Raw genomic sequence first — 140,975 nt, forward strand, 5'->3', positions numbered from 1 at the left:
ATAATAATAATAATAATAATTTCATCACTATTTCACTGCAACATTATTGCATAAACTATTTTAATTCTGCTGCTGAAATTCTCATATATTATTCTGATTATCTATACTTTTTGTAACACTTCAAAAATAAGCATTTGCAACTATAACCACTTGGTTTAGTATGTCGGATAACTAACCCTATCGAAAATGACCCTAAAAGAGAAAATTCCACAACTACCTAAGGAATTATTATGAGGCAAGTGAGCCGCCTAGTGGTAATTCCTTGTCAGCACAGTCCTTATTACAGCTTACCGTTTGGGAGTATAGCTTTCAGTAGTCATAGTCTGTGCCTAGTATTTTTTTTTTTAGCAGAATCAGATTTCACTGTCATACATCAAGCTAGATAATAGCAATATGGCAATTTTAAATAATAACTTTTCTGTTAAATTTCCATATTTCCACAAAAGTAATGAAAAATGTTGTGAAACTTAAGTCATTTCATATAAATGGCTTAAAAGAAAGACATCTAGAGACAAACCCATGAATGAAGATAAAGAAAACAAGTCATTCAGTTCTTACACCTTTTCTTAATAGTGTGTTTGACTCACACCTTTAGGGTTGGGGGTTGATTCCTACCTCTGCCCTTTCAGTCCATTTTTTCCCCCCAGTATGAAGACATGTGTTGTAGGCTGACTGGCATCTCTAAATTCACTGTAGTGAGTGAATGTGTGGTTGTACCCTGCAGTGGGTTGGCACCCTATCCACGGTGTCCCTGCCTTGTGCCCAAATTCCCCTGGAACAGATTCCATTTATATTTCCGGCATTTGGCAGATGCTAAAATTTAAGTCCAGAGCAACTTACATTTTATATAATTTCATACAGCTGAGTGATTGAGGGTTAAGGGCCTTGCCTAAGGGCCTAATAGTGGCAGCTTGTTGGCCCAGGGATTTGAACACACAACCAGAATCCAACACCTTAACCACTAAGCTATCACATCCCTGTGTCAGATAAGTGGTACAGAAAATGGATGGAATAAACAGAATACTTTACATGTTAGGAGAGTGGCCACATACTGTATATATTTTGTTCTAGTCCAAACTCAACCAGTTACATTCTGCATAAAATTTACATTTATAGCCTTTGAAAGACACACTTATCCAGAACAACTTACATTTTTATCTAACTTTACACAACTGAGCAATTGAGGGTTAAGGAGTCCAGCATGGATCTGAACTCACAAACGTCCAATCATTAGGCCAAATCCTTAATCACTAAGCTACCACATCCGCCACATATGCTACATTCTCTATGTTATATTTTATATGAAGATATTCTGATACAGAAAAATAACAAATTACATTCGTTACACATATAAATTCATTACACCCATATGACCAGCAATACACTGATGCTTGTCATTCATATGAAAGGGTTTTAGGTTATACTTTTATCTGAAAACCTTTCAAAAGCTTATGTGTTGGTAACTGAATAAAAGTAACCACACTCTAAATTAGTTTCCTGTGCATTCGATGAGGACGAGTGGCAGGATACAGGCAGGCATGTCATGTGCACGTTGTTGCCAGACACTAAAGTAAAGCTGCTCAACTGTGTCCTCACTGTAAACAAACAGAACAGGAGGACAGATGGTCATCCAAGATCTAGTCATTTTCTTTTGACCCCCATTAAGAGATGCCCTGGGTCAAAACATCAGATGATGACATTCTCTGCCAATGACAGCAACTTCATCAGCAGTACTTAGAAGGATAACTTTTAAAAGGGATCATCTGCCTTGTTTCCATAACACCAATTATACTGTTTCGTATAATGATTAAAAAACACTTTATATACAAGTACACAAGCTAATTATCGTTGAGTGGATGGTTTAGATCATGAGATCTCAATCCACTTTTCAGAGGCCTTGAGCAAGACCAAGTCTACTGTATGCAAACTGGATGAAGGTCTTCGAGGACTGGTTTGGGCAACTCTGACCTAGCGTCGTAGATAAAAATACTGCAAACACAATGCTATTTAACAATATCTTTAAGATGACATAAAAGTTCTAATAGCTAATAGTCCCTACTGTAGTATTAGCATTATGTACAGCAGATGTGAGCCTGCTAGTTAGCTTTTAAATATAGCTAAATGATGTAGACAGAACTGGAGACAATTTTGCATGTGCCAGTTGAATAAATAATGTTTTAATAAATAATAATAATGTGTATAAAATAACATCATGAGCACTGACAAGTGAAGTAAATAACACTGATGATCTCCTCATCATGGCACCTGTTAGTGGGTGGGATATATTAGGCAGCAAGTGAACATTTTGTCCTCAAAGTTGATGTGTTAGAAGCCGGAAAATTGGGCAAGTGTAAGGATTTGAGCGAGTTTGACAAGGGCCAAATTGTGATGGCTAGACGACTGGATCAGAGCATCTCCAAAACTGCAGCTCTTGTGGGGTGTTCCCGGTCTACAGTGGTCAGTATCTATCAAAAGTGGTGCAAGGAAGGAGCAGTGATAAACCGGCGACAGGGTCATTGATGCACGTGGGGAGTGAAGGCAGGCCCGTGTGATCTGATCCAACAGACGATCTACTGTTGCTCAGATTGCTAAATAAGTTAATGCTGGTTCTGATAGAAAGGCATCAGAATACACAGTGCAGGACGAGTCAGGGCTGTTTTGTCAGCAAAAAGGGGACCAACACAATATTAGGCAGGTGGTCATAATGTTATGCCTGATTGATCATTTTAAATAGATTTTCAAAATTACTCCTCTGACGTTGCATACACCAATTTGTTTCAAACGGTATAAAAGATATTTCACTCTTCAACCAAACACGGGCCACAGGAATGATTTCTTCAAGGATTATAAGAGTGTTTTTTAACTAAATTTCAGCTTGCTGTGATGTAATTACCAGATAAAGATCCTGATACTATATTCTGTACTTCGAAAACAAAAGGGAAAAACTGCTTACTCAAAACTCACTTTTATAGGAAATCTAAGGGCAATTAATTAATCAATAAAATTTGATCAATAATCTATTTCAATTATTCAGGTAAATGTATTTTGTATTAAAAGGAAAATCAATATAGTTAATCTTTTCAGTGATATGATTACTTGCTCAGAGCAAAAAAACCTTGATTAAACACTTACCCGAGTACCTCAGGTATCGCCCAGGTGCATGTAGATACCACAAAACCTTAGGGAGATTTTTGTTTATTTCTCAGTACAAGGAATTGCACTGCAATGGTTACCCATAGTAATTATTTAAATAAAAATAAGATTAAGTATTAATAAATTAATACACATACTGTATTTATCCGGATTAAGTAAGCACAACATAAAGCTCTTTAATCTGGAATGAACAAGAACTAAATAAGCCTTTTACATTTGCTAGCTTTGTTTTATTCCTTGAATATTTAAGCTGATGAATGAACCGAGTCGAAGCACACACAAATACTGACATTCAGTCAATAGAGATTAGTTTGAATAGTACTAGAGTATTTCTTTAATATTCCCATCTTTTGCTGTTCGTTATGCGGTTATATATGCAAACTGTGTTGTCGTCCCCTATTTTTTTGCTCTCCTCCAAGTGCTTTATGTTACAAAGTACTACTTATAGATATTCAACATCATCTCTATGAATAAGAATCATTAAATTGCTATTAAAAATTTTTTCCCCCTGGAGGTAGCAGAGCTGAAGATGTTGAGGTTCTCTTTGGCAGTGACACGGTTGGACAGGATTAGGAACGAGTACATCAGAGGGACAGCTCATGTTGGACATTTGGGGGACAAAGTTAGGGAGGACAGATTAAGATGGTTTGGACATGTCCAGAGGAGGGAGAGTGAGTATATTGGTAGGAGAATGTTGGACATGAAGCTGCCAGGCAGGAGGCAAAGAGGAAGGCCAAAGAGGAGGTGTATGGATGTAATAAATGAGGATATGAAGCTAGTGGGTGCAAGTGTTGAGGATGCAGAAGATAGGAATAGGTGGAGAGATGATTCGCTGTGGAGACCCCTGAAGGGAAAAGCCGAAAGAAGAAGAAGAAGAAGAGTCGAATTAGCATTCGATTTTAAACAGGACACCGTGAAGCCTTCAAATATCTTATTATAACTTAAATTGTATTAAAATAATACAATTTTTTAGAATATTTTAAAACATGTAAGATCAGATTTGACATTTGGAAACTGTAGAAAAAACAAGAGACAAGAAACATATTACAAGATTGTTTTATTAACTATAATACAGCTCACATAAGGCCTTACAGTTTGTACACCATTCCCACTGAGACAAATAACCATAGCAAATAAAGTCATGATTTTTGTTTCTTCTCAGTTTACTTCATGATTTTTTTTCTTATTTTTTTGTTTTTAATTTTTTTGTTTTTGTTCATTTAATGCTGTTTTTTTTCTCTCTTAAATACGAAGAGTTGAAGGTCCCAACTCCCAGACTTGGAGTTGAATCATGCACTACATCATATGGCCTTTACACCATTCACAAAATTGTTAAAAATGGTCTTTTTTAATTATTAAAATAAAACATAAAAAGAAACCTTTTTTTTCTATCACCATTGACTACAGGGCAAAGTGTTAGACCCCCTAACATACAAATAAACAACCATGTTGAATATAGCTTTGTTTTGCTTCTCGTTTAACTTAATCGGTCACCACTGTTGCAAAAAAAAATAAAATAAAAAAAATAAAGGAAAAAATGCAGCCACATAAGATTGCTGAAACATCACATTTTAATTCCCATTTGATGCCCTTCCTCGTCTTTCTCTCACCCTTTTTGCTCTTTGGCTGCTATATATCAACTCTGTATTATCACGCTGATGTATGATTTTCACTGAGAATGAGGCAAGACAGCAATCAACTGCAAAGTACCAGGAGAGTTTGGATCTTTCTCCCTATTTTCCCAAAAAATACCATGTTAACTGAAAAGAGCAGAAAAATAGCTGAGGCTGTGTGGGCAGGAAACGTGTTGAAGATTTCAAAGCCAATCAGATGCTTTATGCGACTTTGACTGGCAGGGCAAATGTAGTGGGCAGCTCAGGTCAGAGAGACCTACACGATGAGAAACTTCAATTAAAATGTCTAGTTTTATAGTCCTAAAAATCCCTGTTTAATTCCAAAACTCAGCATCACGATTTTTTGTAGGATTTCATCAGACACGACAATAACGTTCATGAAGTCGACAATTAGGAAGAATCGATGGTTAATGAGCCATTATAACAGCGGCGACCTGAGAATACATAGTAGGATATGAAGTGCCGAGACGTATTGTTGAGGAACGCAGGTTCTTAAGGGTTTCTCTGTGGTGATGCTGTGTGTATAGGAACTGTGTGCATCCAGCACTTCTCTTATGGGAAGGTAGAGGAAGGGGAATGGACTCTGTGTCTAAGGTAGATAGAAAAACTGAAGCCGACTCAGTATGAGGTGCAGTACCTTGTTGGCACAGGAGATGGCAGTAGCACACCCAAATATGAGCACAAAGATGAAAACTGTCTTCACCCCCCCAAAACAAAAACAAAACAACCCACTAAGGGTCTTCCCTTTAAGTCTTTCTCTTGCTTTCTACTCTCCTTCAGACACAAAGCATTTCGGACTGTCTGACTGAGCAACAGTCAGCTGAAAATCTTTTTGGAAGTTTCTTAAAATGGAATAGTGCAGCAGAGTTCGGAATGAGTGATGCAAGTGTGTTTTTAGACAAAGCAGCTTTCCTTTCAGTGTTAACACACAGAGAACCAAATTCACCACCTAAACGTTCAAATCTCTTTTTCCTCCATCAAAACCAATCGGTTGGACAAACTTTCGAAAGCTGCCAAAATCTCACTGTGATATTTCACAAGCATAAAGTGTACATTCAGGCAGGTATGAACGCATAATCGCACACACACATTAAAGTTTCAGCTCGCTAGTGCATTATCGTTCCACATCTGGTCTAATGGAGAATCTCACTGAGATCCGTTATCCAAGTGGAGCACAAACTGAACCCTGACTGACGCATCAAGAAAACACACTCCAAATCAAGAAACACACACTTCTTTTTTTTTTTTTTGTTTTTCTTTTCCAGAACAGAAATGAATACTAGTCTCCTAACACGTTCTTGAGATCCTGGCTCATTGTGAAGGCAGAGAGATGAACAGGGATGTTGAGAAGACTTCAATTCCCAGATTGCTGTGCAAAAAAAAAAAAAAAAGTACCAAAGTTCGCCGTAGTCCACTGCCAATGTAACCAGATCCAGTTTGTCAAGTTCTTGTTCGGACTATTTTTCTTTAAACATGCTCCACTTTATACGAGACTCATTCAGACGGAAAGGATGAGGAATGTGGCTGACAGAGGTGTCGTGTCTTCGATTGCTGGAACAAGTCTTTAAAAATGTGGCAATAGTGGTTGAAAGGTAAAAAAAAAAAAAATGCTGAGAATGCTAAGGATGGCTTCCTGCCACATTTAGCTTTCTTCCTATTGGTAGCAACAGGACATGGGCCTGAGAAGGTTATGTAGAGCAGATAATCGATTGTGTGGAGAGTTTAGTTCAGATTTCTATCTTTTCACACATATCAGTTGTTTCTACTCAGAAACCCCTCTGGTAAATCAGAACAGGCCAAGTAGTGCAGACTTAGTAGCCACACACTCCTCCTATCATGTCTGTCCTGTGCTGACCCATGATCTCAGATCTATTTGTTTATATAAGGTAAGAATGTGTGTATGCTTCCGAATTATATTATGAGGAGAAATTAGATGAGTGCAGTGATCTATAACGAGGAAGATGAGCGTCACTGGAGTGTCTCCCAGCTGAAGTGGCTTGACCTTCGCGTTACGTCCAACACCCCCTCTTTTCATTCTCTGTCACTTGCAGGCACATTTCCTCAAATCTCATTCTTTTTTTTTTTCTTCTAAGAATCACTTTCCATTTATGTAATCTCTGTAAATGCTACTTCAGAACTCAACTCTTTCCCCATTTCAGAACTTCTCGGCCATGTTCGCTCTCTTTCTATATCCCGCTCTGCTTCACAGCGTGTGTTGTTCCGTTGGTGCGTGGTGCGGGTGCATTGGAGGCAGTAGACTCTGGATAGGCGATTGTGGAGTAGGGGGAGGAGAATGAGGTGGGGACTGCTGAGCCGGGCTGAAGGGCGCGGTTACGTGTTGGGCTGGGGAGTAACAGGATGAGTAGGCGGAGCCTGACATGGATGAGGTGGAGGACAGGGTAGCAGTAGGGGATCCTGGGAGCCCAGGCAGGCTGCCTGGGTTGTCAACCAGGGCCTGATTGTAGAAGAAGAAAGCACACTGGTAGATGAAGGTCTCGATGATTGTCTGGTAAGTGCGCGTTGCTGTCAGCGCATCCATGGTGGTGAAATCAGGCCTCATCAGTGTGGGCCAGAAACAGATGGATAGATTATCACTGGTCATCAGATTCACACGGCTGTTCTGGCTCACCCTGATTCAGAGAAAAACAGAAAGAGATTTACATGGAATGTAATAGAAAATAAACAATCGATTAAATATAAGCAGTAAATAATATAGTCTCACAAAATTCTTAAAATTGACAAGAATGCATTTGAATATTATTATTATTATTATTATTATCTCTTCAATAAGCACTTAAACAAGCGTTAAATCTAAATACCTTGCTTAGAAAATACTTGTACCTTCTTTACTCATGCATTAACTGCTATGTAACAGGGTTTTAGCCTTATGGTATTTTTTATAGAAGATTTGTAGTAATGTAAGGATACTTTAATGCACTTCTCAAAGTCACTTTATATAAGAGTGCTTATCTGCTAAAGCGATAAATGTGACTGTAAAATTTGCCTTTATTTTCATATAGCCATACGTCATAAGGTGAAATTGATTAGAATAATCAAAAGGTAAAATTGTGTGCCTTCTGTAAGAAAAATAAATAAATAAATAAACTGTACCCAAATTAAAGATGTAAAATGATTAAATTGTAAAAGATGTAAAATGATAAGATTAAATGTAAACCTCACTAAATGTTCTTAGTTCTTAAACGTAAGCCTCCTCTAACAGTGGTACTTTTTATTTATATGATCATCATACATATTACAAAATATAACTGTATACACTATACAGACAAAATACTGCAAACACATTTTGCATTTAAGTGGAAAATTGGTACATAATTTAAATAATGACATTTCATTGACTGCTCAAGATGCGTGAATGAACAAACTAAAACAAGAACAAAATAAAACTTGGATATTTTTGTGCCACCGAATATGAAAGATAATCTTCACAATGTTCTAAATACTCCTACAAGTCTGCAATTGTATCCTCTCTATAATGAGAAAAGTTTAGAAGTCACGAAGTAATAACTCACTTGTTCAGGTGGCTGATGACGTATCTGAAGACTTCGTAGTTTTCTCGGGGGAACCTGCGCAGCACGTCCTTCATGGCGAAGAACCGCTGCTCTCGATCATTGATCTCTGTGGGAGGCAAGACAGAGATGAGAATGAGACACACAGACACACAGACAAAGCGACACAAAAATAGACACCCATCCAGATACAGCCTCTTGGCACATCAACACAAGTAATGACTCGGGCAAGCAGCCGGAGGTGAAGGAGAAGAAGAGAGAAGAGAGAAGGCAGACAAACAGAAAACAGCATGACACAGTTCATCCTGTAAAGACTTGCATACACACAGAAAAAAATACCCTCCAAACATATTTATGTAAAATTCTGGGAGAGATTTTCTAGTTACAAAGAAAATTGCCTGTTTAGATCTGAGGTTTTTATGTTTAACATTTATACCTACACTGTATTTTAATTAGTAAGAAAATATAACGTAGACTGCAGCATAATTTCAAGGCTATGGTTTAAACATTGCCACAGTACACAGCAGCAGTGTTAAACTATGTTTAAAGAAAAGCACATACAGGCAAATAAAGTAACTATTGTTCATGGAAAGGTACTTGACTGATTAGCTTTTTCTTGATAATGTTCTATTTCTATTAACTATACAGTCACTTTAACAGGAACACTGTATCCTGGCTTATTCATGCAATCATCCAATCCGCCAATATAATAATAGCAGCACAAAGAATTGTGGAGGAAAAAAAAAAAAAATCCAGCATTGGGCAACTCTGTGAGCCGAAATGCCTTGTTGATTAAGTCAGAGGAGAATGGCCAGACTGGTTTAAACTGACAGGAAGTCTACGGTACCTCAAACAACCACTCAAAAGTACAACAGTAACATAAGAAAAGCATCAGAAACTTAAGGAGCTACAACTGCAGACGACCACATCAGCTTTCACATTCACTGAAGCTGCATATGGTTGCTGAAACTGGAAAACGTCACTCAGTGATATTCGATTGATGCACCATTCTGTCTAAACTCCAGAGGCTGCTGTCGTGTGAAATCCTCAGAGATCAGAAGTTTCTGAAGTACTCAAGTCTGGAACTGACCACCATGCCATGTTCACACTTTTTCCTCAGTTAAGATGTTTGCCAAAGATCTTGATTTGTATCTATTTGTTTATGCATTTGTTTTGCTGAATCACTAAGGATAGATGCAGTCCTATTTAATAGGCCTATATATGATTACTGCAAAGGCAAATCATATAATATAAACGCTACCTAATGCACTACGGGTTCAATAAAAAGTCATTTAAGATACAGCGGTAGAGAGAACTTCTCCAGTGAGTGATGTCTGGAAATGATCTAATTCGATGTAACATCACTTTTCATACAATGCATGTCTGTTTTAAATATTAATTTTTGTTTAAAAAAAAGATGTAGGCCATAATAATAAGCCATGCATGTATTCATAGACCTATAATGTGTTAATTAGCAAATATTTAGTTTTGTGTTAAGCAACTCCAAGCAGAACATATTACACTGATTTTAATATGATTAAATAAAATCATTAAAACCCGTATTAAATCATTAACACTGTTTTCTGCCTTAACACACGCACATGAAAACGCGAGCCGTTTTCAAACAGTCGAATTTGTTCCGACAGCCCCGCTACACACCCAAATGAAAGGTTGTGAGCCAATATTCAGCTCTAGCAATGAGAAAGGGTGGATCCTTCTCGAACTGCATATGGTGCCTGACTTCCTATCACTGTCATCAGGGGACACTGAGAGATGCTTGCAGGATGAGGCAAAAACCAAACAGCGCACACACACACACCCACACGCACACACATGTGCGTCCCCTGAGTGCTGCAAGAACGATGGATGCACTGAGTCAGATCGGCTTACATCAGCCCTGAGAGAGCTCTGTATCAAAACACGTGACCACTATGGCAGATGTGCTGCTCTTGAGTATCAAACACAGACACACAGACTGATGTCAGCATCTCGCGTGCAAACGCTGATGTCAGTTTAACACTCTAGTATTCCTCACACAGACACACGCCCTCACACATCCACTGATGCACCATTTAATGGAGTAACACCAGCGTAAACCTTCCCAGCAGTTCATGCCGAGGCAAAGCGGTGATTTCATCTTCAAAAAAAAAGAAGAAGATACTAACAGTCTGTAATCAATCGAAATCAGATCACCCTCACTGTACACTCGTCTGCTGAGGCAATTCGTCTATGTTTAATGCAATATGTCAAACTCCTCATCTTGAAGTCCCTGGGATAGCATATCTGTTATTCATGGCCAAAGGTATTGAGTAAATGCCAGTACAATGCAGACATTTTAGACATCTAGCTTCACAGCCGCTGACACTGAACAAGCCTGCTGCATTGTTGCCATGACGCTCAGTGACAGACGGGCCAGCCTGGAGCTCCGCCCACCACCTGCAGGGAGTGACTCTGCAATCACGTAACCTGCCGTCTGTCCTTTTCCCCCTCCGTCTCTCTCATTATGCCCCCCCCCTCGACAAAATTTCAAGAACACTACAATCACTTTGTGTATGCTTTATCTCGAGTGTTCTGTGCTTGATAAGTGCATATTTCCCCTCACTGTCTCCTCCTGAGTGTTGAAGCAATAAAAGTCTAAAAAGGCAGAAGTGCTGCATTTACCGTTTCAGCTCGACTAGCTTCTATTACGTTAACATATAGTAAGACATCCTTGACAGCCTAAGAGTACTGCAAGTAAAAAATGCTCTTAAATCCTGTCACACAGCTTGGGCTTGCTCTCAGTCTTCTACTTGGCAGAGTGACATCATGCTGGAGTGATTCTCCAAAAGGACTGAAGTGCTTAAAAGAGTTTCAGTAACATGCTTAAATGTTCCCAAGTAGCAGGCTAACTACAGGCATAAGCTGCAGTTTCAGTCTAATTGCTGGTGCATCCTGAGGTTGGAGGAATGCCCAGCACCTAACACAGAATTTCACACTGCATGAGGATGAAGCTCAGTGCTGTGCGAGCAAAACAACTCCCCACTGCAGATAGCCCTCATTACACAAAACCTCGCCCTTTCATTTTTTTTAATATACAGCCCTTTGAACAAGCCAGTACAGCGCACATTTAGACCATGACTATGCATGTGGATGCAGCAGCTATGCGAACTGCATTGTTTCTGCATTGCTATTTTTATACAGCTGGGGGATCAAAATCTATGTCCATTAGGCAGGGAGGATAGAGCTCACACAAACCTTGCCTGCGCTAGAATACCCTCTTTGACCACCTTCTCCGATTCTTCACAAGGAAGTTGGGCAAGCTTCGATAAATAGTAGCGGCAGCACGGACACAGATGGTATACTGTGCCATTAAACTAATCAGGTTACAAAAGGGAAGAGTACATTCTTCATCTTACTGATGAGGGAAACTGACAACGAGAAGCACTATTGCGCTGCTTTATTTACTCCAATAATTGGAAATTAATAAGTAGATCTCACATCGCTGAACCTTAAACTGCCTCCACAAACAATCATCTATTTTAACTCAATAAATGTGTATTTTTTTTTTATATTTCATATTCTTCAAAGCTATATTTTGTGTAGCACACTGATTAGGGTCCCTGACTACCCACTTTATCAAAGTTATTGTATTTAATATTGAGTTCTAATAGCTCTTAGCCGGTTTACTGATCATGTGAATTAAATTCTAATTTAATCCAAACTTCAATAACTCAAAAACAAGCAGGCCTGGAAATCATACCTACAGGAGTCTAATGTATTGGAAAGTTCAGAAATGGAAAAAAAAAAGCTCTATGGCTTCATTTAATTGACATAGAGCAATAAAGACAGATATTAATGCACATGTTTAAACCAATGAGCCTAATATATGAATAGCTGGATGAAATTCATAAACCTGTACCAAGGAGGTCCTTCCAATTTTATTTGACATTTATTTTATTGCAAAGAGAATTGCAGAATTAGAATCTCTGCCTCAGTGTGTCAGCTATTTGGCGAAACGTGAGATGTATAACCCTCTGATAACAGCGCCTCTTTCGCAACACAGTGCAGGCTAAGGCCTGGAAAAAGTGTCCGGGAATTCATACTTAATTTTTAAACAGTTTTAGTACATCCTCTGGGAATTAACAGTTCCATTAAAGCATGAGAAGTATGGTGTTCGAGATGCAGCTTCAACCTGCATTCAGTTCAGATGTAAAAATGCAACAGCGCTGTTTGCCGTTCCAGCAAACACCACTTTCTCTGAAACTATACAGCATTTTTTAAAAACTCAATGGCAGTACTTACTAAAGGCATCCACCAGGTCCACCTGCATGCTGTAGGGCACCAGAGGGTCTGGCAGCTCAGAAAAGAAGCTCTTCATGGCTCCAGCTACAGTGTTCACGGAGAAGTCCTTCTCCACCAGGTCCAAGGATTGATCTAACAATCAGAAATCAAGAAGAGTCAGATAATTCATCACAATTTCAGCAAACAAAACGAGTAACAGCAAAAACGGTACCTCGCATACAACCTACAAAAAAAAGAAGCTGGTGTGTGAACATGAAGAAGCCACCCACTGGCTGACAAGACATTAGAACAGCACTTTTATTTCAAACCTGCTCGATACACAACCATTGTGTTCAGTGCTGTCTCTGTAAATTGCTAAATTACCCATATTCCCCATGAAATGTGTGTCTCATTGGAGGACTCGCATACCAAGCGAGAGGAGTTTGCTGTGCACAAAGCACAATGGAGACGGAGGGGGGAAAAAAAAAAATTACAGATGCAAGGACAAAGAAAAGCGATCTGATTAAAAACCATACAACAAGTGTTATCAGAGCATTTGCATGCGCGGTAAAAATGTAGTTTATATTCTGCAGAAGAAAGAAAGAATCAATGGTGTGAGGCTGCTTACTGATTGCAGAAGGAAAAAGCAAAACTTAATTAAAATGTTGCCGTCTGATTAGGGTTTGTTGCTTCTCTTGCAGAGAGGGAGACCAGAAGCAGTGCTGCAGAAGGGTAATGACCCCCCCCAGTAGATAAATTATTCAGCAAACATTAAATATACAGTGTTGTATAAGGTCAGAATAGGTCACACTGTGGATCTGTACCAGTTCATGGGTGTCTGCATGCTCGTTGCTACTTGTATGCAGTGGCTTCAATAGTAATAAGGCTGTGCTAGGGTCTAATCGATCAGACTCTTATTATTACTCCGATCCTCATCTCCTATTAGTTCACGCCAGACCGAACCGACCCTGACAGAACCCAGCAGTGCATCAGTGCATGTATTCGCACGTGCTTCATTACCAAAACCAATACGCAAGTAATTAACTGACCTTTTTCTCACTATTCTCTAGACACAGTTGTGCCAAGGCACAGTCAATGCACACAACAAATATATACTGATGCATAAGCAGAAAGTTTTCAAAATTACAATTCAATACTGGCACTGTAATGCACTCACAGATTAACTAGTGCATATAATACGCATAATGATCCATCTAGACTCTGGAGCTGAATCGATAGCTGTAGATAACTTCAGGTTAATTAAGCAGAACAGCCTGCACAATGCTCTTATCGATATACATGTGATTTGTTCATAAAAGAAGCCTTCAAATGCAGATACAGGAGATCCCAAAAGTGCTTGGTTCAGATTATGCCAAGGTCTAAAAGCAACCATATGCAGTGTGTGCATGAGTCATTTATACTACATGAGTCCAAACTTTAAATCTGCCACTATTGGGCTGTTGAACAGACTCCTTATCCCTCACTGCTCCAGAAGCACCCAAGGCTTACCTCCAGGCTGTATTAAGTATTTTATTATACTGAGCACATATATAAGAATAATCACAGCAAAAAAAAAAAATAGCAGTGTTTCTGCCAATTATCATTAATGTGAGGAGAACAGTTTTTGTGCTAGGATGCTAAAATTTAGCAACACTGTTTTAAGTATCTGACTGAATATTAATATGTCATTGGCGATGAATAGGTTCATTATTTAGCACATATGAACGGCTCGTTTGAAGGCTTGCCAGAAAGGTTCACAGTGCATCAGGTTGAGACAAGAATTGAGCAGGGGTGCAGTCATTCTAATTAGGCTTTTTTTTTTGAGAAAGAGAACCAAATAAATTGGTAATACTGCTCGTGGGCACAAACAAAAATAATTGTGTGAGTGGAGTTCAACAAAACATGCATCTCAATTCATCTCTAGTGAACTTTTATTAACTTATGTACTATAGAGGAGTTTGAGGAACTCTCCGAGCCAGAACATCTTCTACAACTAGTGTTTCCAGGGGCATAGTGCTCAGGGTCATATACTGGCTATTAGGTACAGACACTCCCAAAGCACTTCATTAGGAACAGTGTACTAATACTGAGTTGAGCCTCCCTTTGCTCTCAAAACAGCCTTAATTCTTTGTGCATGGAATCCATTCTGGTCCATACTGACATAACAGCAGACTTTTTAGATGCACAGTCATGCTGCAAATCTTCCATTCTGCCACATCCAAAAGTGCCTCATTGGATTTAGATCTGGTTACTGGAAAGGCAACTGAAGAACACTCATGAAAGCAGTTTGAATAGAAATAGCTATTAGAAGATGGGTAAATTGTGGCCATGAAAAGGATGCTCATGGTCAGCAACAATACCCAAATTAGGTAACACTGCCATTAGAGAATAATGTAGCAATGAAGGGGTGAACTTGATCTGCAACAAAGTTTAGGTAGGTGGTACGTGTAAAAGTAACATCCACACGAATGTCAGGAACCAATGTTTCCCAGTCCAGAGCATCACATTGCCTTTGCTGGCTTGCCTTCTTCTAATCCAGCATCCTGGTTCCATCTCTTTCACAGGTAAAAGATGCACAGACATGCACTTGGGTGTCCACAAGATGTAAAAGATCATCAGAGCAAGGCATCTTCATACATTGCTCCATTGTGGAGTTCTAATGCTCACATGCCCATTGTAGGTGCTTTCATTGGACAGGGGTCAGCACTGGCAAGCTGTGATGGTAAGCTGTGATGCACTGTGCTATGACACCTTTCTATCATAATCAGCATTAACTTTTTTTTTTTTAGCAATCTGTGCAACTTCTGTGGAATCAGATCAGATGGGCAGGAGACTATAAACATTTCAGGTGACTGAAACGTTTAAGTATACCTTTTATTTTTAATTGCTAAAGCCAAAACAGCTCTTGTATGACAGCTAGTACAATATTAACACAAGTAGACGATCTACCTGCTCTCTTACATTTCATGTTTTCAGTGGTATTTGCATGCTAATTTAAATCTCAACGGAAAAGAGTACGTGAAATAATAAATAGTGCCTCACCTTGGTCAAATTGCCGCTGCATGCTCTCCATCTCAGCCTTATTGCCACTGACCCTGTAGATTCCCTCTGTGCTCAAACCTGAAAAAGAAAAAGAAAAAAATATATATAGTGAGAACCTGTTCATTCTGATGTGGATCTTGTTGCAAAGCAGGAATACACAATGTACCGGATGCCAGTCCACTGCAGGCCATCACACTCACTCACACCTTGGGGCAATTCAGAAAACGTAATCCCCTGACTGGCATGTTTTTTGAATAGGTGAGGAAACCTGAGAAGCAGGCAGAAACCCACAGAGACATGGGCAAAACAAGCAAAACTAACACAGACAGTAATCAGACCCAAGACCCTGAAGCTACAAAGTTCTTCCATAGTGAACAAAACACTTGGATGAGAAGCCCAAGATGTGTGAAGCTACATATGCTAGACCTCACCATGCGTGATGCCCTAAGCTTATATACATATGTCAAAAGATACCCATAATTGGCTTGTATCACTAGGATGACCAGAGGTTATATTCTCCTGAACTCAGTCTCACACAGCCATGGAACCAAATGTATTTGGTTCCAACAAGATGACAGAATAAACACGTAGTAGAGTTTAAACAGCACACAATATTCATTCAACTTCCTCCTTGTTTCTGTCAAGCACCACAGATGCCCGAGCTTCCTGTTACGGGATGGTGATACTCCAGAAGACTTCATTCATCTAATCACAAAAAAACTGCCTGCAGTGTTTAGCCAATCAAGAGAAGTCAATAAAAAGGATGTCAACCACCAACATCACACAAACATGATATCATTTTGTGTTTATTCTCCCAGGCATTCACAGCCTGGACCCTCATTCTACAGATGCTGACAACACTGTTGCAGTGACGGACAGCTCAAGACAAACTCAAAAACAAGGCAGCTTGGTGTAGTAGTGAAGCACATTGATTTGCCACCTGCTCCCAACTGAACTTCCTTCCTATAGCGCCTCAGGCCCTATGAGTTTGTGTGTATAAGCAGACAGATAGGTTCCCTTCCACATCTGTATACATCATAACAGAAAACAAAGGGTAAAAATGAGTGGGAAAAGGAATGCAAGACAGTGACAGAAAAAGCAGTGTGAGGCAAAATGCAATGGAAAAATAACAGTGTGAGTCACTGTGGCAGAATAACGCCCAGCCGGGTGAACCAACCATGACATTAAGATCTGACTGCTTTTTATGCTCATGTGATGTGATTACTAGACTGAATGCCAATGCAGCTTACCATGCAGCATGAAGTCACACAAAGCAATACATCAGTGAATATAATATACCGGGACATCATTTGCCACAATGACTAATTCACAGTTCATTATCCCTTATTTTCATTAATGAACATTTCCTCTACTGATTCACATACTCCAGATCTGAATGTCAAGACGAATTATTATTTTAACTCTAAAGCCAGCCAAAACTAATTTAAAGCAGTGGTGAGGTGGAGAAAATGACAACAAAGTCTGACCGCACCAACTGATGGTCCAAACTTTAACCACCCTTTAGCAGGAATGGGCATGGGACACATTACATTTTTTTTTTTTTAAACAATCCTAACCAAAGAAAATAAGAAAATCCCACACAAAGAATGATGCATTTAACATTTTCTGTGCTGGATTGATAGGTCATCATCCTCTACAAACTAAAAGGTTTGCTGAAATTAAAAACATCACACACGTTCCGAATTATATTTAGAAGATTCCTGGTCAATTAAAACGCAGGAGTTTTAAACGTTTTTTTATTCCTATAGCAGCTCCTAATGTCCTAATGTGCATCAAGTGAGTTCTCCTTATAGCTCAAGGACCAAACTTTCTGGCATGGAAGATCTACTCGCCGTCTGTATTTTTATTTTTTACCAACTGCCTCAGTGACATCTACCCACTGCACCAACAAATAAACGTGTTAGCTGACCAGTCTTTGCAAACCCTCTGTCGTCTGTTATCCACCTTTTATGGATGATGTTTTTTTCAAGATGTTTTTTTTTTCTCTATATGGGTCTATGTTTCCCGTCACTACTGGATGCTGAATCTTTTTTTTTTTTTATTGAACATGGAGTGTTAGAGGTTAAGGTTGGATTTCCACATCCCACACCACAGGATAATATAAGAAAGATAATTGTTTAAGAACAGCCTAAACTTGGGACAGAACTGAGAAGGGTGTTGCTATGAAAGCAAAAAACAAATACTTGGCTGAGTGAAAAATGAACCCTAAACTTGGTTTCTCCTTTCTGTACTTAACTAGGACAAAAGACAGCCTCACACAGCTTTCAAAAATAAAAAGAGCCCAATTCACGTGTTAGAATTACTCATATTTCTCTGCATTGTCGTCAATAACCAAAACAATTGGTATTTCCTGGTGTTTCAGGAGAGGTTCTCAGAAGCTTTTAAAAAGTGAGGGAGAGAGAGAACGGAGGGAAGAGACACTGCATCCTGCTTGAAAGTGTCGGGTCGAGGACAATACAAGGAAGTCCTCCTTCATATCTCTAGCTCTCTTGCTCTCTTTTGCTCTGAGTGCATGTCATAATCAAAGTCCATTATTTTCCAAATATCAGTGAATGTAAGGTCACACACACACACAGAAGGAGATGTCTCCATGCTCACACAGGGGTCAAAGCACAGAGGTCAAAAGCTCACTTTGCCCTTAGCACCACTGATGCGCAGCTTCCTGAGCAGCACACATAACCCCCAAAGCGAGGTCATTTCCTGTAGCCATGTTATGCATATCCTCTCTGAGCTACACACTATACATGGCATTTCAGCAGTATCACTGAGCAGCCGCTGATAACTAAGCAATCCACATCTGGACCACACAAAATAGCTCAGAAGCACACTCAACCGTACACCACGGCTTCATATGCGAGAGTGGATTTACTTACTGTAATACAGTCTGCATCTACAGCCTTCTCCAGACCTGGTATTAAATCACAAGTACGCCACTGAGAGCTGTTTACACCTGGTATTGTCGTGTGTAGCAATCGTGTCCGCTGGGATCCGATTCCACAAATAGTGCTGCTGACCACGCAATCCTGTGACTTCATTACATAAGGGTAACATTTTTCTGTGGCTGAAGCCAGAATTAAAGCCTATGGACTATATAGTGCACTTCACAGATTCTAGAATGACAAAATATTATTAGACCCTATACAGTGAACATATGCCGTGTGTAAAGACATATGTAGTTTGGCATAACTGTATAGGGACGAGCTTAAGATTAAACAAGCTTTACTCATTAATATGCATCTAGACAGACTGAAGATGGAAGACTACCATTAGTAAATTAAAATAAATCTAAAGTATATAATGCATTTATAAATCTCAAGGTTTTCTTTAATTACAGTACAACTTTCAGATACCACCCACAAACTAATTTAAATAGCAAAGTCATTTAAAATTTTGTACAATGAGTAATGGGCTATTCACATAGTCCTGCATCCCAATGGACACATTCTTGCTCTCCTTCAAGTTGTTATTTGCATACTACATTTCTAATATAACAGTATTTTGCTTGAGAAAGCACCCGCATTTACCGCTGGCCACTTCTGATCAAATCACCTGACATGCATGTTAATACGAGGTCTAAGCGTTGTCTAAATGTTACACTCTCTCACAGTAGCACTCCCATTAGCGACAAGGTCACCAAGCTGAAAGAATGGCAAAGCCTGCTGGCCTTTACCTCAGCCATGAATACCATTGCATAAAGCATGCCCAGACATGCAAGAACATGTTGATAGAATGATAGTGAAGAAGAAGAAATGAAGGGAAAAGGGAAGAAAATTTAGAACAAGACAGGGGTACAAAAATATAATAAACAGGAAGCTTAAAGAACAATTGGTGGACAAAGCCTTAGTAGTACGAAAGAGAGGGGCATGGATGACAAGAATAAAAGTCAAACCGCGACACAGCTTCTTAACACGTATGCCATATAAGGGGTCATGTGTCAGGTGGTCACAAATCTTCGTTGTGCACACGAAAAAAAATGTTTAATCCAATTTTAGGGTGAAGTAATGTCTCATTACAAGAGTCTGTGCTTACTTTCATAATGAATATGAAAGAGAAACTGTGCTGGTGTGTGTTAAACACACTTTGGCAACCGTGACTAAGCACATCTGGCTACAAAATTGTGATCCATTAAAAAAAAAAAAGAAAGAAAAAAGAAAGGGGGGGTAACACAGCTCTCAGAGGGGGTAATGTGGTATGCCCCGAGTGATGTAGAGCAAAACACAGGACATAAAATGAAATGCACATTAATCATTATCTAATGTGTCCTCTGCAATTAGTTAATTGTGAAAGGTCCGATTTTTTCCAATCAGAGAGGTAATTTAAAATGGAAGGAACACTCTACATCTTTTAAGTGCATTGTGAATTCTCCAGCTTTGTGTTTTTCTGTGTATTTATTCAGACTCGTATTAATTTACAATCCCAACAGCCAGAAGGATGTCTGATTCTGTCACAGTCATGGAAGTGGTATGAAAGAATTTATACTCTCATCCAAATTGCTTGCAGTGATGTGGAAGATGTGGTAATTAAGAAGGCAAGGAAGTGTATTTAAGTGAGTGTGTGACCATCGGGGCTATCAGTGCATCAGAGTGTGGCTAGTTGTAGCAGTGGGCTCCACCCAAAGACTCCAGAAATGAACTGAGACCAAAGATTGGGCTCATTTCCGGCTCTCCGATATTGATCTCTATGGGGAAGCTATTGAGCAGAAAATTACATTGCAAGGCTCAGCATTCCACTACTATTGCAGAAACACACACACACATGACTACAATGGAGAGGGGAAAAAAAAGCTTATCAATACTTCATGCCCCCTAGTGGTAAAAACGTTTAGTCCAAAGGGTGGGGTTTACTTTTACAAGCAACCCCAACATCCAAGTTTGAGATTTTCTATTTCTAATCAGGGATATAAACACACAGACTATAAACTATGCATGCAGAGAGTGCAGTGTATCTTATTAGTCTCTGCACCAACCTCAGCTATACTTTACAAAACCACAGGAGCAACATTTGAGCATGGCTCACAGTTTACGACTTCATTTTAGATAGTGCTGGACATCTGCCTTCCCAAAGGAATCGCTATCTGTTCCCCCAACACAGAGAATTACACTACAGGCACATATAAGAGCCAATGAGTTCATTCCCTATGGACAACCCTAATCCCTGTAAGCTAACCACGCTAACGCTACTGACCCAAATCAAATCTCTGCTGGCCGCTCAAACAGATGTTATTAACACATGTACATACCACACTGAAAGCTACAGGAACACGGCATTAGTACAGAGCCCAATCTGTGAGAATGTATGTTGCTCAACATCTCAAAACATCCGACACCATAGTAATCAGACCTCACTGTGACTGATCACTGAAAAGCCCTCACCATTGCTCCTAGTTTTGTCCACGAAACATATTTTCACAGAACGATGCTATTTAACAGACAGAGACCAACCCCAGGCTGTGATTTGTGTGACGAAAAGGGAGGTGGATTGCGAAAGAGGCTCAGAAACAAGTAACGCTCACAAACATCTGGAAACATCATGGCTTGCAATTATCTTGAATTCACACTTGATGTGACACGTACGCAAAACATCTGCAAAGTGTAAGTCGCTGTTTGTCCATTTTTCTCCAGCATTCTGTACGGTATGTTGAGCCAGCTGTAATTACACTTCAGTTTGTTTAACATTACATGAAATGGTGGGAACTGAACAAACAGCATGTTTATGTTTATTGAGTATTTTACCCCACGAACATTTATTTTGCAGTTATAGGTCACAAAGTCCCGTAAAAAGTATGAGATTTGTATAAGGCTTTCACTTCACTTAAGTGCACAAAAAATCCCACCCTGTATTTCGATTCACTGATTAAACTGGAAGCGTGAGGGCTAACGCGTGTCAGCAAACTTGCTTACCAGTTTGCACAATATAATAGTTAGCCTAAGGTTAATCAGCATACTAATAATCTTCACTACTGTTTTATACAATCAAATAATTAGCCAAAGGTTTGTTAGGCTTTTTACAACTTAGCAAATGATTTACACAATAGTAAGCCTAAGGTTAGTTGACATGCTAATGGACTATGCAACAGGTATACAAAATATATTAGCTGCCTCACTAGTGCTTCGTTTAAATTGCACTCTATAATGTGTAAACAAAGACTAGCTATCTTGCTAGCAAATATGGATAGCTGCTAAATTTGCACAGTGCTCTGCTTTGGTAGCTGGCTAATGTTAGTTAATGTTGCTAAAAGAGTTAGGCATGCACACTTCTATATTTAAAAATAGCTGTACTGTGTGGACAATGCTATTGTCACCCAGGTGCAAAGAGACACGAGGGGACAAGAGGGAGAAAAAAAACAAAACAGCAGCACATTGATTGCCTTGTTCAACAGAGATGGTGTCTCAAATGAAATGGTTTGTTAAAAGGAAATGTATTTGTTCTATGATAAGATGCATGAGAAAAGAAAAGAAAAGAAAAAGCTGCGTTAGCTAGCCTTCAGTCTCTCAAGCCAGACTTTCAGAGTGTCTGTGGCTGTGACAAGGACAGAAAGCTATTTCAGTCTCTTTATCTAGCTCTGAAAAAGCTTGTTGTCACAATGTTCAAAAGTTTCCTGACGGACCGATAAAACCAGAGCACGGAAGTGTGTACACATGGTGGTGTGGATAGCCAATGAGATTTTAACTGGCAAAATTCTAAATATACGTAACATGACATTAGAAGAGAGCCTTTGAGGCTGACTGACCTAAATGAAAACATTACCAATGTGAGGAACAAGTCTGAATAAACAAGGAAACAAAGAAAGAATGGCAAGGGCATTGAAAAAGAAATATATAAATAAAGAAATGCCAGTCCAACATAATATAAAAGACAGGAAGTAAAATAGCTGCAAGCAGGTGAGTGGAACGTCAAAATTACTCCAATAAGAAACCTGACGCGGAGAGAAAGAGGAGGAGGAAATGAAATTACAAGCAAACATTGTTATCCACAGAGTAATGATCCCACAAGCACTGTATCCTCATCTCCATCACCGTGTCTGCATGGAGTTTCAACACCATCTGCTGTGTCACACTGCCTCACTAACCTTGGCAGCCTTTACCTAATCAGCAAGAGTGCTAATCTCTGATCAGGACTTTTCATGATTACGTGGACAAGATGAAGCTGTTTATAAATCAACACCGGGAGACATTTCTTAGAAGTCTGTCACATTTTAATGTATAATGATAAATGCACTCTGGATAACATGCTCGGCTGAGCAGTGAGGGAAAAGCCTCCATTGCTGTTTAATCTTCATGCTGTCAGTATGAGCGATGTGATCAGCCTGTTTGTGGTTGCTGTGAAGGGATAAACGGGGCTCACCAGTCGCTTCGATGTAACGGATGCACTTCTCAATGAACAGCGGGATGGGACGCTCGGGTGTGACCACGTTGACCAACGGCACACCAAAGTAGTTACTCTCCAGTGGTTTAGAGATGGACTGGCGAGGCTTTGGCCTGGTTTTCTACAAAAAAAGAAAGGAAAGAAAGGAGCAATGTTATTGACTGCAATTATATCCTATAAACAGCCTATAAACACAAAACAAAAATTTATGAGAGAACGCTATTCAAAAGATTATGTTAAATGTTAAAAGAACACAAATGTACAGAATGTATGTAAGGTCCGTTTCAAAACACCTGACCAGAATTCACTTCTCTCCATCTTTCATAGTTGCTCCCCCCACTTGCCATGCATTACAGGAAAAAAAAATTTAAGGAAGGAGATCAACTACCACTTTGTACAAGAGCAGAGAAACTTAACACTGCATCTTAACCCATCATGGACTCCTAAGAGCTCAGTAGCAAATTACAGCTGGGAGTTCTGCTGGCCGGGACGTACATCAATAAACTATTGATCCCGCAATGTAGCTTTATCAATTATCAATATCAATTTCGGCTCTCAGAGTATTGGCTGATACCAGATACTGATCTAATACTGACATCTTCTTAGTATATAAGGTGACTACAAGTGCCTATTGCCAAGTTCTGTCAAAATCTACATACATGTTCATGTTGATGTGGTGCGTTTCTGTTCTATGGTCACATGCATGATTGAGGTCATGGCCTTTAACGCTATACATGCTCACAACACTCACAAAATAAACCAAACTGGATTGAATAAAAATATGCATCACGTCTGATCTGATAATCACGTATTTCAGGTCAATACTGCCTCCAATACTGATACTCAGTAGTATCTAAATATATTAGCTAACTGAGGGGTTAATAATGTATGGACTGGGAAAGACTGGAGATAATTGACAGCAATTATGACAGCAGTCAGATTCCATCACATACACAACATTATCTGAAAGAACCATAAAGTGAACAGATTATCTCTAAACCAAACAAATATTACAATAAAATCGATGTTACAAAACGATTCTATAATAATCTAAACTATACTGTATATAGTTTATACTCTACCTATAATGACACATTATGGAAATTAATAAGTGCCCTGAAAATTCTATAGTGTTTTTAGACAGCACTCTGAAATCTGGACCAAATATATCCATCATCTCAGGGAGATTTTTTTTGCTTTTATATAATTGCATTGTAATTTTAGAGTTGTCCGAAGATCAATAAACTAAAGAAATGAAGGTGGTTACAACAAACTTGCCACTGGCTTAAAAATTAAAATTAGGGATGAATTGAATTGTATAATTTATTATTCTGAATTTGTGGATTTCTCTAAAGCTGCTTTGTGACCACATCTATTATTAAAATCACTACACAAATCAAACTGAACACGTTAACATTCCCGGCTATAGAGAGTTCATGCGTAATTGAGGTTCTGTATAGAAATTCACTGAATGTCCAGTTCTGCTGCTGTCCTCTGAAAGCTCTGCAGCAGAGTGTCACACTTTGTCTGCAGCACTGTCAGTCAAAAGGAGTGAGGAGGAAAGAGAGCATGAGAGCCTGATACTTATCAGGCCAGAACCTGCATTAACAGTCTTCGCTTCATATCTTCTGCACAACAAGTATGCCGCAAACTGAGAACAGCCGACCCTTAAATCAATGATCAGGACTGGTAATCCATTTTCATCTGCACCATCACAGAGCACTCTATCCACTCTGTGTTTCCTCTAGTGGGGTATGAAGTCAGTCCATCTCACCATCTCATTTTAAGAGAACAGTAAAATAACTGCAGCTCCAAGCCATTTTAAGAGGGCTCGTCAACTGGTGGACCATGGTTCTGATGCAGACTCAGCAAAAATATTGCAGTAGACTCAGCTGTGTAGAAAAATACTGTAGCAGAGTGAATAAACCTCTGACAAAAAATTAGCCCCAGTTCTGGTCCTGATTTGCAGCTTATACAATCACGGGCATTTTTAAAAATGATTAAGCTGAAAATAGAGAATAGCTACTAGCTGGAGATATTATCTCAGAAAAAATAAGTATGATGACCTGACAAAAACGGTATTAAAAATTAACAGACAAAGAAGTATGTTTATTCTTGCGCATGTACCTGACGCGGCTTATCTGTGTCTATGGTGTTAATCAAAATAACCATTTCAAATTCTCTTATTTATTCACTAATGCTTCAGCATTGAAAATAACTCGTTACCATTCAGTCACCTTAGTTGTGTTTATGTACCTTGAACTTCACAGACTTTGCTATAGATAACCCTGCCTTATAAATCCATTGTTGTAACTCTGACACACTGACAGCATTATTGCCATCATAGTATAAAGTAAAAATAAGGGATACAAAATTAATTGTGTTTTTATAGTTATCGTGACGCATAGAGAGATGCAATTATTTCTTTCTTTCTTTTTATATTTATACAAATAGCAGTGCACTGTTTGTGAGTGCACACTTGCAGATAAGTTCATTAGCGTCAGATCAGAGTTAAACACACACACACACACACACACACACACACACACGGTCAGCCAAACACATTATTATTTGCTATTAGACTGAAAAAAATTAGGTCAAATGCTGAAAAGACTATGAGCAACGAGACAGCAGATGAGGAGAAACCGGAACTGAAACACAGGGCTATGTCTGGGGCTTGGTTTTGGAGATGAAAAGCTGTGTTGCATCTAAATACGTAACTTTAAATAAGTAGTAGTTACGGCATGGAAAGCACATTTTGCTTTTACTTGAATAAATATGTACATATTTTCCAAGACTCAACAAAATTATTTTATACTCTATATAGAGTGCATAAATTGCAAAATGTTTGGGATTTGCCTAGCTATGTTGGTTTTAAATAATAAGCAGAATACTCTGTGAAGCCTATTGTTTTTCTTATACACTTGGCATAATTTCAGAATTATTTTCTTTTTTTCGCTTTAAGAAGAAAAATCTTAGCATTCAATTTGAGGCTTTGCTTCACATCCAATAAGACACATTAAAATAGTTTAGTCTTAATTTATCACATCTCATATCCTTGATATCCAACCAAGCATATTAAGGGTTTTTGTCCATATCATTTGAAGCCTTAGTAATAATAAAAAAATGTGTTTGCAAAAGACAAACATCGAAAGCAATGTGACAAGATTATGAATGTCACACATATTCAAATCTGGCACATTCTAAAATATTTGAATAAATTCCTTCTGGGGTGAGGAAGTTCACTGCTTAAGCTCTCTCTGTTGCAGCCATACTAATGGGGCATTAGTGTGGAACAGGGAGATGCTGGAATTTAAAACATTCCCCTGGTTGGGTGAGGAGAGTTTTAAAGGGAGCAGGAGAAAAGCAAACATTTCCGGCCTATCAGGAGGGAGATTAAAAAGAGAGTGAGCAAGAGAAATGGGGTGTGTGTGTGTAATGACAAACCAATACAGGAAAGGGCTCAAGGGGATGGCTGAATGGTTTAAACCAGTACAGCTCCTTGAGGCTACTGGCCTTTTTTCCATAGGGTATTGATGCAACAAAACAATTTAAACAGTGGCACAATTATAACGCAGAAAAGAGCATGGCTTGACATTACACTAAGATATGACTGCAACAACTGACTTCTCCAGACCCAGACAGATAGTATGAGAAACTGATGTATAACTGGCTCCATGCACATCATAGTTATAATTGAATTATTTCATTTCTCCAAATAGAGGGCACAGCTACAAAAATCTGTTTTGAGTATTGATATGAATTTGAGTTTTGTAACTAAATTAAATAGATTTTTATTCAGTACACTTCACTCTTCCTCCTCATTTCATTCTACTGATCTCCTCAGGCAACCTGAAGCATTTTCAGAGCAACAACAACTGCAACACAAAGCCGTGGCTAGTCATACAATGCTCACCACACTTGTACTTCAATTCAAGCCAGGAATAACGCCTGACTGGGCTGGACACGGGTACAAAGGCAGACAAACCAGTTCTAGGATTCAAAATAATGTGTCCCACCTTAGAGGCATTTAAAATGGCAGCTGGTTTGCTAAGGTAATTTTGGGGGCAGGGGAGTGGAGGTGGACTATACTGCTACAGCTCCAGGTTTGTAATTTGTGATTAGAACATGGGTCAAAGCTTTGCCTTAATCCAGGATAAAGCAACACATTTTGCTTGTGTGTGAGTAAGAGTGAGAGAGAGAGAGAGAGAGAGAGACAGAAGTAAACCTTTACTTTTTTACTTATTAAAAGTAAAACTGTTTATAGTATAAAATCCTTTTGTAAAACAGTAAGCATATGACCAAGAATCAAAATCTTACAGAAATAAACTAATATGATAATCCAAAAACTTAACAACTGAGCTTAAGCTTTTTAGGAGTTGCGGTGATATCAGCTTTGCAATCTGATTTGATTCGATTATTTTAGAACAAAGTTTGAATGAAGAAAAATTATGACTGAAAAGACTTTTTTAATTTCTGAATCATAAACAATACGAAACTATGTGCATTTTTGTCTAAAGTATAGGATTTTGTATAAAGTGTAAGATTATTTTAACTGTTAACACAGATTCCTAACCATATAACCTATAATGCACTTCGGTTGGTCGATCTGGAGCTACTGGGCTATCGGTCCCTTGACAAGTGAAGAAGATTACTAGTAATGGCGAAGGCTCTCCATGAAAGAACGCAATCAAATGACCAGCATGCACTCTATATATTTATCTCTATGAGATACGCACACCAGGACGTCTGCATTGTTTAAAAAAAATTGCAATTACTGTAAATACATTTTTTGTATCTCAATGCATCACTATGCCCCTACTGCTTTTTAGATAAAAAAAAAAGAAAGAAAGAAAACGAAGAAAACAAGAAAAATGTTTTTTGAGTTTGGTGCTGTTGATAATGCAGGTTGAACTTCATTTGAGAAACAAAGATCAATAGTGTGACCTAAACAGCAAGATGTTTTTTTTGTTGATTTCAAATATTTTTTTAGACATGAAATAAAATACAAATTGCAGCCTTGTGTATAAGGTAATGAGTAATGCCTTTTAACACATGGTCAATATCAGTTCACTCAAATCATATGCCCAGATTCCTAAGGAAATTCGGAAATGTTTACCTGAATATCATGATAGCAAAGTTTCTCACATCAAGCTTAGGCTAATGAGAAAACTTGGAACAAATTAACAGACTATGATAAGAATCATAAGATACAAATGCCATTTCAAAGTTATAAAATAAATTTCAACAATATACCCATATACCTGGCTTGATTCAAGCTGCTACAGTGTACAGCTTCATCAAAACAAAAGTAAATTTGGAATGGTATCTCATCATGGCAAACACTAAAGAGCAGATCTCAGTTATTCATTCATTAAAACTGTATGTATTTATAGGATGTAGCTTACCTTGCCAGTTCTACGCAGACTCCTCAATATTTTGTTTCTCTTAGGGTCCTCACCCTCTTCATTCAGAGAATTATCCCCCTTCTGTATCCCAGTCTCGTCTTCTTTGGCTTTGGGTGGACCTCCAATCTCATCATCACTGCCAATGAAACTTGTGCGGAAATTACTGAATTTGCCCAGACGTTTAGAACGATCACGGTATAATCGTGGCTTAACTCCAGCAGCAGACAATTTGCGCCTGCGCTCTAGTGAACTGCTGTCTGCCTCGCTGTCTGAGCCATTACCTCCACCATTAGAATGGCCCTTGTTTGCATTTCGAATGGTAATGATTTTACCCTGTGTGCTATCATGTGGGACTGAGTAAATGTTTTCCTCTTCTGTGGGACGGGGCTTAGGTACAGCATCTACTGGCTCAGAATAATCAGAAGGATCATAACCACCATCACTGCTTGGTGGCCATGTGACTGAGGGTAATGAACGTCTGTTACCTCCATGGTCCATGTAGGAGCCGAGACTAACTTTCCCAAATGTAACTGAAGGCTTGGGTCGCACCTGCGGTGGAACTTTGTTGTTCAGCTTGCTTTCAAAGGTGCTGATTTCAGAAATTACGCTGAAGGTATCACTACTTTCAAGGTCAGCAAACTTAAAGCCATGAGTCAAAGTGCTATCATCTCTATAGATGGGGTAAGGAGGTGACGGCTCGACATCATCTTCAGAGTCCAGCAAGGGAATGCTTGGTGACCCACAACGAGGTGAATGGACACTCTCATTGGTACTGCAGGCTTCTGCTACATTGTCATACATATGTGTGGCCTCTACAATGGTCCTTTTTTCAACTACCTCCTTTAAGAAGGACTGGAAGAGATCTATTCGATGCAAGCCACCCACTACCCCACCAGGTCCACAGACAACAGAATTGAAACGGCCCTCAATTTCATGAGCCAACTCCTCCCCTTCAACCAGTTGATCGCGGGCTACATCAGATTCTGTTAGCTCTGCTTGACTCTCCCCAACTCCCAGCAGCTGCACAGGAATAATGTCTTGCACTTCACAAAGGAAGGCACAAAGTGTTTCCAGGGAAGCCTTGCGTTTTGCTGAGTATACTGCAATGTATCCATGAACTAAACGGCTCTTGCGTAGAGAAAAAGCAGAATGATACGATAACACAGCTAGGTCAATGGTTTGCCTTTGGCCACCAATAGTAAGGTCCAACAACACTGATGTGCCAATAGATAGGTTGGCAGAAGGTCTGCAGTGCTGAGAATGTAAGAATGGTGATAAAAGTTGGTCTACATCGTAAGTGTCTCCACACATGATGCACATTACAACATGTAAATCAGCCTCGGAAGTCTGTTGAGCATGAGAGTCTCTAAAACGGGCACGTGGAGTTGGCAAAGGAGGGGAGCTACTTCCAAGACTGCAAGAGGATCTCTGTACATCCAAGAGGCTTTTTAGGACTTGGTTGATCTGCTTTTCATTTAGATTGCGTGCATAGCCTGCACCTGGAGAAGCAGGATCCAGGTAAGTGCATTGCAGTTTCCCAGCAACCTGTTGCCCTTGTATTATTAAACTTTGGGCAGTTTCTCCCCCAATATCCCCAATTGATCCAACTCCTCTCTTGGTGACCAACAGCAGTGACATGGGGAGCTGTGCTAAGCTGTTATCCCTTCGACCAATGGTTGATTCTCTAAGCTTCTCAATGCTTTCAACAACATAGGACAATGATTCTTTAGAGTTGTAGAGACAAAGGCATCCATGTGGGGTAAAAGTAGGTGTGTGAAAAGAGTTAACTGGTAAGCGTACATTGCCTTCTATAGGCCTAAGGGCCAGTTCATATGTTTTTCCATCTAGTGTGTATCGGTCATCACTGGTGCACATTGCTCTGATCTCATTGGCCAACTCCCTTGCAAGTCCATCTTTTCCAAGGATTACAAGATTAATCCTATCCACTTTTCCCTCACCATACTGGGACTTTAGGGTGCCATCAAATGCATACCGAGTAGGAAATCTTGAAGCCAAGATTTGCTCAATCTTGCTGTCCACACAGTAAGGGCTGTTAGGGCATGTCTCCTTTGTTGGGTGGTAGACAAAATGGATATGCTTGAGTACAAGAGCATCCCTCTCTGCTTGAAGTTTTTGAAGAGCCTTAAATCTCTGTTCCTCTCCAAGAACCTCTTGAATGGCACCCATTTTTTCTTTACTGGGTTTGGCATCCACCTCAAGCTCATAGAACAGCTCAGAATACTCTAGCAAAAGCTCCTGGAAGTCCTCTTTGGCTTGATCAATAATCTCTTTCTGATGCTTGTTGTAGATATCCAGATACTCTGGTTCCTCCAGCCACTGGTAAAACTCCTCATTCATTATAAAGCTGCGGGCCTCCTCCCAAGGCTTGCCAGGAGTGACAAATGGAGATGCAACCAGTTTCTCTTTGAATTCTCTACGTATTTCTGCTCGTTTTCTCTCATTTCTCAGGTGCTCTAAATGACTTTCATAGATGACTTCTGCAGCTGGGGTTTCCAAAAGATCCTGGGGTATACGCTCATCATCCATGTTATCTATATGTGGCGTAGTTTCCCATGGCGTGTCATCTAATATAACGAACCAAGTTGAAAACCCACGTTTTGTCTCCAAAACCTTCTGTACCCCTGACCAGCTCAAGTGGTCAATCTCATCTAAATCTGGTACCAAATTACACAGAGCCTGTGGAAGTGTACTTAAATAAACCTTGCGCCGTTTTTCTATGTGTTCCTGTTTGAGCCTGTGCACATGTTGTTGAAATAATTTCTTGGCTTTGGAAGTACCCTCAAGGAAGACATAGTCTTTGTATTCTGGGGAATTTTGCATTCTGCGGTTGATGTTGGGCCATGTTTCATTGTGGTTCTTTACAATGCAACTGACAAGCCACTCATAGCGGTCTTTAGCAGACGCTATCTGCTGACTCTGCTGCTTCAGAGCCTCAAAGTAAGGGATGATCTTCGGTTTTCCTCGACTCTTGTCTATCAGCTGCACTAGGGTGAGGAAGGCAAGGTCAACATTGACATTAGAGCGTGCTGAAGTCTCAACTACCTGCACATTTTTCTTGGCTAGAGCAAAGGTGTGAGCGTCTTTAATATACCGCTCAACTCCCTCATCACACTTGGTCAATATGAGTACAACTGGTTTCTTGGTCTTTGCTAACTGGTTGTACAAGTTGGAAATAAACTTCATCTGGTCATCAAAATTACGGTTCATTCCTCTGCTTACATCAACACAAAGAAGAAACCCATCTACAAGAAGCTTTCCTTCAGGCATTTGTTTTTGCTCAAAGTCCTGTTCAAGACCCAGCTGATCGGTACAGAAATACATAAGCTTTTCAGCTGAGGCCAGTTTGGGGGAAGCTGCCCTCTTAATGTAAGGCTGCAGTGCAGTGCTTCGATGTGGCTGGAATGTCTGGTCATCAATGAACTCTGTCTGCTCCACCACATGTATTCGACATTCAGGTCCCTCCTCCAATGTTCGTGTTGCCTCACCCCAGAACAAAAAGTGATCATTGTTTACAACTCGACCACCAAAGTCACTAGTGCTCAAAACTGAGGTGTGGTCCAAATAAAAATCATCAGCGCTGGGGCGTACAAAGCGATTACAAAGGCAGGACTTTCCTACCCCACACTGCCCTTTTTCTTTCTCAGTCCCGGACAAACCTACTACAACCAGGTTGTAGGTTGGTGCCCGGGCATCTTGTTTTTTTGCCATCATTATCGTTTGAAGCCACTCATCTTGCCATTCCCAGAAGCTCTAGTTTGAAAGCTACTGGGTTGCAATTCCATCCAAGCACATTCAGAATCTAAAAAGGTCCTTAACTTCCTAATTGTTTAGGGTTGGGGACAGTGTATTCAATACTATTAGTGGTCAAATCTTAAATACAGAGTCATTTGTGCACTTAGAGGAAAAACTTGCAGAATCTTTGTAGAACGACAAGGCAAAAATCCTGTTGGTGGGTGATCAGGGATTTGGGAGGCAGGGGAGAAGGTCCAGTGTGAATCTAGAAAGGTGTGATGAAGGCAGAACTATTCCAGCCCATCTCTTCTCAAGGGTTCTGCAACACAAACAAGGTCCTGGGTTTGTCCAACTTGAATATATACCTGGAAGAAAGAAGAAAACAAGTGTGAGTAAATTTTCATCATCACTCTGCCCTTTTTTGTATGACAATGTATCTATTAACCCAGGAGTTTCTTGCCATAATCACAACCAAAAATGAAATAAGCATACCAAGAATTACATTGCAAATTGATGCAAATGCAATATAAAAGATAATTAAGCCATAGCAAGTCATCGTTGTTGTGTGGCAACATTTGTTATAGGCTTTGATTCTCTTGTTTACACTGTACATACACACATGCACAGATGAAAGCTTTTATAAGCAATTTAGAACTAGCTGTTAATTAAGCAACTAGGAAGGCCAAATGGCTTTTCAAAAAACAACACTGTAAACTGGAACCTTTCCAGAATCTAAACTCCGGAATGAATTTTCAGTCAATTCTAACTATTTAAAAAGAAAAAAAAAAAAAAAAAACTCAAGTAACAGCATAAAATCATATGTGCCTCAAACACTCTGCTAAACTTTAAAAAATATAGAATCATTAAATTGAAATGTAAGGTTACATTTAAGGAAACATTTTCTCAAACCACTAACAACAATGATAAAAGTCTTTTTGGACAATGGATTTGAAATTGAGCGCCCTGCATACAAATGAGGAGAGCAGATATAGAAGACAAATATTTAAAGTTTACCATGTAGGTAAATGTCATTAAAATATTCTCAACCATTTTTTAACCACAGTGCTTCATAACAATACTAAGGTTTACTTTTGCCATCTGAAATAAATGGCATAAGTTCACCACAGACAGCAGGAATAAGGATAAGATCATTCCTCTTCTAAGTAAACACCAAATGAATAAAAAATATGGGATACACTCAAAAAGGGAGCAGTACCTGTTCATACAAGTTAACAAATAAAAGTGGAATAAAAAAAATCAGTGCTGTGAACATCAGTATGATTGTGGGCAAGTTCAAAGTGCTACTCAGTGTGCTCTCTAAAAATACAACAGACAAATTACCAGGAACCGACCAGCTCTGAGTACCAATTGGCTGCATGTTTAGCCTATGTCTAAACTTTTCTTATTGTCTACCGAGTTTAATTATGTGGAGCCATAATGCTGCACTGAAATTTCCACTAAGACAACATTTGCCAGTTTTGGTTCAGCTCAGCACTAACACTTTCCTACAAGTTAACAGTTTTGTAGTCCTCTTGCTGTTCATCATTCATTTCTTTGTGAACTGATAAAGCAGAGTTACTAGCTGCTGACTGTTATCAGATGACATGACACAAAGATCTATATATCAAGAGAATTATGAAAAATGTAACACCGAATTGTTGCAGCACAGCATTACCAATGTGCAGGTGTTCATGCAGACCACTCATTTCTTTTTAAATCTCAATTTTTTTTGGTGCAAAACATTCATGTTCAGCATGAATAGGCCTTTATGCTATGGCTGAAGTCACAATACCCTGCCAAGCTCAACAAGAAGCTGAACAACACAGACAAGGGGTATAACCACTGAATGGTCAGACAGAATCAAGACTCTATGCCCTCTTCATTATTTGTTTAGTGAATATTTCAGTGAAACTGCTAAAGATCATGAATACTGCTTTCCAATAGTTACTGTTTTAAAGGTTCAGAATAAAAAAATAATAACTCACAAAGCAGGACTCAATAAGTATTTGTCATAATAAAGAGTAGTTCGGCATGACTGTGAGAATAATTCTCTAAAATCCATATTAAAAAAAAAAAAAAAACTTTGCTGGGATTGAAATTTTGGAATCCTGCTGGAAACCTGAAGTGAATTTCTGACACCATAACAAATTTAGTGTGCAGCGCAGACTTTGCTATTTATAGGCAGCACTTCAGAGCAACACAAAGGAAAATCTATATCAAACACAGCCATTCAGAGTTTTAGCATTTATATAGAAACCCTAAACCAAAAAAAAAAAATTGTCAAATATTGACAAGCCCTGCAACAACACTTGGTTCATTACTGGAAATCTGCAGGTCAATTCAAAATTTGTGATAAGGCAAAGGATTCATGGTTTATTCACACACTGGCCTCCCAACAAAGCTTTTCAGAAGTCTTGTGCTGCTGTGTGATTACCCAGCAATCAATGAGTACTGAGCAAACACAAAGTAAGCTTTTGCGGCCTCACCTGCAGACGCATGACTGAAAGGCCTGTAACTGCAGTTCTACTGCCTCCACCCACTCCCTGGAGAATAAAGGAGAGGAGCTTCCATGTGGTGCAGTATCAAGGGCGGGTCAACCCAGTGTTATCTTAAGAATGCAGGTGGGGAAAAAAAAACCTGTATACTGTTTTATTTTACTGTTTATAAGTGACTGCTGACATTCACCTCTCCAAGTTGTCTGGTGAGAAAATCATGTACTCAGAATAATCAAAAGGTCATTGTTAGTCATGTTCAAATAATTGACTGTCTTATTATAATCCTTTAACTGCTACATGTAGGTTTTTATTCCTGAATCCTAACCTATTTGTGCTCTGGTAACAGAAAAGGGACACAGCAGGCTAAAATTTAAATCTGTTCAGCTCAATAACCTCCTGCCACTGAGACCACAAATCATATCAGTGCCCATTTTCTTCCCCCCTACACAACATGACCCACTTCTGTTCCACACAGAGACTGCATTTCATAAATCATTTTAATTGTGATCACAAATTTTGGCTTCCTTAATTAATTAACAGTAGCCCACTGCGTCACTGGCGTGAGTAACTAAAGCCATCTAATTGGTTAACTAAATATCAGTGTTTATTGATTCTGACATGTTAAATCACCGCCTCCCAATTCTTGCGTTTAAACTGTCTAACAAATCACAGTAGGACATTTGTTTTCTGCCTATTTTACAGTTACGACAAAGGAGATCATCAGATAAGTAGGCATGACTTTCAACTACAACAATTTCCGACTGTGTTTATATTTTAAAAATGTCACACTTGATTAATGACTAAGAAACAGTCTTGTTTGGATTAAATTTTATTCAAAGTTTGTCTGACGACTGTTATAAATAAAGATTCCTGACCATCATTTTAACCACCATCATGCAGCAATACCATAAATATGAGATGTGTTTATCAATTACTAGGCATTAAGGATTTGATTACATCCTCTAGACAGATTGAAGCATAGAAATTCCCTATTCTGTGTCAGGAAACAGGTGGCAAAGCTGCTGATTTAGAGCTCTGTTTAAAAGAGATTTGAAAAATAATAGAAAAGAATAATAAATTATATGAAAATGCCTGTTTTTATAGCGAGCTCTGGAGCTGGAATGATGCACTGGGATATGACCATAAGTTGACTATAGATTGGCACAGCCATATGAGCATCTCTCTGTTTGTCTGTCTGTCTGTCTGTCTGTCTGTCTGTCTGTCTGTCTGTCTCTGTCTCTGTCTGTCTCTCTCACACACACACACACACACACACGCCTTTTGGCCCAGCCTAAATATGAGAGCAGTCAATTAGGGCAGCCAAAGCAAACAATCCATGCAACGCTCACAGGTTCACAATCAATCAAGCAAGTCATTTGTCTAATTAAGGAAACCCCTCTTAATTATCTGCCATCCACAAGTGAAGTTCAGAAATGCTAGTTCAGTGGATGCAAGCACCGTCACATCTGCTTGATCACTCCCAGTTGAGTGTTTGTGTGGTTTTCCGCAACATTCATATTTGGCATGCAAAACAATACTCAGGAAACTTTATAAAAAACGAGTGCCAAACAAAACGTCTGGGCTCCTTTATTCTGTTTTGTCGCCACACTAAGACCTTAAGAAAGTAAAAAAAACAATTCAATCAGAAAAAAATCCACAATAAGAAATATTTGATGAATAACCAGTAATGCTTCTTCAGTAATATGAATTATCTGTTGTTAGAAGATTTGCATATGACTTAGTTCTGTTAAATTCATACTTACTGGTTTGATAAATTGCTGATTACTGGGGCACTAAACTTCTCTGCTGCACTGAATCACTTTTTCATTTACCCCTCTGACAGCAGTTCTTGCTACCGCAAAAAGACATCTACTTTGTTTGCTGTTATCTTAGCTCAAATTGCTAGCATTATTTGAATCAATAAATAATTAATCTATGAATGTTGGCTCTTAATAGCAAACTCAGAGGCCGTAAAATTGGCTTTGATAAAAAGCTCATCTTTTTCATTCTCTGAAACCTGCTGCAAATGTGTTTTCCTCTGCACAGCAGAAGTGTGCTGAAGTATTACCCTGAGGAGTCGGAACGCTAAACCTGTCAATCTGGAGGCGCACTATTCACCAGTCAGAGACAAGATCTTTTTGCGTCCATAACCATATTTGGATATAGCTGAACTGTATCCGGCCCGCCAAAGATAGACTGACAGGCAGCTGACTGGCCTGAGGCATTCTAAGTGTCCAACAACCTCAGACAAGTCTGCTAATGGATGAGAGTAGCTTTGGGCTAGCAAACACCTGCAGCTCACCTGCAGAGCAGCAAAGTGAAAGGGACTGGCATGTGTCACTGAATCATGTCCCTTGAGAAAGAGCCGTTGGACAAACAAGACTCGAGTGGCCACAAGCAGGCCGAAAACCATAATGACGAGCAATAAGTGTCACACGAGTTTGTGCTTAGCAGTGGGCATCAGGACTAATAGGTGCTAAAAATTCTGAGAGCAAAAATTCATGGAAGATCAGTGCATTCCATCAGGTTCATCAAAAGGAACCACTGCTGTTTAGGACACAGTAAAGACTTGATCATAGAGACAACTCCGGATGGCCTTTGGAGCCTTTGGCTGCTCTTAAACACAGGTCACATTCCATACGCCTCAGCCTGGCCTGCACATGTGCATGAGAGCTGTTAAAATGGCCGAGGCTAGTGGAACAGAGGCTGGAATTTGCACATGCTCCACTCCAAGTCATCGAGGTCATGCTGTTCGATGACTGAGCTGGACTCCACTAACAGAGCTGGACTCAAATCCTGACAGCTTGAGATGAGCACCGTGTGCTACTTCATGCTATTAGTGACATACAGAGGGGTTAATGCACTGCAAGAGTAAATGGTGCATTCAGATACCATGAATGATTGAATAAGTAAAGGACAGAGAGAAAGAGCAATGAGATGAGTAAAGGGAAAAAGTAACAGCAAATCACGGGATGGATAATAAGAAGGAACACGCAGTTTATTCCTCAATATGCTTAGCAATTCCCAATTCCACAATGCTTAAAATTTAAGCAATTTAAGCATCTGCTTTGCTGTTAAATTGGACAGCTGTGTCCACCATCAGGATGTCTGTAATCTGCCCAATTCCATAACACAAATTTATTGCTTTTTGCCCTGCAAGCCAAGCACTTATGCTTCACATTGCTTTTCAAATCACAAATTGCATGAGCCAGTATAAGCTGAATGGATGCCAGTTAAAAAAAAAAAAAAAAAAAGAAATAGAGTGACAAAGACAAAGGCATCTTTGGGTTCACTATTATTTCTGAAGACAAGAACTGTTTCAAGGATTATAAATACACCAATACTCAAAAATAGCTCAAAACTACCATTCATTTCCGGTTAAAGGTCTTTTCAAACAAACACTCACCAACATGATCACAGAAATACAAGGATGTCAAATCCTGGTCCACCTCAACAAGTTGTGGAGCATCAGTAAAACCAATGAAGTGTTTTGTAAAGGTACTGAGGACGTCAGTGTGAATAAGAGGATATTAACATATAGTAATAATGTATTGCTTGGTCCATTATTCCCAATAACGTATCACCGTAATAAAACGATGATGCTACTGCACGAGTCATCAGTTTGTGGTGAAATACTGCCAGCACCTGCTCGGTGTTATCTTCTGGAATATATACAGTGCAGAAAATGAGATGCCATTCAAACACTCCAGTGGCTCCTTCCATTTCCGGCCTGTCCTTGGCAACGCTATATTTCATAAAAGAATCTAACCAAAGATGATAGTGATGATGACAAACTAAGGCAACAGAGACACAAACACACTTTAGCTTGATGGATGTTTCTCTCCAGCCCATTCCTCTCAGTGAATCAGTACTAATGTGGTGGTAAGGGAGGATATTCTCTTATTCCATTTCTCTCTCGCTTTTCCTTTCTCACTCTCTCGCGTGTTCACTCTCAAGAGACCTGGACTCCATTAGAGTGTTGCCAGGGGCAGTGAAGGAACGGAGCCCTCGCACGGACAACACTTCCTGCACGAGAAGAGGTCTCAGCTTAGTGAGAAAGACGGAGAGACGCGAATGGGGGAAGGGAAGGGGATAAGAGAGAGGGATGGATCGGAAAGAAGGCATGAAATATTCAGTGCAGCTGTAGAGATTGTAAGTGAAGAGAGACACAGTGTTATTTATATGCAGTTCAAGGAGACCAACACCTTATTGTTGCTGCTGAGGCCTACAAGAAAATGACCCTTTATTCATGAATGCAGCAATTCATTAAGCACTGGTACTATTACACATGAGACAAACTCTGTACAAGGGTACAGGGTACAGCCAACAAAGTGACCTTAAACTTTATAAAACAACATCTTGGTGATTACAGGATAGTCACAACATGACTGCACACTGCACTCACTGCAGCACACATGGGCGGCTGATAGAAATGGGCTAGCATTTGTTAAAAGACATCAGATTACTTGTTAACAAATGGTTAATGGAGTTTCTTTCGATTTTTGTGAAACCAAAGTCATTAATGAGGCTGGGGCTGATTTCTGAAGATTCGGTCCAGACAGAAGATTCATACAGCCCATCAGTGACAGTTGTGATAAGTGATTACAGAGTGAAACAGCTGATACACTGCGGTACCGCCTAGCGAGTGTGATGAAATGAGAGAATGAAATAGATTATTTACTCCAACATCCATTTCTCTCAAAAATGTCTTTGGAGGACAAAACTAAAACTAGACAGACTAAGCACAGTGTCCAATCCAAGTACAAATTACACAAAAAGACAGATGTTAGCAAGCGTTTATGATTTTAGTTTTGGGTTATGAGTTTATCATGCTTGGTATTTGGAGGAAACATGACATTAAGTCAGTGTGCGCAATATTTTGCCCTACATCAATTTTATTATGTCGCTGAAGAGACCGCATGAAATAATGAATTTCTCAACCCTAACAGTTTCTTTGTTGAGCTTCTGGTAGATATCAGATTTTAGCCCTCCCAACTACTATTACAAGCAGCAATTACTGGTTTCCTGCATTCTTTTAAGGAACAGGGGTAAAAATCTCTTTTTGAACATGGAAGTACTAGTGTGTTCTAAGATATAGATCACATGAAAAAAATGCAAATGATACATTGGATGTAAATGCTTGTGTAGGATTGGAGAAGTTTCCCCACTGTCATTGTTTAAGAGTCTAGATTTATAGAGAAGCTGCACATTTCTCTTTTTTTCCCCTGTTTTTTTTTCCCCACCCAGAACAGCCAAATTGAAATTTATTATTCATTATAGAAAATGGATTATTCATTATAGAAAACTGCAGGGTGACTTTAAAGCTTTCAAAGGTATCAAACTGTGCACTTATTCATATTGGCATTTAAGCATTATGCACTCATATATTCGCATTCACTTCTAACTAATACCTAAAAGCACATACAGATATAATCCACATCACATGCATCACTCACTAGAGTTACAGTTTTGTCAGATGGCTAGCTAGACAGGGGACAGTTGTTGCCTGGATTATCACCATGTCTGGATTCAGAAATGTTTGTGTTTTTCTATCTCTGGCCCTGTAAAAGATTATCTGATGAAGTTCCACAGAGAAATGCAGCGCTCATGAGCACAGGGCCGGAGATTTTAATTCAGCCTGACTTCTCGGCCAATCCCTCTCACCAACAAGAGACACTTTGCCCTTTTTCAAACCTCAGCAAATATCAGTGCCCTCCTGCTGCTCGTGTAATGACAGAAATGTTCAGTTGAATGGGCATTTCGGAGTGCAGGCAGCAGCACAAGTTCATTTCCTCGTGCTGAAAAGCTGCAATGGCTAGAGCGGCTGGTGTTTTATCAGTAGATTTGAGCTACTTGGCTCAGCTAAATCTGGCTTCTTTCCTACATCCATATTGTGGACACACACACAAACACACACACACACACACTCCTCCTTTCTATTGTTTTTGCAAATGTGTTAAAGTGATTACTCTCTAATCTCCTACAATACTAAAAACATTCCTTTTACACTGGACAGGAGCCTTTTGCCATACCTATGTCATGTTTGTGATGAAAGAGGCAAACAAAAAGTTGGTTTTGAAAATCAATTCAGCCCAAGGCCTGGGAGAGGCAGAGAGGTACAAGCCTGGCCTGCTCCGACAAGCAAAAAAACGAAAAGGAAAGACAGACAGATAATGACACTGATGAAGAAAGAAAGAGGAAACCATAGAAAGCAGAGTCCTACCCCTTTTATCCTCCTAACTCCCCTCCAGCATGCCACATTTTCCTTGTTTAATGAGAAGTTAAGATCTTAATAGTGTGTTAAGTTGGTACTTTTACTGTTTTTGCGGTTTTCGTATTCATCTTTATTTTTGTGTTAAGGTTATTCTTTCTACACCTCTACAGTCTTAAAGTCATTTATTAGTCTTGAACGTCCCAATTCTCAAGACGATATATTTTTCACTACAGTAGGATAATACCGTCATGCTAATGTAGAAATTTCGCTCAAGTTGAGTGTGAAAGAGAGTCCAAATGGCAGAGCAGGCAGCTACTGCCTGGTTTTACTCCTTTGCACCACTGTGGGACTTTTGAGATAAGGGCAATAAATATAACTCCACAGGGAGAGAAGCGTGATGACAGCTATTAATCCGTCACACCAGTGCATAGCGCCTTGTAACGGATAGCAATTGAGACCCCTTCTTTCAGCTATCAGTGGCAAACTCCAGCACTTCACAGCGACCTCACACTTGCTACAACCCTCACCCTTTTTTCATACTATATGCTTTTGACTGGTTAGTGCATCTCCGCCATATGGTTCAGTTTACTAACTGTACAAGGACAGCTACGCAGGCTGGAAGAAAAACTGGGCTGCACTCATGCATGCATGTGATACTGTACAGTGTCATTATTCCATCAATAAATTCAGAGCAGTTTGATCCAAGACATAAAATTGTATCCAAAACTGTTCTGAAATATGGTATCAGTACAAACACTTTCTCTGAGATTAGTTTCAACAATTCTTCTCTTGCTTTTTTAAGCAAAGACTGTCAAACACTGTGTTCTGCCATAGCGTTGGAGTAGTTTCTAAGTGACCTTGGTTTCCACAGATACATCATTAACAAAGAGTCACCACTGCTGCGTCTACAGCCATCCTTGCTTAAACATTCCTATTAGCTAGCATGCGATATGTTACGGGAATAACAGAATATTCTGATTTTTTTATTTTTATTTTTGGATCATGTGGTTTCTCTGTCCAAGGGGTCTGTTCGTTTACCAAACTGTAAACAAACAGTGTAAGATTCCTTGTCATACAATACAGAAACACTTTGCAAGTAGTCGACGGCCCAAATCACAAACACACTCCCTTCCCCAAACACACAAACACTCCGCCTCAACAAGTCATTTTCAACAATGCAGGTGCAAGGACACAAATACATTCACTACTAGAAGTCTCTCTCTCTCTCTCTCTCACTTGCACACATCAAAAATGAGAACAAAAAGCTGCAATTATGACAGCAGTGCTGCTTCCTCCTTCAGAAACAAGCCCTCAATTCCCAACTGCCATTTCGCATGCTTGTGGCAGAGATTAATTCTAATTGGCCTGTTAATTGGGTTGTTACCGCAGGCGTTTATTATCTACATTTACACTATGGATTGCCAAGCATGAGTACACAGGGGTCACTGGTTACTATATGACTGCATCCCCTCGGTCCAAAATATTATCCTAAAAAGCAGTCACTATGTTGGTCACAATTTAGACAAATATACAAAGCCAAGTATTCTATGTATAAAAAATGCTTGCCCAAAGGCACACAGCACACTCTGACAGATGGCCTCCACACACCTACACTTATGCCATAACATATGGTCATATAGTGACAGCGAACATATACAAACACCTCACATTCATACATACAGACACAGTCAAGAGACATTAAACAAACATATATACACTTGCTTGCCACATTAATAGGAACATTTATACAATGCTCTAACGTATCCAATTTATCCTAAGAGCCAATCGTGTCAGGATCACAGTGGATAAAATCATGCAGATACTGCTCAAGAGCTTTAGTTAATGTTTGCATCAAACATCAGACTAGGAGGGAAAAAAAAATGGACTTTGATTGTAGCATGGTTACTGTTGCCAGATGGGCTGGCTTGAGTATTTCAGAAACTGCTGATCTCCTGGGATTTTTGCACACAAGAGTCTCTAGAATTTATACAGAATGGTGAGAAAAACAAAAACATTCAGACATGTTCTGTGGGTGGAAACGGCATGCTGTTAAGAGAGTTCAGATAATGGTCAGACTGGTTTGTTCTCTCAGGCAGGCAGTCTACTGTGACTCAACCACTCTTCGCAACCGTGGTAAGCAGAAAAGCATATTAGAATGGACAACAAGTTAAACCATGAGGTAGCAGAAAACACAACAGGTTCCACTCCGATCAGCCAAGAACAGGAACTGAGGCAAACTTGACCGCAAATGGCTGACACAGCCACTGGTAAGAAGCATTTTCATTCAGAAAGTAAGACTTCATAGAGATGGAAGGTATGAGACATTGGTATGAGTGACAAACCAAGATGATCGCAAGGCAGTACTAAGATTCGGTGACCAACCTCTGCCTGAAGTTTTAATTTTATGTTCTGCACCAGTTGGCTCTCGTCAGCACTCATCACAAAATATCTTGATATGATGTCAGAGGCTGTCGGAAACTGAGGGTAGGCTTCAGCCAAGGGAATCAGTGCATCACAGAGTAACCCAAACAAGTAAAGCAAGCGAATCATATTCACATCCACTGTCTCAGCTGCTTATTATCTGTCTACTTGTGCTCATTTGATATTAATACTATTAAAAATACTTAAAAAACTAATACATATTAGCTATGAGGTTTAAACTATTTAAACAGATACAGTGTGTGAAAATGGCTGCTAGGCTATTTTGTTTGACTACATTCCAAATCACAGAAAACTGTTAGAAAGAGTAGTGTTAGAATACTGTAAATCCTGACATCCTTTTTTATGCTAGTTCTACAACTAGCGTGTCAGTGTCTCCTGCCTCATAGATATATAAAAACCGTAATAAAAACTGTTGGTCCACTCATCCCTTTAGAAGGAAAGGTCACTTGCAAATAATACAAAAGTGACTGATCACCTTGAACAGTGATGAAACAACTGTATTCTGAAGAGAGTGGTCTGTTCCAGGATGACCCTGCCTTATCCACAAAGCACATGGGTTACACAATAGTTTGATGAATATGAAAATAGCTCTCTCCACCACCACCATCATCATCATAACATCAATTTATCTTCTACAAGAATGATGCTTTAACCCAGCAGTACAGATCCACAGACTATTAGGGGTCATATTTTAGAGGCCATTGACTGGTCCCACCATCTTTCAAGGTACAAGGTAGATACACATCAAGACTCTGTTCTGGCACCTATGTGGTGAAATGAACTTCCCCCTAGACATGCAAACAGCTGAGTCACCGACTGTCTTCAAAAGATGGGTGAAGACCTACCACTTCCTGAAATACTGAAAGTGCTTATTTTTTCCTGTTGGTACTGATGGTATCCTTAGTCTCTGACTTAGTGAACCACTATTGATATATTCATTGATAAAGACTTCAAAGCTCTTTTGTACATCGCTCTGGATAAGGGCATCTGCCAAATGCAGTAAAAGTAAATGTGTCAAGGTACACTGTTTGGAGGCTCATACTGAAAAGACAATATGTATTTTTTCCCTTGGATATGTCAGCCGTCTATATACAAATGCTGTTAATGTACGCTGGAAGATTATTATACCGAAACATCACACAGTGAAAAATGCATCTATACACTTCATGCTGCTCTAAAACAATTCCATAGCAACTCAATATTATGTATCAAAGAGAAAGCACACTGCTTTTAAAAAAATAAATCAATAGTAATGTCCCATGTGAATAATTGCCGCTACTGAAAAAACGAGGCTGGTTTAGAGGAAATTATGGCTTTCACTGGTCTCCACTGATTGTAGCCATCAAATTCTCTGCAGTTGCTGTGGACCGTAATCTCATAACCTGCATACACAACAGTGACAGACTTAAGTGTAAAGCAAAATTGTAGAACTGCTTATGATTCAATACTGCAACTGCTTGATCAAACCAAAGTTTTATTCTCTTCCACCTCCTTTTAAATCACAGCCAAATAAACAAGTCCTTATTCCACGAACTCAGCATGAAGAGCGGTGGCTGGTGTTACGCTACCACTGTTACACAGACGGGTCATTCATAGTGGACTGCATTTCTCCTGAGAGGTAAACCTATATCCAATCTTAATTTAAAAGGACCACATCTAAACAAACCCAAGACCACCATCATGGTGTGTTCGTTATACTGTGTTTATGCTTAAATCCACCCCACAGAGAGGGTTTAATACAAGTCCTGAAAGTCTTGTTTTGAAACAAGAGTCAACAAGCTAACCAATATGCTATAAAGTAAGTGTGGCTTCTTCAGGATCTATATGCACTAGCAGAAAATATGTAAATAAATAAATTAAAGATTTCTTGTTTATAGAGCTGTTTTATAAATGAAATATCACAGGCGCAATCATGTAGTTATACAGAATATAAGATGGTTACCTATGACCAAATCACAGCTGTGCTGATATTCAATAGAAATGCATTACTGCTTATGCATCTTTGCTTAAAGGTATTGCGGTCCAGGTAAAGTAGGATTGGTGCTTAATTACAGTGGGCCAGAAACAGTACTTTAACACACCTGCCTGAACTCATCAGCTAATTATCGGGCTCTTCATGAGTTCATTCAGATGTGTTGGAGCAGGGAAAACATCACACTGTGCGGTGCCGTGGCCCCCAGGGCTATTGTGCGACACCCCTGCTGTGGAGAGAAAAGGAGCCGCTGGAAAACTGTGGAGAAAGTGACTCGGGTAGGAATAGTGAGAATGTAATGATCTGAATGGGGGTTAACGTGGCTTTAGGAGCAGCTGAGCAGCAGCGGTAGCTCACTAATGGGCCTTGACTCCTTAAGGAGTGTTGAGAATTGTGTGAACATGTCCTGACATGCTGTCATTTTTTAAGGGGGTAGGTGGAGGGTCGATGACTTTGTGCCTTCACCTACTTTTCAAAAGCACATGGATTCTTAAGGGCTGCATGACTTCACATAAGCCTTGTACACACTTCGTATTAACATCCGTCTCGGGTGATCGGATCACAAGTGCACAGCTCTAAATGCAGGTCTGAACAAGGTCAAACACTTCTTGTGATCCAGCCACTAATTTAGGATGCAAGTAGCCACATTGCATTTGTAGCGTGACTGGTAATGCATCCTGATACTTCCCCGACAACACTAAGGACTACCTAGTATCCGGTGTTGTCAGATTTGTGGTTTTCACACAAACAAGTTACTTAAATGTCCACTGCCGCTGTTGATACAAGTCTGTCAATGCATGTGTGGCTTAATTGTTTTGTCAGTGGATTGTGACGTTTAAAGTGGCTAAATTATATTAATTAAACCTTATATTCAACTGTGCATACCGGCCACACAGCCTACTCTCATACGAGTACTCATTACTGTTCTCAATCACTGCTACCTGAATGCAGGCTAGTTGTTCATTGGTCTGCTCATTCTCAGGATATTGTTTATTTATTCATTTTTATTACCTAATGCTGCTTCATTAAGAAGCAATGAATGATACTACTAATTGTTACAATTCATTTTGCAATAATGGTCTTGATGCTTTAAAACAATATTTAGACTGTAGGGAGGGCAAATTTCAAGCTTGGCAGCATACAGGGTTTTACTGCTAAAGGAAGCCATTAACACTAATATAATATGGCCTTATAAAAAGCCATCAAGCACACAAATGGTCAGAAAGCATGTAAATAAAGCTCTCTTTTAAAATTTGTGTGATTGCTGAAAGCACACAAAAAGTCATTAGATTAACAAATCCTGCAAAAAAGCAAAATGAGGACATGAATAAAGATTTTATCAACTGATCTAAGTGGCTAGTGATTTAATTAGGAAAAACAATTCAATGGCTAAATATAAAGCTCGATTTAATTAATTAATTTTTTTTTAATTTGAGGTTTGGTTTTAAAGCGATGGCAGAGTTTGAAATCCTCGTAGTGACAAAACGTAATCGCAAGTCATCGGTGGAGACACATTTGAGACATATGACATTATCAGGTATGATAATTAGATAGATAGATCAGGTATGATAATTTGATAGATGGTTGATAGACGGTTATCTATCGCGGATGTTCACTTGTAATCAGATGCGATCGAATACTAGGTCTAAACAGGGCTATAGTTCAAGAGACCACTCAATGCTAACCTAAAGCAAGAGTTAAGTATGGTGCTAGAGGTTAAGAAAGGGTTGAAAACTTCCAAGAGCAAGCTAAGGATGAATGAGTCATTCTCGTGGGAGAGAGTACAAGCAATACACCTGAAAAAAAAACCCTGAACATGCCAATTAAAGATAGTGACTTTTTACTTGTTGCCACAGTAACCATCTATTACTGCAGATAGCTGCAAAAATGTTTCCCATTAATTTGGTTTCTGAGTGTGAATCATGCAGGAGAATCAGATTTTTTCCCCATTATTACATGCACTGCGTTTATACATTTTGCTGTCCGAAAGACAGAAACTAAAAGTGAAAGGGCAAAAATAGTGTGTGTAGGAGTGTGCGAGTGTTTTTCTTGCTCCGTCACACAAGGCTCTGGCTTCAGCTGGTGCAAAAACTGCCCTGCGGCGGCCAGAGGTTGGAGGTTTTTTGTGCTTCGTTGTCCATTTTAAATGGGTAGTCAGATGGGGAATACCATTAGGCCCATCTGCTGTCTCCTTACCACAGCGGAGCAGCTGCCCACAGACTTACTGAAACCATTACCACCACTCCGAGTCAAATCTTGACCACTCCAGCAGAGCAGAATATTAACAAGATGGAAGCCAATTAGAGATCTCAACTTTTCAGGAACATTGCAAGTTTAATAACAATGGCACTAGCATCAATCCCACATGGCTGGATCCCTAGTGTCAACAGCAGGAAAACTTTCACCGGAATAAAACCGCAGACAAACGAGACCAGTCTCAAACTCTGCTGTGTTAAAGCATACAGCATTCAGCCAAACACCTCTTTCACTTCATTCTGACCCAGAAAAATAGGAAAGCCATTGGTAACCAACACCCTAGGAGTACAGAGACTCAAAGCAGCACTTTCTCAAGATACCACTAAACAGAAGGACTAGCAATCTACACATTATAAAGAGACTTATTATAGAAAGTGCTAGCTTTGCTGATTTGCACTAGTTAAAGTAGGTCAATGTGCCACTGTTGGGTGGGTGGGTGAAAGATTTTGCCCCATTTGTAAGATGTGAGTGAGGACATGGAAAAAAGGTGTAATTTTACAGCGTTAATACGAGGTTTATCCTGCTAAATTCCTTTGCATAGCTTTAGTATGCCTCCCTTAATTCCATCAGCATGCTTTTACAAACTCCTGACTGGCACTGCCTCCCACTACCACCAATTTTCCCAGGCCTTTTTTTTTCCCTAGCCAGGCTGTCCATACCTTTATCATCACTTCAGACAATCAGCATGTTTTGAGGCAGCATTTCAGACACCTTTAATAAAATGATCAGTTTTGTAACGGCTATCCAGAAGGAGGTGGTCAAAAACATTTCATGCACTGATAAAGACACTCATACAAAACCCTCAAAGACCCAGAGCTTCCCAGTAGCTAATCGCATTATACCTTTTGTGCTCTTAAGAAGCAAGAAATGTAAAGCTGTCCAGTAACCTTCATACATTTTTGCTGTGCAGGCCAACATCTCCCTTTTCTCATCTCTCTTCAAACGATCTGCTTTCACTGGCTTCCATTGTCTGGCCAAAGATGCTATGCTTTTCATAACTAACCATCTCTCAGTCAGCAATCATCATGGTGGATCTAAAAGGATTACACTGATGTCTGTCGGTTAGTTGGCTGGGTTCAGGCAGTGGTGAATGGTTTATGTTCGGAATCTGATACGAAGCATCATAGAAAGAGGACGGATAAGAGACGTTGATTTCTAGATTTTTCTTGAGATACAGAGAAATTCCCTTAAAGCCCTTTTGAGCACAGTGACCTTGAAAGGCTATTTTTATAGTGTCATTCATGTAAGGGAAGAGGGGGGAAAAAAAAGCAAAGCCTTTGATAAACCTTTACACATACTGTCTTTTTCGAGTATAAACATCAAAAGGAAGTGAAGAGAGAGAAAGGAGCAAAAAAAAAGACTGGTCCAAGTTCTCTTTCTGCCATTCCGGTTCCAAAGCAATTACGGAAAGAAAAACGAAAACGTGACGGTTAGAGAAAATGGAGGTGTGCGTTAGAGGATAAGGAGAAAAAATTTAGGACAGAAATCTTGAGCTTTAGCGAAAGCTATAAAAACCCACAAAAGCCTAAGAGATGTCAGGTTTAATAGATATAAAGTGAAGATTTAGCCCACCTGGTGGGTGCTTGATTGCCTTTTGCTTGTTATATTCTCTGCTCACTTTCAAATGCTTGTCAGAATCCAGTGCAGCATAATTTAACCCCCGCAGAGCAAACCGACAAAAAAAAAAAACCTTAACAATATTACAGCTGCAAATGTGATTAAAGATATGCCTTAAGGTGGGACGGCAGTGGTGCAGAAAATGTAATCAAGCAGGAACTAAACCCAGCAAAATCTGCTCTTTATGCTATTTTAGAACCGAATGTGACTTATGATTTATATCCATACTTAAATCCAACTTCAGAAATGGTCACTTTAGCAAAAATGGGCTGTTCTCGTTTTTTTAACTGCTGAATCTATTCGATACAGTTTTAATTCAGTTAAACCATGTGATTCTCCTTGCCTCTACATCCTGGCTTCATAAAAACTGCACTGAAATGGATAACAGGTAACCACTGATATACCTCCAGGTTATGTGTTTGGCATGTTTCTCTTCTTTCCGTACACAGTTTCGCAGGACTGGTCATCCATCTACACTGAGCGCAGTATCCTAAGGATACTCGGTTCGACATGTCCATCGTTCAGGAGAATGCCTTGGTCTTTGCACACATTTATACTTAACATTACACACAGGAAAATGAACTAAAGATTTCTTTCTCTCCTTTTAACAAATATGCCTATGTGACTCTGATTATTGTCTATAATAATAATGAATAATGTCTGTATTATTGTCTATAATTACTATTTGCTAAAAACATACACAGGATCTAATTTTTCAACTTGTTATATGATACCCATGTCTGGCTCCCAGCTTATTTGCCAAGTTATGATAAACTTTGTAGGCAGGACAGTGGAATGATTTAGGACAAAAACACATACTCGGTTCATGTGCATGATCTGTGCTGCTGTCTTTCGTGTCAGTGTATCAGATCAGAAAATAAATCAAAATCTGATAAAGCAAGCCAAGCCAGTCTGGGTATATCCATAACTCTGTATTTTTATGCCCTGGTCATTTCTATTAATCAGTCATTGGCTCCAGATTGTCTGAGCGTTGAGGTTTTCACTGGGTCAGGGTGAACTGAAACATTAGCTGCCATTTTGAAAGGCTCCAGAAAGAGACATATTTTACAAATCAGCAGTATGGGTCATTGCTGACTAGGATCTGAAGGGCATGTTAAACACAACAACACTGTTAAACCATGTACTGTACAATAGATTTTTATCTTTTCTGAGAAAGAAGTAGGGGCATGTCACAAATATGCACAGTGTTGAAGGTCACTGTAGCAAGAAGGCTGAAAATGATCATCTGTTATGCATTCCTGCCATAGCAAAAAGTCAGAGCAAGCAGTTTGAAGGCAGTAGTAAACCCTCTGGCAGAGACGGATTTGCGACATTAAGCCTTTTTTAAATATTGGTTTTTATCTCTCTTGCTCTCTCTCTCTCTCTCTCTCTTTTAAATAAAGTTCTTGCCTGTCTTGTTCATTAAAAAAGTTAACAAAAAATGACTCCTACATATTTTTTTTTAAAAGACTCTTCAACACTACTAATGAAAGCAACCTTGGGGTAACAGTCGATGAAAAAAATTTTCGACAAACACTTGAAGACAGCTTCTCCGAGAGCACTTGAATATAATTGTGAAAACACCCACAACTCTCTCTCTCACTATGTATAAATTTGTCTATCCTTATACATTAGGATATGATTATTTTCATGTAAACAAGTGCAAATTAGTTAACATATATAATCTATTGTACTCAAGCATTATTAACATCATGAGTAGTTTAACTCGCTGCTTTACGACCATGAAGCATGCCTTTTGTACTAGCACTTACTCCAATTGCTGTTTCTTCAGTTCTTCCTCTAACTCTCTTCGCTGCACTTGCTTCTAGTCAGTGCAGTTCTGCTGCAACTGCCCTCCAGAATTATTAGCACCTTCATAAAAATGAGCAAAAAATTAAATAAATATATGAAATGAGCACCACATGGGATATTTTAAGCTTCAACATTTAGGAACATTGTATTATTGATATTTTATGATGCCTGCCTGGGAGAGAATAGCAGCACTGAGTGTTTATAATAAGGTTTGAGACACTTCTAGAGGGATCAGAACATTTTAAGTTCCTTTATATTCTTGGACTTCCCTCTTCGGTACCAACCACAGCTTTTCAGCAGGGTTCAAAGACTGCACTAGTCACTGCATAGCTCTGAATTTGTGTTTCTTTAAGCAAGCTGGTGTTGATTTGGAAATGATGTTTGACTCGTAATCCGGTTGAAATTTTCATAAAGATTTCACCGAGTTCACTTTTGCATGCAGGGCATAACAAATACCTGAATACTGATTACACTATTTGCATACTGGCGCCTCAAACGGCTAGTCTGGTATTCAAATATCTTGAACAGCTTCGGATAGGACTAAAGGCTATAAAAGTAATTGTGTTGCAACTTTTTCAACACCGAAATAACGAGATAACTAATGATGTCTGTGCTGACAGAACTGCTCAGCAATATGGAAACAATGACCAAAATAGAGACAGATAATGAAGGTCTAGAAATCTCTGACAGGCCTAAGGAAGAGCTTTGAGAACACCGGTAACAGAAGAAATATTAGCCAAACAATTGCTGGCAAACATAATCGGCTGCATGGAGTCACAGAGAGATCAAATCTGTACCTTCCCCTGTGAACCCCAGTACCATAATACTTGCTTATTTTATCGTTCAAGCTGTCAAAAAAGACCGAAGACACAATCCAGCTTTATATCTATTTTTATGTCTCACTTCTATTCTGATTCATAGGACCCTTAATATTCAAGTGACTGAGGGAGACTTCATAATTCCCCCAGAGCCATAAATAAGTCCCGACTGCTGCAGTAATAAGCAATAAGACTCTCAAACTGCTTGAAAATGGTTGACAGTGTTAAAGGAAATTTCTGATTTATAAATACAAACAAGTTCCTTCTTTTTGCCATCAGCACTGATGGAGATTCTGGCACTACAAGTAAAAGAAATGTTAACTATAGACATGTAGAAAAGAGAAAGATTTTTGACAGCATTTTAAGAAAAATATTGAGAAGGAATTTGAGTCAAGTCCCTTAAATAAGATCACATATCATTTACCAGTGCAGGCAAGTGAGCTTGAATAAAAAAAATATTTACAAGGCAAATTCATTATAAATTTGTTATAAAGCAAGGTGTTTTTTTTTTCTCTCAGCGCTACCTTTTTATTTTTTTTATCTTGAGACCGTAGCATATGCATCACGCAGGTCCTGAGGGAGAGGGAGAACAGGAGGAGGCTCTCGGATTACTTGCCGCGATACTGCTCATTAATCACACAGAGTGAACCTGTGCGTGGGCTCCTGTTCGCCTTTGCCATCAGGGTGGTTTCTAGCAGTCCATCATTCATAAGGCTGCGGACGCCAAAAAGCAACATGGACTAATTTCAATGCTGCGATTCCAAACCCCGGAAAGTAAATGTGCGGTGGGCAGGAGCTGTAATTGAGATAGTTCCCATTCATATAAACATTGCAACTTATCTGATCAAATGGTTATAGCCACAGGAGCTAGCACGGGGAGAAATGAGTGCTCTGATCTAAATAGTTCTGCCCGAGCACAAACAAACAAAGAGCCACTCGGATGAAAACACAAACACACACCCCCACATTGAGCAACAACGTCTGGCTGCATTGTGTGGGGACACGGGCATAAAACATACACCACAAAAGAGCTGAACCTGACTGCGGTGACAACGCTACCATTCATCAACCACAGCATGTCTGCCTGACAGCACCTCCCACTGAGTGTGTGTATGAGTGTGTGCACATCAGTGAACACTGAACATTTATGCATTTGCATGAAACTGCATAAAACGACGTGTGAATCTGGTTCGGACGATAAGGCTTTCTTTCACTCTGACTCGTATACGTAAGTGACAAAAACAGAAAATAGGAGAATAGATAATAAAGCCAGACTGACGTTCTAAACGTACCACATGGGACGACAAATTGGAGAGGGGGATGATGAAAACACCAGTGCAGATGTTCCAATCTAGTCCACGTTAGCGCCATGTGTGCGCCATAAGGTTAACTAATCAATATTACCAGGACCACTGATTAAGCATTTAAAAGAAACATGCACCACGTTTTTTTTTCCCTATCCCTCTGCAGCACTTTAATAACTAGGAGTTAGTCATTACTACAACACCAAAACTCACTTCCCTCATCATCATCCATAAGCTGAGCACTCCATCATTAGGCGTAGAAATATCTCCGGAGTTCACAATTTAATTTGATTTCAATTCGGGGTGCCACTATGCCATTATTAAACGATTCTTTATGCACCTTTTTTTCTTTTTATAGCCCACATTATGATTTTTCTTTCCTTCATAATAGCTTGCCGCATTAAAAAAAAAAGAAAAATGCTAAGCTTTATATTTCCATTAGGGCTTACAGCATACTCAAATATTTTTAATATACATGTTTTTAGAGGCACAAAAATTCATGTTCAAGTAATCTGCAGAGCAAGTTGATCAAACCATGCAGTTCTTAACCATTTTGTGACAACATGACACTGGTGTCCCTATAGTAGCTCAATGGTTGAGGCTCTGGGCTACTAATCAGACGGTTAAGATGCCACTGTTGGGCCCTGAAGTAAGGCCCTTAAACTGCTCATGTCTGACCCTGTGCTCTAATCCCAATTTCCTACCAAGCTGAAAATAGAAAGGCAGACAGACAGACAGATATATGTTCAAATGAATGATTAATGATATGAATACACTTAATTTGGCTAATTTGTGACATTTTTAATACATTTAATCTAAGCAAATACAATGTCTATAATGAAGTAATTACAATTTGAATGCCATTTTTAATTGCATATATATCCCTAAGAAAGAGCTTTCATGTTTATAAAATTTTATGCATAAGCCCATGCAATTATGACGTTTTGTGCAAAGAAGAAAAAACATTCAAAAGAGAAATTAAAGCATTTAAAAATCTAAGGATCGTTTATTTTTCCCAATCCCACTCCAAAACATAGCATGAAATCCAATTTTAATTCTGGCCCACTGCTTATGCTGTTGAATGCAAAGCAGAGATGAATAAGAGCGGCTGAAAAGTTAGCAGGGATTATGCTTTGGCAGGGTCGAGAGGACAGCTTGTAGAAAACTAACAATATAGAAACCGTAAACAGCCCTTAGTGGAGACGAAAGGATTTGAAGCTGACTTTGTGGGTGGATAATAATTTCAGGGATAATGGGATACACGAAGAAGGGCTTATGAGACGTAGCAAAAGGTGGGAGTGTCTTAAAACGGGCAGGACTTGGAGAGAAAGATCCTATAGACATGCATCTAGCTTTAGTGTCATAAAGGTTTCAGTTGAACTCTGTCACGCTAACGAGGCCTGTCTGAAACTTGTCAGCTCTGGAATGAGAGGAAGAGATGAGGGCTGGTTGCTGAACAAAAAGACTTAAAGTTCAAGTTCAAGGTTATGCATACACACACATCCCACCAACACACACACACACCCACCCACCCACATACACACATTTCTCACACAAATTTGATCGTACATGCAGGTGTGTAATTCGGTTTAATACATATTCACCTGAACGGTGGGCAGAAATGTAGCAGTAGGCAAACAAATTATATTGTTTAGAGTTGGAGGTCAGGGTTAAATGAGAGGGGAATTATCTGGGGGAAAGGGGAATGAACTGCTCTTTAAAAACATCTCGTACACAAACTGAACATCTAAATGACAAATGCAGGGTTTCCAACATACAGGAATGGCTTGGAATTAGATTTGTGAGTGGAATAGCTTTAGATACTAAAGAGATTTTTTCTATTAAACAGGCCCTAACAATATTAGTAAGTATTATAGTAAGACGGTATTATCTGACTTCAGTTTGTCTCTTGAATACAGTAAGTTTCGTTTTTTAATAACTGGCTATAATATATTCCTACTGATTTATACAGAATTTAAACAGTGGGATAAAAGTCATCAATTTTATAGCACAGGGGTGAACAGAATAAAAAATTCATTAGCTAGATCACTGGACAGATCCATCTAAGTGCTGTCCAGTCCTATGTTTTGGTTGCCTGGAAGCTATGCTAAAATGTGGTGGCTGATATAATATCATTGTTTGCTGAGCTAGTTTGCTAGTTAAATTTATTACCACAAACTACTGGAGGCAGACAAATATTGTTATGTTTATTATCCACTTTTAACAATGTTCCTAACATTGAACATCTTGCATGCACCCTAGACAAGAAGTCAGGTGAGTAGTTGGGATTTGTTCTGTTCTCGCATCACATTATCAACATTATTTGAGTCTGATCGGTTCATTTTAAATGTCAACATGATTAACTATGATACGATTGCATAATGTGCTGTATGACACTTTTATGCAACTTATTTTGCTTGGTTTTGTTTCCAGGTTTCCGATTCTGAAAGGATTATCTGTCATCTGTCATAAAGAAATAGTTTGGAACCATCAGTTCCACCTGGCAAATATGAATACAAACAAATAGCCTTGACGCAAAGTCTGCATTATCTAAGAGCTCAGGCTAGAGATTTGTCCACTCCTGGATCAATGTGCTGATTTATTGGTTTGGCACAGAGTATATAGTACAGAGCAAAAAAAAAAAAAACAAAAAAAAAAAGTGAGAGTCGAATGCCGAATGTGTGAAACTGGGCATTCCTTGACAGCATTCAGGGAATATATAAATAGACTGCATGTTTTTTGCTTTTATTACATTACACAAGTAAAATAATGTCAGATTTCAGGTTTTTCACTCTGTATTGAAGATAAAGCTTATGGAAATGCAGAGGATTATCAGCATTTCACAATCACCAGGCTTAGAAGCACAAGGTGGTGTATAAAAGTGAACCCATTCACTTTCTCAGTCTAAAGAGCAGGCAACCAGGTGTTTTGCTGGACGATGATATGGCTTCTGTCCACTCCTGGAAAGTGCTCCATCTCTATGAGGGGAGAGGTCACTTTCCCCCAGCCTTTCTTAAAGCGGCGCTCATCCCAAGACTGCGGTCCGTTCCCGAGCCAAAGAAAACAGCCCTAAGCGCTCTGCACTCTAATCAACCACTTCCACACAGTATCCCTCCCCCTCTCTGCTCCCTACAGCCTTTTGTCATGTGGGTATGAAACCCTGTGTGGAGAGGAGCGTAAAAAGCAATCTAAAACTTGGAGAGAGAGAGAGACAGGGAGGGAGACAGGTCCATTAACATCAAAAGCTCTGTTTACTTCAGGTAAACATTCTGTCCAAGACAGACCATGAGCCAACAATCTGCAATTAGGCCAAACCACTTATATTCTGAATTAACGCATCGTCTAATCTACAGTGGCTTATTGACTAGAGAAAGCATTACCACCCCTGGCCCATTGAGCCTGCCACAGGTACTAAAACTATGTGGCCTGTAATGAAAATTAGTGTCCATGACTTTACTGCTATTACTGCAGTAGAACAGATGCTGGTGTCACAGTTAATGCACTTGCATGATGATGCAGTAATGTCCATTAGTAACTGGACAGTGATTTTCGTTGTCATCACTGTCTAACACTGGATTTGCAATTAAACCCCACTATCAGGATAAATACAAACTCCTATTTATATCTGTTTTGTAAAGCTGGGCAACAAGACAATAAAATATTCTAAGCAATAATGGTAAAATGCAACATTTAGAGATAGCATGTATTGACATATCTGTTTCTCACCTTGAAAAAACATAAATAAAAAAATTCACAAACTCTGGCAAGGCAGTTGATGTTATCTTTATGAACCTTAAAAATGAATGTTCCTACTCAAATATATTTATCCCCATTTCAGATTTAGGCAATGTATTTCTGTAAACATGAAATAAACACATCATTAAACACAATGTGCTAAACACAGTGTAACAGTGTGCTAGCAATCCTGTATATTTGTGGTCTTTAAATTGTGTCCTGCTGGCCAGCCCTCTACACTGGACGAATGATACAGCAGTCACCACTTTTGTTTTTTCTATGCAACACAATGACCATTAACAAGTGGATAAATCATCCATCTTTAAGAAAAACACCATCTTTAGTATTTGACTACAGATCAAACATTAGGGATCATCCACATTTTATGACTTTGCCAACCTTTTTTATTGCTATCTTTACTAAGTGACATGAATTGCCATTTGGGTCAGTTGATTGATTCGGCCAGTCGAGAGATTTTCCATCTACTCGACAATATAAAAACTATAGCTGTTTTTGTAGTATATTCCAGGTCACTGCCTTGCCATAGATAAAGGACTATCCGTTAAGATGTGAGCTATTTGTTTGGATTTGTGCAAAATAAAAAAACGAGTTAAAATGATTAAAAACGCTCACTTCAGAATTCATCCTGCTGCTACAATTGGCAGTCACATCAATCACGGCAAGAAATCCTGATCTACCAGCAGCCAGACATGATCATGCTTCCAGGGTTTCACAGATGAAGTGATATTCTTCGGATCATTGGCAATTCCTTTCTACTTTGGATCATTCTAGCTGGTTGAGAAACAACCGAGCATAAAAGTGTCCAATTACTTAGGGCCTTCAGAAATAGGTGTGTAAAAGATTTAAATGTAAATCAACCTTAAATTAAAGGTAAAAAAAGTGTCACCTTTAATTTAAAGGGTAATTATATATATTTTTTTTATAAGATTCACCCACCTCAGGAGAAATACTATAGCGTGCAATTACTTACAGTCTGTGCACAATGTTATGCCTGATACATTATAAAGCTCTAAAGTAAGTGTCATAGATGGGTGTAATTACAGACTGACATGTACTATATGCCAATTACACAAAACATTGAAGAGTTTGACTTTTACAAGGACATAACGACGAATCACGGAATAGTCAATAAACCTCTATAGTACTGTGTATCTACAGAAGGTGGTAGAATATGCAGGAGAGTTATATAAAATGACCCAGTCTGGAGAATGCTATTACTATTTGAGTGAACATTCCAGAAGCCATACAAAATCATCCCGGGGTCCTAAAGGTGGAACATCCCCCAGCCACCCACATACAAACACAGAGTCCTCCCCTAAGTCTATGAGCACTGAGTGAACACAGTCTAGGTTATGTACGTACAAGGGCACTGGGATGGCTGCGGTCGGCAGGAACTGTGGAATGTGGGTAAAAGTCAAGGAGTATAAGTCAACTGGAGCTCACTGAAGCAAGAGTTTGTCAGCAGAACAGACACTTAAAAAAAAAATGGCAGGAATACACACTTTCCTAATAAATTGTCAGTTAGATGAGGTTTTAATTATCATTCGTTTGACTTGTTGCTCCATATAAGGATGTACACTATAGAAAATACTATAAAGGTTACACAGTAAGCTATATAGTATTGATTTAAACTAAAGAACTACAAAAAATGTCTTTTTAAGCTCTTTACATAAGAAACGTTTATTAAATGCAAACCAACTGACGGTTCATTAAATGCAAACCAAACGACCAGACATATTAGCCCCATTAAACTATTTAATTGAAAATGATTTTGTTAAACTATGGATACTGAGCGAATAGAGCAGTACTGAAGAAATGCAGTCTAGACTGTTTTAATGCATCAATTCTAAATTACAGTGCAAACTATAAACAGAGTTTACTAAAAAAAAAAATCTATCTAATAAAAGCTTAAAAGCGATCCAATTTATCTAATTAAAAGCTATCTAATTTAAATGGAAAAGGCACTTCCATCGCACTATGAGTAACATATTTAAACTGATCCACATCGAAGGCATGTGATCTTCCCATCTCTTCCCTCCCGAATCTCTAAAGTCTGTTCAGAATGAAGAATCAGGCACCATTTAATGCCTAATAACTGTAATTAACGCTATTTATTCTGTCGTCACAGGTTTGTGCCTGAGTTTTAAAGTCTGCAGTGTGAATCTGCATTTTTAAATAGAAATACATGAACCTAATGCAAATAACATGATTAGAACTGGAGGGAGGGAAAAGCGTGGGACAGTATACAACAATCGTTGGTTAAGATGCGCTGTGGAAAACAGATTGGTTTCTCTGCCACACAGTTAGAGCTGCCAAAACGTATTCTGCATCAGTGAGATGAGCTTCAATTTCTGTAGTAAAGAGAGCCCCAAAATCCTTTCTTTCTGTTGCAGCTGTCATAAAATCATACAACATGTAGATGCACATAGAGTCATTTCAGACACGGCCGATCCCACACGGTGGAACAAATTCTGTATGTTTAAGTTCATTAGCCTCGCCTCAGACGAAGTCTATAGATTATGGCTAATTAAGTAGCTTAACGTGGCTTTAAACCCACATAGAATAATTATCCATCATCCTGCTAAAGATTTTGATCCCACTGCATTGTATAAACGTGTACAAATACATATGTGCAAGTTGTCCCTTTTCACGTCCCCTGAATCCTAAACACACGTTAACGGGCTTGTGTCTCTGAGACCAGTGGAGTGCCAAAAAATGCTAAAGCTCATCATATTAGCATTAGTGTCAGGAAAAAAGGCCCTTCAAAGAAATGGTTGTCAACTGGAATATTTTGTCTAGTACAAAATGTATTATTTGTAGCAGTTCAGAGTAGTAATTTTTAGCACTGTATCTATGTTATAATGAATATAAAAATATACTCACGCTTAGAATTTCAGGTATTATAATGGCTTGTGTTAACGTCTCTGAGAAAACAAAGCGTGATAAAATACTTAAAGATGACATTATCACATCATTTTAGCACAGTTAGAATTAGCTTCTGAGAATTGTTTCCCTTTGAGGAAACATGATTTTGCGTACTGGAATGTTTATAAAAACAAAGCAGCTATTGTTTAGCAGTGTACAGGTGACAGCCAGGATGCTAATGATAAGCAGATTATTACGCAAAGGTGATTTTTCAATGTGTAAACACAGACAAGCGAACGGATTCTCGCTGTGTACAGATCTGTAATTAGCCCAAATTTAATGGGCAGTGATAAACGACGCACCTTGCTTCCCAGAGCTTCCGTCTCATGCCATTTCTTCTTTGCCTAAACACAGGCAGCTTAATTCTTTTTGTCCTGGTAAGTGACAACGCTCTTTCTTCACGGGTTTTGCAGGCAGTTTCGGCTTAGCCTGTTTGCAAAAGCAGGTGAAATTCCTGTAGGGTTCTCTAAGGTGGGTGTTAACAGCAGAACGGCTTTAACCACCGCCTTTAGTACAACAGCACAGTGCCTGCTGACATCACGTTGAACCGACAGCACGTTGGCTGTTTTGGAACCGGTTAGTCCTGTCAGCCAACATAGTAACCGCCAGAAACACACAAATCAACATGAAAATGTACACATCTAGAGGTTTAGGCCTTGGATAAGCGTTTAAATCTGGTTGTCAGCCTAAAAAAAATGCCTTAAAGCATGAAAACAAACAAGTGGACACATCTAAAGGAGGGACTCTAATAATTTACACTTTTATAAATCAGGGCTTTGTCAGTTTGTCAAATCAGTGAACAGACCTCAAATATGAGAGTCATAGTCACTTGCGAGCTTTAGCAAGGCTTGTATTGATCTTTTATGTGTCAAAATGTCAGGCTTCCAACATCGGTGCACGTCATAGTCATCATCGAACAAACAGCGTTAAAGCTTTGTTTTTGTTCACACAAAGCACAATATCATTCAGCGGAATATTGCTCTGCTATGAACATTATTGACCCACAGATGAAAGGGAACTGCTGAAAATGGGTAACAATAAAAGCAGACGCACAGCGTACGTCCTAAATTTAACAATCTGACTCTAGTAGGGAAGTTGTAGCGCTTCTGTTTTGAGAGAAGGGTGATGTTTTTTCATAGTGCTGTGAAGTCCAGCGGTGGAAACGTACATGCTTTCATTGCTTCAGGCAGCAGACTACTGGCACCAGCAGAGAACCTTGTAGTCTGTCACGGTATCATTCTCTTCCTCCGTCTCCCTCAGTCTGCTGTTTTCTACATTCCTCCACAGCACAGTATAAAGACCCGTCATGCCAATCTGCGAGCTTTTACTATGCTTTATTTACTAGTGTATGTCAAGTAACACAAGAGGAGGGTATATCTAACAGTGACTCAGACCCAGACCTGATAAAGGCAGCAGAATCTGACAGAAATGTATAAATAAATTAATAAATAAATAAATGAACAAAACAGCAGAGCAGAAGTGGCAAATCAGGGTGAAAAAAAGCTACAGCTGCACGGTCAAAGGAGCCAGAATAGGACACAAACTGGGAGCCATTTTTAAAGCCGAGTAAGTACCTCTGGGAATCCAGCTTTCCGGCAAACAAAAGTCCCATCAAGATCCAAACCCAAAACCAGAGATTTATGCCTGGGTTTTTACAGTGATGTGGAAAAAGCCCCAACAAATCCAGTACACCATGTTTATTTCCTCCTGTTCGGCCCTAATCCCAGGACGGCTACCCGCCTTCAGAATAACTACAGGTCCAGTGCGGACACAACCGTCACCTTTGACCTCACAAGCCTGAATTCCAGGATCTGCTGAGCAGCAAGGCCTACACTATGGAAGACTACAGGAAGTGTGTGAGATTAGTGTGTGTATGTGTGTGTGTGTGTGTGTGTGTGTGTGTGTGAGAGAGCGACAGAGAGAAAGTTCACATTACTAAACATCAGCAGATCTTTGGGTCACTGAAAGGCTACTCACAATCACTGTGAGAAGAAAACTACATGAAGACAACATGACTCCTAAACTGCTGTACTGTAACTCCTCTGACTTGGCCCTGTTTTGTCAACACACAACTGGCAAGCTGCAGCATCAAACTGACAGCATAGAAGACAAAACCAGTGAGAAGCATGAACACTCAAAAGGCACTACCGGTCAATCTGCATTCCAGCGCTGACATGTTTCATGTGTTTTCTTTCTTCCCTACATGATAAAACACTTCAGTTCTTCCTCCCGACACACCAAACTGTTATTAAATTAGAAATGAAGCCAACTTTTATTTAATTCCTCTACTTGACTTAATCTTATCTCATGAGACATATGGTGCATATATTTAAGGTTTGGGTTTAGTCCTGAGTTTGATCTTTAGCTTACTTTTTAAAACTTTTTGATAATTTAGATTTATAAAAATTTATAAAAAAAATTTATAAAAAATTTATAAATAGATTTATATAAGATAGCAAACACTGAACTAAGCAAGGCAAGCGAACAGAAAAGATACAGGTAACATCGGGTCACTGAATATTAACACAACTGATTTCAAAGCATGCAGAACTGAAGCTTTTTCTTTTCTTTTCTTTTTTTTTTTTAAAGCTTTTTCCAAGCGTCGGAAAAGAAATTTACATGCATTGCACATAGTTCATGCATTTTTCAGAAGTATATCTGCAACTGCTTTAGGTTTAGAGTCTTCAGAGAAGATGCAAGATTTCCTCCACTGACATTCTAACATCAACAATAACTGCACAATTATCTTCAAAACTACTCCTTGCCATTTTCAAGGCTCATTTTTTTTCTTCACAACACTTTTGTACATAATAAAGAAACAAAATGTAGTCCGTGTGGTGTGCCACAGCCTTAGCTAGATAATAACCAAAGTTCCTCTTGATATAAGTTTAGATGAGCATTTTTCTGAATATCTTGGATACCAGCACGTCTAATAGCAACAACCACTTCCCTGATCATACAGCAATAAAAGCCTCCAAATGATTATGCTTCCTGTCTGTCCTGGCAAGAAACTTAAAACCAGCTGCTGGAGTATTGTCAAGTGTGGAATGAACAGGAAGCACAAAAGATAAAGTTTATTGCTGAGTAATATGATGAAATAATCACAATAGTGTAATATATTATGTCACAATACACTTTTCTGGGTTATTATATTTTTATCATTTGTTATTTTTATAACAAGTCCACACACTTATTTTGATTAGATGTTGAAATTTTGGATTTTTTAATCTTGTATCATCTGTTTATTTTCTCCTTTGCAGTGTAAATGTACTTTGCAGCCATTGAACAGAAATATCACTGCACTAAGTTATACACAGGGTTTTTAAAAACACAACACTACAATTTTATTGGCTATAATTATATTAATGAACCTGTACATCATGATGTGGGTGATGAAGTGTAGAAAAGTCTTGTCTAGTGATATATTTTTCATATTGATCTATTCATTGTTGCTTTTTTTTTTTTAAACATAACCATGACATTCACACTGCAGTTATTAGCAATAAGTTCATCATTTGATGTCATCTTTTTGTTTTAAGTTATATTTCTTTTACAGACATGCTCCTCCTGTGATCGTTAGGACTTTAAACAGAAGATAAGATAATCGACATGTTGAGATTTTCCTTCGTACATTTTTTCAGCAAGATGTTTGCACATTACACATAAATAGTGAAGATTGGGTAGTGATTCTTGTACAAATAATATGTAATTTCTTCATTTGCTATAAAGTTTTAGAAAAGTGAAAGAAAGTACACTTTCAAACTTTTTCATTAGCTTAATGAGTAAATTGTAAATCCTTAAGTAACAAGTAGGTTTTTATGTTCAATTTTTAATCCTGCACAGTAACACAATCCATTGCCCACAGCCACCAGTATTTATACAGCTTCAATAAAACCTACTAGGTGTTTGGGTTGTTTTCCCTTTCGTAATAGCATTTTGCTGTACTGGTCTATAAAGTCACACAGGTCACACAAACTGCTGTTATAAAAAAAAAAAAAAAAAAAAATTAAATAAATTTAAAAAAAACAAAAACAAAGGACATACAGTATCTGGACAAGTCACTGGGGCAGGATACAGCCATGCAAGAGAAGCAAATTCAAGCCCGATGGAAAAGATAAGATTTTAGCAGCTAATGGAGGTGTAACTAAATAAACAGGAATCTATTTCCTCCTGCCCTGTTGGAAGAAAGAGAATTATAAAAAAAGAGAAAAGAAGAAAGCTTTTTGCCAGTATGGACAGTACTTGACACTTTGCCCTATATGAAGCCAATTCATCTTCCCTTGCCACTGTGCCTCTCGGTTTCATGGCTGCCTTCCCAGATTGCCCACGACAGCGAGTACCTCATTAGCTATATGGTGCCAGGCTGACAAGCCATTGCAGAGTGGATCGATGCAGCCGTGCCCGGCACCCTTACACACAACCGTGCTTAGTCATCGACCATCGGCCTGGACAGGCGCAAGATAAGAAATTGGTCAAAAATGTCTCTCTTATGTGATAGCAACCAGAAGTGACAATTGCACGCTGACTGCAGTCTCTTCAGGAAACTTTCATTCAAAGTAGACTGAAATGTATATAAACAATTCCATATAGGGATCCTTCCTACTCCTTATTTGATTTAGCTGTGATCACAGGAAAGAGGTTGTTTTTAATACCATGCTGATGCAATCGCCCCACCCTTATGGTTGACTTTGAAGGCACTGGCAGTGTTAAAGCCCACCACATTGGTCCGAGGACTGGAAAAGGATGCATAGACTGACCCTGCATTCAAAGCAGCAAGTCTCTCATGTCAACCACCACAGCTGTCCAGCATTTCTGTTGTGTTCATCTCAATGAGAAACTGAAACAGCTCACTATACTTTCTTAAGCTAACTAGTTACAAACAAATTAAATAATGTACTAATCAGTGTGAAAAATAAATCCTTGAACACATGGTACATGCTGGGCTTCAAAACAAGCTAACTACACCCACAAAAGCCACCAACAATCCTTGCTAATTACTAACAAGCTTTATTTTTTTTTTCCATTAGGTTTCTCTACCCATTTAATTGGAAGTCATACATGGCATACATGACAAGTTTTTCTTCTATTTTTGCACATCAAACAGTAAATGGGAATTAATTGCAGTTAGAAACTAATCATCGGGCAATCATTTGGATTTGCTGCTTTACCATAATTTGCATCGAATTAGGAAATTAGGAAAATCTCACTTCAAGAGTCGCTGAAAAAAAACGAATGGTCGCCTGTCACTTCCAAGGGTGAACACAGGACGAGAGAAGCTTGCAGAACAGTTCCAAAATTCTTTGGTCTCATGTACATCAAATTTTCTTGTCTATTCCCTCACCCCCATACAACTACCTACTATCTACCAGTGATTAAACCTGCCATCTTTAATTACACTCCGCTACTACAGTCCCACCATGTTCACTCACACAGGCAGGTGGGAGTGACAGTCGCAATTAAGTCATCAAACTGTAGAGGTAAATATGTGAATGCTGCACAGCCACTGTTCATCTCCATCTAATCAAATTCCTTACTGATTAGAAATGAATCTTTACCAGACAAGATGAAGAATCCAAACAACCAGCTGCTTCACGACGACTCCTGTGAAGTAAAGATCACCATTTTGTGGAAAATGGAACATTTTAGTTTCGAGTCTTCATTGGCTGGTAGCATGTTGAAGCATAAAGCACAGAGATAGGCAATAATGTTAAGGATATCTCCCACACTGTCTCTCTCCAACCTCCCCTTACCAGGGGCATCTTTGGTGGACATCCTGGAGGAAATGGTGGCATTGAAGGGGAGGGGTGGAAATCCCACCAGGAGCAAAATTACAAGAGGAAGTCAAGAGGACAAGAAAGAGAAAAAAATATTGCAGGAAGAGAAAGAAACCATTGCAAGAACACCTTTGAACAGCTTTCTATAGAGCTTAAATGTTTAACAGAATAATACAAAGGCTAAGTAAATCACAGCAGTTATAACCTAAGAACAGGGCGGAAATGGGAGGTGGCCATGACAACAGTCCATTCATACCTTATCACATTTTTGGCGTGAGCAAAATTCCCAACACACCTGCAACGGAGCTCTATTGCATGGGGTGCAGCCAGGGCTTGGCCTGTGCCTGTACATATCCTTTTCTCCTTCACTCTGCACTTTCTGTGTACTCTTTTTTTTTTTTTTTTTTTTTTTACTCACGCTTGCACTTTCTACCCATTAGAGCCCCACTTGTCCGCAGGTGAAATGCTGAGTCACTATGAGACACACTCAGTGCCATGAAATGAATGCAGAAGGGACAGATTATTGACAAAACTCATTATCCAATCCAGTGCACCAGCACAGCTTCAGGAAATGGGAACACAGAAAGTGTCTGGCTTTACTACCCTCTAAAGCACCATCGGTGCTTTTAGTTTTTTTGGCTTGTTCATGTCTCTACATCTTGGCTGACACAAGTTACAAGGAACACAGCACGGCAAAGAAGGCCATAACTACACAACGTCCACATGTCCTGCGAGAACATCACCATGGACACCATTCTTTAAAACAACGTGGCCCTCCATTGTTGCAAAGACCGATGGCGGGCGATTTGAAACACTCCGACAATGGATAGCCGCTTTTCTTTAGAAGAGAGTGCCCTCTACCCCTCCCCCAAAAGACCAGTGCAGATGTGATCATTTGTGGTGAATGCGTACACCAGCTCTAATCTGGTCTTTTGGGGCCGTGATACCCATTAAAGTCGTATGACCATCATCGTATTGATTCCAGTGTCCTCCGAGCTTTCTGGTAGCCTTTTCGGAGCATTATCGACTGTTAATGTTGGTTCATATTCTAATCCCCTTGTTGCAAGGCACTCCCTGGTAGTAAAGTGTTATCAAAAGATTCGAAGAATTGGGAGGTGTCAGGGGAACTCATTCAATGCCAGCAGATTTCTTAATGGAAATTCAGCTCCTCATTACAAAATGCAAACTTCCTTCTAGTGTAATCCACTCTGGAACAAGGCAGCCATTCAGAACAGGAGCTGTGTAATCTGGGGTAGACATTCGAAAGCGGCTAAAATTAGGTCCTCGCTTTATCAAACACAAGCAGCCAATTAAAATCAAATTTGTCAAATTTTACATTAGGTTAATCCTTTTAGAAACAGTTTGAAAGAATATCAAAAATATATGCTTGAGAACGTCTGATGTTGAAGGAAGTCTATTAACAAGAGTGTTAAACACTGGATGAAACTGAGACTAGGCAAAGACTAAGCGAGGGTGCGGTCAAGACTTGTATGGACTAGATTCACAGGCCACCACCTGCTTTCACAGAATGAAAACCGAATGACTCCCTGACCTGAATGAGGCGGCTTTGGCTCACGTGGAGGCAGAATGACGCAACATCAAAAACGGTATTAAAGAAGTTCGAACCGCTCCAGCAATTATAAGATATTAAGAGTTTACAGACAGCCAAAAGAACAAAATAATTCTACAGTAAGCACGTAATAAGATAAGTAGCAATAAGATAACTCTGAAAAATGGGAAGACATTAGATCAGGTAAATGTCAGAAGGGTAATAATGGTTTACGGGATTATTCACAGACTATGAAGTTGATGGGTACAACTAAGCAGCTTCTGCCCTTCCAAATGGCATATTTTTTAACTAAAATGAAAAGATCTGTGAGCCAACAAATGGTTTACGGTAATTAACGTTCAAGTCAAACCCTTAAGCCTTTATATTTGATTAACTATGACAAAGTCCTTTGCAGCTCTAACACTAGTCCAGAGCAAGTTGGTTGTAAACACTGAAATTTGAGTTGTCTGGGTAACTGAAGTGCACACAAGCAGAAATACATGTAAGCAAGATACAGATAAAGCTGAGGAACGTGAGATTAAACTCACATAAGCCCCTGATTCCTTTTATCACACATTTTCATCTGGCCACTCAGAGAGAAAAGCTGCTCCTAGAACACTGATTGCAATTGTGGATGAAGTAATGCTAAAAAACACTCACATTCCTTGTTGAAACCTATTTGCCACTACAGCTGGGAGGGAAATCATTTCTGAAAATGAACACGGTGTACAAACTATGTGCAGTCCTGGAAGGTCGTTCACAATAAAACAGGAACATGCTGTTAATATTCCACCTGCGTGGCTCAAAGTTGTGTGTTTGCTGTAACGCAGAGAGCCAACCAAAGAGATAAAAAGATATGATATGACAGAAATATTTTAGTGGAAAACAAGCATAAAGTTTTACTGAGAAATTTAGACTAGCCATTTCAGCCATATGTTGTTTTGTTCCTATTCTACACAACATGCCAAAAGCATGGGTGTGGTCATGTAATGCAGATCTACACCTTGTATAACCAAACACAGCACAGAATGCTGAAACGGCAAAGAATTTCCCTAACATTCCAGGATTTACTTTTACATTTACTTTTAACAGCAAATCTGTAAATAGCCAACCTGAACCGAGGTTGCTCACATGGTTTATCATCATAAAGACAAAAATACAGAATTTCCGCCCCATGTTTTTAGAGGTAAATGTTTGCTTTTGTATGTGCATGTGGATAAACTGACAGAATGAAAATAAATAAGGAGATGGCAGTATACTTGCTTTATCCATCTTCCTACTCATATTTGAGTACATGCTGAATAATGCCCAGTCATCAATTTGTTTCAAGTAGAATGTACTAGTGAATGTTTTCTCCCTCTCCACACTGATATTGCACCTATTCCTAACACCTTATGTTGTATTTTCATACAATTACATAAGTATCACAACAGTTTCTTGTTTAATGAAAGCTTGGCCAGATGGGAGAATATGGTTAAGCAGACTCACCACACACTTGCACACATTTATCTTCGGAAAAAATAACAGATGAAGAGTAACTAATTACCAGTATCTGCATAAAAATGAACTTAATAGTAACTGCTCTTTGAGGATTAAAATAAAAAAGGTTGACTGGGCAGACATTCCACTCGGCCTTATCAGTCATTCCTGATTTGATAAACTTTTGACAGCATGACCTTAGCAGAGGAACATGGACTCATTTCTGTTCCGTTAATTCTAGTCAACAAATTCCTCAGTCTTTGACGTGCAAAACTCCTCTCTGTGTTCCCTCAGAGTTGCAGGGCTGCCAGTAAACCACATTTAGATACTGCACAGGCCAAAGAGTCTTTAAAATGACACGAATGCTTACAAGAACATGACACTCGATCATCCGGCGAAGACTTTTGGACCAAATACAAGTTATTAACCAACATCCAAAGTCCTAGGCCATGCTACTGTCACTAACTTGAGCAAACACACACACACACACACACACACACCTCTGTGCATAGAACATATTGCAAAACACAACGTGATTTAAAATGTTTAGGACAAGAGATTTTCCAAGAGACAAACAGACGGTGACCTTGTGAAGCGAAAGTAGGATATTAAAATTTTCTGGCCTCTGTAAGCACAAGATGTGAGCACCTTGGCGAAAGCAATGCACCATAAACACCTCATCCAGCAAAGAAAATTCTTTCTACTCTCTTAGTGTAAAAACCTGTCGTTTTCGATTTATTGCTCTCACACAGTAAGTTAATGAAACCTTCCAAATATGTACAGAGAAAAATGGGGAACTTTGCTGGCAGAGAAAAAAAAAAAAAAAGTGTTTGCCTTTGAGATTGACAGACAGCTCGGATCGTCTCAATGCACCGAAATTCACTCTTTCCAACTTCTGACATGCTGATAATCATACAAGGTCAAAAAAATATATATATGATAAGTGCTTTACAACAGTACTGGAAATGAACCAAGCAACCATTTAATCATGTAAGTGAAGAATGAAGGCTGAAACTGCTTTGCTTTCTATATGCACTGGGTTATCTACGTACATATATTTTGAGTGCTGGATAATGTTCTAACTAAATCTGGAATGGAGTCCATTAGAAATAACAATGGCACTGCAATGGGCTCTCCCCTTCTCCCATTTCTACACATGACAGCCATGACTGAAAGTAACACTAGTGCTGTTCTTTAAACACTCAAACGAACAGATCTAACAAAAGAACTGGCCACACTTTAACAGGCAGATAGAAAGGAAGTAAAACAGTCATAAATGTCGTTAAAGGGCCTCGCAAAGCCTCCAGGAAAAAAAGGATCCCAAGCCCATAACACACTTCCAACATTGTGCACTAAAAGCTACATTGACTTTACTACGAGTCCACTTCTCTTCACATCAACCTGGTGTAGAAATTAATTGTGATGGTGAGAGTTTTGTTTGTTTGTTAGTTCTACAGAATTAAAAATAATAATAATAAAACATTAAGAAAGGACTGGTACATACCACAGCATTCCTGTCTGTCTTCTCCACTCCTTTTTCCTCTCGTTTAGATTCAGTAACACCAGAAATAACACTTCTCCCGTAGTCACATTTAATTTAATTATCTCCCTCTTTGTAGCTGTCCGTCTCACAATACTCTTCTCACAATGATCAATCCATGAAACAAAGTTTTCTGCGCGTTTTTTGCGCCTGTGTTGCTGTTATTGTTAGTGAAACAGAAAACAGGCGAATCAAACAGTGAAGAAAAACAAGCCGGAATGTCCGGATCTCTCTCTCCCTGTGTTTCTGCTGGGAAAGGAGGGGGGCGTTGAGAGAGAGAGAGAGAGAGAGAGAGAGAGACTGGTATCGGGTTGTGTGTGTGCGCTCCCTGCGTCCAGCACGCTCTTTTCACCACTTCTTCTTATTTCCTTTGTTGTGCCCAAAAAACATCCCGACTTTTTTTTTCCGTGTCCCTCTCTTAAACGTCTCGGCCGGACGGTGCAATAAAACTCTACAGCAAGAAAGCACAGATTTTTATCCGCAGAAAACACATCCGAGCTGACGCAACGCACAATGCAATCATTGCTGGCGGAGTGTGTGTGCGCATGAACGTGTGTGTGCGTAAGTGCGGGGTTTTTCAGCTTCCCAATAATGGCGGATCCTCTCCCGTTCCCAGCCTCTCCTCCCTTCAACCACACACACACACACACACACACACACACACACACACACACAAAATAGGCAACGACAGCGCAGCCTCAGTGTGTGGCAAAGCAACACACAAATACACAAAGCCTATTAAATACTGCATATTTAAAAAAAAAAGCCTAAGAAATGAAGAACCTATTATAACAACAACAACAATAATAATAATAATAATAATAATAAGTGGAAGAAAAACAAATTCGATTTTTTTTAAAAATTAATATTAGTAGTAGTATTAAATGTGCTCGTTGCTGGAGTGTTACCTTTAATGAGTATTTTTCACTTTGAAATGTAGATATATGGTATGTTTCAGGGCCGTAAATACAATGATTAAAGCTTTAACATCATACACACTTTTCAGGTATATTTATTCCAATTAATTACATAATAAAGTGATTAGTATACTATTTATTATTATTATTGTTATTATTGTTGTTGTTGTTAATAATAATAATAATAATAATAATAATAATAATGAAAGTAAGAAGAAAAAGAAGTTAGATTTTTTTTTAATGAATATTAGTAGTAGTATTAAATGTGCTCGTTGCTGGAGTGTTACCTTTAATGAGTATTTTTCACTTTGAAATGTGGATATATGGTATGTTTCAGGGCCGTAAATACATTGATTAAAGCTTTAACATTATACACACTTTTCAGGTATATTTATTCCAATTAATTATATAATAAAGTGATTAGTATACTATTTATTATTATTATTATTATTATTATTATTATTGTTGTTGTTGTAATAATAATAACGCCATTTAGTTGTAGCATTGATATCATGTCTAGTTTTTTTTTTTTTTAATCAATGTACATTTTCATTAAAATACTGCAATTATATTGATTTTAGTTCATTCTTTTGTTTTGAGTACTTGTACTATGTCTCGGGAGACCCCCAATCTGCCTTTATTATAGCACTTAAATCCTTTTTTAATCAATGCTACAAAACAAGGGTCAGAATTATCGTCCCCAAAGGCTCTGTTGGTTATGAAAATGAAGTTTTAGAATTCAGATGTGTTTTACAGCCAAGGACATTAATCATTCTGGAGAGCACTGGAGAGAAGCGGTGCTGTGAGTCTTCAAGCTGCCATAGGATTCTTGCTGAGTAATAATTCATTTTACCCCAGTGGCCATTAGTGATCATATAGAATTACAACATAAACCCACATTATATAATGAAATAACAGCAATGGTAAACAAATGAAACAAACAAACAAACAAATAAATAATGATGCTATTTCAAAACTTCACATCTAACCACAGCTTAATTTCTTATCACAAAATCAATGACCATTTTTTAAAAACCTCATTCAACCTGCTAGTGTGTGGGCAGAAATGATTGCTTTGATAGATTTATTTGTTCACACAACAATTGATAGAAAACAATATTTTAATGTCTGACAAAAGAAAGCACCAAAAGCACCTAAATTCATTTTACAAAAATTCTTGCTTCCACTAAGGTCTGTGTTTAACGGTGGGTTAGATATAAATAAAATTCAAGAACGAAGAATGGAGCTACAGTTATGCAAATCAAATTGACCACACAATGACCTTTAGGAAAAATTGTTATTAAATAAGTAGCACACAGATACCATTGCAACATGATTAAGGTCCATTAAACCGTTGTGCCAGGAGACACTCAGATGTGAATAATGTAGACTGTGCACCAAAAACATTACAAAAAGATTACTGCTGTACAGTAATTGTCTTCTAAGGCATCAAAAGTCTACAAAAAAACACCCTCTTCAGCAGTAAAAACAACAAATTAAGAGAGTTCATTGCTCCTGCTTCTCTACTTAAAATATTTCAGTCCTGAGGGCCGCTGCATTCCTCACGCTCTCAGTTGTGCAATCAGAAACTCCAGTCTGGACAACGTGTCATGGTAAACAGGACAATCTCTCAGCCTGAAGCCAAACAAGCTGTTGATGAAAAGAAAATCTTAAAACCATCACTCTGAAGCTCTTGTTTCATTACTTTAATCATTAATTATAATGATTTTTATTTATTTATTATTATTATTATTCCTGACAGAGTGGCACACAAGATCAGGAGCTCTGCAATATTTTTTTTCATGTTACACAGCCCACACAACGTGTAGAAATGACAAAAGGGTTTTGTTTTAAAAAAAGAAATAAGTTAAAAATAAATATAGGCTAGATATTTTTTCTGTCTAGACCCACACAATGTCTCAGTGGCCAAAACACGCCCACACCTCATCTAATTATTTTAAATGATTTAATACGCTTAGATTTTAGATCAGTATTTATATCTTTAAAATACCGCAAAAACAATAATAAAAAAATAATTAAAAATGTCCACTTGGAAAACAATATCATTAAAATTTACACGTAAATAAAAGTCCAAACATTTCCCATACCCTGCCCGTCCTGAGCTCTCACATGATCCTACGCATTCCAACGTCACTACATGGCGTTAAAGGCGTAATGGTACTTGTAGTTTTCTATCTGCTGTTTTCTCTTTAGCCGCCGTTGAATGACTGACGTTATAAAACTTCATTACCCATAATCCCTCATGTTCGCCAGGCCTCTAGGAGTTCTATGTAGTGGCGATAACAGGTTAGCGGCAGGAAAAGCCGACCCATTGAAGGTCTTCTTGTTATAAAGAAACACTTTTATGTGCAGGGATACAGATCCGCTGATTAAGTAGCGTTATTTAGCTGGGTTTGAATACCAGAGATCTGAAAACATGGTAAGTTTGATTCTGTGTTAATTAATTACTAGCATGCAATGCAGCTAGTTTAGGCTAGGTGACGTTAGCAGCCTTGCTAACCAATGTAACGATAAATGGAACATGGAGAAGTAATGGAGCGATAAAGGAAGTAATAGATCATTATTTTAACATTCGTTTTATATATTGTAATTTTAATGGCTCAGGTAAAATGACCAGAAACAAAGAGGGAACTACAACGTAGTAATGTCTCATTATTCTGTGTTGTTGGGTTTCATTAATTAAAACATCAAGGAGCCTGATGGACATCCAGATGTGTGCAGAAAAACTCCCAGCTCAGTGTGGATTAGTATACATGCATGATCAGTGTTACTGGATAACACACCCTGACGTTTTATTCCTCTATATGTGTTGTGTGTGTGTTGTTTAATTTATTTTTGTAGATTCGCTTTATTCTGATCCAAAACCGAGCAGGAAAAACCAGACTGGCCAAATGGTACATGCAGTTTGATGATGATGAGAAGCAGAAGCTGATCGAGGAGGTCCATGCTGTAGTGACTGTCCGAGATGCCAAACACACGAACTTTGTCGAGGTAATGTTCTCCATTCTCATTTCCTACCTCTTCTTAAAGATTTAATTTAATTCTCCTCTACAGAACATAGGGATCTAAATAAAAATCCAAATGTGCTCCTGGATCTTGTGACCAATGGACATAAGTTTGGTCACATTTCTTCCTTTCCTTACTCCCTTCCTTCCTTCCTTTTTTCCTTCCCTTTTCCTTCCTTCCTTTAAACCAGTACTGTCTGTACTTAGTCACATGCCATGATGGTTTTCCATCACTTAATAATTGTCACTACACGATCCGTACCGGAAACACGATTTGTACTGCGCATATGCAGAAATTCGTCTACTTCTTGTGTGGAGTATGACCAAACGATTTACGGCAGTTTATTTATACTGCAGGTATTTCTATAATACTGTTGTTATAATACTACTAGTAATACAATGTTATAATGTGTTGTTGGCAGCAATTTTGCACATGCACAGAACAAAGACCGAGTCTCCGCACATGCCCAGTATAAATCGTGTTCCTGGTACGGATCGAGTAGTTACAATAATACTTATGAAAGTAAGAGTTCTCCAGAGTGAACATGGTGGTAGTCTCACATAGCCAGACTCTCCCTAGCAGCTTTTATTGGCCAAGGACAGCCCCAGAGGGAATCATGCAACCAATAACAGCTCATTTTGTTCATTATGTTAAGTGGCATGAAAATGTAAAGTCAGTGTCCCCACAAAAACAGACCAGTGTGTGATCATAGATCCATTCATTTAAGAAATGTGTGCAAATGAGTGAGTCTATACGGTGAATGAACTTTATATCATTTAAAAAATCCTGCCTTTAGCTGATCCTCCTAAGCGCTTACTGTCACAGTTGTAAACACGATGGACTCCTTCTTCTCGCAAGGTTAATAGAGCATCACGACGGATTTGTTTCCAGGCAGAACATTAAAAAAACGTGACACACACATCTCCTGGAAATCCTGTAGAATCCAATCAATCAGATGATGACTTTGAAACTCCTGAAGGTTTTCCAATTTTGTGTGCCAGCTGCATTAGCCATTCAGCCAACGGTTCACGGGCATGACATCTGAGGCTAGTGTGATGGTGATTATTGATGACCAAAATTGAATTGAAGTATTTTCCAAACTAATAGCAAATTGTGTTTGTGAGTATGTTTTCTACTGGTGCATGCATCAATTGTGAAATAATTCAAATGAAAATGCAAAGCACTGTTTGCATTTTAGTTTACATAAATGTAAATATAGTAAAACCGAGCCATTGTTTTTGATTCTTGAGCAAGAGTATATCAAGATAACAAGAACACGTCAGCACAGTCATGTGTTCAAGACATTTTCCTTTTCGTTTGTAAATGTGACCGACGTCACGTCCAAATAAAAACACACCCAATAGTGTACTCACACCTCCAGCACTGGTTGCTGTGCATGGCATCGGAAATGTAAATGCAGGAATGGAAGGGAATTGCGATTCCATTTGAATGTTACCAGACTCCATAAGCAATGCCGAGGAAGTGAAACAGCATACAGGGTAATTGCTATTGCTATTTTGATATGACGGGGTCGTAACTTATAAGACATGGGAAATGCAATTGCAAGTGGAGTTTGCTTTTGGATTTGGAATTTGGCAGACATTGTACATTCACGTAAATGAAAATGCAAACGCTCATACACGATTTGCATTATCCTTTGAATCTTATCACAGTTTAAACGTATATAAATAGAAAACGGAAAAGTCCGGAAAATACCTCCATAAAACTGGGTCTATAGCTTATTGTATGTTAAAGTGTCTGAAGGCTCCTACTGAGCGGGTATCACAGTGCTGATCAACCCTAATGTTAACCTTAGTAAAGATTTACCAGTTTAATGGTAGTATACATGTTGACACTGAAATATAAGCACAAAATCCAAACAAATATTTACTCTTTGTGACTGAATCTCAAATCTCATTCTCTGAGGCATGTGGTGCACCGCATGCTGCCGTGCCATTATGTTAGACCCTAGGTAGTGAGTGAACACACTGAGCTGGAACTTAATGATTTGGCCCAATGTGAAGATGGCAAGAATCAGAGATAGTTTAAGATCTTAAAGCTGGCAGGGGAAAAAAAGGACATTATTTCACTATTATTGTAGATCTTTTATGTGTACTGTGTGCTTGAAGAAAATAATGTCCGAAGAGTTTCATAACAAATAAAGTCAGTTATAAACTAATATGGGGATTTAATGGTGTGTTTCCCCCAAACACCAATCTACATCATTGAAATTACTCAACCATTTAAAACAAACAAAAAAGACTGTATGTAGTGTATAAACACATCTCCTGATCATGTGTTTCTCTGCACCACAGTTCAGGAACTTCAAGATTATCTACAGACGCTATGCTGGTCTGTACTTCTGTATCTGTGTGGACGTTACTGACAATAACCTGGCCTACCTGGAGGGCATTCATAACTTTGTGGAGGTAAGTCTTACATCAGTGCTCAGCTCTTTCTCTTTGCCTGACTTCAGAAACCATCTTCTGTGCCTCAGAAGTTTCAAACATGTTACATATTCATGTTACAACATAAAACGAAGAGAAGAAGAATAAAGCAGGGCTGAAGTGAATTGCACAAAACCAGATATGATGCAGAATTGTTTACCTCAGTGCTGACGAAACATGGTAGCGTCTCACTACAGATTTAAGCGGCGCAGCTTAGTCTGAATGTACAGTTCCTATGAAAACGCTGGGGATGCGAAAGCTCTTATGTGGACTGAAGAAGCGCATTGGCGGTACCGAATCTGTAGGAGATGGTTTAATATCAGAAATGTGATGTGAGCGCAACTCGTACACGGGTCTGCAATCCTTCAGGAAGTAAATTAACCTGTGCATGTGTTGTCGTCATTAGTTTTCATAACTTACATATACTATGAGAGGTGAATTGCCTTACTGCGCGAAAGGTGAGTCGGACCACAGCAGATACCGGATTAGACGAATGTCGAAGCTTAAATGAATTCTGTAGCACTCTAATAGAGCTGCACAGTGTAGAAAAGTGTATATATATGGCCACAAACATGATGATCTGCCTCACAATGCATTTAACACCATGAGAATGGATAAAATGATGAAGGTTAACTTCACTTAATATTAAATTCACAATTCTTTTGACCTTTCCTTCATCATTTCCCTTCCTTCAACCGTATAAATCTTTTAAACAGACGAAGATCGCCCTTTAGTCACAGTGATCAAATGTTAATTTTTTAAATGCTAATTTTAAGCAAACTGAATCATTCAGTACGCCAGCGGCAGTATGCAACCAAACACCAGTTCAACATATGAATGATGGAGGTGATTAAAAGTCCATTAAAAAAAAAAAACAAGCTCTAACTTCAACCAATTAACAACAAACTTCTCATTATTGCAATCAATTATTTTCCAAACTTTTTGATTCATTTTACAATTTTAGGCAAAGCTGTGATTAAAGCTTGGCATTGACTGATTTATTAAAATTGAATTGTAGATTTGAATTACATGCAACGCCACAGTTTTATCAAATCACCAGCATGAAACTCTCTCTGTAACCACACAGACTGATCTAAGTGCTCGTTTGTGGCTGATATTGCAGTAATGATTTAAGATATAAAACATCGTGTTGGGCTAATGTGCATTATGAGCGTGTTTCCGCATTTGTATCAATGCTGTGCAAGTGAGTGAATCCACTGTCCAGCGGTTTAAGAGCACAGTGACCTGGAATGCTGGCGCTTCCTCTGTCCTCTGTACACGACTCCCAGATCTCTTCCCCCATTCCACTTGTCCTATAATAACCTTTACTCGTGACTTGTTTTATTTATTTATTTATTTATTTTTAATACAGCTGTGGACTTCACAAGCTACCATTACACTTCCTATTGAATTTAATGATTTTAATCTAAATCTCAGTATCTCAAAAAGTAGATACAATGCCTATAAGTAAGGTGATCAGATTAGCCTTAATGTGTTATGGGGAAAAAGTGGAAGGTTCAGAAATATAAAGTTATCCCATCCTTGGGGGTTGGGGTCAGAGCACAGGGTCAGCCATGATGCAGCACCCCTGGAGCAGGGTGGGTTGGGGACCTTGCTCAAGGGCCCAGTGGTGCCAGCTTGGCTGTGTTCCGGTCAACAACCCAGAGCCAGAAATATAAAGCAATAATAAAGAGTGATATATTTAATAATAGTAATATAAAGTGCTGAAGTGTGTTAAAATTGAGGTCATTTCTTACTATGATTCTCTCCATTTGACAGGTCTTAAACGAATATTTCCACAATGTGTGCGAGTTAGACTTGGTCTTCAATTTCTACAAGGTGAGTACAAAACCCCGCCACAGCCTACTGCACACTAAAAATGGGAAAAATGGGATATTCACATTTCCAGGATGATGCCGAGATGAAGAAACTGAGCATTCTAGAAACTAAGGAAAATGAAAAAACATAGCATAGGATTACCATGGCAACATGATGTATAATTACAACAATCATACAGTTAAGCACATGCACATCATTTCAGCTTGGAGGAGGCTTTATATAAAGAGAAAACTGTAAGCAATTAAGAAGAGCCTGCGATAATTGCGTTCAGCTTCTCCACTGCTAATTGCCTGATTGTATTTTTAAAAACTGCGGCAAGAGCGATAAAGAAAATGTAGTGGCGAAAATTAGCCTGTCTGCTCATAATTACAATTCTCACATCTGGTCAGACGCTGAAGGACTTCACATCATATCACGGTGTGTTGTGTTGGATTGGAAGCACTCGTCTGAGCCTGATCTGACAGACTGCGGTTTCTCTTACTGAAATATGTCTTAGAAAAAATATAATAGGGGTGGGTGATAAAAAAAAAAAATCATATCATATATGATTATTAATAGTCCAGGTGTGAATAACATCAGCTCTGGATATAATTCAGTTTTAATATGCACTCGTTCTGACATGGTATTGTTTCTATAGTAACAGTCCATAAACAGGGACTTGTATGGGGGACACTGTACATAATCTAACACTAAAAACAGTGACTATTTAAACAGTGTTAATTAGCAGGGGGAAAGTCCTTGATATAGTGAAGTTTCTGTTTCTCAGTAACATGACAAGCTGTGGGTTTTAGTCTTATAAACATATTCATTTATGCCAAGAGAGAGGAGAGAAAAAAAAGAGGCTGACGAGGGGGAAAGCTGGTTAATAGCTCTTATAAATCTCTTCAAATCTGAGTGATAACAGGAACTAACTTGCTTCTTGAACATTTATTTATAATTATAAATGAGTTGTTTAATGTTTTATTAATAAATAAATGTTACAGTTGGTAATTTGATGATGTATAAGAGGAATAAAAACACTTTAGAATATATATTCACACACCGATCAGACATAACATTATGACCACCTGCCTAATATTTGTGTTGGTCCCCCTTTTGCTGCCAAAACAGCCCTGACCCTTCATGCACTGTGTATTCTGACACCTTTCTATCAGAACCAGCATTAACTTCTTTAGCAATCTGAGCAACAGTAGCTCGTCTGGTGGATCGGATCACACGGGCCAGCCTTCGCTCCCCACGTGCATTAATGAGCTTTGGCCACCCATGACCCTGTCACCGGTTCACCACCGTTCCTTCCTTGGACCACTTTTGATAGATACAGACCACTACAGACCGGGAACACCCCACAAGAGCCGCAGTTTTGGAGATGCTCTGATCCAGTGGTCTAGCCATCACAATTTGGTTCTTGTCAAACTCGCTCAAATCCTTACGCTTGCCCATTTTTCCTGCTTCTAACATCAACTTTGAGGACATAATGTTCACTTGCTGCCTAATATATAAACATATACAGTACATATAATGTCTGTGTGTGTGTGTATGTATGTATGTATGTATGTATGTATATATATGTATGTATGTATGTATGTGTGTGCATAATGTGAATTATTTTATTGGGTTCGCAGCTGCAGGGGACCGTATGATGATTTCAGTCTGTACAGGTGGTGTTATTGAAATATTTGTAATGTTAGCATGTAATGTGCTGTCTCCTCCAGACGATGACTTGCTATATTTTGTGCAAACCTGTGTCTTGTTTTCATCTCTCTCTCTCAGGTGTACACGGTAGTAGACGAAATGTTCCTGGCTGGAGAGATTCGAGAAACGAGCCAGACAAAGGTCCTGAAGCAGCTGCTCATGCTGCAGTCACTAGAGTAGAGACGTCACTGAATCGCAGCCATACACCACCACCATAGCAGCAGAAGCAGCAGGATCCTCTAGAACCTGCTGAAAGCCAGTCTATATTATTTCTGTGTATAGATGTTGTCAATTTTTTATATATATATATATATATATATATATATATATATATATATATATATATATATATATATATATATATATAAAAAACCCAACATTTCAACCTCTTAAGGCTGTGCTATGTAAGACTTTGAGAGTGAGTGTTTAACAGCTTTATAATGCTGAGAGAGATGACTGAATGCAGTTGAAAAATGAATAGTCAGTTATGAAAGCTTGTACCTGATTTCTTTAATTGCCCTTTCATACATTCAGGTGTTTGAACAGTAGCCTTGTTTCATTTAAGACCCAATTCAGTAATCCACTGACTAGGAGTATAAATGTTGTAAAAGCCTCATAACACCTTACCTAGTAAAAAAAACCTGCAGTTTTTAAGTCAAAACTGCACTGCCTATTTTGTTCTTTTGCTGTTTTTTGGTGCATTCAGTTTATAATTCAATGAATTTCAAGAATGGACATGCAATTTCTGAGGCCTCTGTAGTCGGGATTGTCTCTAAAAATGACTCCATGCCCATTAACCCATTAACACTATACTGCTGAATAACCAGCCTGATACATAAAACCAATGATGGAACTGGAATTTCTGAGAAAATGTGAGAGACCTCTATACACTAGTATGTGTTAAAAGGGAAAAAAAGAAACGTTCAGATTAACCCCAACAGTTCGGGGAATTGTTTTTTTTGTATACACCCTCTATATATATATCTCCATGTATTTTAGCTTAGTCATGCAGTCTGAAACTAAGAGCTTCATTCCAGAAAGCGAACAGCTCTCTGACTTTGCTTAGTTACCAGTACCAACATGCACACAGTCAAACCCAAACTGTTCAGCGTTAGCCTACTGGCTATATGAGCATCTAAGACACCTTGAAGAAGTTGAGCTATTAGCCGTAATTGTGGCATGTTGGCTGAGTGAACAAAGGCAGACAGTGATGGGGAGCTTGTAGAGCCAGCAAGGCTGAACAGATCTTACAGCACTCGCAGGAAAAATACACAACAAAAGACCGCATCTACTTTTTATCTCCAAATTCTGTGGCTCTGCTCCCAACTAGTGCTTCCATAGCAACAGCTCTGGCCAGCCTTGAGCCACATTGGACTGGTTTTCTGGATTCTGGTTAAGCTTAGACCTGGACATTTACATGCAAGAAATGATCATTCCTTAGCTCTGGTTTAGGCTTAATCAGAATCTGTGTTTCTGCACCATTAAATGTTTAAAGTTTTTAATCTGTCTTCATTGTTGTCAATTTCATTGTTTTTGTTTTCATCTGGAAATATATAATGCACTTGTCTTTGTGAGATTGAGGAGTGAAGGTAATGTGTTTTTATTCCCTTTTGTTCAGATCAATATGTACTCATAAAAAGGAACAAGAAATAAAAGTAAGAAAATTAGGTGTTCTTGATTTTTTTTTTTTTGGATGTTGGATTGAAGCATATTTTAAAATCCATTTTGATTACATTACCAATGACAAATGATTTATCCAGAGTATGGAATCTGGAAAAGGGAGGTTTACCACTTTTGTTGTGCTGTAACGCCACCTACTGGTGAAGGGCGGAGTTAAATATCGGTCAGCTGAGGTCAAGCTTAAAAAGGGTGGGTAGGATAAAATGCATGATATGAACCAAATAATTACTTAATATCTGAAACTAATTTAGTCGCTTCTTATTAAAGCATCCCATGTGAATTCAAGACAAAGATTTTTGAGCAACATTAATTCAGTACAAATGAGGGCACCCCAACTCAAACATTTACAGCCATTAAAAAATAGTTTTGTGTAATGTGTTTGTATAAAGCCAGTTTCTGAACATTATATATATTATATTTTCTAAAAGATGTCACCTGAGGATTTTTTTCCATGTCATATTTATTTATAATTAAGGCTAAATGAAGCTAATTTAAAAGAAGCTGCACACTGAAACTGTGACTAAACTCAAAGTCTTTATTTTCTTTTGCTTTAATGGAAAGTTATGTATGGGGGGTCATATTACTTAAGTGTAGACGTGTGTACAAGACTGTTTGATTTTAATCCAACTGCCTATAATAGTTTCTTATAATATTTTTAAGAATAGAAATTTTAATAAATAATTCAGACTGTGACTAAGATAAAGCAACAACTGATAACTGATTAAATTACCCCCAGAGTTGTGCAAGTGCCACAAATGGCATGAAAAAAAAAGGGACAAGAAACGTACTCGGTATGTGACATAAAAAAACAAGCAAACTTTACTTAGAATTGTTAAACCTTAAAATTTAACAGCACCCTCCCCCAAAACAATCCATTAGACAAGTTCAATATTATTTACATCAGGGATGATTCAGATATACAGTATTTATGGGTGAACAAAAACCACACTGGTTGCTAAGCAACACACGAGTTTCTGCAGTGAATGAGCAAGTCTTTAAACTCCAGAGTGAAGACAGATGTAGTCAAAGACACTGCTGACAAAATCAACAAAAATAATTTTTTGGTTAGCAGTAATATGTGTTTAGCATATAGCCCATGCTGTTTGAGCCATGTATCTTTATATTTAATTTACAAGAAAATGATCTGCCAAAGCATGTGTGCCAATTTACTGTTGAGAAATGCTGTTCGTCAAGTGGTTTGTCGTCAGTAAATGCCCAGCTATAGCACTACATCATTTCAGAACAGGTTGAGCAGAAATGAAATAGACCCCCTTTGAAAGATTTCTACCCCTCAAGTGAACCGAGGCAAAGTGAGACTTCAATTAAAACGGCTCGCATTTTGCATTTCACTATCTTCACTAAAGTACCTCATATAACACTAGTATCGGAATTCTAGACCATTGAAATTGTGCTGGACTAAACTCGATCCTTATTTAAGTAAGGAATGATTACTTCTTATAATAAATTGTCACTATATAGCAATTAGATTACTGCAAATTTTACAATTCTATTGGTACAGTATATATTAACAGTCAAAAGTGCACTTGCAGAGAGACTGAGAGAGAGAGAGAGAGAGAGAGAGAGAGAGAGAGAGAGAGAACAGAACAAGAACCTGCACATCACAGAGACAATATTTAAAACACAGAAGCTGAAAAAAGGATCGGTGTGTGTGTGTGAGAGGAGGAACAAACAAATCTAACCATTCCCCTGGTTGAGTGTCTTGGTGAAATCATCTGGCCTTGTGAAAATGATGTCTGGTTTTTTTGGTTGCGTGATGAAATTAGCACGCAGGTCAAAGAGCCTCCTAAATCTTTTGGGATTGTATTATTCTTAATTTCAGTGCACAAAAAAACAAAAACATATTTCCTAGCATTGTACTTTCACATTAGAGTGCTATATTTTGGGGCAATGTTACAGTTTGGAGACATATAGGACATCAAACTGTTTTTCTATTTAAGTATAAATCAATAAAATATAATAAAATCTATTCTATATCCAGTTGGTCACACAGACAGATACATTAGATAATAATGCACCCAGTGCAAAGCGTTTTCTGCAGGTTAAAATGTTAGCGTGAAAACCTACAAAAGCCAATTTGCAGTGAATCACTGATATGCACTAGATAAGGATCACCAACAATTCTGGAGGCGCAGATCAACCATCTTCCCTTTTGTGCTTAGAGTTCTCAGCTGCAACTGCTTTTCATTTTAGGTGCATAGGTGACACAATGATCTATAGGAAACAGATTTATACAAGGCTTAGCCTACATTTACTGCACCAGCACTAAATACACAGATTGTACCATATGAGCAAGATCATCTCAAAGCCGGGGCAAGGGTGCAGTATTCATGGAAACGGTAAACTTTCTCCAAAACTGGTCTGTGCACATAGAATAACTAGTTTAGCCTGGCTCCAACCAGCCACCCTGTTGACACTGTTAATATCTCCTAACATCTGTATAAGCCTTAATTTGAACAGGGGATACGCAAGTCAACTAATGCGCTGATGTCGGTGACACTGAATGAAATATAGAGAATGTTATCATCTACGCTTCAGACCAGTGCACAGAGATTAGGCTGATGACTATTTACTCTACATGAACAATGTGAGTGTGTTTGTGTTTATATACACACACAAGAATCACAGGATAAGGTTAAATCTGCAAGAATCCTCCACACCACCTTTACCATCCCTCTACTTTATCAGAGGTGCCTTTCCATGACCGCCAAGCCACTTGCAAAGCTCAGTGGTTGCAGATTGAGGGTGCAGATGGACTTCATAAAAAGTGATCCAGATGTTTCTAGGTGTCTCAGCAGGTTTGAGGAGGAAACAACGACACCCAGACACACCTGGAGCTGAGAGAGAGAGAGAGACACACAAGTCCTGACATGGGAAAATGAAAACCAACACAGAGAAGTGAAAACAGTCCTTCTGAAGAGGCTAAACATTGGGCGGTTTCTTATTTTTATATCATATCTACTCTGAATTACAATATCTAGCAAATTTACTGGTCTTTGTAACATTTGAGCAAAATAATAATTATTAAACAAAATCTAACAACACTTCTAACCACTAAAGCTAATAACAACAGCTTTTATGGAATATTTCAACAAAACAAAAACATTTTGATTGCTTAGCATGATGCTATGCTATGACGCTGGGTGTCAAGGACTGTGACCTGACCTGAAGCAGGAGAGGTTGTGTGCGGGGAGAGGGAGTGTGTCCCATCCCTAGCAGTTACATTGCTGTTTGGTTTGTGCAGCAGAGCCCCGTGGCTGCCTCAACTGCCTCAGGGATGCGTCGCCATACTGGATACCAGAGCCCATTCTTTCAGGGTCAAGCTCACCTAAACACATGAACAGAGACAGACAACACAATACATTTTATAAACACAAACACTAATGGATACACAAGGATCTACCTTAGTACAGGATTTCTATTCAGATATTATGCTTACCAGACTCGATCTTATTAAGAATCGTGCGGGCACATTTGAGAAAACCCTCTTCAACGTTCTCCCCAGTTAGCGCACTTGTCTCCAGAAACATCAACTCTAAGACAGAAAAATAGGCACAGACACAGAATGTATGATATGAGGCACATCAGAAGGTTGTCAAAGGTGAAGAGTAATGCACACCACAATACTAACAGCACCATGTTCACTGTAGAGATAGTGTTCCCAGTTCCAAAGTTAATGCTGGCAAATCTGCCCTAATCTACTCCATCCTACCAAATTCCTCACGAGTACATTAATCTTAGAAAAAAAGCTAGAATATTTTATGTAGCAGTTCTGGGGACTCACCATTCTCTTGGGCAAAACGAGATGCTTCCAGAAAGGTGACCTCACGATCTGCATCCAAATCTTTCTTGTTTCCGCAAAGGATGATGACAATGTTGGGGCTGGCCAGTGTCCGAGCATCCGTCAGCCAGTTAGTCAGTGCATTGTAGGTCTCTCGACTGAGGGGCACAGACCACACAAAACAGCCATTTAATAAGAACTGCACTGTGACACTTCAGGCAACTAGATGTTTGTTTAGACCAACAATAACTACAATACCTGACAAATGGCTCAATGCACATCTGCTTCTGCATTGTGCTTCACCATCATGGGATAATTCTTATTACTTGCTACTATTTAAGCAACAATTAAGTCTGACTCATCTTGCACAGTGCATCAGTAAAGGTCTTTTGCTTGAATCATTAGTTACACTGGAGGCATAAATTCATGCATGTAGTGGAATATGTGAGACTCCGAGAGAACATGTGTAAGAGGGCTGCCATATATGTAAGACACCCATGGAAATGCTCCCTTACAAATTTATTACACTACTCCAAATACACAATCCTTCTAGCTCCTGTTTTACTACCATCCATTCATTTGGCACCAGCACAAAGCCCAGCCAACAACTACATCATTTTGAGCTGCTGTCTCCTGCATTTTATTACAGGCCTGTCACTCTACATCACACTGTTCCCTTCATGGCTATTACTGTGACAGCACTGAGGCACCCTAGAATAGAGCGCTACATTCATGCTCTCTTTGAATTATGGGTATAGAAGCAAACAGCTGAGTGGAGCCACATGGACCAATAATTATGTTTTTCAGTTATAGTGGTTATCATTTTCTTAGTAATAATAATAATAATAATAATAAGAAGAAGAAGAAGAAGCTGGAAGCAAATCAAGGAAATTATATCAAATGCTCAACTTACCTTGTGATGTCGTAGACAAGAAGAGCCCCAGCGGCGCCCCGATAATAGCTACGAGTCACTGACCTATGAGAAGCAATGAGCAGGTGTTATTCAATCATCAACACAACCCTGAGTTATAATGTGTATTACCAATCATAAGCTTCAACCTGAAGCGCTCCTGTCCTGCTGTGTCCCAGATCTGCAGTTTGACTGTTTTTCCACCAACGTTGACGACCCTCGAACCAAATTCCACTCCGATGGTGTGATTGGAGTCTTGTTTGACTGGAACATCATACATCCAGTTAGAATAAATCACATCTGATGGTGCAGATGTTGAGCTACCAAAACATTTTATCAGAAACCATGTAACGTTGTGTGTAAAGGTTTGCATAAACCAAACCAAAGATTTCCGCCAGAGTTTGTAATAGTCCTAACTTTCTTTGCATTCATGAGCACTGAGTCTACCATCAGTTAAGGCATATGTTATGTGCATACAGACTGGCCCATAATGATTTGTAATTTATGAATTTTAATTGTAATAATGTATAGGCATGTCTTAGCTTACTTTCTTCATTTTAATTTAATGTCCATAATATAAAGCAATTTTCAGTCCCTGACCTAGTGAACTAGCATGAGGATGTGTTTTTGGTAGAAACTATGACGCATGCAAATTAACGGATCTGAAATCGATGTGTAAGTGTATACACACTCAGAAGCAGGATACATTTTTCCAGGTTTACAGGCTTTTCACGAATTTACCAAATTACTTTTGGAAATGCTTGTATTAGGGATTAGATTGTGTACCCAGTTTGATAAATATTTTCATTTTCCATGTCATTCTCGTCAGAAAGTCAATATGAAACTTTTGAGTGTAAGAATGTGAATGTAAGAAAGCATTATTTATTACTGTATATACTTACACTTGTTCTCGATAAACTGATGAAGGAGGCAGGATTTCCCAGTCCCCGCACTGCCAATCACAAGGAACTTAAACAAGAAATCTGAAACCACAAGACAGCAATCAAAGTGAATACATGGAATAAAACAGACAAGAGAAGGGGAAAAAAATAAATCGATAAACAACTGAATATAAACAAAACTGATAGCAGCCACTCTGTATTCTCTGACCATCCCAGTATCATCGTATATCTTCATTGTTTATATTTTTTACTGTTCCAAACCATGAGAACAATTTAAAAGAAAAATCACTTGTAGCTGAGATGGTGAGGAGTTTGGTTAAGCAATTCATCCTGAAACAGTGACAGTGACAGTAACAGTGACTAATAAAAAGAGTACAGGAAACAGCAACATGCAGATTTCATCCCAAATCCGTAAAACAACAACTCATCCACATCTTCCAACAGCAGAAAACAACACACACACACACGACAGTGGCTAATGATGTCATTTTTGTAATATGATCCAGAAGTTTCTAAATGTGCAGCTGGACTGAATCAGAGCTTGACCCTGCCTACGCATATGAGCACAAGGTCATGTTCAACCTGCCTGAGCACAGAGTGTCCCAAAAGCTCTTTGTACTGGAGGAGTAGGGGGTCTACATGTGTGGGTCTACAGATCCACCATGGACACAGAGAGGATTCAGTCTGCAAGCGGATGTGACCAGTTTAAATCAACAGTACGATCTAATACAGGGACGTGAAATTTTGTTCAAGTTTGTTTTTCTGTCTAGAAGCTGATTTTAAAGCGAGTGTGTGACTGGGAATGAGACCTTCTGAGAGGAGAGAAGAGTCAATGGTTCTTGAAAGATCTAAACTCTATTTGGATAGCATTAGTTTGGCATAAGAGAAAGCGGAGTGGGATGGGGTGGGGTGGGGGGGGGGGTTGGATGGGGGGATAATAAAACCTACTTTGTGATTCTGCTTAGCATTTCCGGGAGCTCACCATTCTCTTGGGCAAATCAGAATGCGTCCAGCAAAGTGACCTTTTGAGAAATTGAGCAGTGCTCTGATCATTTTAGTCCTGTTTAGATACACGTCTTGCACTGGGGGAAAAAAATAAAAACTAATTGATTGATGCTTTAGAAATTTAGATGTCACAGCGTGTATGTGTGATGCATGCATTTCCATGTTCGTAAAAATGTCAAAACTAGCTCATTAGGAGCTCACTCGTGATGGCGCTTTATAAAATATGGAAAGTGAAAATATTTTTATTACTGAAATCACCTTCACAAGTAAAATCCAAAGAGGGCTCTGTTTCAAGAGGACAAAAATAAATGTTTTAGAAATACTGGCAAGTCTTACATACATTAATTTCTACTGGGAATCTGAATCATTGCTGATTATTTGTATTTCATAATAGCCATTTAAATCCTCGCAGTATTGGACTATGTGACATGTTCGTGTGATTATTTCATTACACAGTGCAACGGAGATATACGATGTATATAGACTAGACTATATATAAACAGACTATCCATGATGCCTCAAATTCAGATACTGGCCTTATTTATTTATTTTTTTTGCACACGCACACTTTTTCCTTTTTTAGTAAATGTATATACACCGATCAGGCATAACATTATGAGCACTGCCAGGTGAAGTGAATAACACTGATTATCTCCTCATCATGGCACCTGTTAGTGGGTGGGATATATTAGGCAGCAAGTGAACATTTTGTCCTCAAAGTTGATGTTAGAAGCAGGAAAAATGGGTAAGCGTAAGGATTTGAGTGAGTTTGACAAGGACCAAGTTGTGATGGCTAGACCACTGGATCAGAGCATCTCCAAAACTGCAGCTCTTGTGGGGTGTTCCCGGTCTGCAGTGATAAGTATCTATCAAAAGTGGTCCAAGGAAGGAACAGTAGTGAACCGGCGACAGGGTCACGGGTGGCCAAGGTTCATCAATACAATGGCTGGCCTGTGTGATCCGATCCACCAGATGAGCTACTGTTGCTCAAATTGGTGAAGAAATTAATGCTGGTTCTGATAGGAAGGTGTCAGAATACACAGTGTATGTAATACAGTTGGTGTATGCCCAACAGTCTTTGCAGATAAGTCAGAAAAAAGGTAACTGAAACCTCTGCTCATAAAACTCAACAGAATGTCTGTGGTGTATTAGAGCACTTCTCTGAATGTTACAGACTTCTGTAATATCAGTAGTTTGAAGGCCAAGACTGTAATAATGATTAACAAACTGCATCATGTTACACCCTTTTCTGAGCTTGTGGCTCTGGGTGACAGAAGACTGACATTGATTTTCTTTGAAGTTTATGATTTGCGCTCTTTCCACTGCTTTATTATAACTCGATATATATCCTAGGTTCGCCTGTATGTGTACTCTAACAACATAACCGGAATGGTCATGGAAAATGACATGGTGTTAGTCATGCCTCCTTTCGTTTAATACTCCTTCTCAGCATGCACTGCAAACCGAGACTCGAAAGGGGTGAATCTGCATTGTGGAAACACGATGCTTAAAAAACTAGTCAGTAAACAGGAACTTAGCTGAGTTTGCTACTTTCCTTTACCCTTAACTTTAAATAAACATAGCTTGGGTTATTAAATCTGATGTGATACCACTGACGATGCATTTCTAACAAAAGCCTGAAGAGCCGTGTACCACAAATGTACTTTACCTTGACAAAACTAATGCATCTTCATTGAGTTCTTCTTTCCTAATCTAAGCTGTGACTGCTTAAAAGATTTTAATGGAAACTCAACAAGAAGGAGAGTATTTACACAGCTGCTGTGCAAACAGAGAGATTTCCGTGTTTTAACTCGGTAAAAGCACCAAGGTGACAGTGAGTCTAACCAGCTTAGACTGTTCACCGCAAGCAACTCTCCTTTAATGAATCCGTCATCTTTTCCTATACTTCAGTTAATTCTTTAGCTCCTATACTTTTAACTACTTTAGTTAGCAAACATAAGAGGAGCAATAACCTCAATACGTGATGTTTGCTGAAGTCCTGACATATCCTGTAAAAGTAATTCAGTTCAGTCAGTTTTGTGTCAGGGATGCTGGCTCAGACTTGACAGGAATTATGTATGTATTCATCGTACGCCAGCTCAGATAAGGCAAACATCATTACATATCTCACCAACTTTAGGCACGAAAAATGATAACTACATGGCAGGCTGGAGCAAACAGCCAATCAGGAGAAAGACAGCATACAAGATAAAGGGAAAAAAGGGACTTTTGGAATTAAGGACTGATGGAGTTGAGGTTTTTTTTTCCCACCCTCACCGAACAGTTAATTTATCCTTAGTGGAATCTGGGTCATATCGGTGACAACTGACTAACAGGAGGTGTTTCTGTATTGCAAACTTGTTTATAACAGGCGAGTATGAGTCATCTGAGATGTCTGATCAGCGTCCATGGGAAACATAGACGCAGCTCTGTGTATGTTAGGACTACCTTCATTCTGAAGAACAAAACTGGATTAAATGACAATACACAAAAAACACAGGATGATTCAAAAAAATGTGACCGGATTTGAGGGTTTTGTCCTCTATACTATATTTTGGTTCGAGTTAGCAAGCTAGTTAGGGGTTTAGTTAGTGTAGGTCTGTACACTATATTGTGAAGGGTTTTGGGAGACCCATCCAAATCATTGAATTGAGGTGATGTTTGTCAGGGGTTGGGCTTGGCCCCTTAGTTCCAGGGAAAGGAACTCTTAATGCTTCAGCGTACCAAGACATGTTGGACAATTACATGCTTCAAATTTTCTGGGAATATGGTGTTGGCACCCTCCTTTGCAGCTATAACAGCTTCAACTCTTCTGGGAAGGCTTTCCACAAGGTTTAGGAGTGTGCTTATGGGAATTTTTGACCAATCCTCTACAAGTGCATTGTGAGGTCAGGCACTGATGTTGGAAAAGAAAGCCTGGCTCACAGTCTTCACTCTAATTCATCCCAAAGGTGCTCTGTCAGGTTGAGGTCAGGCCAGTCAATTTCCTCCACACCAAACTCACTCATCCATGTCTTTATGGACCTTTGCTTTGTGCACTGGTGTGCAGTCATGTTGGAACAGGAAGGGGTCATCCCCAAACTGTTGGAAGTTGGGAGCATGAAATTGTCCAAAATGTCTTGGTATGCTGAAGCATTAAGAGTTCCTTTCTCTGGAACAAGGGGGCCAAACCCAATCGCTGAATTCAATGATTTGGAGGGGTGTCCCAAAACTTTTGGAAATATAGTGTATCTATTACTAGCACACATGACTTTGCATGAGATTACAGTGGTGCAAGCAAAAGGTTGTCACAGTCATACTGATGTCCACAATGAAGTATTTGTTCTCAGAATTATCCTATAAAACTGAGGAAACTGCAGCACTTAATGACACCCTCAGAGCCCAGAACACTTGGGCTGCATCCAAAACCGCATACTAATGCATAATAGCTCGTCATAACACAACTGGTGTCAGTACTATTTAGGCACACTACTTAGTGCATATTGTTCAGCCATGAATTATCAGCTCGAAAATGTGTGCAGCTTGCAGCTGGGAAATTAATCCTTGTGACAGAGAACAACGCAGCACAAACCCACATTATGAAATGTTCTTCTGAAAGCAGCTTACAATAGCATTTTTCTACAAGTGATGATGAAATCCCGAACTTTACATCCGGCAGCTTTCCCTTTTGTTCAAAACGGTCACAATGCGCCAGAAATAAATAAATACAATTTAAAAAAAGTCTCAAGACGCACACTCAAGCCACAGAAGCGATGCACGCTTCATCTGGAGAGGTGAACTAGCTAAAGAGATCAATAGGACAATTACGGTGCCTCTGTAAGATGTACATCATTCCCAGTAGGTGCTGGATTTCAGCAGGGGAGAAAAGGGATGGGGCTTTATGCAAGCTGAAATGGACACCTACATGAATATTTCATTATAATACAGTGCAAATACATGAGGCAAATAAAACACAAGAGCTGTACGGGTGGAAAAGCAACCACACACGTGCATAAATTCACGGACATTTAATAAGACACTACATAACAGACGAGTTACACTAAGTACAATATTAAATCAAATTCAACCAGGTTAACACACTGGTGTGTGTAATGCACATTATCCATGTTAAATTGCTATCAATTAAGGTAAAAACAGGCAGCAAGATAACATGAAGAGGGTTATAGTTAGACAATGTCAAAACTGACCTCTGTACATAAACTCGCAACTGAACTGGACCAAAGCAATTCCGGTTAATCTACTTTCCTAATGAATTCAGGCCTAGCCCTAATCTCACTGAGCTGATCCAGATAACACACCAGGCTGAATAGTTGGAGTAAATGTGCAGGATTGGGAATGGAAATTATGTAAATATCAACAAACACGATGTGTGCTCTCATATTTAGACCTTAAATAACTAAGGCTAATTAAACACAAACTTTCCAGAGAAACAGATGGTTTCAGATACCTCATCATCTGAACAAGCCAAAGGGGGGCTTGGAAGTGTAGGCAGTAGAGAATGATTATAGCTCCAGTTTCGTTATGAATATTAAGCCTTGCTGTTGTCGTACCCTTCATTTATATAACTAAGGTACACGGTGCAGCTAACAGCTGTTACACCTGCTAGCTAGAAAGCCATCAAGCTAATAAACTAGCGCATAGGAGATGGAAGTGTGCTTTAACCATCAGCTTTACCTTGACAAACAAACAAAAAAAAAATCAGCTAATTAGCACACCCTGCTCATTTACACCATAACTAAAGATCCACTGACTAATTTTCAGCCTGGAAAGCAGCCTGTAAGAAACCATTCGACAGATAAACTGCATATTGTAGGGATACTGTGAGTTTAAACATGAGTGAGACCTCTAAAACCACGGAGAGCTTGATGCACCTAAAGGCAGGATGTTTGTCAGATCTGGTTTGGCTAGCTGTCAAAACCCCTAGAGGTTCCTGTTGATGCATCAACAAGATAACTGGAAAACACTATGGGTTGCTATAGAGAGCTATGTAACTGTTTGCTAGCCTTGCGCGTTCGCTAACTGCCTGAAGTGGGTAACGTTACCGTATGTCTCTGACATGGCGACCACACGTTTAACCCGAGGTGTAGTCAACGGCGTGGCGACAGCTTTTTCCTCCCAAACTACTCAGTTGTCACTCCGTTTCACGGCACTCAGTCTCCAATGACGTTAGCCACCAGGCTAGCTACTTTCCTCTACCGCCACACCGCTTCCTGTTTTACAACAAGCAGAGAGCGTCCGCACGTCGAGTTGCGTCATCACGCACGTCTTCAAGCTGACTCGGAAATCAGTTCAGACATCATTTCAGGAAACTTACACTAGGTTGCCAAAAGTTTTGCGACATCCCTCCAAATCGTTGAATTCAGGTGTTGTTTTTCAAGGGTTGGGCTTGGCCCATTAGTTCCTGAAAGGAACTCTTAATGCTTCAGCATACCAAGACATTTTGGACAATTTCATGCTCCCTACTTTGTGGGAACAGTTTGGGGATGACCCCTTCCTGTTCCAACATGACTGCACACCAGTGCACAAAGCAAGGTCCATAAAGACATGGATGAGCGAGTTTGGTGTGGAGGAACTGTTCCTGACAGAACATATTTGGGATGAATTAGAGTGGAGACTGCGAGCCAGGTCTTCTCGTCCAACATTGTCTGACCTCACAAATGCGCTTCTAGTGGAATGGTCAAAAATTCCCATAAAACACAGTCCTAAACCTTGTGGAAAGCCTTCCCAGAAGAGTTGAAGCTGTTATAGCTGCAAAGGGTGGGCCAACTCCATATTACAATCATGTGCATGTAAAGGCAGACGTCCCAGTTTTGGCCTGGCTCGCAGTCTCTGCTCTAATCCATCCCAAAGGTGTTCTATCGGGTTGAAGTCAGGACTCTGTGCAGGCCAGTCAAGTTCCTCCACACCAAACTCACTCATCCATGTCTTTATGGTCCTTGCTTTGTGCACTGGTGTGCAGTCATGTTGGAACAGGAAAAGGCCATCCTACAAAGTTGGGAACATGAAATTGTCCAAAATGTCTTGTTATGCTGAAGCATTAAGAGTTTCTTTCACTGGAACTAAGGGGTCAAGCCCAACCCCTGAAAAACAACACCTGAATTCAATGATTTGGAGGGGTGTCCCAAAACATTTAGCAATATATGTCAATTTCATCACTCTCAGTCCTGTGAAACACTACCTGGGATCTTTACACATAGTCCCAGAGCCAGAGTTTGATTTACACTGTCTATTTTATGCAAACATTTTAAAATTGTAATGAGCAAAACGAGGCTTTAAATTAATCGAATCATTTAGTTCTGCACACTGAAAAGATCAGATCTTTTACACACGATTAAAGTCACGTTTTATTTTGTTATAATGTTACATTGAACATATCAATACAGGCTGATTGTATTAACAATAAAACAATACAGTGATAATACATTTGTTAAAAAAAACATACAAACAAACTATATCTGATATTTAAATTCTTTAATATATCTGATATTTATAATTCTATAGCATCATTTGGACCTACAAAAGTTAATCCTAATAGTGGAGACGATAACAAACTCTCACACCACAGAGCATTTAAACAGATAAGAAAAATGGACATAAGTTGCTTAAATTTGACCAAAGATTGAGCACAATATTGAACATATGCATTGAGTTGCTGTTTTGTGTTGCTCATATATTCACTTTATCAGCATGTTATCAAAGAGAGATGTCATTCAGCAACCTGGACAAGGTGTTTGCTGTACCTGACCTGATGTTCTGTCCTGCTGTGTAAATTCAGTTCAATATAAAAATGCAAAACATGCAGGCTTTCGCCACACAGACATAACACAGAGATAAGAATAAAGGAACATGGAAATCAAGCTTTGTTTTTGAAATGCAATGCAAGCATGAATGCACTTGTTCTAAAGGATATCAGGTGAGCAATATGTTTGTCTTCCATTAGTTCGCCACATGGTGGCAGTTAAAGCATTGAAAATTGTTCTTTTTCCCAACACAGAGAGGGAGGGGAGAGAGAGAGAGAGATCTACATTACTATCTCCATCTCTCTGAGTCCTGAAATTCCCCTGCAATCCCAAAGCTCAAAACCCCAAAGAGTTTGAGAAGGAAGCATTGAGTCATTTGTGGGAGCAATGAGCTGTATTATTATTATGTAATATTACAATGATAATTTCATCAAATGCAATAATGATTCTAAAAAAAAGTCTCCCAAGATAACAGACCCTCCTGACAATTGAACTAAAATGTACAGTATCTATGTTGGATTGTGATAAAAATTGCCTAGCCCCATTTTGTCTTTTTAATTAGAGCAGATTAAACACATGGGTGGAATTCTTTCTTCACTAAACTTTTTCCTTATGCTGCTTATCAAAATTACTGTGTGAGGATGACAAAGAAACTGATCTGCTGTTATTTCTTTATCCTTGCCTCATTCTTCTCACTCCCCCCTCTCTCTCTCTCACAACACACACACACACACACACAAATCTTCAGAACTCCCGTCATGCAGTATTGCCTGGGGCAACAGGTGATAAATTACAGAGCCCTCTACCACTATCTCTGTGGTTTCCTCCCTATCTTTGTTCTCATGAGACAAACCCCCCTCCCCAAACCCCTTTAGTTATTTTTAAAAGCTCTTTTTTGTCTCAGAGATTAAAAGGAGGAGGAAGCTTCGTGTGAGGGCAAGGATGTTTTCTTAAGGTTGTCTAAACTATGAATAAAGCAAAAGAGGGGTGCTTTCGCTGTGGCCTCCTACTCTGGCATAGAGACCAAACCCATACGTTACAAGGCTGTTACACCTTAGGGCTGATATTGTTTAGACTGCAGAGAAGCCTAGCAGTTGGCCTTGGACACACTCGTTAACATAGGAGACAGATTAGGGTTAAGTGGAGTCTAATTCTGAATTGCACACACACACACACACACACACACTATCAGCACATATATACGCAGGAATGAGAGGCATGTCGGGACATGTAGCTTAAATGACCTCATAGAAGAAATGAAAAATGAAGACAGAACGTGTGTTTGGGGCATTGAGTTAACTCCAAAATGATGGCGCTAAAGCAATGAATCATTTTCCAACTTGAATCAGGTTACAACAGTGAGTCACAACTTCATTGAGAGATAGGACTAATCTGTGTTGTGTTTGTTAAGTCTTTCTTAAACGAGTCTGGCACAGCCTGTCAGCAATGAAAGAAGAATGGGATAAAGCTGGAAAAGAGGTCTTTCTGGTTTGACCAACATATCAAATAATAAAAAAGTACAGCAGACTGCATATTAAGTCATTGAAGCATTATTCGTCTGATTAACGCTTAACAAACCAGTCATCTTTGTCCGTACGCTGTGTTCTTCACTTCAGTTTCCTTCTCAACAGACTTTTGAAACCTTCAGTAGGTCAGAAATATTGTGAGTTGGGGAAGTCATTTTCTGAAGCAGAAATGTCAGCTTATTCAGCCCCAACTTCAGTGGTGGATGAAGGAGGATGGTCAGAAACTTACACAATGCTGCTGTGATGAGCAGAACACAATGTTGAGCAATAGTATCTCTGAATGATTTTGTTAGCGCAAAATATATTTGAATCCATTCTTTAGGCATTTCCCATCATTTTCCCATCAAGTTGCTTCTTGAGGTGTCAGTGTTCAGTGACCCTGCCATCATGTGGGAGCAACCAGGGCCCGCAACAGGCCTACAGCATGTGGAATAAGCCTGTATGTCATTATTTATGGTTGCAAACCTCACTGAGACTCAAAACTTGAGAGATAAGGCTAATCTTTTGTGTTTGTTCAGTCGTTCTATAAGGAGACTGGTACAGCCTGTCTGCAGTGAACAATTTAAAAGACAAATCTTTTTCTCATAGAGAAACAAGAATGGTATCGGAAGGAAGGAAGTCTTCCTGATTTGACATTTATATCAAGTCATTTGAGCGAGTAGGAGCTGATTTATGCTTAATAAAACAAATATTGTACAGTAAAACCTTCTGAAGGTCAGAACTGTAATCTTGCCCAACACTTCTGTGGTTTTGTGAATCGATGTTTTCTTTCTCATTGTTGTCATCTCTGTCAAGGCTGCCATTTCATTTCAGTGTACATGAACAAAATGTGCACTTTCACCTATACCTAGCTTGCTGTTTACAACCCCACCCTTTTTATTAGATAGACATCATGCTAAGAGCTAAACAACTCCCAATGCAATGATCCAGGCTTTAAGTCAGTTCTCAGAAATATGTCTGATGAAGAATAAACCAGGCTTATGACGTTCTCGCCACTGCTGCATTATTATTGGTGCATTAAGAGATGCTCGGTATGCTTAAAGGCAATAAGGTGAACCATGTGACTGGGGTGTTGTGTAACACATGTTTAAGCCTCTCTCTCTCTCTCTCTCTCTCTGTCTCAGATTTTCAGTTTCAGGTTGCTAAAAAGGCTTTACCAAGCATTGCAATCTATACACAATTAAAATATTTAAATAAACCACACATTTAAACACAACTAAAATCTCTCTCTCTCTCTCTCTCTCTCTGTCTCTCAGTTTTATTCAGTGCTTTCAATCTCGTTTCATGCTGGCATTTCGGTCTAACCTCAGGCCAGCAGCGCACAGAGGCCTGACACAAAGGCGAAACTGCATCAGGTCTCTGAATGAAAGAAATGGTGTGGAAGTCCATTGGTTGAAAGAGGGGCTTTCTGGGGCAGAGTGTGTGGCCAGTGAAAGGTCTGCTGGGAAATAAAATGCTTCTCGCTTTGTGTCACTCTCTTTTACTGCTTTCTGTAGCCTGTGGGGGAAAAGGGGAAAAGGCCAATTCCTTCTCACATCACTGCCATTCACACTGTTCAATGGAAAACTTGACTTTCACGGGTATGCAAGAGAGTGCAGGGGAACTACTCTCAATGGTGTCTCTATTTCATTTTTAAAGCACCATTATGAAAAAATGTTCTCAGAGTAATGACTGGACCATATAGCCATAGACTATAGTGCTATTGTAGAGGATAATTTAATAAAGGACTATTGACTGTAGACGTATGATAGATTTTGACATGGGATTAATGTCTGAGATAAACTGATATGTTCTTTTATAAATGTAGCCAGAGATCATGGCTCCTGTCAAACCCTACTGTATTTCAATAATGTATTAGTAGTATTTTAATAGGGAAAAGATCCTGGTGTGCACTGGCAGGTTAATTTAAACTGTTCATTTGTCTAGTTTTCATAATCACAGCAAGCGTCTAATAAGGCTTTGTATTATATTATTCATTCGACACATTTCCACAGTAACAGCTTTATCCTGGTCATGGTTACAGTGGGTCCAGAGTCAATTCTGGGAACACCGTGTGGAATGCCAGTCCATCACAAGGCTATATTATCTAACACATTTGTGAAATCGCTAGCAGAAACCCAGACACCAGGACGGCTCTGTGATTAGAAGTCTAGTAATATTATCAGTTAGAAACAGATGTGTAATAAATAGAAATGGAGCTGAAATATTAATAAATCCTGCTACACTATTATTCTAATAATGCAACTCTGTAGACACTGAAATTGAATATTGACCTCTAAAATACCCTGAATGGCACAATTAAGGAAAGATTATGCCAGATATAATTATTCAGTTAAATGAATTATATTTAATGGTCCATTAAAAATAATGAACCACACAGATTAAATATGTACACAGGAATATATCTCAGTGAAAGACCTTTCTGAACACCACTTTTACTTGTGTGTTAATGTGATATTAGGGGTCGGCAATATGGCAAAACCTACCATATCCATACTTGAGGTCATTTTTTAAGATACCCAGAAAGCAACATAATATTTAGGTTTGGTAACAGAGCAACAAAAACCAGCAACTCATTTATTATTTTACTTATAGGTCATCAACACGGAAAAAGCCGGACATTCAGTGCAAAAATATAATTTAGTATTCAGTTAACTACTCTTTACAGTAAGAAATAATGGGAGCAGTTATAGAGTTATGAAAGTCCCGATACTGATAACACATCTAAGATCTGAAAATAATGTCTTGTGAAATAACTTGTGTCAGTGCTTTGCCTTCTTATACCATACATTCTGAAGTGTTGAACTAATATTCTTTCATTCACAGGAACATGTATGTTAGATGTTCATGTAATTTAATGATAATGATAATTAGATTAAGACAGAGAAAAAGACATGCACAGTTGTTGATATATTGAAACATTCTGTGAGGAGATGTTTGAACAACATTCATGGAAGTAGCCTCCAATGCTTGCGCTTAGTAACAGTCAATAGGTTTTCCACCACAGGAAGAGAAGTTTGTACTTTCTGGTATTTGGTAACATGGGAAGCACTTTTTAGAGGGACACATAGACCCTGGTGAGAGAACAACTCTGTACAGAACTCTGCTATAACATAAGCTATACCAGGAACCTGTAACTTGTTTCACAGATATTCCAAGAGGAATAAAAAAGCCGAGCAAAAAAATCTGTTGTTAATGGAAAATGATAAACTTCAAGGTAATTACTATCATGTTTTATTCTTTTTATATTCTAATATAAGGAAATGCTGTTTATATTGCAAACGAACTATGTGCTCAAAGTGTGTGTGTGTGTGTGAGAGAGAGAGAGAGAGAGAGAGGGAGAGAGAGAGGGAGGGAGGAAGGAAATGGAAACCCTGGATCTATATGATATTGGGCTGAGTGGTCAGTAGATCAGTGGCTATGGGACAGGCCAAGCCACGTCCACTGCTGGAAAGAATGCTTTCACCTCCTTACACTCACTCATCGCTATCTGATCTTCTGCAGGCTTTTTTGTTCCAGTGATGACTTATTGCCTGGAAACTGCATGACTCCTCCAACCTCCCCTCAGGCCCTCCCTAAAAGACACACAAACACAAACACACTCACAAATCTGCTTTCCGTTCCTCACACCATGCTCCACTGCCCTCAGGGAAAAGGGCTGATCGGGTCAGAGGGCCAAAACAAAGCACAGGTTCTGGAAAGATGTTCTCACTGCTTTGGCAACACAACTTTGAGTCACAGCTGCTTGCTTACATGAGCCTAGTGAATAGATCTGCAAAGTGAAGAACAAGCATGTCACTGAGAGAGCGGGAGCGGAAATAGACGTCACACAGATGACCATGAGTGTTTTACTTTGAAGAGAGTACGGCTATAACAGAGAGCGAGAAACAACAGCGACATTTGTGTAGTGTTTACTTCAATCAGACGTTGTGCCAAAAATGCTTTTAGATCCCCGCCATGCGTGAAAGATTGTGAAAGGAAAGGAAGAGGAGGATCTGCTGCAGGAACACAACCCTGCTGACAGTATATATCCCCTAAACACTGTTTATGCTAAGTTAACAAAGGCAACAGTTCAAATAAACTCGATTTTATTTGCGTAGCACTTTTAGCAGTAAACATTGTCACAAAACAACTTCACAGAAGTCCGGATGTAGATGTAGATCCCTTCATTTGACACCTTCAGAACAAACCCTTAATTAAGACCCACAGTTAATACCAGAATACTTTAAAGGTGTGGATTAAAAGAAAACTATATGGCACCTCAGGGAGTGGGGGTTGGATTCCAGCCTTTGTGCACAGAGTTTGCATGTTCTCACCGTGCTTTTGGGGTTTCCTCTGGGTACTCAGGTTTCCTCCCCAAGGCAAGGGATTCATAATATATAAATATATACAGTACATAGCCTGGTATACAGTATATATGTATGAGTGGTCATTGCTGCAGCTGATTAGCCCATCTAAAGGGAGATAGCCCAGTCGCTGAAGAATTAACTCAGTGCCAGTCCAAAGCCCTGAAAAAATGGGAGGGTAAAACCTGTGCCAAATCAAATATCCGGACCAGATGATCCGCTGTGATGACCCTGAACAGAGAGCAGCTGAAAGAACAACAACAACAACATATATATATATATATATATATATATATATATATATATATATATATATATATATATATATATATATATATATATATGTTATTCTGTATATCCTACATGTATAGCACACTTGACTGCACTGATTTGTGCTAGATCTGTGTTAGAATAAATACACAAATGTGCCATCTGTACAAGTGCTTTAACAATGCGTTCAATACTGCAAATTTGTTTTAAGCTAAACACTAGACTAGAAATGGTGCAGAATCTTGAATACTGAATAGTAAAGGTATTTCTTTCTTTAATTTCTTTAATTTCTGCAAAATTCCAGAAATGTTTATATCAGTCTATAAATGAAAAAAAAAAAAAATCCAGATTTTCAGTGTGGTCTCAAACTTTTGGAGCCCACTGCTTAATTATTTTCTTAATTTTATAGCGTGAAGTTAAGCACACACCCTGACGTGTTACTGCAATCTGAATAATAATTTCACAACACGCTGTAGTAGTGGTGGTTGCGTTGCCTAGCAACTGAGAAAGAGTTGCTTCCAAAACATGTTCTCCTAGAGAACAAATGTCAAAGCTGAGAGTCAAGAGTCAAAGCTGAATGCAAGCTTTAGGGCACACACCTGCACTGTTTTCTTACCATATTACTGACCACAAAGAAAATGTATTGCTTTTAAAGACAGTTGACCTGATAACTAATTGCTGGTGTGAAACGTATGTTTTATAAAGAAGTTTAAATCCAAAAATCTCAATTTAAACCGTCCATCATCTTCTGATATCCTCCTGACAAGATGGTATTGACTGCGTGACTGGATGCGACTTGTCGAGGAATCCAGGACTGACGTCATGCGTAGAATGTAAGGAGTTTGTGCAAGGCAGAGATCATGTTGCAAGTGTGTGCAGTAACGTACAGTACATTTCTCCAGCTGCAGCATGCAGGTTAGAGCTGTCACTGTATTCATGTCAGGACATCACATGCTTCCAATTCCTTGAAATTTAAGGAGACACAGCACACTTTATACAGAGACGGTAATGTCATCGATCTCTATAGCGCACCGGACTGTGAGTTGTGTATATCAGAGAGTTATATAACTTACTCATCACTTAGCATTAGTGATTAAACATGATGCTGTCCTGCATAAGCAATGGTAAAATCATGCTCAAGCTCTCTCTCCATATAAGTTCTATAAAATAAATGTAAAAAGTGTCAATCCCCGAGCAAGAATGCACTTGAATGCACAAGTATTTTTTTTTCCATCTGGCATTTATCCCTATAGAAGTTAACACAAAAAACACATGCACTCACACACCTTTCTTTTTTCCATCTGTGTATCACACCTGTCTGTCAATAAGTCTGTGAATAAGCCCCTGCATTTGGGGAATTAACCTCCATTTATGAGATTAGTGAAGCATCGTTCATTCCTTCATTCATCTTTAGTAACAGGTTTATCCTGAAGTCAGTGGATCTGGAGATGGCAGGAGACAGGAATATACCCTTGTGGGATGCTAGTCCATTACTGTGCACTTCACACACTTTCAAACATTCATTCACAACTAGGTGTGATCTATAATCACTAATCAGACTACTGGCATGTTTTTAACAGGTTGGGGGAAACTAGAGAACACAAAGGAAATCCACATGGACACAGAGGAAACAGGGGAATGTGGAGCTGAGGGGCAACAGCAGTACCTGATGCACCACTGCGCCACCTATTAGGGAAACTATTATGCAAGTTATGCATTTTCTAAATCTAAGCACCCTTCTTAGTCGTACAACACTGCTGAAAAAATAACAGGTCAGTAAAAATGCCATACTCTTTTTCTTTTTTATTTGTTCTTTTTTCATTAATATGTTTTCTCATAATCATTTTCTTCTGAAGATAAGCTCTCTAACTAAACATACTTTAGTTTTTTTTTTTTTTTTTTTCCCTGGTTAGTGCTTTTCTCACAAAATTTCTAGCACTCACTATATCACACTCCCCAAATTCAACATGCATAACAGTTACACACTAGCGGCTAAACAGAGTTGATTGGAAGACTATGTGCGTAAATCCCACCGATGTTGGGTTTTGGAACAAGCCTCATATATCCCAAATGCTTCAAATGAGTCACCATAAGATGTTAACTCTGTGTTCTGACCCCAGGTTCCTCTATCCAAAAAAAAAAAAAAAATTTCCTCCTCTAGATGGCTAAAGTATATATTAAACAGAACATTGCGTACGTGCGGCATGTGTGATAGCAGTACTTGAGTGTGTTTGGGCAGGTGTGTTATTGTGAGGAATTGAGTTTGCTCAATCAGGTGGTTGCCTGTGTGTGTGTGTGTGTGTGTGTGTACACACACAAGTTTCTGCTTGAGGCAGCACGTGTAGAAACAGTTGACCTCATGGTTAGATTATGAGATAACACTAGTGAGGACTCATTGAAAGACTTCAGAAATAAACGTGACTTGACTTGGACTTGATTTTGCTACATAAATTTTCATTAGGACTTTTAAATTGTGGCCTATTCTGAGAAAGACATATTAATGTAGGTGGAACACAGAGTAATTGCAATGTATTGTACTGGTTTAAAAATTCCTAAGCTGAAAATGAATACCATGTACCCTTCTGAAATGCATCATATTGCAACATCTGAAATGTAATATATTATATAAGTCATGTGTTCATGAATGGAAGTCCTCTGAGATGTAGTTTACTATTAATATACAGATTAATGGTGTAACGTATGTCACTATGCTCTATGTACCAGATTAGTGCTTCAAATATTTATATCTGTAGGTGGATTTGGATTTAAACCCAAATCAGGAGTGGTCTATTTGTTTATTATTAATATGAAACAGCACTTTCGGCACAGTTTAGGAATTCTGTCTCTTATCTATCTCTATCTCATCAACATGACTAACTGCATTTCTTTTCTTATTAACTTTAAGAAAGAGAAAAAAGAGAGGACAGTAATAAGAAACTCTTTTTTTCTTCTCTCTCTCTCTCTCTCTCTCTCTCTCTCTCTCTCTCTCTCTCTCTCTCTATCTATCTATCTATCTAACAATTTCTCTTGACTATTTACAGTTATTGAAGGTAAATTATTTATAATCACACTCTCTGGTGCTCTGGTGTCCCCCAGATGAGGATGGCTTCCCATTTGAGCCTGGTTCCTCTTAAGGTTTCTACCTCACATCATCTCAGGGAGTTTTTCCAGGTTTTTCCAGGGAGTTTTCCCAGTGTCCAATTTAATGTATTTATGGAATAAAATACTTGATACACACACAATACCACCTTGTTGTTGAGTGTTTTCCTGTTGCAATATGCCTAATAAATCTTTATACTTTAAGAGCACATTTTCTAATTTAAATAGCTTATTAAAAGAAATCCTCTGTGCTATTATAGAACATAAAATGATATGTGATGATACAGAATGTATCAGCTTATTTGTGTTCATAACAGTTTGTCATTATACTAAACAATCTTATATAGTACAGGATAATATATTGTTTGATCTAGAAAACAGTATCTGATTAAAAGGTCACTGCTAACAGTTCTATACATATTTAAGAGCTAGCTCCTTTTAGCGTCCTCTTTATTAGTATCGTAATAATCACAAAGAGAGCAGGAATGCAGAAGCATATGTCTCAGGAAAGGTTATGTTGATCTACGATGGGTTTTTATCATTATGGTTGGTTTAATCACAAGAAATAGTAAAAAAAAAAGCAAAGGAAAAAAGCATAGTATATTTATTTTGGTGTAATGCATGTAATTGGTAGAAATGAACACAGAGATGTTAGCAGGATGGTGGAAAATATTCCTAATTCAAAATACAACAACATTTGATTTGGAATCTGTTTAGGATTTGACACGTATAATACTTGAGACATGCTTGATATGTGAAGCTAAAAGACGTGAACGTGTTTGTGCTTGCAGCGTGATGATTTGTTGACACCTCTGTCAGATGCTATCAAAGAGGGTGAAGTTTGATGCTTCTGTTCACGCTGGTACATTCAACACTGAACTATTTCATAATTCCACAGTGAAAATCGCAACTCTATTGACAAATCATGTATTCATGTGTCATGCATTTATTTCTAGAAAGATGCAAGCAGTTCAAATTTCAAACTTGCATTTAGAGAGAAGTGTGCAGAAACTGCTTTAGGAATAAAAGAAATATTAAGAAAAATAAATAAAAGAAAATCAAGATACTTGATTATTTTTGTGGTCACAGTCTTAAAAATCCTGTGATGTATTTTTTTTTTTTTTTTTTTTAATGTAATGTAACATGGTTTTTCTGTTTATGTTTTCCCGCAAAATCAATCAATCAATATATTTCGGAAGGCAATCATGTGTACTCGGACTTTGCGGAGTTCTGCAAGTGTGAGTTTATCTTAACTGTGCTGCTTGCGTAATCAGGCTTTTGCTACACTAAACAGACCACTCCAGATTATCTCAACACTACGTGCCTCTTTGTCAGATACTTTATGGGACATTTTACACTCGCGTGCACACACACACACTACATCTTACTACACTTTCGGAAAGAATGTAATGACTTCAGCATGTTCTCTGTGTGAGAGAGAGAGACGTGAGGCTCACTCCACCACTGATATCCTCTCTCCACACTAATGATGTCATTGTGCCCCAGGTGTAGCCCACCTGGACTGCATGCTCAGCCTGCATGTTTGGACTCGGAGCAGAACCCCCCCCCCACCCCTCTTTCCCCACAAATTGCCCACTCACTCTGCTCTTACCTTCAAAGGGCTGCTAATGTCCTCTCCTCCCCTTAATCTTTCCTTTTCCTCTCCTTTCTGTGCCAAGAGATGACTACAGCATTTATGTGTGAGCATTGTTGCTATTATTATTAATAATAGTGATCACGGAAGTGTCATCTCTCAGGCCTATCATTTAGAGGAAAGAAGGCAGTGGTGGTGTGTCTGAAGTGTGTGTCAGGGGTGTGCTCTTGGCTCTTCATGTACCTCTCTGTTTTTATGTCCCATTTTTACAACTGTGTTGCCAACATTGCTTCATTACCTTGCATTATCTAACTGGTTTTAGTAAGCGTACATACAATCTATTCCAAATTGACTAATTCCACAAATGAGAAATGCAGTGTGTAAGATTTTCAAAAAATAAAATCATTTTTTAATTTTTATTATTAAACATGGGAATAAAAAATGTATTTTTTGTAAGCCTGTAATATTAATTCACAGTCAGAGCTGTATGTGTTGCATACCATCAGGGAAACATCACACATCATCACTCTTGGCACTGGTAAATCGACTTATCTGACATTTTCAATCAGTATAATCAAAGGAATATTTTATCACCACAAGTCTGATATAAAATTATTCAGGACACTGTGTGCTTTCAGTGTGAGACGTTTGAGACGTTGGCTGCTAATGAGCACTCGAGGCACCTTAGAGAGCAGAAATTGGTTTGATATCTTACTTTGATGATATTTGTGCAAAACAACAACAAATATTTGTCTCTATGGAACTTTTCTATGAATATATTGCCCCTGGTGCGCTAGATAAAAACAAAAATACTTGAAAAACTACACATTTTTAAAGCCCTGAATGTCTCCTTTCATAAGCACCACTGTGGACTGTGACATGACAAAGAAAGTCAATGTTGAACATGGGGATTACCAAAAGAGTAATATATGTAGTTAATCTTTTTCACTTTATATTATCCCACATAACCTGGCTCTATTGGTGCAGTTCTTTATGCCTTTGGTTCTCAAAATGTAAAACATTATGTATGTACATTATGTACATTGTACATTATACCCGGAAAAGGTATAATGTATAACTACACATTTTATTGAAACTAGTGGACTATTAACACAGATTTGGATTCTGTAGGTGGAACCTTTGAGAATGAAAAACTTTCATATTCAGTAAATAATTATGATGGCTACATGGTGGCTTGGTGGTTAGCACGTTCGCCTCACACCTCCTGGGTTCGAGTCTCACTCCCACTCACTGTGTGTGTGGAGTTTGCATGTTCTCCCTATGCTTGGTGGGTTTCCTCCTACAGTATAGTCCAAAGACATACTTCTAGGCTGATTAGAGTCTCTAAATTGCCCATAGTGTGAATGAGTGTGTGTGTGTGCCCTGCGATGGGTTGGCACTCCGTCCAGGGTGTATCCTGCCTTGATGCCTGATGACACCTGAGATAGGCACAGGCTCCCCGTGACCTGAGAATAGATTGTATAAGTGGTATAGACAATGAGACAGACCTCAGGCAGTATGGGTGGGCAACCATGTTTCACCCTCAATCACCCTCAACACTGGAGCCCCCCAGGGTTGTGTTCTGAGCCCCCTGCTGTACTCACTGTACACTTTTGACTGTGTGGCCACTTCCAGCTCCACCAACATCGTGAAGTTTGCGGACGATACTGTGGTAGTGGGCCTGATCTCCAATAACGACGAGACGGCCTACCTAGAGGAGATTAAAAACCTGGAGACATGGTGCCAGGTCAACAATCTCCTCCTGAACATCAGCAAGACTAAGGAGCTGATAGTGGACTTTAGCACAAAGCAAGAGAGGAATTTCCAGCCCCTCACTATTGACGGGACGCCGGTGGAGAGAGTGGACAGTTTCCGGTACCTAGGTGTTTACATCACACAGGACATGACGTGGTCCTGTCATGTTAACACCCTGGTGAAGAAGGCCCGGCAGCGTCTTTATCATCTCAGATGCCTGAAGGACTTTAAACTGCCCTCAAAGGGGCTAAAGACATCTACACCTGCACCATTGAGAGCATCCTGACGGGAAGTATCACAGCCTGGTTTGGGAACAGTGCCAAACAGGACAGGCAGGCTCTCCAGAGGGTGGTGCGATCAGCCAAGCGTACCATCCATACCGAGCTTCCTGACCTGGACACTATATACAGCACGCGGTGCTGGACCAGGGCCAGGAAGATAAGGAAGGACCTCAGCCATCCCAACCATGGACTCTTCTCTCTGTTGCGGTCAGGGAAACGTTTTCGTTCCTTGAAGGCGAACACAGAGAGAATGAGGAGAAGCTTCTTCCCGCAGGCCATTCGGGCCCTCAACCAGAACACCTAGAGTCTGGACTTTCTGTACATACTCCCACACGACATGACATTCTACCTCAGCTGATTGTTGCACATGCAATAATTGCACTACTTTGTACTCTGCACTATTCTGTACACAAAATACACTCTCACTGTACATCTTTCCTGTACATCTTTGTGTGCACACTGCACCATCACTTTACTCCCTGTTAAATTGGACATTTATACTTGCCTATAGACATCTACATATATATTTATATATTATCTACATATGCACACTGTACATAGTGTATTCTTTTGCGACACCATTTCAAAGTTAACCATTGTACTGTATTATATTAGTGTATTATATTTTTGTTTTATATTTGTTTTTATATTTAGTTTTTATAAAGCAGTTTTATATTTGTATACATATATATTATACTACTATTTTTTCTTTTTTTTTGTTAATATTTTTATTATATTATTTTTATTTTATTTTATTTTATATATTTATATTCACTGCTATTGTTACTACATATATATATATATATATATATATATATATATATATATATATATATATATATATATATATATATATATATGCCTATTTATATATATTTATATATATATATATATATATATATATGCCTATTTATATATATTTGCCTTTAGCATTAGGGAGTCTTAACATCACTACTATTACAGTTTGCAGTTGGATCCTATTGTACATCCTATTGTACATTATACATCCTTCCATCCATCTTCTATACCTATTCGAGGGTACCTGAGACACAAGGTAGGGGACGGTCTAGACGAGGTGCCAACCCATCGTAGGCTGCAAACACACACACACACACACACAACAGAAAATTTAGATATGGCAATCAGCCAATAAAACACATCCTTGGACTGGGGAGGAAACCAAAGTACACAGAGGAAACCTCAAAGCATGGGGAGAAGTCCGTGCTCACAAGATGGAGTTTGGGTTAATATGTATTGTATTAAGTTAAGAAACAATCTGATACTAGTACTAAACATCTTGTTTGACGTCAGATAAAGGAAAAATAATTACATGATAAATATATTTTGACAACGGTGCATTTCTTGGTTATCGAGTGTGACCTGAGGACCAATTATCATAAATATAATCTCACATATTTATCCACGAATTCAGAATTAATTACCAGGAAATTTAACAGATGGTGAGCTTAGTTCTGCAAGGCTCCCTCTTACCTCAGTCTTCAATGAGATATACAACCTTATTAAACACAAGATATTTTTCGTACAGACTGTAAAAACTAATTACATTACACCATTACGACATCTCTGCCTGTCATCAGGTTGTATATTTACGGACCATCTCACGTACTGCATAGTTGTAGTATCATCCAAATTTAATTTTCAACCAAATTCAACACACCCCATCCTTATTCTTTGTGTTTGGCATGTAGTTCATTTTCCCTGTGAAAGGTTCAGTGTGTGTTGAGTAACAGATTGGGCTAAAATCCTGCTTTTAATTAAGTCCTGAAGGCCTTAAGCACTAGAAGCCTGGGGTTAGATTAACACGGTCTCTCCACCTGGAGGGCTTTGCTGGTGTGCCGAGAAATCTCCAAAAGACAATGGAAAGAAGAGAACTATCATTATGACATGGGAAGGGTAGATGTGCCCTTTCTGACCCTGAAAGGTTATCATTTTGAGCTCTTCTCTTCTTGCTCATTTTAGGCGTGGATGTCCCACACCCTCGAAAGCAGCTCAACACACGTGCACTATTAGTGGCCGCTCAAATGAAAAGACTTGGACCAGCTACCCATTTACCTGTCGAGTGTCCAGTAATTATGCCCTTTAGTGAGTCAGTGTTAAGTCAATTAGAGAGGAGAAGAAGAATATCAAGAAAGATTTTCTAGCATTTCTTCCTTTGTATCTAAATATTGCTTTTACTTCCTGAAATAATTTCACACACTCTGCAACAGTATTACTGTTATTTCAGAAAATGCTTAACACTGGACAGAATGGACTTAATGCCCTGGCTTTAATTACCCCATACTGAGCATGAGGGATGCTATGGAGGGCCTTGAGGAACAAACACAATGGGATACAAAAAGAAGTATTAACAAGTCTCGCTGTTCAGGGAATAGAGGACATGGAGTGTCAGAAAACAGCTTTGTTGCCTTCAGAATTATTAATGAAAATTAATGTTTTTTAAACTGATCTCTCTGCACTGGAACTATACAGGTTATGTGGTTGTTTGTGCTTACTATCAGAAATAACTCAGACCTTGTGTTGAACACTCAAATACTCACTTGAATTTTGGCATAATGCAGAATCTAAAGTATAACCATTACACTCTATCATACGTTATCAACAATAGTTTATTTCTAAATGTGTGCACTAAAAGTGATTTATTTAGAAATATATTTGGAGCATACATGAATGGTTTTAGCAACTGCCTATAGTCTTCTATTACATAAACGTGTCTTCCATTTCTTTATGACTGTGTTGCCAACTTTTCTTCAATATCTACCTGGTTTTAGCAAGCATACATAAGATTTTTAGTCTGGGGAATAATAAAAAATTATTATTTAAGCCTGTAACAGTAATTCACAAGTTGTACCCCATCAGGGAACCATCACTCCTGATACTGGTAAATTGACTTATCAGACATTTACATTTCGGACATTTCCATTATCCAGATCGACTTGCATTTTTGTTTCGTTTTATACAACTGAGCATTAAGGGCCTTGCTCAGAGACCCAGCAGTGGCAGCTTGGTGGACCTGGGATTCGAACTCACAACCTTCCAGTCAGTAGCCCAACACCTTAACCACTAAGCTGATATAAAATTAGTCAGGCTTTCAGTGTGAGACGTTTTGTGAAGATTCTGAACAAGCACTTGCGTCATCACAGAGAACAGAAATGGGTTTGACATCTAAAAAATCTACTCTAAAGTATAACCATTACACTCTATCATATGATATCAGCAATAGTTCATTTCTAAATGGATGCACTAAACTGATTTATTTAGAAATATCTTTGAAGCCTTCGTGAATGGTTTCAACAACTGCCTTTAGTCTTCTATTACATAAAGGGAAACATGATAAACGCTGGAATATCCCTTTTAGTATTATGGCATTTTGCAGAATAGAAAACATCACTTTAAATGAAATGGGCATTTTGCCCTAAACATAGCTTATCTGTATAACGAATCTAAAGGAACAGCTCATTCTGTAATCATCAATTTACATCAAACACTGACCTTTAAGGGATCGTTCATTAGATGCTTGCTTTGATCGTGTTATGTGCAAAGTACACAGTTTATCCTCCAGATATTTCTGTTTCGAATCACAGACCACCAAGGAATTTAATGGCATGTGTATTCTTTATCTAGGTGGAGAACGAACTGAAGTAACGATCTGTAAGTTGTGGAAAACAGAGAGGAGAAGAAAAATAAAGAAGCTGCATGGAAAAAGTGTATGAGAATCTGGGGCACTAATTTATCGGCATTTTTCAGAGGTGCGGCTGGACAAAGTGATTAGCGGGCTGTTCTTTGTGCTATGGTGACAGGAGGGCCAGGGCTTATTTTTGTGGCTTATGCCTGCAGGCATGGTGATTCAGCTTCTGCCACTTGAGAAACTATTCAGAGATTGGCAACCACCCAGGAGAATGAAGTCTATTAATCAGCACTCATTTATACACCCTGCTGAGTGTGTACCTTCACCTCACCTGATCATGTGAGCAGGGCCTAACACTTTCATTTCCTTAGTAATTCATAATTACTTACCCACACAGAGCACAATATCATGCCAGGTTGCCACTTGCTCTCTTTTATCTGTTGTCAGACTAACATTAAACATCAGAAACAGATCCTTCTGTAATAAATCATCAGGCAAAACAAAACAATAAAATAGGAGATTTTATAGGAGTCATCACATCACAACATATCGTTTGTTGCTCCCCTGAGCAAGCAGTTATGAATAGCTTGATTGTTTTTACCTGAAAAGGGGGAAAAACCTTTCAGGGCCACATGTGCAACCCTGAAACTCACACACAACATAGGGTACAAGCAATAACCATTCTTTATTTTTATAAACTCTGTGAGAATAAATTCATCCCGTATCTGCTCATATCCTGGTTTACATGAACGTAAGTAGCCGAGCAAACATTACTTACAATGATCTTAGCAATACAATGCAATCAGGAAACTGGACCTGGTTCACGTGTCAGCAATGCACGTGTGTCGACTAAAAGCCCACCTGGCACAACAAAACAGTCTGAAAGAGTCTGAGAGAGTAAAGTGTTTAGTTTGTGTTAAGCCCATTATCAATGGATAAGAAACAATCCTCCTGCCTCTGGCATCCTATAGAGCTGTTTGTACAATACTGTATATAACTATAGGATCAAACACAGCTTGTTCTTGCATGTATAACAATGACTCACTGCTTTTCCCCAGTCACCAGACGCCTGTTATCTCTATGCAGATTGCTAATACAATAATTTTTGTGAGACAATCTCGTGTTAAACCTTCCAGACAAACTCTGAAATCCTCGACCAGGGATTTGTGAAGTCATTTCTGTTTATATATACACACTAGATTCTTGAAGATAACGTCTCTCAAATGACTCATACGTCATGTGTAAGAACCTTTTTGACCGGGATTGAACGGATTTGGTTTTTGCAAACAATAAAACACAGACAACCCATTAGAACGTTAATCGCAGGAAGTTTATCTTTATATTATTATCCATTAAAGCTCTCATCCTGGACTCCACCCACTTCATCTACTGGTTTAGATCATTGACATCTGGGATAGCACCTTCAATGTATTCCTTTTGTATCATTTTTCTTGCAGGATTTCATAAGGATTTGCAGAAATCTGTTTACTCGTCCATGCTTTTGACATTTTAAGACCGTAGAAACATGAAAGTGTACATGAAACGTATAAAATAATTGCTGTTCTTGCAGCTATTATTAAAATATTTGTTTTAATGGCTTAGTGCGATGTAAACAAAGTAAAAGCCGGTGAAATTACAGGTTTGGTGGAGTCTGTAAACATCTGCACCGCAGATATTCCCAGTTCATTATGTTTTAGCTCAAGGCAAATACTGTACACTATATAACTTGTTGAAATTTAAACAACCTGCCAGAAATAAAGGGCTTATTCACCTGTGTATCTATGTGCATGGGCCATGGCAAGAACCAGGGAAAGGTGCCAGGGAATGAAACAAAGATCTGTGGTGTCTTATGCTTTCTTTCCACTGTAATCATATGGAAAACTCGGCATCAGATAGCATTAGTATCTGTTGGTGTAATAAACACTTGTGAATCAGATTGATTCTTTTAGAGTGATTTAAACTAGATAAGATCATATTATAAGAGATTATATGAGATCATGTTATAGGAGATTTTTCCCAACAATAAGCAAACAATAAAAATGAGATAATGCCTGTTCTTTATTATTTTATAGGATAAGGGACACAGGAACTCTGATTTGTGTTATCGCACCTTCATGTGAACAAATTAAAATCATAATAAAACTAGTCCACAGTACCAGTTCTGAGTAAGAGTAAATCCCTGTTTATTCCTGGTTGATAAAAAGCACTGTGTCAATGATACAACTATCCAGGAGCCAGAAGAGGGCTGACATTATTCTCTCTCTGCTGTGATTCACTTCAACACAAGCTAAACTTGGGCTTCAGTGACTTCATGTAAATGGAAGAGGGCAGATAGCGCTTTCCTCTGACTGTGTTACTCATGTGTCCATGTTATTTCATGCAACTCAAAGCATGATACTACAGTGTGTCCTAAAATCTTCATAAAGTTATTAGCAAAATGTAACTATATGCAAAACATCCACTACATGACTATGTGATTTCTTATAAACACACAAACACACATCTCTCCTTCTCACGATGAACTCATGTTAACACACCGTGCGACAGCTTCCTGATCCAGCCACAAAACCGATTTCTATACGTTCTGAAAGACTATCTGGAAAAAAAATAGAATAAAATGTTGAAAGTATTTATTTCTTCTATGTATAGAGAGTTTTAGGACACCCTGTAGTATTCCCACCGAACTTGAGCATGCTGGGTGATACAGATATAGCATAGATGAGACTGGTCTAGAAACACAGCTGTTGAGTTATGCTGGTTGAAAGGGCTTTGGGTTTAGGGCACTGTGTCATGATGTCATGTCTAGCCTATATCTAGTTTAGCTGATATTATATATGAACTGTTCATTAAATGTGGTTATTGTAAAGAACATCATCTCTATGTGGTGAAGCATATTTTTTTAAAAAAAAAAACCTTACACTGTGCTTCTGAGAAATCTGCTACCTGTACAAGACTATTAAAAACTTCTAAAACCTCCCTATAATACATTTCTTTTGGAGCTTAAAATTATATTAAGTACAACACACACTTTACCATACACTGAAACTCTAGCCAGGCTGTAACACTGATACAGACTATAGAGGGGACTGTAGGGGCATGTGGATTCAACATCTAAACACACACTCTGTCAATTAAAATGTTCCACAAACCCTATCCCTATGCATTAGCTTTATAAACACATCTGTACCTCCTGAATACATACACAGGCTCCTTCCTGACACGAGTGATCATCCAATTAAATAAACTACAGGGTTCAGGGAGGGGAAACCAGCCGGTCGGCCTCTCTCTCAAAATGACTGCTGCACGTTTCCCATGCGTATGTGGTGACCCCTGACATTTGACCTCCAAAATGGCTAGGTTAAGCAGGACCACCCGGGCTAGGTTAGACAGGGACACCTCAGGGGAGTCGCTCCAATCTGGGGACAGAGGCTTCTCAATCGGTTGGTAAACTGAATACGGTTGTGGCACGGGGGATGGTGGATATTTTGAGTGTATATGGGATCTGTCTGCTTTCACTGGGTACTTGATCTCTGGAAGGTTCATGAAGTGCTACAGGGAGAGCCGTCAGTTCCTAAATAGGGACATCTGGTTGTGCGAGCTGGTTTATAGCGGTTTTAGTGCCAGACTGCAACAGAGGATGAACTGAGTTTAACATACATGGGACAATAATGAGGTGCTGAAGCAGATGATTTGGAACATTTTAAGGGAAAATTTTTTTTAATGTATACCAAATGCTATAATGCAGGAATGTCCAGTGCTATTATGCATAGCATTGTGAACAATGTTTTTATATATAAATTAAACAAGGTTCCAGGTCTTGCAGAAATGATCACATTTGACCTGCTTGATGTTCAGTAAGACTGTGTTTCCTCCAGTGTATGGTATGATTAGTGGTCCATGACATCACGTCATTTATATCAATTTCATTTTAGTGGCCTCACCTTATGTGTTCACTCAGTATAAATGTATTCAATGATAAGCACTTTATATGTCGCAGTGGGAAACGGGCGTCTGCCAAATGCTGTAAATGTAAATGTAAAAGATCAGATTTTTCACTAGACACTATTCCAGAGAGACTCTAACATCCTGACAGAGGGATTACTTCAACATATATTCAAACTGCTAGCTAAGAAAATCTGCCCACTTGGAGGAGACACTAACTGTCAGTATCTCTCTAATGAAACAAGAGGAAAGAATAATGGCATTTATTTCACCCTGGGGCAATTATTCACGGTCAGAATATTCACAGTGATTGGAGGATTGGGGTTCTCTCAAGCACAAAACCAAAGCAAACAAAAACCAAAAAACTAGGGGCAGCTCCCAAACTACATGATACCACACTATAGCAAAATATTATTTCACAATGTGTTGCCTTACATAGTGACATACTATTTGAGACATAGCCTTTTGAGACTTTTCACTTACAGCACAGATTCTTCAGTAGTGGTGTCTTATAACATTCCCATCAAGTACAAATGCTTTAAATAAAGCTGAATGCTATGTAAAAGAGAAATAAAACCTCAATAGCTCTTTTATGTATGCTATTTTTAACACTAATTTCAGATAATGTAAAATAATAATATGCATAAAATACTTACACAGGTACCAGACGCAGGGTATAGATAGTTCTGGATTTAGATTGCTAACTCTACCACTCAGTGGCACATTATCTGACAGAAAAGCCTATAAATAAGCTGATTGCATAGTTTGAGGACAGGGAGCTGTATATGGTAGTCTAAGGTGACTAAATCTGAAGCGTCCTGCTGTAAATCTTAGTTTTATCACCTGTCACAAGATGGTCTTACAGCCCTCTCACAGTATAGTTAATATCCTCATAAAGCATGTCCCACAGTGCCAGTTTGTTAACCCATATTGCCCATTTATTCAGCCACAGCCTAGAAAATTGCCCTTTTTATGACCATTCAGAGTCAGATTAGCTGTTTAAGTTTACAGAAACTAAAGAAACTGCAACTTTTCCCATTCACAAACCATATCAAAGTCATAAGACTTTCACTGTAGGTGACTCACATAAACAATAGCGCAGACAAAGGTGGTGACAGATGTTTGTGACTAGATCAGATGTTGAGATGAATGGGAAGCTGACGACAGGATGCAGGAATGTAACGGCAGGTAGAGGAGAGGCCCAGGAAACAGAGTGACATGGAAATATCTGCGTCCTGGAACAATGGAGGCCGTTTGTGGGCAAGGAAGGAAAACCCTTAGGGGAGACTGACAGAGACAGACAAACCCTGCCTCGTCTATCTCCTCAATACCGCATTCACAGGAACAACACACACATAGACTGCATTTGAGTGTGTGCGTGTGTGTGTGTGTGTATGAGACACAGAGAGAGGGAGAGAGTCAGACAGTGAGAGAGACACTTCAGTTCATACCATTCATGATTGCAAATGAATGTGTGTATACATGCACAGTATGCTTGTGTTTGAAGGGAAGGTTGATTAAATGATACCTAGATGAGAAGAAAAGTCAATCACAATCTCAAAAACATAAACATTTCAAACTACAAAGGATTCGCTTAGCCTGCTGCTGTAAAGGGTAATTTAATTCCCTGTGTTTAATTATACGGTAAAATGCGCTTTGTTCATGAGATAGCAGAAAGACAGCAGAATGCTAGCAACCTTCTCAATCATTTAATGAATAAAAACAGACCCTAAACCTTAAATAGTGCAACATATACTGTCACTGAATAAAGATAGTTTGAATAAACTAGAAGTTTATTGCAGTTTAATACAAGCGTACTAATTTATACTAGCAAAATTACAGTCATTTGCCATGTAACCAATTAGTTTACTTTAAACTGGTTATATTGCGTACACTAAATATTCCAATCCAGCAAATATTAGGTTGGGGGTTTGCTTGTTCTTCCTGTGCTTCAGAGGTTTCCTCTGAGTACTCTGGTTTCCTCCCCCAGTCGAAAAACATGTGTGGTAAGCTGAATTGAATCACTAAATTGTCTGTGTGTGCGATTATACCCTGTGATGGATTGACACCCTGTCCAGGGTGTCCCATGTCTTGTGCCCTGCGTTTCCGTGCATAGGCTGTACCCACGTGCAGAAAAATAGAGTTGAATACATATTAAGTTAATTTTACACTGCAGCAATTCAGTGGCAGGTGACCTGTGCACTTCTGATATGCCACAGAAGGATGGCCTTTAGCTTTTAATTCACGACTTAATTCGTGACTTGGAGGAAGCACTATCATACTCTCAGACTGGGAGCCTTCATCTACTGAGCCAAAGCTAGCTAGACTTTACTTGCTGATTTACTTTCAATAAAATACACTAATCTAAGTGTATACATGTTGCTTCACAGCAAGAAGGTCCTGGGTTCGAATCCTGGTTTTGAACAAGCAGGGGCCTTTTTGTGTGGAGTTTGCATGCCTGCGTGGGTTTCCTCCAACAGTCCAAAAAACATGTACATTAGGCTGATTGGTAATTCTAAATTGCCCATAGGAGTGAGTGTGTGTGGTTATTTGTCTATATGTTGCCCTGTTATGGACTGGCTACCTGTCCAGGGTGTACCTCTGCCTTTCGCCCAATGTGCTCTAGGATAGGCTCCAGCAGACCCCCGTGACCCTAATTAGAGGGTGTAGAAGATGAATTAATGATAAGTGTATACACTAAGTCTATGATGATACAATATGATTTTGACTCATAAGGCAAATTATTTGATATTTGACAATACCATAGAATCTGCTACGATACCATTGATAGGATAGATTTCAATTTGATTCATAGCCTCACATCAACATGTGACCAGCTTTGTTGCACTTTGCTGCCATGTAAATACCTAATACACAAATAAAGTAGTAAACTTCAGGTTTAGGATTAGTTTCCTTTATTTATTATTTCCTTAATCTTCAGAAACTGCTTTATCCAGAGAGTATTCCCAGAACTCGTGATCAGAAGAAGGAATACTGGGATCCAAGTCTATCACAGCCTAACTGAAACATATGGCACAATGTTATTTTTCAACTGATATAACCAAAAATCAGGTGTTTTGTTGTAGTCTTTCTGACTAAAGAATCAATTAGATTCAACCTTTGCATACTTTATAACAATGTGCTTTAACTAACAAGTGAAGGTAACTGTATACTAACTGTACACACTGTATTAGAGTTCTTACTGCTGATGAAGATTTCCGCTTCCCGAATCCAAGGCTTAACTATTCAGCAAAATATTAAATCTGGGCTCAAATCAGCAGAACAATTCACTTTCCGCTAACACTTAGGGGTCAGGAGTGTGTGTGAACTGGCAGGGAGCGGTAGTCAGCAGGGGTTTAGGAGGCTTTACTGTTAAGGAAAGCAGCAGGTCATCAGTCAGTCTCTAATGGTGTGTGTCTAACGCAGCAGATGGGCCCGCTGTAACACGAGAACGCCGCTGGATCTCTCCCGCATCAACACTTCCACTGCTGACCTCAGAGCTGTTTAGTTCAGTCAGTGGGAGAATCACAGATGTTGCAAATGTTCTTGCAGTTTATATGAAAATGATTTAATCTTTTAATGATTTGATCTTCTCAGATCAGAGTTGATCAGAGTAATAAAAGGCAAAGTAATATTTTTGGACAGTGTTTCTGGGTTTTGTTAATTGTGTATTGTTAAAATGTTAATGCTATGGTTAATAACCTTCAAGTCAAAACTTTACGGATTGCTGCCAGTATGATAAATCTTCACCCATTTGCAGTGTACATATCTGACTGGGTGAATCTGGGTGAAGTTTATTTCCTTTGTTATAGTATCTAAGAGCTTCACCTGCATTCCACCAGCACGACGAAATCTCCATTGTTTTCAAAGCATTGTTTTCATAGCTTTTACAATACTTGACAGAGAGATAGTTTATTACCTGTTAGGGTTAATGTAAGGCCCAGAGAGATGAACTATTCAGAAATACTGATGTCAGTGTTCACACATGATTGTTTGTTCTAAGCATTTCAAACACATCAAGTCTGTTCAGCATGAATGAATACAAAAGAGTTCTTTATGATTCTACTGTTCCTGAAAGGAAGTGTGTATTGGGCTGTGCAAAATGGATCGTCACCTCCTTATCACAGCTGAACTGAAAAGGGTTTCCCATGAGAACTGTCGAAGTTCACGGTCACCTCCTCCTGTACAAACCTGATTCGACTGGACTGTCAACAATCATTTCTACTCAAGTGGTAAATTCATTTTACACTGAAATACCCTCCAGTACACCAGCTACAGAAGAGTGCTGTATGGAAACTTCGGGCATCTCTCCTTTACCTTTCCTTTCACCTCTTCCATTATGTAAGCCCTTTTCACGGGACCATCAACAATTCCTGGGAGAGAGATATATGTCACAAGACCCTGACGCATTGAGCTTTCACAGCATGTATCTGTTTCCACAATCAGTCGTTTATGAACTCACCCCTCACACCCCCTGCCTGTTCCCAATCTCGGGAAAGTGTCCTAGAAAAATGAACGCGTCTGTCAGCAGGCTCTGGATCACTGAATGATGTCACTCCACAGTCGGCAGTTGAGCAAGGAGGGGTAAAAGAACATCTGCTTTTCTCTGGCTTCATTCACAGACAATTGTGGTCCTGTTATAGCCAGTCAAGGACTCTGACATCTTGCAGTAAACATGGGAGCTAAGGTGTTGTAAACTGCACAGCCAGAAGCATTGAAAAGGCTCAGGCATCATATGTTTTACCTATTACCTGCAAAAAGAATAGGAAATGTGAGTCAAAGTCTCCAGAAGAACTGGGACTTCCATGATGCATAACAGCCAATATTCACAGAAAACTAAATGAAGTGTGCTTGAGCCGATGGAGGAAAGCTAAATATTTACTAGTTTAGTGCTGTTAGATGCTCTTTCTTGGAGAATTGAATGTAGAAACCATTTTTGTTTCACAGCAGTTCTTCAAAGATTTTTGCACAGTACTGTAGATGCTGCAACCTGATATAGCCACCTTGTGTTAAATATCTACTACTTGGGGTTGTAAAGCTCAAAAGTGCAGTTTATGATTTTTAATTAGACCTATAAATAACTAAAATTATACCATAAGTTCAAAGTTAACTTATATATAGATATATGCGAGCAGTATTTTGGATTGCTATAATGGCATGCAATATATTTCACTAGTTTCTCCTTCATTCACATCTAGGGGTAATTTAAAGTCTCCAGTCTACCTGCTGGCATGTTTTTGGGAGGTGGGATGAATCTGGAGAACCCGATGGAAACCCACACAGGCACGGAGGAAGAGGTGAAACGTACAGTCAGTAACTCTGAGCTCAGAATCAGATTAGTTCATGAAATTAACTAATATTAGCCACAAAAAATAATATGTGGAATGGCATAATTTGAGAGCGACTGAAATTGGTGGTAACATGACAGTACAAATGAAGAATTCCTACTCCTGTTTCCCTGTTAGATTAGCTAGAGAGCTAGGGTGCTTAGCTTATTTTAGGGATGTACAACATTTGTATATTTGTTAGGTTTGTATTATATTATAAACTATTATATAAATGTATAATGTCAATAGAGAGTCAGTTACCGTGAAAGGTACAAGCTAGCTTACTAGTCAATATTTAGTTAACAAATTTAGGTAATGTTACAGAAGGACAAGACAATTATCTTTTTTTTTCTGACAGGTGTGTCTAAATAAGTGAATTAATATACAAATATCAGACAAAACCTGAGTGTAATAGCTAGGGTACTAGCACTCGTGTACTGTGTATATATAACTGCTGTATATAGCTGGCTTTCTAGCTTATTCAGCTAATGATAGTGGCAATAGGCCATTGGAGATGGTAGGAAGACCTAGAAGAGTTTGCAAATGAATGCATGTTACAGGCCATTACAGTAGTTTCATTGGCATAAAACATATTATACAAATGAATTTATCTAAATAGATACTATTGTATTGGTTTAAAATCAAATATATTTTAAATAGCAATTCAAAAGGCACAGGTAAAGCTTCAGCAGAAGAGCTTCAGGATCGGTTGCAATTGGGAAGACTTTTCAGACATGCTGGCAGCAGAGGGCTCTTAAAATGACAAACTACTCCTTAAAGGTTCACACAAAAACATGTGGACACTATGCTGATGGCATATCTATGGAAATGACCTCTTCCTACCAGGCATGGCTTAAGACAAGAGTTCTCTTTAGGCTGCACCCAAACATTACTTTGGGTGAAGAGCAAATAGACTCTTGATGTGAATGTCAACATGATGCTGAAGGTTACTTTGTATAAACAGAACGCACAAAAGGCTGTAGACATTTCTGTCTGGGTAACAGACAACAAGAACAAGTAAAAGATTAATTTTAAGCCATATGTCTTCTTTCCTTTAATAACTCTATCTGTAGCTAAAATTGTTTGCTTGGATGTCTGGATATCTAGGCGTGTGGGGTCATGCTTGTTTAGAAAAGTGTCTGTAGATATGTGTGATATGGCATTTCTGTCTGGCCATGTCTGGCCATGCCAACCAGCTTGTACACATCTGACTTTCAAAGTGAAATCGGATACTACAGTTCTGGAGTAACCATATTTGTGTTTATAAACACCAGTATGTGGGACAGTAATGTATGTCTGTGTAGGTGTGAACAGTATGGGTAAATGTCCCTGAGTACATGCATGCACATGAACGATTGTCTGAACGTCTGTGTTGGCGCGGCTTCTTTGAGCTGATTATGCAAGAGTGTAGGGTGAGGTTGTGGGTGCTGCTCTCCCTTTGCACTGACATGTTGGACGGAGGAGGCTTTTGTTGTTGGCGCCCTCCTGCTCCACTGACATCAATGGGCTCCATTGATACTCACAGAGGGACACTGTGTTCCTAATCACTGCCGTCCTCCCACTGTCTCCATGCAGCTTTCGTTTGGCCAATTCTGAAGTACTCCCTCAAGTTTACCTTGGAATTGACGTCACTTTGTGTAAGGACAACACCGATTCACGTCGCATCAACCATTTCAGAGATGTTTGCATCTGAATTTGCATCCAGATGCAAATTCGTGCACATGAGCTCATTAATAAAACTGTAGGGCTCATGTGACCAAACTGTAACCTCAGCATGCCCTTCTGAGATGCAGAAAAAGCTATCTGACTACATGCACTGCTGGAAGTGACAAAACCCCCTTATAATAGAGCCGTTAAGCAGTGTATTACTTTACCATAATGAACCACAGCTCATCACAAGATATTAGTGGTAATAACTAATCGCGTACTAGAGAGTCACATGATACACGAACTACATCAAATCCATTTAAGTCTATTGTACCATGCCCTTTATAGATGCTGCATTAGATCAGCTGTTTGGGAAAGGAATATGACCATGTCAACAAACCGAACAAGGCAGTTGTGTCTATATATAAGCTGCTGAAGTACAACTCAGTTGCTAGGTAGATATTTACAATATACTGTATCTATAACTATGACACAAAAGAAAGGCATATTCCAGAATAAACTGAAGACAGATATGATTAATGTATGAATCCATAAATCCTTCATCAGGGACATTGTAGATATATCACTGCTAAAGCCTTTATGATCTCAATAGAATTATCAAATAACAACAGCCTGTGTTATATGCGCATAATAATAGAACGATATAGCACATCTTTTTACGTATGCAATATGTAGATATATCCAATGGACTTTTCACCTTTCAGCACTCAGGGACATGGCAGAGGAAATTACCTAGAGTCACTAAAAGGGCGGAAAGTTATTACCCGAATATACAAAAAGAAGAAAGATAGGAACATCTTGAAAACTATCATTTCAGTCATATAACTGTAAAACAATAAAGCAAATAGAAATAAAGCTGATGGAGCAGTTGGAGATATTGTCTTCAGTTACAGATCAAAGAAAAGAGATAGCAAGATAGATAGATAGCAAGATAGATAGAGAGAGAGAGAGAGAGAGAGAAGGGCGTAAATGGCTGAATATGCACTCCTGGGACAATGCCTGAACCTGCTTGTGTCAGTCAGGCTTGTAAAGAAAGTCTAATGGTCATCCACACATCCACAGATAGCTGGCGATCACAGAGCCTTCATCATAAACAACGGTCAAAACAAACAATAGAAACCTGAGTCAAAATTCTGCTGTTCTAAAACCTTTAAAGGCTGTTTTAAAACATTTAAAGAGTTAAATGTGTGGCCCAGATCCTCTGATTCTGGAAGAGCTACAGAATTCAGAAGCTTCATTAGTGTACTTTACAAAACACTCAACAATATAGATGGATAATTTGATGAAATAGGTCCAGGGTAATTACATGCTTGACGTAAGACGGGGAACGGACACACACAGCGCACATTATCTTGCGGAAGACATTTGTTTGTCATTGAGTCTCTTTACACAGCTATGGACCACATGTGAAAGGCCAAGGTCAACATACCTTCTTATAGAAGGAAGTTCCTCACTAATGAGGCTAATTACAAGACGGGGTAAAAGGGAGAGTATGATATCCTTTTCTGTTTGTTTAACCAGCATGCCTACTTATTTTTCACTCATTCTTAGAGTCTTTCCATTTCTGTTTCTCTAACCAACAGTTAATAGTTATCCGTATTACTAATCTACTTACTCATACGGTAACACGGTACAACCCATACAGGCATGAACACGATGTGAACACAATCAACACACCCCATCATCCTCACTGTGCCTTTGAGCAAGAGGCAAATTGTAATAGCTAGCATTAGCGTCACCGCCATTTACACATGCTTAAACAGCACTAATTGAACTTTGCCTTCATGTTGTGAAAACAGTTGGTTTTAATACCTCGCCCAACTTTCGTTTCCCGTCACTGTATAATTTTGGGAAAAAAAACAGAACACTTCCTGTTCAGACAGTAAAGCCAATTCAGTTATTTCTTTTTACAAATCAAGGCACGTTTCACTACCTACTTCCTTTTCTAATGAGTATTTGTTTTCTCTTAATTCCACAGGGTCACGTTAGATTCAGTAGCATCATTCTGGGGATGATATCTCAGACATATTATGACTCATGTTTGGCAAAATTAAACAAAGGGGTATTTTCATATACAGTATATACTGCACAATACCCCAAAAGCTAATAAACTACAACAAATGAAAATGTGTGAAGCAAATGTATAAAATAATAGAGGAATACATGAAATCTTTACTACCACTTCAGCCTATTTATAACATTCTGGTATGTATTAGCTGGTGCGAATGCTAGATGTCCTTTAGAAACCACACTGGTAATTGGCACTATGTTAATCAATCAATAATCAATCAGAAAACCTTTTTATTGGTTTCTTAAGTATCACTACACTACAATCGTCAACGCCAATGTCTAAGCAAAAGAGCTTAACATAGCTACATGATCAGAGCATCTTTGCAAACTAACAAGCATCCCACTCATTAGTCAGCAAAAAAATGACATTATTGTTCAAGTTAATTCTTTCAAACCCTTAGTAAACTCCCGGTAGGAACAGTCATGGCTATTGCAACACAATGGGTAGAAAAGAAAAAGTTGAGTCTCCACTTCCTCCTTGATGAGTCAGTAAGGCATTGAGCTCTTGTGGGTGATTCCATGGTTGGGGTATTATTATTACATTTACAAACATATATGGAAAGTGAAGATAAGAGACATTTTAAACACAGATAAAGCATCCATTCCCAATCATGCGCAGCTTTTAGATTAATTTACTGTAAATAATCGAATTTAAATATTTTAATCTACATATCACCTCACAAAATACAGGCAATGTTTAATGTCATACACCAAATACATTTGGATTGAAGATTAAAAGATGATTAAGAGTCGATAGATCGGAAAATCAGCATTCATTTCCTGTTATTATCTAATATGCTATCTACTCATGAATGTGAATTTTGTATTTTAAATGCATCTTTCAGAAATACTGTAAATTCCTGTTGAGTCTATCACCTAGCTACAGAGTATCAGTCTAACCTACTGATAGTCTTTACAGTCACATAAGAACATAAAGTTCTTTCCTGCTTTCTAAATTTAAACCCAAGTGAAATACAGCAAATGGAAAGTCCAACGTTCTTCTATTGTCAATGATTGTATGGCCCATAGAAACCTCTCCCCACCTCTCTCTCTCTCTCTCTCTCTCTCTCTCTTTCTCTACCTCTCTCTCTATCTGCACTTCTTATCCCTCTGTGTGGTTGCGCCTGACCTATGTGACCCACACTAATCATTGTTTTCTAGAAAAGGAGAGATGGGGATAATCTGACAAAAGAGATCAACCCACAGCTTTAGCTTAGTTGCACACAGAATGACTATAACACAAAAGAAAAAGAAAATATGCTTAAGGGCCTCTCTGTGGAACTTTTCTCGTGTCCGTCAGGAAGCTAGGAAGTGATTCAAGGACTCACCTAATTCATCCTCCGAATAAAAAAAGTACAGAGTAAATTCAGACTGACAGTACAATATGAAAATGTGAATGAATAGCTTTTGTAGCATGAAACACAATGCGGCTGTACCAGAGAATCTTTGTTTCGGTAGATATGTTCAAGTCTTGGCCCACCGTCAAAGAACAAGTGGGCAACAAAAAGCGAAATGGGAGATATGGATTTACACTGGCCACTCATATAACTACACAACAAGGGGACAAGAGAATTATTTTCTAAGTACTTCTCTGGCAATGACTAGCAGCATTCAGAGGCTGAAACTAAAACGTGGGAGGATTATGGAGAGGGGGAGTTTAGGACAAAAGCATAGAGACAAAAAACATACTTCATTTATACAATGGAGCTAAAGCACTGTGCAATCAGCCAACTGAATCATACAACACTAGAAAAAGCAGCAAAGCAACACGTTCTTACTGAGGAAACATACGAGCACACATTTCTAACACACTATGAGTGAGATGATGAACAAGTGAGATTTGCTTCCTTAAATATAGTTTAGTCAGTCATAAAGTCAAATGAAAGACAAGTTGGCTTGTTTTTTTCTGATTTTCTTTTCATACAGTGATAGTCCCTGAAAGATAAATGTGCTTTGAGGAGATATGTGACAACTTCAAGAGAAAAAATTCGTTATCATTTAAATTATTAATGAGAAATGTAACTGACAGTAATAAGAGCATAATAAGTAAGGGTTCAGTACATAGGAGACAAAAACATTATAAAAGACTTTGAATCATGGTTTAGACCTTAATTTTCACAGCTGGTAGCTTAAGTCTGACTAAATAGTGCACATATACAACACATATCCCTGAAGGCATGTTGTGAAAATGTTACTTTTACCCTGTGTAGCTTTTCTTTCAAATAAGAGGCCAGAACAACTGCCCCTTTAAACGTAAACAGACTCTCCAGTCTTTCCTTAACTACCCCCTTTTCCTTTCAATTGGGTCCCAATGGCTTGAAACAGACATGAGGTCTGGACTGCGTCTCTGACCACAGACACACTAACGGAGCGGGAGCATCCTGTCTGAGGGGGGAGTATAGGGTTTGTCCTTGGGAGTTTCAGCAATGAGGTCAGAGGACACAAGCTCTGTCCTCAAGTTTCAAAGGCGTTTGAACCGGGCAGTGCAGTGGGGTCAGTTAGCGCCGACCCCAACGGAGGCATGGCACTTCTTAACCTGACAATGCGCACAGCTAACTAATGCCTTCCCCTCTTATAATGGGCTGTAAGTGGAAACAATTAGCTTGCTCGTTTTGTGCCATTTCAGACCTCATCATAGAGTCCTGCGGTGAAGACTTTGTACACGCTCACACACAAAAGCACAAAGCTTAATTTGGTTTAACAGCAATAGAAAGGGGCTGGCAACCCTTTCATCAATCAGTCAGCACATTTCACCTGCACGTTTGACCTGTATAAGCAAACAAGGCCTCTGTGGAAGTTTACCACAGGGCACCGCACAAGCCAAGCCACTGGCTATGGAAGTAATGGCTGTTAAAGAGCCATGGATCTGTTAGTTCAGGAATCAAAGAGGAGAGGAGAAAAGAAAAGGACATTGTTGAAGCTTTGCACGGTGGATAATTCCTAAAGGTTGAGTGGTGAAGCTATGTTGAGGCCACATGAAGGGTAAATTAGGCTAAAGGTAAAAGTATTGAATGGCTATGATAGTAAAAGAGGAAAATGGACAAATTCAGGCATGCTTCACACAAAGACTAATTTGTGAAAATGTTGGTGCACATTCAAGGATAGTTTATTCAGTAAAGGATAGTTTATTAAATGTGTCATGTTGTTACGAACAGTTGGGCACACTCAGAACGCTTCAACAGGTTCTGCTGTGTTGCCAAGACCAGTCTTTTGGTGTTATTTTATATAAACATTGCCTGGTCTTTTTCCAATCTTTAACTGCCCAGAGTCTGTACCCAGTGCAGCTTCAGATTCATGTCCTTGGCTAAAATGAGTGGAACTCATTATGATCCTCTACTGCTTTAATCCATCTGCCTCAAGGTTTGACAGGTTGTGTATACCCTAATTCCATCATTTACAGTGAACCAGCAATTGTTCCCTGGACCACTTCAGGTCCAGAACAGTTTTCGCACTTGATCAAATGCATGAATCTCTTTGTCAAAATGGACAGAAGTGGTTTTAAAGCTGGCCATGAGGACTCCCAGACAGTCTGTAGTTTTTAATTCTTTAATATCATAATGCACCTGTATGAGATATTCTCTATTCTATATTTGTCATCAAGGATCAGATTAGGACACTCTTTTCATAGAAGTAGATATAAAAAGGTAATTCAGCATGCTGTGGATAAAAAAATACACAGTGGGAGTTTGGGCCCAGTATTCCTATATATACTATATTGCCACTATATTGTTTCGGGACACCCCTCTAAATCATTAAATTTAGGTGTTGTGTTTCAGGAGTTTGGCCACTTAGCTCCAGTGAAAGGAACTCTTAATGCTTCAGCATACCAAGACATTTTGGACAATTTCATGCTCCCAACTTTGTGGGAACAGTTTGGGGATGACCCCTTCCTGTTCCAACATGACTGTACACCAGTACACAAAGCAAACTCCATAAAGACATGGATGACTGAGTTTGGTGTGGAGGAACTTGACTGGCCTGCACTCAATCCAATAGAACACCTTTGGGATGACTTAGAGTGGAGACTGCAAGCCAGACCTCCTCATCCAACATCAGTGCCTGACCTCATAAATGCACTTCTAGACGAATGGTCAAAAATTCCAATAAACACACTCCTAAACCTTATGGAAAGCCTTCCCAGCAGAAGAGTTGAAGCTGTTAAGCTGCAAAGGGCGGGCCAACTCCATATTAAATTCATGTACATGTAAAGGCAGATGTCCCAGTTTAGGCATGACTTGCAGTCTCCGCTCTAATTCATCCCAAAAGTGTTCTATCAGGTTGAGGTCAGGACTCTGTGCAGGCCAGTCAAGTTCCTCCACACCAAACTCACTCATCCATGTCTTTATGGAGCTTGGTTTGTGCACTGGTGTGCAGTCATGTTGGAACAGGAAGGGGTCATCCCCAAACTGTTCCCACAAAGTTGGGAGCATGAAATTGCCCAAAAAGTCTTGGTATGCTGAAGCATTAAGAGTTCCTTTCACTGGAACTAAGGGGCCAATCCCAAACCCTGAAACACAACACCTGAATTCAGTGAACTTTTGGCAATATAGTGTGTGTATACATACAGTATTTTTTGTGTGTCGGTTAATAGTTGGTTTAGAGAGATAGCATCAGTCCAAGTAGCATCAGGGGCAACTGTGTCTAATGTCTGGGTCAGCATCAAGAACAGTAATCAATTCTCAGAATATGGTTTAACTGCTGTGACGTTCACACACGTGTGATGTGGATCAGACTGGGATAGCTCCATGCTCTTGCCCACAGTGAACCTCTGTTTACATTTACAGTTCAAAATGTAACAGGATAAATAGTCCTTACTAAGATATTATAGCAACATTTACACTTGCAACACTTTTTAATGAACAATATTAGTCAAAGTAAAAGTTTTTTACATTTTTACTGTGACTGACAAATGAACTTTTGCCCACTCAAACATGCTGATGTGGATAGACTCACGAGTATGCTGTAGACATAAAAATGGCTGCTTATAAATAAAGACTCATAAAGACTACAATATGCATACTACATATCTTTTCAACACACTTACTGACTGTCTGACTTTACAATATATCAATTGTCGAAGAGCAATGATTTATAATCCCATTATCCTCGGCTATTTAGGGATATAAATTTACATCCACATCCGGATTTCAGTAAAGCTGCTTTGTGATAGTGTCTATTGTTAAAAGCTCTGTACAAATAAAACTGAATTGAATGGAATTCAAATATGGTCAGATCATACAAAGAATGGTAAAACAAATACTAGCTCAATTCATGGCTTTTTTGTATCTTTTGTGGTCATTAGCTTTTGACAAAGATTTGCCAGCTGATTGGCTTGTTTGTCTTAAAACACTTCAAGACAACCTCAAAGCCGTTCTCTGTTTCTCCTGTGCAGATTCGTACATGTGAAGCTGTACATGATCTCTCTAAACTTGCTGTGTTGACTATCTATCTGATTTACAAACAGAGGAGAATGCTTTGATGGCACGAGGACTTGGCAGGAGTTGGAGCTCTATCTTCCAGCATGTGAGAGATAAAAGACTGCTCGGTTTTGGCTGTCAAACAATGAAGACAGAAGGTCCAACAGTTCCACCGGAGGTTTAGAAAGAGTGAAAGGGTGATAAAAGAGAACGGGAATAATAGTAAGAAGAAGCAAGATTAGCGTAAAACCATGCAGCATGACATGACATGATTATTTTATGTCTGTTAATGATTAGCTCTAATTCTCTATATGGCAAATTCAGCCTGAAATAAAAGAATAAGGATCGGTATTCAGGAGCAATCAATATACTGTAAACTGAACCTTAAGCCTGACTATGATATACTGACATATTGACATGAAAAAGAGAGACTGAGAGGAAAAAGAAGAGAGTAAAAGATCAATTGCATGTGAGAGCAAGCACATGCCTGTAAGAGTAATGTACACATCAAAACTACATACATACATGAAGACACATGAACATGCACATACACACCAACCCTTGTATGGTCACAAAACCCGAAGCAGACCGCATAGACATCTAGAATGAGGCAACCACATGGCTCATATACCATTGTCTATCTTCTGAGCATTTAGAGAGAAGTTTTTTATGCCCTGTTGTCCTGTGAACAGTATGAACATGAACACTGTTTCAGTCAATATAATGAAACATCAAAGCAGGGATTTAACAATCAGATAGAATACAGACCAGTGAGAGACTAGTTAGTTTGCAATACTGTCCAGTAATAAAACAGTACAATAAGACAGACTGTAGGTCAAAGGCTGTGTTATTGTCCCTTAGGGATGGGAGGAGTGGGGGACGCCAGCTGTCCCTTGTACAGCCATGTTTGTTTCTAAAAAATAACGGCGGGAAACCACTGTACCCTCAAGACTGTGACCGCGTGTTGTGAAACCAAATCCAGACATATTGTGTGTTTAAGAGGAAAGCCACATTGAGCACTGTGTATCCTTTGAAACCAGATTTGTCTCAGGAGCAGAGCTTCACACATGTGACCCACTTACTGCTGGTCCTAATCCTGCTAACAATTCTAGACACATCACATTTACGTCATGCCTACGAAAATGCAGACTAATCCTAAATACACACATACAACTGTGTTAGAGCAATGTGACTTTGAGAACTTGGTTCAACTCAGTTCTTCAATCCAGCTTGCTGTAGCAAGAGTTACAGGAGGTAACATCAGTGCTAAGGATGGATTACATGCTCTTACATGTACAAATGTGGTATCTTGTCATACTTTATTTGCCAGTTATGAAGAACAATGTGTAATATAACCAGCAAGGGCAATGTGTATTTCCTGACCACAGATGATATTTTCCAACAATGTCACGTGATGTCGTATATACAGTAACACATTAATCAATCCCTTTCTCGCCAAACGCACAACACAAACATGCTATGGAGCCATCCAGTCAGCAAGTAGTGACCACAGGCAGAGCTACATGTGTCCTGTCCTTTAAAGCAAGACATAAGACTCATCTCATTTTGGTTTACTTATTTGATATTATTGTTAAAACACTAATAGACTCTGTAATGCAAGTCAGTTCTCCATTGTAGGCATTACTGTCCCACATATAGCTAGCCGCTTGCAGTTCTTTTTGGATAACCAGGTCAGTTTTCCCTAAAGAGAGTTAATGCTCAGCAATGGCATTAGCTACAGGCTTGAGTGTTTTTTTTATCTGCATTGTTGGAAGTCTAGTCCACATGGTTTTCCTCTGGGTTCTCTGGTTTCCTCCAACCTCACAAAAACATGCCAGTCAGTACACTGGATAGATCTCGTAGACCTACCACAATCCTCACCAGGATAATACTGAAGATGAATAAATATTTCCCTCTTCAGCATTACCTTGGCATATTTTACATTCTTTGACTAAATCGTTTGTGTGGCTAATGCATTGCTAGCATTGTATAGTGACTCTCACTCAAACCTTTGCTTTGTTAATAGCTAAGTCTCTTACTGTAGCTGATTCACATCTCATACATCTCTTTGTCTAGAGAGGGATTTCCTTCTATACAACATCCATTTTCAATAAATGACTGATGATCTATTTCAAGCTAAACCAAGCGCATAGTCACAAATAGGACCTGCACTGATGTGGTCAGTGTCAGAATCTATTGAATGGTCAAGAATGGCACTAGCAATGTTTTCACTGCTTTAGAATTGCGCATTTCAAGAAAGCTGTGACTGACTTGGACATCCTTTGCATATCCTTTGACTTCCTGTGATGCCAGTGTTAACACTTTGCTTGCAGTTTCGAATCTTGGTTCAGTCGAGTCTGGTCCAACAGCTTGCTAGTCGTAAAAGGCTGACACATCACATCATTGCTTTCCAATTCACTTTTCACTATCCGCTTCCTATAAAGTTCATCGTTGACTTTTCATCTGTCATCGTTGACATGTCTCTGTCATGGTATCCACAGTAACAGCAACATCAACACACCAAGAAAAGTCACTACGGGCTACATGTTGAAAATTGACCACAGATAAATGACTAAACAAATTACCAAACCCAACTGACCAAAGCTCTATCTAAACAAAGATCAGCCAACATTTTTCCAAACTTCATCCGTACATGCTTGTGAGTCTGTGCTCATTAAAGCTTCAGATTCATGTTCTTGGTTAATTGGGCTGGACCTCTATGTTGTCTTCTGCTATTGTAGCCCATTTGCCTCAATGTTTGACATGATGCGATTTTTGAGATGCTTTTCTGCTGTCTATGGTTGTAAAGAGTGATTATTTCAGTGACTGCAGCCTTCCTGTCCAGTCTGGCCATTTTCCTCTGACCTCTCTCATCAACAAAGCATTTCTGTCCACAGAACTGTCTCTCACTGGATATTTTTCCCCACACCACTCTGTGTAAACTCTAGAGGCTGTTGTGCATAAAAATCATACTTTCTCCCAGAGTAATGGTGTGAACATTAACTGGGGCTCTTGACCTCTCTGCAAGTGTTTCTAATAAATTGAACAGTCCGTGTATGGTTACTTAGTTGCCTCAGTTACAACCTTGACCAACTGATTTATAAATCTGAGTCATTCATGTTTTTAACAGGCTTCGCCAGCACAGCAGTGTGCATGTGAATAAAAACGGAGCAACCGAATACACAAGCTTATATTACATCTTTGGTGGTGATTTAATTTCTAGCTGAAACAGCTGCTCCTTTTATGCTACTGTGTTAACTAAATTTGCTAGCTAAGCTGAAAATATTGGCCTACTCGGACACGTATCTCACGTGGCAACCAAAAAATTTTAAAGCCTTTTTAAAGCCATGTTCTCGCCTCTGGTACATGTGTAATGGTTTCTTGGGGTCGAGCCCATCTGTCCCTTTGCTTGTGTTGCTTCTCCTGCCCATCTGCTCATCCGCCTCAAATGAATGGGGCGACAAGTGATTATTGCATCCCGTATAAAAAGCCCTTTACTTTCTAAATGGACTTGGCGGCAGACGCGGTTCACCATAAATCGAAGCATTTTTGTTCTTTTGTCAGTGAATGGAAACGTCTAAATTATGGTTTGTAGTAATCACATACGCACTACAAATGTGGTAAAGAGGTTTTTTTTTTTTTAAATGTTGGAATACTCCTTTAAGATATTTTTTGAATATGGTTACTGTGGGTTTCTCTGGATGCTTTACAAACATCTATTTCAGACGGCTGAAGTCTTATTAGATATTTCTCTTGCAATCGGACTGCTAACTAAGCATAAGCAGTTCACATAAAAATGGCTACCTTGCTTATGAAAGCATTCATTAAGATTTTCCTGCATCTTTGTTTGGCCTTGAAGAAATACACACTATATTGTTTTAAGCTGTCCTCCTCTGCAATTGGCTTTTCACTCAGACAAAACAAAGCCCTGAAATTGCTGGTGTAGACATAATCACAATGGAAGTGCTAGCCACGTAGTCTTTCTAAATTAACGCTCAGAGTCATAGTCTTCAGACAGGCAGACAATGCAGGGGCTGGGTCATTTGCAAAATATCAAACTTATGAAGGAAAGTGTGTAGAATTTATAATGGCCTCCAGCTGAGATGTTTAATTGTGTGATCATTTCAGGGTTTGCACACCAAGCAAAAAAGATTCAATTTTAGGTCAAAGAAGCAAGTTTATTTGCTGTAATAGTCCATAACAGATGTGTACCATAGGGAGTGATCATACAGGAACAGAAAGAATTACATATAGTTATAAAAATGTATAAATCTACATGGATGTACTATGATAAAGTTATGGCACGGAAACGTACACTGTACAAATTAAGCACAGTCAATGTCATTTTAGCTGTTTGATAAATCTTTGCTATACAGTTTATAGCTAATCTCCAAACGTTTAAAAGAGAAAATAAATGGCTTCTGAATAATGAGAAGCAAACATGTCCCACTCATCGGATAACCAACACAATTACATTTAGTCCAAAGTGAGAAAATGCAACCGGGGAACTGCATATTCAGGCCTGTCACACATCACTCTACCACAGTGTGTATTAAAGCCTGTTGTTCCACAATGACAAATGTTAAAGCCAGTGTGTTAACCAATAAAACACCCAAGAGCACTATATGCACACGACGACCATAAAACTGAGGTGACAGAACCACCACACACAGTCCTGTGCTAGTCAAATAAATCTGCTCCAAAGATCAAAGATCTAGTGAAGATACCTGCAACAATAAATTATGAAATAAATGCAATAAAAACACCTGATACTTTTTCTTTGACATCAGAGAGGAACTGAAAATGTTCCCATCAGTACCAAGTTACCGTCATATTCGCTGATGAGGTGACTGGAACGAAACGTATTCTTAACGCTACAATGTTTTGCCACATGAGAAGCGCTTAACACTCCCAGAAGTCTGGACTGGGTGGCAATCAACAGTAACAGCTGTCAAATCAGTAAAGATGTAAAAGTGACATCATGGTGCAATGAGCTCAAAGATGGGCAGTAAAGAAGTTTAGGAGCATTCCATAATGTGATACCGAGCAAAAAAATCACAATGAGAACGGCTCTGAGATCCAGTGTTGAAGAGCAAGTGAATACCGTTGCGAAACAAAACAAAAATCACATACATTGACACATTTAACAGACATAAATATAATCTATTGTGCACTTGATGCTGTACACTACCATCCAAAAGTTTGAAATCACCTCAGATACATGTATAAAATGATTCGTTTACGATGTTAGCACTATGAAACTAAGATTATAATTATTTACTGAACAAGAAAAATTTATCCAAAAATGTGTCTAGAACAAAAATGTTAGGGATATGTGGAAATTCTACTATTAGGAAGGCAATGATCAAATCTGGATGCTAAACATTAGGGTAAGGTGATATGACCGTAGATGTGAATAAACAAAATAAAAAAATAAAAATATAGTCCCGCTATATATATAGTCCTGCTCTTGAATGGAAAAATCTGCTTTTGTATCAGGTTTTTTGTCTTACTGATCTGACACTTTATTAGAAATTTGAACATCGATCCGTATTGTTATGTCTTGAACTATAGTGATATAATATATTTTTGCTATATTGTCCAGCCATGATATCCATCACTGTTGTCAATTATGCATCATTTATTAATTATTAAAATACTGCAATGCTTTCTGGTCTATTATTTAGATCTATACATATTTTAGATAAAATAATGAATCAAATGTAATTTATTCCGAGTGATTCCAAACTTTTCAACTGTACTGTATGACAAAAAGTGAACTGTACAATTTGTCTTCTTTCTCTTTTAAGAGTTCAGCACTCTTCAGTTCCCAGTTAACTTATTCTTGGAACTGGCCACAGTTCAGAGTAGCAGAGATAGCTGTAACTATTAAAACAGCTTATAGCCGAGACTTGATAGCTGAAGCTGATATGAGCCCTCACTTTGGTGAAATAATCTCGCTGACTACACACTGCTCTCCATACACACACACTTGCACTCTCACACCTCCCCTGTGAGAACAGCTCCTGATCAGTCCATCTGCTTGAGGCACTGAATGAGTCAAGAGTCTTTGTCACTTTGTCCATGTGCGTTGATGACTCAGAGCTTGGCTCGTGTTATTGGATACACACATATTTCTTCCACCAGGCCTTGGAGAGCATCTTCATCTTATCAGCTGTGCTGAGAACCTTGCGTTCCCGTCTGGCGCGTCTCTCTGACTGGCGCAGGCCGGCTGAGATGGCAGCGTCGAACACATCTTTCAGGTTTTTCTGCGTCAGAGCTGAGCACTCTACGTATGTCACGGCGCCAATCTTGTCAGCAAGAGCGCGGGCGTCCTGCTCAGGTACGGGCTGTTCACGGCGCCTGGCGAGTTCGATCAGCACCTTGACGTCCTGGCGCAGGTCGCACTGCGTGCCCACCAGCAGGAAGGGGGTGAGCGGACACCGCCGACGGATCTCGGGCACCCATTTCTCAAACACGTTCTGGAAGGAAGCAGGACTAACCACACTGAAGCAGAGGAGCAGGACATCTGTGCGGGAGTAGCAGAAGTGCCTCAGCTTATCGAACTCATCCTGAGAGAAAGACAGAAGATCAGAAATTAATATAACTCTATCATAAAGGTCATGACAACAGCTAGTATACTTCAGTGATGTAATTTTTTCTGAAACAACTAATCAAGCCATGCAGTGTGTTAGGAAAATGGGTGGGGCATGCACATTTGAGGCCATTCGGATTTGCATATTTATATAATCAGAATTTTTTAATAAAGGTAAATATAAAATGGTTTCTCTAATTTTTTCACAAAAAAATTAGTTATTCAATATAGAAACTGATGCATGTGTTGTCAGTGTCCTACTCTTCTTGTTACAGATCCCTTGACATTTTTCTTTTGCAATTTTCCAGTAATAGGCCAAAAACTATTATATTTGGTAATATCTTTATATGCTCTCTTGACAAAGTTTCAGAAGAGCTGTAGCAACCTCATGATTCAGATGCAATCCTAAAACAGTACATGTTGGAATTGTAAATCTATTAAATCCGTCCATCAACAGCAGGTTTTAGAAATTACAGAATCAGTTAACTCTAACCTCTCAAGCTGGCAAAAGCTGAAACCTCCCACAAGCACTGAAGAACACACTGTTCAAGCAGCAAGCCTTTTAAAACTCTGCCAAGGCGTGCAGCTCTGGCACACCCTTTATACCGTGCCAATCAAGTAAATTAACACTATAGGTCCACAAACCTTTAAACAACAGGGCCTCTTAAATCTTTAAGAACACCGACTTAGCTTGGCTCTGACAAAAGTGCTTAACCCTTCCCTTTCCACACCGAAACGTCTCTATTATATAAATCATCCTGCACAAACTGGTTTTGGTGGACTTAAAGTCTTACCTGAACTAAGATATAAAGTAATCTTATTAAGGAAGACGCATTGTCTTTTAGGACACTGTTAATGGTGTCTTTGATTTTCTGCATGGACACTTTCCTTTCTTTTCCTTTACTTTTCCTTTCTTGATACCTGAGAATGAGAGAGCTCTTATCTGCCAACTGTGTTTGCTAAAGCTTGCCTTCCTTTACTGTACTGTATTAGAAGATTTGCTAGGTGTGTGTTGAAAGGGCAGAGCCGTTTATTGGTTAACCCGCTCAGCACACAAAAGATTTCTAAGTGTGTGCAGAGTGACATAGTTTCAAAACTTTTGCAAATGAACAGATTTAATGCAGTGGAAAAAACATGGAATGCAGACAGCTTTTCAAATATCCATAATGAGCACATAGCATATTGAACCTGAACCCATTTCCAGTGGCTTTTGATAAAATCTTTTTGTAATTGCTAACAGCTCAGAAACAAACAGTAGTAAAGGAATAAACCTGGCATGAGGAACTGAGCCTGGAGGCAGAACTGGTGGTTGAGCATTTCTTCTTCTAAGCCTATACTGCTCATGTACAGAAAGGCAGAGAGAGAGAGAGAGAGCACAGAAGGCTGAAAAACATTTTTCTTCCACGTCTCTGTGGTTGCCACACAATACGCTGTGCTCTCTAATCTGTTTTAATTACCTGGGTCTTGCCCTCAATCACTTGTCAATCATTTCATATACCCTCTACATTCTGCACTCCTGAGCTACAAAAGAAAAAAAGTTAGGAGATTGCACCAGCAGGGATTGTAAAGGGTTCTCAAAGGCAAAACCAAGAAAAATAACTTCGCAAAAAATGTCCTCGAAAAGGTGCATCAATTTCAAGGACATGCCATTAACAGGGACCACCCCAGTGTACCTTAAAATTCCTGTTCTGTTTTCCTCTGAGAATGTGAATAGTACCAGTGAGTCTGTTCAGGGTCAATAGAAAAGTACACTGCCTCTGCAGGGCAGTCTGTGCTTATGAAACATCCTTTCTGTGGCCTTGAAGTTTTCGAGTGTGTTCGAATACAAAAGGCAGTGGAGATGTCTTTACCTGTCCAGCTGTGTCACAGAGTTGCAGTCGCAATGGCTGTCCATCAACTTGTACCACCGCTGCAGTAGAGAGACAGAGAGAAAGGGAAAAAAGGTGAGGCAAATTTGCATCCCATGGCCACTCATATACACACACCCACACCCACAGTGAGATTTGCATGCACTGATTCACCTGACCCAGTAAAAACTAGTGTACTCGAACATTCTGCAATAGCATTGCAGAGGAAATATTCAACCTGGTGAACCGCCTGTACACACAAAGAGACTTTTCCTACAGATACAAAGTAAAACCCGCCGGCTTTCTCAGTTGGCAGGCTGCATTGTGTAATTGTGCTCAAATCCCGTCATCCGAGCTGCCTTTGATTGTGCCCTTTTCCCTCTGAAGTGCCACCTGTGCTATCGCGCAAGTGACGCAGTTTTCGAGATGTCAGATCTGGTTTAAAGTGCTGGACTATTACATCACTCTTTATGCCTGGGGTCACAAACTTTCTGCAGCCCATTTCAGAGGCTGAAAAAAAAAAAAAAAACCTCACTGCAACTGGTCAGATATTAAGAGCAATTAGATTGAGTAACTCCTTATTCTTGAACTTTCCATCATGAAAAGCCAAACCCATTCAAAGTGTTATTCACAGCATTTTGAGTCACGCAAAATTGCAATTATGCTCAAATTAAAAGTGAACTATTTTCTATTTAAATGAACTGACTTCCATCTGTACCTTCTCAACTTGAATAGATAGATAGATACAGATAGAGACAGACAGACAGAGAGAGAGAGAGAGACATATATATAGACACAGAGAGAGACAGACAGACACACAGAGAGAGACAGACGCACAGAGAGACAGACAGAGAGAGAGAGACAGAGAGAGAGACAGAGAGAGAGAGACAGAGAGAGAGACAGACAGACAGATAGCCAGATAGACAGACAGACAGATAGCCAGATAGACAGACAGACAGATAGATAGATATATAGATAGATAGAAAATATTCTGGGCTGGGCTGAAAATATTCGCTTTTATTGCGAAGGGCACTTCATGAAGGATCACCTCTGATAAATGAAACTAAACCAAACTTTGTGAGTCACAGAAAGCGGCCAAAGCTTTCTATGGACTATTCTGACTCATAACTTACACGCTGATATTAAGGCTTTGAGATAAGGCAGACCGTGTCAAAACAATGATCTGAACAAAAAGTGAAATCTTGTACTTTGCTGCCTATTATTCAAAACATCTCAAACCGCACCTGCTTTATAATATTCATTATCTCACAAATGCGGGGCGTTTCCTTACCGGAGAAATTGTCGAAGGCTGTAGGGACGTATTTGGTGGGATAGCCGTTAGTCGTGTAGCTGACCACCAGGCTCGTTTTGCCCACAGCTCCATCCCCGAGCAGTACACACTTCAGCAGCCGCTCCTGTGAGCTCGATGCCCGGCTGCTCGTCGGTTTATGCGGCGGAACCGGAGGAGCCATTAAAGGATTATAATCCATCTGCGGTTCAGAAGGCTTTACGCACGGAAGTCTAGTGGAAATACGGACGAACGAAGCCTCAAAAAGACTCTCAGTGTAGCCGAATAATCATGATTCCTCCTGCAGTGAGCCTGTGATTATTCTTCGCTTGACATTATGCAGTATTAAAATCCACACTCTGTCCACGTACACCACGGTCAGCAAGCTGCACGCGCTGGAACGCAAAGAGCACTTTAAACTATTGCTTTATTTGAATATTCCCACCCCCGTCCCTTTCCTCCTATCAAAAGCTTTAAATCAATTCTAATTAGCCTAACCCCGCCCAGCTTTTTTTTTTTTTTTTTTACATCACAAGGTTTGAAAAGAAGCGCGTGAGCTGCTGTGTTTCCTCAGGGTCAGGTAACACATGATAAGCGCCTTTTCACTCATAATCAGAAGGATCAGAAATGTAACCTGTTGAAAGTGTGCATCAATACTGTTTTGCAACTTACTTCCTAAGAATTATTAAGATGTGCAAATTTATATAATCATATCTGTTAATTTGCTGTTAAATACTACACAAATACAACACAAATTTTTCATCAACAACCAGTGTAAAGATTTATTGCATTGCATGTATATATATATATATATATATATATATATATATATATGTGTGTGTGTGTGTGTGTGTGTGTACATATAGATAGACAGACAGACAGACAGACAGACAGACAGATAGATAGATAGATAGATAGATAGATAGATAGATAGATAGATAGATAGATAGATAGTACTATTTTATGATATAAGCTTTCCAAAAATATGTATTATTAACACCTAGTAAATAGGAGTTCTGCCTAAAAGTAAATTAATTAAAAAAATATTTATGTTAGTTAAGAAAATAAATATCATGCGGCTCTGCTGTTAAAGAAAAATAATAATAATAAACAGTACACTCCAGAGTTATTTTTCTGTAACATCATGTCACAATGTGGTTTACTGTCTATATAGATGATTACTTTTGTTAAAAGCACTATTGAAATTTCATAATTTCAAGTTAATTACAT

General features: G+C 39.0%; 4 protein-coding genes across 8 annotated transcripts; 1 reads left to right on the forward strand and 3 right to left on the reverse strand.

The window, feature by feature from the left end:
- Positions 1-4,195: 4,195 nt before the first annotated feature.
- arhgap35a (Rho GTPase activating protein 35a) lies at positions 4,196-70,714 on the reverse strand. Of its 5 annotated transcripts, XM_058414477.1 has the most exons (9): positions 70,081-70,714; positions 59,733-59,773; positions 50,932-51,031; positions 28,411-32,528; positions 22,982-23,123; positions 15,617-15,694; positions 12,596-12,727; positions 8,318-8,423; positions 4,196-7,417 (listed from the first exon to the last, which is right to left on the reverse strand). In XM_058414477.1, exons 4-9 carry the CDS (start codon positions 32,140-32,142, stop codon positions 6,991-6,993), a joined length of 4,617 nt encoding a protein of 1,538 aa, XP_058270460.1. In that variant the 5' UTR covers positions 32,143-32,528; positions 50,932-51,031; positions 59,733-59,773; positions 70,081-70,714; the 3' UTR covers positions 4,196-6,990. The 5 variants fall into 5 exon arrangements, with proteins under 5 accessions (XP_058270460.1, XP_058270459.1, XP_058270461.1 ...); XM_058414476.1 differs by lacking the exon at positions 59,733-59,773; XM_058414478.1 differs by lacking the exon at positions 50,932-51,031.
- Positions 70,715-73,302: 2,588 nt separating this feature from the next.
- ap2s1 (adaptor related protein complex 2 subunit sigma 1) lies at positions 73,303-81,705 on the forward strand. Its single transcript, XM_058413520.1, has 5 exons — positions 73,303-73,473; positions 73,896-74,045; positions 76,376-76,489; positions 78,287-78,346; positions 80,117-81,705. Exons 1-5 carry the CDS (start codon positions 73,471-73,473, stop codon positions 80,216-80,218), a joined length of 429 nt encoding a protein of 142 aa, XP_058269503.1. The 5' UTR covers positions 73,303-73,470; the 3' UTR covers positions 80,219-81,705.
- An 809-nt stretch (positions 81,706-82,514) lies between these two features.
- rab4b (RAB4B, member RAS oncogene family) lies at positions 82,515-93,568 on the reverse strand. Its single transcript, XM_058413519.1, has 8 exons — positions 93,377-93,568; positions 87,330-87,410; positions 86,577-86,691; positions 86,431-86,493; positions 85,521-85,675; positions 85,176-85,271; positions 84,902-85,064; positions 82,515-84,573 (listed from the first exon to the last, which is right to left on the reverse strand). The coding sequence occupies exons 1-7, from the start codon at positions 93,390-93,392 to the stop codon at positions 84,949-84,951; spliced, it is 642 nt and encodes a 213-aa protein (XP_058269502.1). The 5' UTR covers positions 93,393-93,568; the 3' UTR covers positions 82,515-84,573; positions 84,902-84,948.
- A 40,604-nt stretch (positions 93,569-134,172) lies between these two features.
- Positions 134,173-140,149, reverse strand: rhoub (ras homolog family member Ub). Its single transcript, XM_058413681.1, has 3 exons — positions 139,749-140,149; positions 138,461-138,519; positions 134,173-136,587 (listed from the first exon to the last, which is right to left on the reverse strand). The coding sequence occupies exons 1-3, from the start codon at positions 139,945-139,947 to the stop codon at positions 136,132-136,134; spliced, it is 714 nt and encodes a 237-aa protein (XP_058269664.1). The 5' UTR covers positions 139,948-140,149; the 3' UTR covers positions 134,173-136,131.
- Positions 140,150-140,975: the final 826 nt, after the last annotated feature.

Source organism: Hemibagrus wyckioides, linkage group LG17, assembly GCF_019097595.1.
Source record: "Hemibagrus wyckioides isolate EC202008001 linkage group LG17, SWU_Hwy_1.0, whole genome shotgun sequence".
Classification (NCBI taxonomy): domain Eukaryota; kingdom Metazoa; phylum Chordata; class Actinopteri; order Siluriformes; family Bagridae; genus Hemibagrus; species Hemibagrus wyckioides.

Bases quoted from the DNA above. Each gene is read 5' to 3' on its own strand.
- ap2s1 (XM_058413520.1), top strand. The intron at 74,046-76,375 runs GTAATGTTCTCC...TCTGCACCACAG, and splicing joins AACACACGAACTTTGTCGAG to TTCAGGAACTTCAAGATTAT. The intron at 78,347-80,116 runs GTGAGTACAAAA...TCTCTCTCTCAG, and splicing joins TGGTCTTCAATTTCTACAAG to GTGTACACGGTAGTAGACGA.
- rhoub (XM_058413681.1), bottom strand. From the start codon at position 139,947: ATGGATTATAATCCTTTAATGGCTCCTCCGGTTCCGCCGCATAAACCG. The intron at 138,520-139,748 runs GTAAGGAAACGC...TCTCTACTGCAG, and splicing joins AGCCTTCGACAATTTCTCCG to CGGTGGTACAAGTTGATGGA. The intron at 136,588-138,460 runs GTAAAGACATCT...TCTTTCTCTCAG, and splicing joins TCTGTGACACAGCTGGACAG to GATGAGTTCGATAAGCTGAG.
- arhgap35a (XM_058414475.1), bottom strand. From the start codon at position 32,142: ATGATGGCAAAAAAACAAGATGCCCGGGCACCAACCTACAACCTGGTT. The intron at 15,695-22,981 runs GTGAGCCCCGTT...TTTCTTTTTCAG, and splicing joins CCGTTACATCGAAGCGACTG to GTTTGAGCACAGAGGGAATC. The intron at 12,728-15,616 runs GTGAGGCACTAT...TCTGATTGTTAG, and splicing joins GCAGCGGCAATTTGACCAAG to ATCAATCCTTGGACCTGGTG.
- rab4b (XM_058413519.1), bottom strand. The intron at 85,676-86,430 runs GTAAGTTGAGCA...TGTGCCCCTCAG, and splicing joins CTTGTCTACGACATCACAAG to TCGAGAGACCTACAATGCAC. The intron at 85,272-85,520 runs GTGAGTCCCCAG...TTTCTGTCTTAG, and splicing joins TCGTTTTGCCCAAGAGAATG to AGTTGATGTTTCTGGAGACA.